The sequence below is a fragment of the Lytechinus pictus genome, chromosome 3, assembly GCF_037042905.1.
Source record: "Lytechinus pictus isolate F3 Inbred chromosome 3, Lp3.0, whole genome shotgun sequence".
NCBI classification, from domain to species: domain Eukaryota; kingdom Metazoa; phylum Echinodermata; class Echinoidea; order Temnopleuroida; family Toxopneustidae; genus Lytechinus; species Lytechinus pictus.
This window is the reverse complement of record NC_087247.1, coordinates 62,334,252-62,478,430: the sequence shown is the minus strand read 5'-3', so window position 1 is coordinate 62,478,430 and position 144,179 is coordinate 62,334,252. Positions and strand designations below refer to the sequence as shown.

Below are 144,179 nucleotides of genomic sequence, written 5' to 3'. Positions count from 1 at the left end.
TGTGTATGTAGATGATTCTTGAAGTTTTGCATAGAAGAGGCTTACAGTTCACCTTGTGGTTAGTCATGGAAAGGACTTTTAGATAATGGAATGAAACTGATGGAAATTGAATTACCTGAAAGTGAGAAGTATATTTTATGACATAAGGTGTGCTCCTTAAAAGGACTGTAAACAAGATGAGAAATGATGACTTGGCGCAGAAGAGTTGATGAGTCTTTAATTTCTGGTTGTGATGGGTAGATGAGCAGTGGTGAGTAGATGTGATGAGGATTCTCATAAGTTCTGGGCAGCTTGACTTGTCCGTCATCAGGATTGAGTGGGTGCGGGCTGCGGCAAGGCATTAGTGATTGTTGGGCAGATGTGGGTGTTATCCGGTGCCGTCTGAGCCGGCAGTGTGACTGGTCGGTGTCGGTGGTGGCACCATTGGCGGAAAAGTAGACTTACAACTGTTGCATGGGCGTATTGTAGGATGGAGTTTGCATCTGCAGTGGGCTTGAAAATCTTGTTGACATGATATGGATGACGAGAGCAGGTTAGCCCTTAGGTGGATGATAGGCAGTAGGGTTGATGCTGGTGCTAAAACAAGTGGCAGGGGTTAGGGTGTTGGTCTCTTGTGAGTTGGTGTGTAGGATTGATGCTAGGCGTTGTTGATGTGGAGGCCTGTGTCTTGAGGTATGGTGTCATGCAGGTGTATTTCAGTAGCTTCTCGAGTGTCGTTGGGGTATGTTGGTGATGAGATTGCTATTGTCTCAGTTGGTGTGGTGGTTGTGTTGGATGTGATTAAAGATGGCTACAGCTTACACCCATGCAACAACCGCAAGTCTACTTTCACACTAAATAGCGCCACCACTGACTACGATACGTCACACTGACGGCACTAGATTACACTCACAATGTCATAATGGTCACTAATGCATTACCGCTGCCTGTACCCACTCACTCCTGATGACAGACAGTCAAACTGCCTGGATTGTTGAGACACCTCATTGCAATCTACTCACCACTGCTCATCTACTCATTGCTGCCAGGATTTCTCATCTCATCTACTCTTCTGCTCCAAGTCATCAATTCTCATTTGGTTTACCTTCCTTTTAAATACCTAAGATACTTCTCATTTTTCTCTCTTGCCTTTAAATTTCCATATCTTCCATTCCTCCAACAACAAAAAAATTCATGACAACTCCCAAGGTGAACTGTAATCCTCTTCTACATTTCATATATGTCATTAATAACTAATCCTTTAAAGGGGGATAGGAGCATTAAATATATCACTTGCTCAGCTATCACTTGCTCAGCAAGTGATATATTTAGCACTTCTGAATAAAAGTTTATTTTCAGTCATAGATAAAGTTAAGTTTAGTCAAATTTGTAATGAATCATTCTTAAAAATTTGTGTTTTGGGGTATGTTAGTCACCCCGTTATGTCTTAATCCCCCATTCTACAGAGGACAAGAAATGATCCAAGACCTGAAAGACCATGAACATCTCTTGATCTTTCATTGGTCTTTCAATGAACTTTCTTTTTTTAGGTCTTGCATGATTCCGAACTGATCTTTCAGTGGTCATTCATTTTGTGGTCTTCATAGGTTACAAAACTTGAAAAAAAAGTTCATCTTTCATCAGTCTTTCAATAGAATGGTCCTTCACTGTTCTTTCAGTGGCTTCTCAGTGAACTTTCAAAGGTCTTGTTTTGGCTTTCCATGATCTTTCGACAATCACTTAAGATCTTTGTTGAGATTACTGGACTCTTGAGAGTTCATTTAAAGATCATTAATAGGCCAGTGGAAGTCCAGAGAAAGATTGCCAAAAGATCATTTGTTGCATAAAAGATCTCTGATAGACTATTGAAATATTGAAAGTCCATTAATAGATCACTGTAGGACTACTCTTTCTCAGTTATTTCACAGAGACCACATATTTCAGTGATCTTAAGACTGCTGAAGAACCTTGTCAATTGTTTATCTTTCAGGGGTCTATGTTCCTTGGAATGGGGGCCTTAAAGAAGGGGAGGGGGTGTGTGATGGCATTTTGTAATTATTTGTTACTTATACCTCAGTCACATTTCCCCTACGGCAGCCTTACAGCTAGTCGAAAACAGCCGTTTTATTTATTTTAATTCAAACCACCTATATGTTACTGGTACAAAGGTGTTAAAAAGGGCTGTTTTCGACTCGCCTTACGGCCGCCGCAGGGGAAATGGGACTGAGGTATTATTGATAATACATAGCCATTCCACCTTTATGACTTCAGTCATCAAAGATATCTCAAAGCAATTTATTGTAATTATGATATGAAGGCTTCCATCCCCTGGATGATTGTCTGTAGAGTATACATACATTTAAGATCTGGACCCTTGGCCCTCACAGTACTAAGCAAACTACAAGAAACTTATGATATTTTAGATTAACTCTTGCCAATGATATAAGTGTTGTATAAGGACTTATCCATGCATACATTATCTAGAGTCATAGGCCTGTACTTGGACTGTGGTCTAAATCTGGGCTAAAATTATGGGTTGCTGAAAAATGCCCAAATTTTGTTTACACTGTATGTTTCGTATGTTTTAGTTTCCTCATTTAATGATGAAGAAATCTATTTTGGGTATTATTCCCAGGCATTAAGGAATTATTTTAGTATAAAATGAGCTGATAAATTGAGTCTCTATTATAAAGTATTTGTGCAACATCTACTGCTCCATTGTTGAAATCACAACATTAGACCAGAGTTCACCACAGGACCGCATGCTTCACCAATCATACTGGCCAGTATTCTCATGAGAGATTTCAATTGTATCATGGTACAAAACCATTGTTTATTTCTTGTATTATTGCATTTACCTTATAGGCCCTTTGCCAAAAGTGCACATTTATTTGGATCTTTCTTAGTGTGTGGATGAAATGCATAATGATGCACAAAAAATCTGCAGAGTCAGTGGTATGGTACAGTGGTACAATCAAAACCTATGGCCCACTTTGTGGTAATATGACAAGGCAGTGAAATTCTTGTTAACCCAAGATTTCGGGATCACTGATATGAAAGATAAATTTGCTGATTGGTCTACAGCTGCTTCATTTTCTTCCCATAGGTTTCATCCCATTCATAGGCCCAATCCAAATTTGTCCACAACTGTTTACCATTTGGTCTAATAGCCAATTAGCTTATTAACCATTGTCTAATTTCAAGTAAGGTTATATTGTCTAATATTCACTTGGTCTAACACCACTTAATCTATTTGATTAAATTGTGCATGAACCAAATTTTCATTTGACAAATGAAAATATAAGATAAAATTGAAATTTTACCAACTGGGCAATATACCAAATTAGAATGAGACTAATTGGGCATTAGACCAAATCATTATTAGATGCATTGGTTTAGCCCATGTAGTATTAGCTATCAGAGAAATAGACCAACAGCACTGCTTGTAGACCAAATTAATAGATACCATAGGTGGAAGTGATTTAGTTCAGTGTGGGGTTAATGACTTTGCAAGGGTGATATGACCAGCAGATCTTTATTGTGACAAACAAGTTCTTATGAACCCATGGCAAAGAACATTTTTTTATTTGTTAAATTTCAGTATAAACCACATACATCCCAAACACTGAAAGATTCACCTTATATGCTTTTCAGACTTCAAAGCTTTTCCTTCACCCCTGAGAAATAGCTCCGGCTTTTTCTCAGGGTTAAGCTTTAATAGTTTCTGAATACATTTTTCCAAAGTGAGCTGGCATAAATTATACATTATATTGCCCTGCTAAAACAGTCAGTCCGCAAGCCCCTGTGTTAATGAGCAAATGAGCAAGATTTATCCAAGTCCTCTCGTGGCTGAATTCATGTCCCTGCAAAATCTCGTGAATTGTGAGAATTTCTTTCTCAAAGAATTTAACCACTTTCTCCTTGAGTAATATTGATTTTTGTACCATGGACAAGAGTAAATGTTACCCTTTTATATTGGTCATTTCTTTTGAATGAAATATTTCGATAAATAAGTGAATTTTTTACCTGAAAAGATGCATCAAACAAAATTTTCTTCCTCTGTTTTCACTTGCAAATTGTGCAACATTTTGTGTTTTAGGCACCAACATTATTTTATATCATCAGAAAGCTCAAACTCTATACTTTCTTACAATGTCACTCTTGATATGTGGCATCTTTTAGATGGGTCAGCAGCCAGCTTTTTCCATCAAGATGCAAGACGAGATTTCTGAAATTTCTGAGTAACATAAAATCAAGAGTTCTGATTGGCTGAATACTGTTTTCAAAACAAACAGGCGCGGGTAATTTGAAGAGATTACCACATGGTGAGTGTGACCTTGCAGAGGCCCAGTGTGGGGAACATTGGAATTTGCATGGGTGTGTGGTCTCTATGACCAATCAGAGCGCAGTATTCTTGTTTTTGAGCTGCAAAATGTACTTGGCCTATGAAAAGCTGGCTGCTGACCCATCTAAAATACATCTTCTTATAAAAATTATATCATATTAAAGCTTAGATCTTCAGCTTTATCATGATCTAAAAATCATTTGTGCCCAAACAGAAATTAAGTGTGGAAACAACAACTTTTGTTGCATGAAAAAAAATATTTTGTTTCATGTTTTAGATAAAAAGTTTTTCCCATATTACAACATTCTTTTAAAAATCCAAACACATGACCTGAAAGAATGATTCTTCTTCTTTACAAAGATACCAAAAACATGAAATTTGGTCAATATTTAGAGCAGCAATGGCCGAATAAAAAGAGGTGTTTTGGTTCGCACCAAGCTCATTAACTATGCAAAAACCCTCTAGTCATGAATATCACTTGGATAAAAGAAGCTACTTTTTCAGGGCTTGCGGACTGACTGAAAAAGCAAGGTTAGCCAGCTTATTGCAGTGCTAATAGCCGTCTGAAACCAGACTGGGCTAAGAAAAAGTGGGGCTAAGCATTAACTTATTGGAGAAGTTGAAAGTTTGCAATTAATGTGCATTGCGTGCCAAAATCATCAATATTCATTAACTGTCCAATAGTCCAGGGTTAAGTCATTAAGGTGTTAACCCTACATTGTAGCTTATCAAATAGTGTGAGGTTAAGAAAGACAGTCAGAAACAAAAGAAAAGGTAGTATTGAGTTAAGGATTATCTGGGATTAAGAAATTGTCTGAAGAACATATTAGATTGCTTGTTTGATGGAGCAATGACTTGGGCAATGAATATTCCAAAAATATGCATGGGATGACTTAATCCACACTTGAATTGTTGGGGTATGACCCCTTTGCTAACACCATGGGTGAGGGAAATAAATTCATTTTACTTCACTTAAATTTATGTGAAAATTTGTAAAGACATAAATTTATAGAATATAAGAATATGTACTAGTATTAAACATCTGCTTTGTCTAATTAGTCATTGCTTGCAATCCTTCAGATATATTACAAAGCATTAAACCCTTTCTGCTCATATGGACTCTTTTTATTATCTGTTTCTGTACGATTTGAGAATAAAGATTTTTTTAAACAGATGATGGCAATGATAGATATTTGGTTGGTATAATCTTGAGACTGCAGTAAATGGGACATGAACAGAAGCAATCATATGTTCCCAGAGGTCACATGCTAGTATCAGTAAAGGGCAACTCTCGACTATTACAATGGGAATTACGCCATAAATCAACATCGATCCAGACTTCCAGGAAAATGCATCTTCTTAGCTCACAAACCTCTACCAGTAATCTGAGAAGCTTCTGAAGCTTAAATGTTCATCAATCATCTCAAACATTTATATCATGGGACACATTGCCACCATTATCATCATTTGTATGATAACATTCTGTCATGAAATACGTTGTTGACGATTGAGGACAGAGATTTGTCATGCAAGCGATGTTCTGTTTATTTTTAGCATTACTTAGCAATGAAAGTAACTTCTGGGCTCATTTCAAGTATTTCGAAGTAATACTATCATAATTCATTTGTATTTCAATCTTGATGAATTATGTAGAATAAATGAATAAAAAGGATAAATTATAATTTTCTTTCAGTACATGTGGAGCCGTTTTCTGATTGTAGCCATTTTCTAAATGATATTTGAATAAAAATATTTTGATGGGAGTGTTTACAGGTTACCCATTTCTCTTGTATTTCGAGGTTTAACACAATCAGTGTAACCTTTTTAGTCATTTGATTTGGCATGATATGAAATTGAAAATTTGTCATATTTGTGGATAAATTTTTTATATGTATTGTCATATATTAAGTTTTGAAACATTGCTTTAATACTTCAATTTCAAATAAAAACCATGAAATGGACCATGAAGATTTGAGAGTTTAAAAGTCATTACTTCTTGTCAAAAGTCTGTACCACGTCTTTTTTGCAGGAATTCAGGTTTAAAGGCACTTTGCATCTTTTCATTTTTGCTTTCCTACATTCCCAATTGTTTTGTCTATCATGAAGTGTGAGAATTGGTAATCAAGATGTGGTTCCAACTTTTGACAAGGTATCTAATTGAGTTTTTTTTTTATGAAAAGAGTGTAAGTCTTATTATAGTAAAACTGTTATTCAGATGTTTTGTAGACTGTCTTCCAATGTGTGCTGCATTTTTGTAGAAATGCATGTTTGATTTATGTGTGCATCATAAAATGTCTACATTGTACATGATGAACAACTTGTGAAATGCTAAATATCTTACTATGATAATTATTAAAGATTTGAAAAATAAATTGCATGTATATATCTTCATTTTATTTATTTGCATACTATGTGACATTATCAGTCTTATGAACCTGTAGATTTAAACTAACCATATTCAGTCTGCTGAAACATGAAATAATTTTCATTAAATACTTATACAGCTAAACAGCAGTAAATAATAATCAAGGTGGGTCTTGTGAATAAGTTTCATGGGGAAATGTTTTGATCTGTTGGCTAATAATTAATACAAATTAGACTGGTACAGATATATACTTTTAAGTGGAGGGTCCATATTCTAAGTAGGGAGAGTGTCAATCTTGTTTTGAATATTTAATCATTTCATCAAAGCACACCACTGGAAATTGAAGAAGAAACAATCTTATTTGTTACTTATGAGATTTGTAATTGATTTAGATTAGTTGCCACTCTTTTATAAGACTGTATGTAATACTCTTGGTTGTTGTTTTTTTAATGCTCCTGTATATGCATTGCCCTTGTTCTCATTTTTTGTTGTGAAACTGTTATTTTAACAGTTCAGGAAATTTAATGATATTTTGATAGCTTGTATTTAGATAGACAATTACAAATATTTACAAAATAGTGCATCATATAGTAGCCATTTTCTAATCAACTTGTTGCACATTATTAAAATTAATAACTGACTGAAATTGCTCATTCTTAATAACATGTTGCTTTCTATTTCAATCAAACCAACTTTCAAAATTTGGTTGGCTTACCTTATATCTAAAGCAGGGGTGTAAATGGAGTGACAAGGTCTTGTTTCAAAAATTGTAGGAAAAATCATTTCAAAAAAGTAATCTTTCAAGTGATGTTGAGCTCTTTATCTCTGAGAGTGAATACTTTCCCATTGGATATAACACCATAGCAGCCAAGCTTTTCAATCTTCTGTGTATCTCATTTTTTTCAGGGAAATGTTTGTTGCCGATAATCAATGTAGAATTGGTAACAAAAAATAGTGATAGTACATCAGTACATGGCTCATTGTATTTTAATGACATGATTCAAGACACATCATTTGTGAATCTAAAACATGTGGATTGAATCTAGGTAAAAATGAATATTTGAGAGGCTAACCTATCGTGTTCAGTTGTTCCACATATTCAGGTATCAAGATTGAATGTCCAGACAAGGGCAAGCAGGTAGTGATTAGTGTTTACCAGGAGGAGACTTGATCAAATACTGATTATCACATTAAGATAATAGGTGGGTAATTTTTACTTGCTTTCAACAGTTATAATAGGTCCATGCCTTCAAACTGATTAAAACGATGTCAATACCAGTTAATCTCTGATCCCTGGGGCATTTCATCAACATTTTCATCCCTGACAACTTTCCTTGATTCTGATTGGCTGAGGTGCACTTTTACTATGATAACCGTCAGAGCAGGACTTGTTAGATAAAACGTCTGACAAGTCCTTAATGAAACGCTCCCCTGAAAATGTACCCTGATTTACCAGATCAGAAAATATGTGGTACTTGTTGTTTGGACAGCAGGTTGAAAAGTGGTATTTTTGATGATCAAGTTGTTCCTCTTATTCCCCAGGAATGTAATTCTCCACACAAAAATCAATAGAGAAGCTATTTGATCTGTTTTGCTCTTTTTTAAATATTTCATAGTTGAAACTGGTAATTAACCTGTTTCATTGAATATATGTTTACATCTGACTATACATGTACTATCCCATTGAGTACTGAATTTGGTAATTCCCATAGGCTTTGTACAGGTTCCATCCAATTCCAATAGAGATAACACAAACTAACATTTTACACACAGGTGAGGTCCCTGTAGAAGAATGATGTTTTCAATTGTCATCAAATTAAGTATCTAAAATGTGTTTCGTCACTACGATGATAGACGTTATTATGAAATATTAAATTACCATCCATTTTTTTTCATCTGTTCCCTTCAGTTTTCAATTCTGGAGCAATATAATGTTCTCACCATAGAGGGAGCTATAGAGTATGGGACCAAAAGAGCTTCAATCATACACAGTAGGCCTATGCCCTGAGAGAAATCGAGGACAGTGTAAAGTAAGTAATTTTGTTACTCTTCATTAGCCTTTTGTTCAATTCTTTTGTGGACTTTGTATACCTTTTAACCTATGGACTTCTTAATTCTCTCGTTCCCATATAATTGTACAGGGTTCACCTCTTTCCTATATCTAATGGGGTAAAGATACTCAAATAAGATAAAAGAATACATAAGTTTATGCAACATTCTACCATTTGTAACTTATCTAGCCCTTTTTTATATGGAAATTCAAGTTCTCTGTAGGAAATGATAAAATTTGCCTTCCACTATTAGAAGCATCTGTATCCCAAATTTTATTTGAAGGTCATTTACAGAAAGACCACATATTTTTTTAACGAAAATATGACTGAAATACTTGTTTCTTTGTGCTTTGTTGAGTAAAAGATGTGGATCAGTTTTAAGAAATGTGTTCATTACATGAAAGAATGATGATTTAACATAATGATAAATAGTACCTTGAGCCAATGAATGATTTTCTAAAATAAATTACTGGCATTCATAATTAAACTGAGCTGTGATATTGTACATTTTGTAAGTATAAAAATACAAAAAGGATTGATGTCTGAATAAAGTAATGAAAAGACAGTTGATGATATTAAAATTGGAATAAAAGTTTACTATACCGATGAGAACTTATCCATAGAGCAAGTGTGAACAAAAAAGTTTGTAAAGTTACCTTTAGCTTCGTACTTTAACTTTTAACTTTTACACCTGCCTCTATAAAAATACCAACAATTACAAGAACATACCTGGCCTGGAGGTTGTTTTATAAAACTAATGTTTCACACGACTGGTGACCCTTTCATAGGATACATGATATATTGCATGTAGCCGACTTAACACATAAGAGCACGTTCCAGTTGTGAATAAAGTCATGCGTAACTTTAACAGCTTTATGTAAACAACTCGTAGATTATTTATATCATGAATTTACTCCTGCCTGAACCACATTGTAATTCACATAGTTCCCATTATATATGAAGGATGCACAGTCTTCTTCCCTGGTATCTTGTCAAAGTACCTCATTGCAGATATATTTTGTATTAGAATATTACAAACAGGCCTATTTTGCTTTCACACTGGCCTGGAAAGCATTTCATCAAGACTTTGTCAGATCTGTCAAATTTCCTTGAGTTTGAATGGCTGAGAAGGACTTACTATTGTAAATGTTGGATGGAACATACTTTTGTCAGATGATATATCCGACAAGTATTGAAATGCTCACCTGATATTTTGATCTGGGTAAAATTCCTGATTAGAAAAACATATATTTTCTATGTGTGTATAGCCTATCCATTATGTGTTGGGCTAGTGGGCAAACTACTGATGGGCGAGGGTGAAGCCCAAGTGCCTATCATCACTGGTGAAGATGAAAAATTCATTTTCTTTTATTTACATTGTTTCGTTTGTAGAAAATCGACAAACTCCCCAGCTAAGCTTTAATATATATATTTAGATCTGTCTGAGAACACGGACCAATAGGCGATGAGGCTTTAACGTGAGGTAGTTACGAATAGTAACGAGCTCACTTTGCTCAAAATGGCATTCGTGAGAGGTTTCAAACCTGACAAAATTGCTGATAGTTTGAAATGTGCTGCTCAAAATAGATGATTTTAAGGATCAGCTGGCTTCTACAATATATTTAGTTCTTAGTGGAGAGGATTTTTTGTCAGTTTATTGACTGGATTTGGAAAGAGTGCGATCTACCAGGCTTTATGCCATTGTCTTTTGACTTCTTCGTTCTGTGACCGAAGCTGCCAGCACTAGCAATGGACCTTAAGGTATCAGCAGGGAAGACCCCTCGATCTCTACTGCAACTCCAACGCCACAAAGTATATTTAGTAAAATACTTCGAACCGGGTACAAGATGTGAGAGAAAACAAATAATTGTTCAATTAAACTCCAAATAAAGTAGAATGCTTGACACAAGAGCTTATTTATTGTCACAAAAAAAATCAAGTACATCAAAAATCAAAAGAAATATAAGGAAACGGAAGATCGATCTTCTAAATCTACCCATGTACGAAAGAACTTGACCAATAAAATCGGAGCTTCGTGATGATATTTGATTGGTTGAATAAATACAGTTGACTGCCATTATAAGGGTTATCTCATGAATGATGCATAATAAGAAGTATGTCACTCATACGATAACCATACATGCATAATGATGACATTACCTGTGATGATAGGCGCTTGGGCTGCGCCCTTGCCTGACCGTCTCTGGCTTTGCCTTTACCCGTCAGTCTCCTTCATGCGATCAGAAACTTGCCCACAAGCCCAGCGCATACCAGATCAGGCTAATGTGTGAATTAAAACAAACTTTTGAGGATCAGAGATCCTTTAATGGTAGAGTAAAAGGCCCTTTATATAGATGAAGATACATGATGAACAATTATTTTACAAAATAAAGAAGCCTTGCGGATGGATAAAGCTTAATTTGTATAATTCTGTAATTTGTGTATGAAGTGCCTTGAATAGATTATTTCTAAATAGACTGACTAGAAGCCCGTATCCCAAAACTTAGCTATGATTGTAGAACATTTTTCTACAATTGATTGCATTGACTACAATGTAAAATCAATCGTGAAAATCAAGTGTACGATTAATTGCTAACCTTTGTTTTAAGGGACCTAGATCACATTGAGATTCATGGACTGATGCCTATTTAGTTTTTGTTTGTAGATTTTCCTTTTTTTCATTGTGCAACTTAAAAATCATAGCTTTTAATTTTATTAAAAGATTAAGAGTAGATATTAGGGGCCTTTGCATGTAAAATTGCTATTTGTTTGGACTAGACTGTTTTCTCAGTCACTTCCACCCCTCTTCCCTGTTTGATAGTTTGTGTGAAGTGATTGACATTTTTCCCCAAGGAAATTATTTTATTTTTCATTTAATGAGCTGAGGTCATTTTGAGTTTTGTTAAGTTACAGGACTGAGGCCACTAGATGTTAATCCATTTTTATCATGTTAATCCTAGTTCTGTGAGGATATACCAGATGTTACTTCTTATTAGATAATGAATCATTTATTTTGTCATTGATGTTTACTGAGTCATCCTCAAAATATTCTCCTCGATGATATGGCCTTTGTTATTTGGTGGCAAGTTTTCATATCTGCTATCAATGTGCATACATTGAGATGGAGACAAGGAATTTTATTTTATTGAAAATATTTATCATTGTATTCTGTGTACTAAAGTCATTTTTTTTTATATTAAACTTGAAAGATATAATAAAAGATTCGAGATAGGTATTTGATAACCAAGATCAGTATTGTAAATGAATGAAAGCTGTATAAGCTCATTAGAAACATTTACAGAAGTACTTTTCATCTTTTGATAATGGTAGAGACATTTATATTGTGCTTAATTCACCCAGTGGGTGTTCAAGGCATAAACATATACAATAAACTACATATAATTAAACCGAACCCTTTCACACAACTCAACCATCATATCCACCCCCCCCCCCCCCCCATCCTTCTTTGTAAACTGTATATATGCCTATATAGTTGTATGAAGAATAAATGTATGAATGAAAGTTTCTGTTTCCATGTATGTTTGATGACTGGGCTCTAAGTTTCATCTATATGTACATGTGTCAGGATTGATTGATAGATGAACTGTTGGTATCAATTAAAATAGATTGAATAGTGTGGTTCTTCTAATAATTTGACAGAGGTAAGAACCAAAAAATGAAAGTGACTTCTATTTTCCTGTAGTATGGAAACATGTTTTGAATGATGTGTGTGAGAGAGATCTGTTATTGATGTTGTCACCTCTGGATTCTAGGTGTCAGAGTTTGTATTATAGATTGATTGTTGTGGTTAGACTATGAAGAAGTGTAACTGATACAGGAAATATCTGATTTAGGACATGAAATGTCATGAAATGATCACTAGGTGTGATCCTGAGGACACGTCAAGGAGGGTTTATGGATGCTAAGAAAATAAACAGTAGGAAAGATGAAATTAAACATTATTATAATTGATGATTTGCATTTAATAATTTACATCCCAACAGAAAACAAGAGTTATTAGGTACCTCTAAATTGTTACTTCTTTTTATTGTAAAAATGTTTGTTTTTTTAACATTGAATTAAGAGTACTGTATTATCAATTATTTGATGTAAATATTATTTCAAGAATTAAGAAAATTTTCACTCTTACAATATACACCCAAGTGTGCAACTTCAATTGAAAATGATATTGATCTTGGAGTTTTTAGATATTCCGATGGTAGTCAAGATCATGTGGTAGAGATCAGGGGTATACATGTAACATAACTTGTAATTTTTTTGTACATGGTTAGCAATAGACTTCAAAGTTTTGATTAGTTTACATTTGACTATCAATTTCATTACAGGGCCCTGGTTTTATGATTCTAAAATCTATGTGAGCAGAATCCAAGATTTGAAATGAGTGAAATCTCTCTTTAAGTGTGACCAAGGTGAGTTTAAATCATCTATTCATTACTTTTTCTTTTGCTGAGAGATGTTTTTTTAATATCTTATTAAAATGTCATGTATGATAATTATTGCTTATTACAATTATATATTTATTATCATTTGCTACTGTAGAATTGGGATCAATAGCTAGTGGATATAATGTAAGTTTTGTGTCTTTCGCATGTCAGAAATCATAGTCAAATATAAGAATAGGAGCACATTCATTTGATAAAACAAACTTATATTCATGAATGATATTCCAGCTTGTTCTTTGCTTCAAAGAATTCCATGATCTGGATTATTACTGGTCCCATTTATAAGTAAAGGGGTTTAGCAGAAGGTGGTTGGGGGTGATTTTCAACTCATGAAGGAGAGAACATGAAAAGAAAGTGTGGAAAAGAAAGGAAAAATTGTTTTGTAACTTCACAATATTCCCTTTTAAACAAATCAAACAATTTTGGGGGTATCTTGCACCCCTCCCACAACAGAATTCCCTGGTTCTCCCCCTGAATAAATCTCATGAATTCTGATTCTAATTACAATTCTCAGTTATATTCCGGTATTTTTTATAAAACTTTCTGAAAGTATTTTCTTTTTTGGTCTGTTTTGATAATTATTATGCAAGTGGTAGTTCATCAGGCAACATTCCACATCTTGAATATAATGCTTGACTTTTTTGCAATATGATATTTCAGGTGACACCGATAGATGTATTCGTGCAATTCTGGTTAAAAATGCTCAATCTGATTATCACTACACTATTCTGAACATTTTACCTAGATCTAAAAGTACAAGTTCACCAGACATGCTTTGTTAGGTGGATATCTGCTGATTCATTCAGTCTGTGAAGGTACAAATCTAAATAATTCTTAGAGTCTGGGACAAACATCAAATTGGTTGTAGAGAGGGGAGGGGGGAAGCGAGCAGATTATTTTTTATACCATGTTTTGACCAACTCAATTGATGCCAGGAAAAATATACTGTGGTTTTATAAGTGGAAGTTTTTTAGGTGATTTGTGGTTGATGAAATGAATGGTAATTGTTTGCCAATAGATTTTGATTGAATTAGAGCAAAAGTATGTTTGACATGTTTGCGCCAGGGATTTGGGCTCATTGTTTGAAATGCAAGATTTTTATCAAATGCAAGTCATTACGTGTATGATCTTGAAATGTGACAGGTTTATGTTTTTGATGACAGCATTTTTCACACATTGAGGGTGTCATTCATCATTGTTATGAGTGTAATATAATGTCAAAGATTAATCCTACCTGCCATGATGCTAGCATGCTATGTTTACTGGAGATGTTGGATGCACTGATCAAAATCTCTAGCAAGCAGAAAGATGTGTAAAGAGATAGTGAGAGAAAGAGAAAATGTGGAAGGAAGGAAATATTGGAGAGAGGGAAAAAAGAAAATAGAGAGTTAAAGTTGTTTGAACATACATATTCCAGTAAATATTTTTAATTTTTACATTATTATTTTTATATATTGACCACAATATATAATCCATTATTTTGCCTTCCATCTTGAGGTAGTTTTTTTTTTACTATCTCATTGCTCCTGTGTAAGAAAGAGGGAAAGATATGGGGAAGGGGTTAATCATTACAGGGATGGTCCGGGCTGAAAATATTTATAGCGTAATAAATAGAGTATAATTCACTGAGCAAAATGCCAAAAATTTCATCAAAATCGGATAACAAATGACAAAGTTATTAAATTTTAAAGTTTAGCAATATTTTGTCAAAACAGTCATCATGAATATTCATTAGATGGGCTGATGATGTCACATCCCCACTTGTTCTTTTGTATTTTATTATAGGAAATTAGGTTTATTAAAGTTTTATCCTCCAAGAACTAGAAAAATTGAATTGACAACTGGTTTAGTGCATTAGATATTTATTGCTGCAACTTATTTCATTATAAGGGAGACATATTATTCACACAAGTATGAAATAATGAAAAAAATATGATTTATATAATAACATAAGAAAACGGAAAGTGGGGATGTGACATCAGCCCACCTAATGAATATTCATGACGACTGTTTTCACAAAATATTGCTTAACTTTAAACTTTAATAACTTTATTATTTGTTATTCGATTTTGATTTTGCTCAGTGAATGCTACTCTATGTATTAAGATATAAATATTTTCAGCCCAGACCATCCCTTTAAACTTCAAATATATTTTTTTTAAATACTAGTTCATGATAGATTTCCCATTGTACTTGATTGCTTGCACTAGAAATATTCACATGAACTCCACATCAATAGAGAAAAAACATGCCCACCCCCTCCTACTGCTCACATACTTCCTATCTCTTGGAGGTAAACAATCTTCTCTCTATTTTAAGATGATCCTGTAAGAAACAAAGATTTATCTGTCTTCCCGTCAGTCTATCCTAAGATTGAGATGAACATACTATCATGGTTAGACAGAGATTTGGAATGCTTTCAACAAATGGTAAACAAATTGTGATTTTCTGGAAAGTCTATCAATGGTTCCAGTGCTATTATTTTCTGTGATAATACATGTCTATATGTATACTAGATCAAGTTTACTAGATCAATTCTGAAAGTCAAGTGAAATTTTGTGGCCATTGCGTAGGTGTTGATAATTCTGAATGTGTGTGAGCTACCAGGATGAGCTCTCACCTCTAGATGGTAGAACTTAAAGGCCAAGTCGACACAAAGGATAAGTTGAAGTGAATCGAAATACTGAAGAGTAAACTTTCATAAAAAGCAACAAAAAAAGAAAGAAAGAAGAAGTTATGGCATGTTGTCTACTTTTTTTCCTCCATGAATTAGTGAAAAAGACTATGTATGTAAATAGTGAGTTCATTTTATCATAAGCTCATTTCTTCCCAACTATAACATAACAATATTTTTATTTAACACATATTGCATCAGATCATCATTAATGTTATTAAGTTTTTTCATGTACATAATGAAAAAGATAAAGATTTATATTTCATCTAATTATACAACAGGAATACTGAGCTAATTATTAGCTAATTTGTTAAAGCCCAAGATGTCATCGTCACTGGTTTACAACAGTTTTACAACTTGATAAAAAGTTTCAATGTTCAGAATTTTTTTCTGTCTCTGATGAAATATGATATGTATGATTATATAAGAGAAAATTAATGATAATGTCATATTTTACCCAGGGTAGCTACTTCATTTCTGAAAACTGTTCTCCCAGCAGGCTCTGCTTAACATGATAATGTTATTATTACCCCGGCTTTTGATCAGGCGCTTAAGCATTTTAGGAATTTCTTCCTACTGGGTACCCATTCACCTCACTTGGGTCGAGTGCAGTACAATGTGGGTAAATTTCTTGCTGGAGGAAAACACGCCATGGCTTGGATTCGAACCCACGTCCCTCTGAAAGACAAGTCGTAACCACACGCCCCCATTGACATTGACATTTAAGTGGTATTGAAGATGAGTATAATAAACAAATTAGAAAGTAAAATATATTGCGATAAAGGTTGTATACTTGTTACCCCGTCATAAAAATACATTTAGGCTTCCTAAAATTGTGCATACAGATGCCAGAACTGGGCATATAGTAAAACCTGTATGTTATTATAGGATGGGAGAAACTTGAACTTGGGGAAAACTGACATACCATCATACTTGTGGTTTAAAGCTATGACAGATTAAGCTGTCTATTTGTATTGTGTCATCTAATGCTCAGAGATCTATGGTCATTTGTTTTCTTTTTACATTCTCTCTATCATGATGTAGAGAGGTGGGAACTAACATGCTCCTCTTCACATTATTTGCATCCGTTGTGAATCGTGTTTTATTCCTTATTTCAAATCATCAACAAATTCTCTTCTGGAAGCAGTATATCCAGATGCAATGAAATGAAATTGATATGACATTTTGTAAAAAAACATTTTGAGACAGGACAAATTAATTATTTTGGAACTGTCTATTGTTATGCATCTCCAAAGCTATCATTTAGGACATTAATAACTATTCATAACTCAAAACTTGTAACTTAATTTCACCAACAACAAAAGCATAGTTCAACTAGATGATGGTAAACATTGCTAAGTGCTTCTTATATCCAGTTAGACCTCCCTTGAAAGAAACTTAATTAAGTAATCACTCTATATTATTCTTAGGAGAATATTTAAGTAAAAAATCCCTTTTCAAATTCAATCAGTAAGGAAAATGAAATATATGTAAATCATTCATCTTATATCTTTAGGACATTTGCTCTTGCTAGATTGATGCTAAAATAAATAAAAGAAATCTCTGAAGTTTACACCACTGAGGAATAGTTTACATAGCAACCATCTCAATTTCATTTCTATTTGTTATTTTTTATATCTACCCCTGACATAGATTTCAAGTGATAACATGATACCATGCTATTTTGAGTTGCATTGAATAATTTCTTGCACAATATCAAATTTATTGGAGAATTTCTGGTATGTTATTTTGATGGGGTGTTGGATTGGATTTGGAAAAGTAGGTCAGGCTATCTGACTCAGCCTAGGAGGAACAGAAGAACAAAGTTTATTATAAAGATTCATATTCAGAACATACATTTGTCAATTTGGGATTCTGCCTGAGCGTGTTTTTGTCTGAACTGTTTCTTGTGCTTATGTATACAAAACCTAAAAATTAATGTATACAATCAAAATGTATGAAATTAATTCTAAAAGCTGATATTGTGTATTATTGATACTTAGAACCACTGAAATTATTATGGAACAAGGTGTTTAGGAATAATTGCTATAACAGGAGTAAAGGGTCTTTCATTTTTTGTAAAGTACACTTTCTAATGCTGAACACTGAAACTACTATTTCCAACACTCTGTATGTTATATTACATTGCACGGGTTTTTAATTTGAACAATAGTTGAAGTTTCCCAATAGCCCTACAATATTCAAATTGTCTTGATCTCTACTGTATGTGTACCAAATCAAATTTTCATTTATTTTGGATTATTTTCTAATCTTTTCAAACAGTCTATAATTTTTTTTTCTTAAATTAATTGGGAAATGAGTTGCATCAATTAGAACTTTTGACCTCTATTATTCCACATCAGCAACATTAATTCATAACTTACAAACCATAAGGAAATTGGAAAGAACATTCATTCCCTTAGAGAGATAAAAAGCAGCTCTAACGAGATGTCTCAAAGGCCCGGTTTTGGCACGTGATCTTTGAAGAAATTCGGGGGATCGTTGCTTTTTAACACAGAGCCGGCAACTTAAGGTTGAAGCAAATATGTGAGTCACCCTTGCCGACAAATAGGAAAATGCTGTCATGGCCACTGGATGCCCTGGTAAAAGGTGATGTAAGAGAAGGCTAGTAAGGTGTGCCAAATATCAGGTTTAATTTACTGTGGTTTTTATTGAAGGTTGTCTCAGTCAGTGTGAAAATGTTGTGGAAAGATGATATATAAAGGTTAAAAAGGTATTTGCTTTCATGATAGGGGAAGGAGGGGGTGCCTTATGGTTACAAGTATGAAATTTCCTCCAGGTGTGTAAGATAAAACTATGGCTTCCCATTTAAAAGTGATGAAATGATACTACGTATATGTAGGTTGGAAAACAGTATTCGGACTTGGAAAATTAGGATCAAGATAGAAAAAATATAATTTTTCTTCATCGGAGTAAAGTGTTTAAAAAAGCCTATGGTTAATTCTCTTGAATAACCCCAAAAAACCATTGGTTATACCGAGGTTATACCGAGGTTGTTTTACCTGACTGCTAAGAAAGCACGAATGCCTGTGAGCAAGCAACCAGGGGACCAACGGCTTAAGGTCCTCTCCGAGGGACCTGGTAATGAGGATAAATGCCTTACCAAAGGGCACTAGCGCACCACTTGGGAATCGAACCCGGGTCATCCGAAACCGAAACCCCCGCTCTACGGACTGAGCTATCGCGCCTTGGTATTGATTGTAAGGAAGTGAAAATATAATTGCTTACTAATGTATGCATTTTTTCATGACTTTTAAAATCAAATCAAGCTTAAAGTCTAATTTACATGAGATTCCCCCCCCCCCCCTCTTATTCAGCCATTATTACGAATCACTATTGATAGCACCACGGCTGTGGGAGTCGTATATTCTTGTAAGAAATTATAAAGTATGCATGGGTGTAAAGAGTATGAAAAGTATTTTTTTTTGATATTGCATTATGATTGACACAAAATTTTGGCTCTTCTGTTCGGCGCGGGTAAACATTACCGTCACTCCCCGAGTCCCCAAATGATATTTCTTCCGCTTTTCAGCAAGTAATTTTTTTTGCAAAGTATCTGCTCAAAGGGGCAGGCATTAAATTCTTGCCGTGCTATATGCAAAAGTATGTACAATATTAAACTTTATTCTGTATCGCTGCACATCCATGTCTTGTTTTGCACAATTGATTTGAAATTTTGAATAAAATTATCACCTTTTGTTTCTTAATCAAACAAAAGGAAGCGTTTAATATGACAATAATACATAATTTTTTTCTTCCAAAATAAATCAGAGGTTTCCGTGCTTCACGAGCATGGGAAAGGAAAAGTCCCTCTTGTAGCTTGCCTCATCCCTTTCACATTTTGCGCTTGTTTTTCTCCTTAATTGGGTTATATATAATCTAGGAAATATAAAAATTAGAAAATTAGTTAAAGTTTCAGAATCTATTTTTAGAAACTCAGAGCTTCAATGCCATTCGCGGGAAGGAATAGCGCCTATTTCTTTCCTGTTAATATACCGTCTTCTACTCATTTTTGCGACTTGAGTTAACAAAATTTAATGTGGATTAACTTTTTACAATCAAATTGGATGTGACCAAGGTAGGCATGATTGTGTCATTTCTGTTCTATATTATATAAAACGTTTAAGCTTCTGTGTGCGTGGTAAGAGGAATTATTTTAAATTCTTCAATCTTTTCCCATTTTTTAGGCGCTCATAATTTCATTCGAAAACAATTTTTTTGAAATCACAAGTCAATATTTGAAATAATAAGGGTACGAGAGACGCCTTCCTTTGATTTTAATTTGATGAGACATCAAAAATGTTGCGCTCCGTTCAGTTTGAGCGAGGTGTGGGAGGTGCAGTACTAAACCCAATGTAAGTAAAGGTAAAGCCGACTTCCATGATCACGTCCTTGACATAATGGAAATATCTACTTGTTTAGGGGGTCAATTTCAGGGAATACTTAACATCACAATGACATGTCACTGATCACCACTGGTGACTGATAGCATTGTCTGTTGTGAGTGGTGATAATGTTAGAAAATGTACCTACATTGAATTATTGACTGAATCGCACTCAACATGTTTCTTGTTATTTAATCTGCTTCATAATAAGAATTGCACTCGGACAAACATCTGAAGATTAATAATTCTCATTAGTAGTCTTTTAATTCAAGATCCTGTTAGAAAGAACTTCAAAGAAGGTCTTTAATTTTGAAATAAACAATAAACTTCTTGATTTGATTAAATGTGAATTAGATTATTTAATTTTTATAGCAATCTATACTAGTGTTTAAGGTTAAATTTCAAATCCTCTCGTGCATACAAATCACTCATTGCTAAACAACAAAGTAAAATTAGTGCCATCAAAGTCAAACTTAGTTCTGAAACAAACTGGAGGTCAAAATGAGTTTCAGACCCTCAGGCAGTTGTACAGTCAGTGGTTTTGATTACCGTATCTTTTCTAAATAAATTTGGTAAATATATTACTTCACTCAATACTGCTTAATAGGTAATATAAATCATATATCTGAAGTATTTCCTAGAATGCTAATATCATATATCTTGTCTATCTATTGATATTTTATTCAGCAACAATTTTTTGATAAATGTTTTGTTTCCCTTTTACATGTTCTCATTTTTTTTTTATTTATAAACTTATATTTGAAGTTTCAGAAAATAAAATAGAACAGGGAATTGTAACATAAATCAATGATTGATTACTTTTTTTAACTTATGCAAACTTATTTCTTTGATAAAATCATTGATTCGAGCTTGAAAAGTAATAAATCATTGGTTTATGTTGCATATCACTGAATTATTGATTTTATAAGACCTTGGCAGTATGTGTATGCCCCATCATCTTTTTTTTAGATGAATAGATGAATAGTTTCATATTATTAAAAAGTTTGTGTAAAGTTCTCAGAAAAATTATTACAGTTCTAGAATGAAAAAAATATATATCAAAAAACAAATCAGAATCATAAAAAATAAGAGATTTTCTTACCTACAGATTTCAAGATATATTTTTGACCATCTAACGATTCTAAACCTACAATATGCTTATTCAGACCGACACAAAATCAAAGAATACCAGGTATTCTCTTATCAGAAAATTTACCATGGTCTACCTTATCTACCCCAAGCAGAAAAATACCAGGAATTTTTGTCGATGTGAAAGCAAAATACTTGTAATATTCCCAAATGAAAATACCCACTATATGGTAGGTATTTGTCAAAATTACGAGAACTTTTGCAGGGTTTTTTTCAAAGTGACAGGAATTTTTGCAGTGTAAAAGCAAATTGCAAGAACTTTCTCAACCCAGTGGGAAGTCGGGCGTGGGTGCCCTGGGCAGTTGAGCTAGTGATTTTTTTTTTATTGATCGATCGATCGATTGATTGATGTTGGAAATGAAGATGTTGATCATGAAAATAATGCTTATAATGATAGAGTAGAAGAGCAATTATCTGTTTTGTAGTGATATTTTAGTTTTTTTTTCATTTCATGATTTTCCTTCCTTCCATGTTCCAGCAACCTTAAATCATTTTTATGCCACAATGACTTCATTATAAGCCAGACAGGAAGACCATTTCACTTTTCATCATAATTATTAATATTAACCATTATATGTAGACTACTTTTGGTATGCGGAGGTGGCTGTTAATGAAACACATTGCAAATACTGTTCACTTCATTTTCAGTGATGTTCACAATCTTTGTTTCCATTTTTTTTTCAGTCTCTGACTCTTTCATTATACAAGATGTGTTTATGCTGCTTAATAACTTGTATGTAAGGAAAAAAATGTACTAGAATATTAAGGTGAGAAAAAGCTTACTCGTAGAAAAATAACAGTGTTTATGGAAAAAAAAATCAGTGTAGATGACAGTATTAAATTATTAAAATCAGCAGGGAATTTTGGTGAATATTGTGCAAATATCATATAATACATGCCATAATCTTCAACTTTTTTTCCTGGTTCCATATTAACATGGTCTAGTATAAATTTCACAGGATTAAAATTTCACAAGGATATTGAGTGAAACTGAGCACCAATTTTACTTTCAGGAGAAACATAATTCACCTTGAGTCTGAATGGAAGGCTACATGATTAGCCCTATGGCGCAAATATTCAATGCTGAATGATATGCGCAGTATAAGCTAAAACAACATCTTATTATCCCATATTACTCAAAAGATTTTTATGTTATAAAGTCATTTTGCTATTACTATTCACCTTTTTAAAATCATTTTCTGTTTCTTTATCTATGTTTGTGTAAATGTGAACAGGCTATCATTAACTCTGAGGTTTGAGTTAGACTGTGTAGAGAGTGCTGACCTCATAGTAGCAGTTGGTGATGCCTTCCATTTTTGTGTTCAGCCCGCAGAGCTTTAATCAGTTTACATTTTAACCACCAATCCTTAAAGCCATCGATCAGAGTAGGGTGAGCCTGATGAAACTCCACCTTAAAATCAAGACATCTTTATTACCAAGTCTGTCCAATTAACATTGCATTTCCTGGTATGGTTTACCTGGGAAATCTCAACTCTTAAATTAGCTATGTCATGCCAGTTGTGTTCTTTGCCAAAAATATTAAAGTTGCATTGCTGATTTGGTTTATATAAAAATAGAGGGATTTGAATTGTAAATGAAAGTTTGTTTCTTGTCGATAAAGAAGTTAATTTGATTGAGATTGACGCTTCCAATTCTGTTTCTAAAAAAGTATATTCCACAAGATCTGATTTTTTTTTTCCTGTTTAAACAAACCAATTGGGACATTGCAAAGACTCGGAAAGCAAGTCAAACTATTGTAACGTAAAGACAGTTCTTTACTTTATCAGATATTAAAGATTCAATATAGAAATCGCCTTTCCTCCTACTATTGTAATCATAGTTGCAAGCAAACATATGGGTCAGTGAGGAAATGCCAAAGCTTAACATATTAAGTTAAGAATAAGTCTTTAATAAATCAAAGTATTTACCATAGAAAATTCATGTTTCATTAGCATACCAAAATACCTTTGATCTTTGTGTGTCACAAGCCACTGGTCTGGCCGACTCATGTGCTCTCCGGACACTCTTAGGAATGTTGCACAGTTAACCATGAATATGTGTCACTTTTTAAATTGTGAATGACTTCCATTTTATCTAAATACTATATGTTGTTGGTAATATGTAGTAAGAAAGAAACAGTATACCAGTCATTCTGTCAAAAGTAAACTTTTTTTCTTTGACTATTCTATGTTAATTTATCTCATTGATCTCAAAGCTCATTTAGTAAAAGAAAAGGTGGCATTTCATGCTGTTTCCTTTCTCCTCCCTTGCAAGCAGTTTTTAAAAATATGTGACTCACTTGTAAAGATCTTTATGAATACCATGCCCAATCATAAACTTTTATAATGAATTCAAATTTGCTTTTGGTGATGCAGTGTTCTTTCTAGCAGACAGTGTAATTTTAGTGCGTGACTTGTATCTTACATGATGCCAAAGAAGAACCAAGGGGAACCATTTCCTGCTGAGAGATCTAATACCGGTAAACCTTGACAAACCCAACTCATCAAGGGTAGAAAACCTTATTGGTTGATATCTCTAAGAAACTTAACTTGCATGAATTTACATATCTCACCAATAGCAAAATGTCAAGAAAACCTTACTGTCTGATACATATCTAGAAACTCAATCTTTCATGAATTAATCTAGATCAGTGATAGTCAAATGTCACGAAAAGTCTACTGGTTGATACCTCTTAGAATCTTATCTTGGATTTCACTCTAACTCTTCTCTCATTCATGTGGATTGCTTTTCAATGGTGGCAGGAAAATTGTTCTTGGTGACGTCTCTTAAAGGAGAATGAAACTCTTGGAGCAAGTTAGCTTTTGTGAAAGCAGAAAAATCAAAGAATAAGATCAACAAAAGTTTGAGTAAAATAGGACTAGCAATAGAAGAGTTATGAGCATTTGAATGTCGAGATCACTAATGCTATGGAGATCCTCCCATTGGCAATGCGACCAAGATCTATGATGTCACATATGAACAACTCTCCCCTTTTGGACACTGAAAATATACACCAAAACATCTCTTTTTGCTCATTCTAATCATATGACAAACGATTCATCAATGATATAATGTTGTGAAACCTCTGTACTTGTCCTCTCATAAAGAGAACATCTCACCTTGTGATAGACTCTATAAAAGTGAGAATATAAGTGAAATAAGTACTTAAGTAATGAGGGAGTTGTACGTGTGTGACATCACAGATCTTGGTCGCATTGCCAATGGGAGGATCTACATGGCATTAGTGATCTCAATATTCAAATGCTCATAACTTTCTTATTATTCATTCAATCTTCCTCAAACTTTCAACAATGTGTTTCTTTGATTTTTCTCTTTGATATGGATTCAGCTGGTTTCAAGGGTTTCATTCTCCTTTAAACTTATACCCCTTTCATAAACCCAATAAAACCTATCCTCCAATTAGCCGCCTAAGAGTAATGCGGATAATTCAATAAAAATTGCGTTCACAAACTCCGAAAATTATCCGCATTATTTTTATGAGCGCCCGTCCTGAAAAAGGCGGATAATCGTCATGACAACTGGACATGCCCCCTCCGATGCGGTTGTGTTGGAAAAGGGTGACTTTGTGACCGCACCATGGCAATTATCCGCATTATTTGGAGATACGTTCATAAACTCAAAATCTTGTCCCAATGCCGCTATTATGCGGATAATAGCAGCATCAGAATAATGCGGATAACTCTTGTCCTCCTCTGATTTTACAACCAAATTATGCTGCTATTAGCCGCATAATTGGGTTTTATTGGGTTTATGAAAGGGGTATTATATCCTTTAAACTTAGATTCGTGAAAATCATACTAGGGCCGTCTGCACCATCCCGAGTTTTCAAATTAGCGCGCTATTTCTGATCCGGCAAATTATCCCGATCTGAAAAATCTCGAGATAGTTGGCGGTGCAGACGCAATTATCGCGCTAGTTCGTAGGATTAATCTCGAGATTGCAATCCCAAGTCAACTCGGGTTTATTTGCAAAATAGCGCGCTATTTTACGAATTATCCCGCTAATTCGTCGGTGCAGACGCACTCGAGATTGGACTCGGGGTAATTTATTCATGACGTCAGTCCATAATGCAATTCGCCTTGGTCAAAACATAAACACGTGCGAAAGTCAACTTTATACATGCGAATAGCGTTCATAAGCAACGATGGTGTCCCACCAGTGAATGGATTTTGGGAGAGACCAGACCGTAGGGGGAGGCGCTCATCGACGATGGTCATATTCAATAACAACACTGACAGCAGTGTTGTCTTATTCCTTCGAAAAATGTGAGCAAATAGCATTTCTTTCCTCCTTCTCTCCCTCTCCCTCTCTCTCTCTCTGTCGTTGCCTCCTACTCCGCCATCATATTTAACGAAGAATACATCACTTCTTCACTCGCTGAGCTGAGAGGATTGTTGCATAACACCGGTTGAATTCGGCGAAAGTGCTAGTGAAAGGAGTACATTGCTTGCATATCGCGGGAAGTTATTCAAAAGTGCGGGCCGTTGAAACTCCAAGATCCGAAAGTGCGCATGCTCGTAATATCGGGCTTGTTGCCTCGCTCGAGCAGGAATCGCTCTTCGTGGGATGGTGCAGACGGGGTTTCTTGAATCTCGAGATTAATCGCGAAGAGGGCTGATCGGGCTAAAATCTCGAGATTGAGCAAACTCGGGATGGTGCAGCACCGCCTACTGGGTCATAGCATTGAAAACTCACTTGTCTCATAAACCTGTCATTAGAATCCATTCCTGATGTTGTACACCAGTGGCGTAATGAGCCAAAAATCTTGAGGGGGCTAGGTATGGCATACTCCGTAAAATTTACGAAAAGCCGCGAACGAGCAAAAATGTTGACATTTTTATTGCAAAATTCAAATTTTGTGATATATTTTGATATATTCAGAACATAATATCATAATCCACTATTCTTTCTTTTCTTTCCTTTTCTTTTTTTTTCTTGGTGGAGAAAATTTTTTGGGAGGCATTTACTTTTGAAATATGTATAATAAAATCGAATCGAATATCAAAAGATGAACTAGTTCTACCTCATGGACTTTAATTTTAGACAATGTTTAAATTGAAAGTTATTGTTCTGATGTGTTTTTCTCCTTCCATGACAATGATCTTGATTAGTTTTAGCATCACTCTAATCTAATAAACATTGTAATGATGTCATTAGCTCCTATCCCTTGGTAAAGCATCAACCTCATAACAGGTTCAGAGCAAAACAAATGACGTAGATTGTCCATTGGATGATGGTCTAATTAGTGTGTCAGGATTTATATTAATTCAAAATCTGTTACCCAGAATCCCAGATATTTGTTTTTCTTTTCTATAGCAGATAACTTCTAGGAATTTGGTTCAATGAACTTCATCTTAACAATGGGACAATAATCTGAAGCCCTATTTCATAAGCTTTTATTCTCCAAATTAGCATCAATTTTTTCACTTTTATTGCTACATTTTTTCCTAAAATTAATTTGATTTAATGAAAATTGATTAATAGTGAATGTTGTGTGTGAAAAAAAGCATTTTGAGGTTTTCATCACATACAAATTTTAAGATTTTCCATTGTATACTTTTCTGTCATATATGTATTTTACTGCGGCATCATCAAGATTAAACTCTTAACCATGGTTAATTTTTTGAAATTTCGTAACTTGCAAAGTATATGGATCTATTTCATGAAACTTGGACATTATCAAGTGTCACTGATCATCTTGCACAAGTTTCAGGTCACATGATGAAGGTCAAAGTTCATTTAGGGTCATTGAACATGTTGAGGTTGTTTTCTTTAAATGTCATAACTTTGAATGTTTATGGATCTCATTCATGAAACTTCAACATAAGGGTAATCAAGTGTCACTGATCGTCTTGCATGAGTTTCACATAATTAAGGTCAATGGCCATTTAGAGTAAATGAACTTCTTATATTATCCTATTGATGGTGTTTTTGTGAATAAATATTCATCTCAATGAATTTCAATACAGCGCTGCTGCTATATTGAATCACATTATGCAGGCGAGACTGCCAGAGGCATTCCACTTGTATGGATAAGGTGTTTTTTTTTACTTAAAGGAGAATGAAACTCTTGGAGCAAGTTAGCTTTTGTGAAAGCAGAAAAATCAAAGAATAAGATCAACAAAAGTTTGAGTAAAATAGGACTAGCAATAAAAGAGTTATGAGCATTTGAATATCGAGATCACTAAGGCTATGGAGATCCTCCCATTGGCAATGCTACCAAAATTTGTGATGTCACACACGTACAACTCTCCCATTTGGACACTGAAAATATACCCCAAAACATCTCTTTTTGCTCATTCTAATCATATGACAAATGATTCATCAATGATATAATGTTGTGAAACCTCTGTACTTGTCATCTCATAAAGAGAACACCTCACCTTGTGATAGACTCTATAAAAGTGAGAATATAAGTGAAATAAGTACTAAAGTAATGAGGGAGTTGTACGTGTGTGACATCACAGATCTTGGTCGCATTGCCAATGGGAGGATCTACATGGCACTAGTGATCTCAATATTCAAATGCTCATAACTTTCTTATTATTCATTCAATCTTCCTCAAACTTTCAACAATATGTTTCTTTGATTTTTCTCTTTGATATTGATTCAGCTGGTTTCAAGGGTTTCATTCTCCTTTAAGTAAAAAACAGTTAAAGAATTTATTCAAAGTATATTATACGTTCATAAATAGAATTTAATGACAGCTTTAAACAATGATAACGTTTTCCTTTCTGGTGTGCATTAATCTCTAATTGTGTTTTTAGCCAGAAGGATGTTTCATTTTCTGGCTAAGAAGGGACTATGTTGTCCATGATATAATCAAAACCTTCTAGATCAAAGAGGATGGGATTAAATTAATTACAGTCCTCTAATCTTTTCTTTGGCAGTGAACCAATGGTTGCATTTGGAAATAGATATACCTTATATCCGAACTTGAGGTAATTGATTTATATGCCTTCTTGCCGCTATATTATATGATACAGATTTTTAAGATCTATTACCGAAATTATCCTTACTTGTGATTTTGAAGCCCTGTCTAGGCTGTACCAATAAAGACTGTAAAAATTGATAGAAACCCTAGTGATTATTCCAGGGGGAAGGGGGTGATCCAGTAGGATTGTTGGACTTATTGTTATACATGTTTATCCTTTTCTCTCTGTTATGATTAATTCTATGATACATCCATTAACATATTACAATGGGCAATCTTGTTTCATTATGATGCAGGACTTTTGAGTTAAGTAACTTGTCTTTCTTAAAATAATAAAATATGATGAGAAAAAATATCACCGTCATAAATCTGAATTTATTATAGATTAAGAGGTCATGAGGGGAAATCAAAACAAACTATGGATGGATGAAGTGGTGTAAAGCACAGGGAAGTTAGTGAAAAAAAAATGAGGAGTAGAAATCTTATTTGAAGGTATGAAAGAAAAGAAAAGGAATAACAACAAAAACTTGGAAATTATTTTTAAAAAGAGATGAAGTCCTGAATGTCATATGGGGGCATTCATTTCCAATAAATGTGAGCTGAAGAATGAAACAAGATTAGACATTGAAGATGACATGTAGGAAGAAAGTATTATGTAGGCAACATAAAAAACAACAACTTGAATATATGAGATGAGGGGATGAAAAAGAAAAAGGAAAATGATGAGAAAAAAATGATGTTTTATGATAACTGTTTGAACTTCAAGTTAATCATACTGTATAAAGTGTGTCACTGCAACTGTGGTTGAACCAGTATAAGATAGAATTAACACATCCTGTGCCTGCTAGAATCTAACCAAAAACGTCTGTTAGGAAATGAATGAAACTTTCTGGCACAAGCCAATATTTTCAAATTATTAAAGAACCACTCCATTATATCTTCTCTATGAAGAAAATATTGATTAAAGGTCAAATGTGAAGGTTGGATATTTTTAGATTTACTTCTCTTTCAAGTAATTGCATGGAACAAAAAGCTACTCTTTCAGTCTACTGATATTCAGTGAGTCAACCTGGTATTAGATTATAACAAGTCATTGATATTTACCTGACTAATTACTGGCCTTTGTATTATATCTCTCAAACTAATTATCTGTATTCAAATTAATTCTTAATAAAGCCATATATTCCTTTTTGGTGAAAAATACAAATTATGAAATGATAGATTGATGGGGATGGAGGTGTATAATATGCCCTTTTATTGCAACAATATGGTTTCTTATGAATGTTAATTTACTGGCCAGTAATTCGTAAAGTCTCTCCTGTAAGATATTGTGAATTTTATACTAACTTGAAATATTCTAATTTATGCTTTTATGATATAACTCCGTTCATGTGAATCATTTCATTTTAAACTTCAACATTAATTCCCATTCTTGATACACCCAAAAAATATTAGGTTTCTTAAAGAAATAAAACATGAAGTAACCTACATTTTCACAGGTATCAGAAAAGGATCAAAGGGCTGTTGAAAAAAAAATGATATCATTATGCTAATAGCAAGTGGCAGATCATCATGCCATATTATCAAGTAACATGTTGAATTTACCTCATGGCCTGGGCTTGAATTCTGAGTCATTTGTAGGTCAAAATTAGTTATTAACCCATTTCTTACCTGCAAGGTCATCTGGTCCCATGGAAGCATACAAATATAGCACCTTTGGGCAGTGTATATGCAAAAGTAATCACATTTTGAATATTTAGAGCTTATCGTCTGTTTTGTAAGACAGATATACAAATGCTTACCGGTATAGTAAATCACTTGAACTTGGAAGGATGTGCACATCTCCCATTTATAAACTATGTGATAATGTGTGGTACATGTATGATTGTGATATGTGGAAACACTGTATAGTGATGTTTGTGGTGCTGACTCTTGCCTTGTAATTGGAGGATCATGCTTCAATCAATAGCATCCTTTGGCAAGGCATCAATTCTGACTTTGCTACTCTCCACCTGGGAACCTGGTAGGTTGCGAAATCCCATGTGGTATGCCTAGCTTTGAGTCTTGGAACTCTTGTTGAAATGCTTCCCAGGGAATGAAGTACGTACATTGTGTTCAGGCAAGCGAGAATCCAATGACTGGGAATTTTTTAAGCACTCACAGGTGTTACAACACTATATAACTGCACAATACATGTATAGAAGCAGAGCATTATTGTTATCATTAATCATAATGTAACTATAAGTATAATGTAACTATAATAATGATAAGGATATGATAATGGTTATGGTTAGTAATGTAATCATGATATTAATTGTGATTATAATGATAATAATTAGTGAAAATATGAGAGTAATGATATCATTAATAATGATCATAAGAAAGATCAAAAGAGCTATATTCTTTCAAGATAATTACTTTAAAACAGCTCTTTTCCCATATAATTTAATTGCAGCATCTATCTATTGAAGTCCTGTCTCCCTGGAATTACATACAGCTGTATTATTTATTTGTATTTTAACAAAGATATTTGGATGGTATAGACATATTTTTTTATAGCTGTATTGAGACCTTTATGTTTTTAATCTGTGTGTTGCCACGGAAGTCCCACTTTGGCACTTATGAACCATGACATGGGGACCAGCATCAAATTGTCAATCTGACAGTTTCCATAGTAACAGTCATAGGCCAGTACTTCTTAGCCAATCAGCAAACTCAAATTTATTCAAAGCTTTCTGTTATGGACAGACAAATATTGATGAAACACCAGGACTGATCTTGCTATGCTTATAAATGTTCAGTATTTGATGTTCAGATTTATACTTTGTTCAATGAATTTTTTTTTCTGGGGGTGAAATTGTATTTAAAAATATACACCAACTGGATAATTTGATATATTTTGTTTATAAATAGCTCATAAGATCATCAGTACTTTGTAGATCACTTGTATTTGTTATTCTGTCCCTTCCATCCTGTTGCCCAGTTAGAAATACAATTGACACAGCTTCAATTAGAAAATTGTTATTTGATTACATTTTTGTTTGTTACTAGGAATACATAGGTAACCAGCTAATCAAAACTACTATTATACTTCATCAACCATCTTGAGAAAAATAGAACTTAGGACTTTCCCCTGTTTATGTCTGGCAGGAAAAAACTTATGCCCTGTAGTAAACTTTATTGTTGCTCTAATCACTCACTGACAGTAATGACCATTAACTGAAAAAATCAATTTGTTTGTGCTTAGTTATAGCCCCTTTTCAATAACTATACATGCTATGCTGTAAGTTCCTAATTTTGCCATGAAGCCATATCATCATGCAGACTCATTGTTTGGTCAGTGTAGTGGAAGAAGAGATCTCATTGGTCAGAAGGGGTTAAACTTTTATCAAACCACAGAGAGTGCAGCTTTTGATTGGTTGGTTACATTGATGTAATAGCCAACCAAGTGTATGAATGGTGGTAGCATACACAACTCAGTACAGTGTGTGTGTGTGTGCAATCAAATTATATGCACTATTGTTATTACATTTATCAGACCTACAGTCAGAACTGAACGGCTTTCTGACTTCAGTGTGAATAACTGGAACTTTTTATGGGGGTAGGGTATTTGGAAGAGAAATCTAAGCTATTAAGTGAATATATATTCCATAAAATATTTGAGTGTTTGGGTATTTTTTTTTCAGTACTGTTACATATGATTTAGAAGTATATTGGACAAAATACTGCACTTTCCCTTACTCCTTACCGTAATTTGTCTATATGAAAAAAAAGGTTAGGAAAGTATTATTGAAATTTATATTTAGTAAATGAACGAACATGAAAAGCATTGAAATGATCTGATTGCTATAATCCAGTAGGCCTAGTAATAGTATTACTAGGCCTACTGGATTCTGATTTAAAGGAAGAGACTTGTATCATGGTTGTATACATAGGAGGTCATAACAAAATCAGCCATGCTGAGTATGCGCGCACACACAGTTTTGTAGTCCTTCATGCACTGATGATGTCTCCTTGCTGGTAAACACTGAGCTAATCCAATCATTCAGGGATTGTTACTTGCAGCGATCAGAGGGGCACTCTGCTTGCCAACTTTTAAAAGACCGGTTTCCTTCCAGGACTGTAGAAAGTTTTGGATCATTAGGAAGCTCATCTCTATCTCTTTCTCCTGACTTTTATTTGTCTTATCAAGAATATATCTGGTTTTTAAGTGAATCAAATTTAAGGAAAGCCTGTGACTGGTTCCATATCTTGTTTGTTTCCTCATCATATTCAGGATTAGAATTTACTTTTGACTGGATGTTGAAGGATTAAAAACATCTCTGTTCTACATTTGAAGGAAAGGTGAGTCTTTGTTGTGATCTCAGTAGATTGTAATGTCACAATAGAAAGAATGAGAAGGACGTTAAGTTAACATTAATCAGTGACCTTAGACCAATTATAGTTGTATGGTGTCTATCTGGGTCAATCACTTTTGACAATTTCCTGTGTGCTTATGAAATGAAGGTTTGTGTTATTTAGGAATATTGTGCTTTGTTATAAAGATTTTTTGAAAATTGTGATTAAACCTGTCAAAATTTGTTGTTTGTTTCCAAGGTATATAAACCTTGATAAGAAAATTTGAGCATCAGGGTGTTTGTCATTTTGATCCTAAGAGGTATCTCTTGAAGGTTAAATCTAAAGTGGAGTTTGTTTACGATTTTTTTCATTTTGAACAATTTCACGATTCACTGATGTTAAAGAGCCATGTATGGAATATGAGGTGACTGCATTCAATAACAAGGCTAACGATGACATTGTCTCATGCTTCAGCCCAGACAGTTTACGGAATGTGAACTGATGCAAAGCAATTAAATCTTTCTTGCTTGTAAATCACATGTCAAGATCAAAAACAGTATTTGATTTTTAGTTTGACATCTAACCAGATATCTTCTGAGGCTTTGGAAATAGGGAGAGGAGGCAATAGAATTTCTTGAAGAAAAGGTAAAGATGAAATCAGAAAGTCGCATTATTAAATAATTTGGAAAATTGGAAATCCAGCAAGAAGAAATAAAGTTTAAATGCCAATTAGTCTATTACCAACTCGTCCACTCATCATATGGTCCAATAACCATTTGGTCCAGTAATCACTTCGTCTAATTACCAGTTCGTCTCTGACCATGTCATCTATGACAAGTTGATAACTGGACGAATTTGCATTAGACCAATTGAAAAAAACTGAAATGAATACACTAACTCTTGGAGTTTCTTTTCATATCCACATCAAACATTCTGAATTGTACCTTGTCTGTGATTGTACCATCATGCAAGGACAATGTACTTTGTTTAGACCTTCATGGCTATTGATAACAAATATGAATATATTAAGGCTTACAAGGTAAAAAGTTTAGTTATCAGTCTGCCATGGATAGGACAGGAAGTTCTTTGGTGTCATTCAACTTTCACTTGATGCTGCAAGATAAAGAAACGTCTCCATTAACTTTAAGAAATATAGAAGGAGTATTGCCAATTTATCCTGAACCAGGGTTTCAATTTTATTCCAGTCAGATTTCTACTTTTGACAATTGTTACACTTTTTACAGTTTTTGACAAAGGGCTGAAGTTCACTGCAATGATTTGTCAGATAGTCTATCCTTGTGGTCAAGTTGAGGATTTATTGATAGAAGTACTGTATGCTACAATTTATTAAGTTATACAAGATTAATATGGGTTGGTGGACAAACATAAGTACTACTAATTTACTCTGACTAGATAACTAGTAAAAGGGATTTGGAGATTAGTCAGTGGACAGTTCCCAATTATCAATACATATTGAGAAATTTTCTACCCACTATACAGAGTTTGTACATTGACATTCAAAGGGGAATTTAATTATATTTTTGTGAAGATTGCTTGAAATGATGCACAATCATTGATTTTCATTGTGCAGCATTTAGCTGTATTTGAATCACTTCACCCATAATCTTGTTCTACAAACTTACAATGTGATCTCTGTGTCCTGTCTGTAGGCCTCCCTAAACAATTGACTTAATTATCCAGTGAGAGCAACTGCCATTTATTGAAATAAATTCTAGAACTAAAGAGACAGATAAATAAACATTATTAAAAGAAGGGAAAGGGAGGAATGGAAATACATGTGATATAGTAAGTGAAAGTGAACTTTATTTGTAGACATTGTTAAAGATGGAATGATGAGGAGACTAGTGGACTGGACCCTGTTCCAATTTTGCCAGACTTCTGGGAAAATAATAGGGACAAGGGCTCTGTAGATCATTGCTCCTGTCTCCAACATTTCCTCTATACTCTGGTTTTCTCATCATGAGTGCATCCACAAAATTACTCTGAAGCAATTGGACCAAGATGGCACTGCATATACAGGTTTACATCTAGATATAGAAATTCTCCAGATTCTGTCAGTTAACCTAGAGAGTACTTTAAAATTTGAAACTTTCAACACTCTCCAAGTACTGATCCCATGCAGCCCATAAAGGTGGTCCTAGGGTGTAGATACAAATATGAACAGCATTGTCTGAGTTATCTAGAGGCCTGGATGTGAATATTTGACACTCAATTGTCATTTCAGTTTGGATTCATGATTGTGAAGGATGTCCTTATCCTAAGGTCATCTGTGTTTTTGTTTGGTGCAGATTATATAGTTAGGAGGCCATCCATGAGACAGTCATAGATTTCTGAAATATTGAAAAACATGAAAATAGATTTATGAATCTGATGTTAAATATCCTTTTATTTTCTTTCTTTCTTTTCTTGCTGCAAAGAGTAATCATGCTTTCTATTTATGCACGACATTTGACCAATTCTGACATTGTGGTATTAAACATTACAATATTAGGCTCAGTAATAAAGACACGGATCTCATTATACTCTCTTAAGACTAGTTTACTGGAAATCGGTTCAGGAAACCAGTTTGGAAGATCGCTTTGCTAGTGTTCCCATTTGATCAGCCGAAAGTGGTTTTCAAAACCACTTCATGTAAAGTGGTCTTGTTCATATGGGAACGCTGTCAATGGGGGTGACATGGGGGGGGGGCACTCACATATATTGGTGGTACAGGGACGTGCCGCTTTGATAACCCCCTTTTTCAGACCTAATTTTCAGTTCTCTAGGTACTCGAAGGATAAAAGTTCCGTTCTGAAGCCGCCCCGCTCGCAAGACCCCCTTTACAAAACATTTAAATTCCCTTGCCCTGCCAAACGAGCACGAGCACCACATGCGAGAGCTGCATGCACGGCTTCACAACTTCTCCGCTAGCAGTTCCATGCACCACTATCACCAATATATATGCATAGCGCTATCGCCCACATATATGCACAGTGCTAGCGTGCTCCATACCTACTGTACCGCAATCCCATTCCGTAGACCCTGTTTTTCAAAGCGATCTTGAAATCTACGTCGCGAGATGATTTTTGGAACTGGTTTGGACGATCGCTTCGACCATACTCATTACACAGTTTCCAGTAAACTAGTTTTAGGGCGTTATGAGAACGGGGTCAAAGAGTGGGGGCACTCGATTATATTGTTGTTTATATGGTATACCCATAGAAAGGGTAGGTTGTATCAGGTCAAGAGGCAATATAAGCCTGGCATGTTTAGGATGTCTATATAACCCTTTTTTTTAATGCGTGTTTAGTAATTTGAGTAGTTTCACCCCCCTACAATGATTCATTTAGCCATTTAAAAAATGTTTAGGCCTAATAACTGCAGGTTGTTTGTGTGAATATGTAAACATGTTTACATGTTTATGTATTCAGATTAAGAAAGGAAATTTAATGAACTCAAAATACCCTCACTCCCATGAGGTAAGTACCAAATTACCTTTCCATGTTAACTGGTATATGACCTTGATACATTTATTCAATACTTCATAACTAAAGTGATAACAAAGGCTAAATGATATGGACTTATTCAAAGATAATGAATGCAAATTATGCCTAATGTATTATGAAAATGTATTCTAATGCACTTCTTAAAAAAAAGGTGGAGTATCCAAGAAATCCTGAAATCATGCCCCCTGCTTCTGACATCAGTGGTAGTGCTGAAATCATGTCCTCATCCAACTTATTCAACAGATTTTAAACTTAAAAGGTTTTTTTCTGCTTTTCCTTTTTTAAGGTGGTACCAATCCCACACCACAATCTTCATTCATATGAAATGATATTGTGCTAGATCATGACTCAATTTTGTTTTTTTTTCATTGATTCACCTGATTCTCTGATTCTTTGATTCGCTTGCTTGAAGCTAAAGCAACCTTAGGCCAGGATTAGGTGCTCAAAAGAAATATCACCACCGATAGTAATCAAGATATTCGCCCCCAGATTTAGAAGGAAGAAATTTTAAAAGGTGAAGTACAATTCTTGTATTATCCTAGCTACCTGATATACTGATATCATGGAGCTACTATGCTGATATCTTGAGCACAAAGGTATTCAGCTACTATGGTGACTGCCAAAGTCCTGTATCATATAACAGATTTGCTACCATTCAGGAACGAGATTTTGAATTTATTCATTATTTTGTCCCCCTCTTTCACATCAAGGATTACTTGGTACTTTGATACACCGGCTACTTCACAGGGTAGATGAAAGGGGTTAAACTGAGATTGATAGCTTTGAGCCTTAGAAATAGTGAAAACTGATCCATTAATATGTGAGGGGATAAACCAACTATCACTTGATCTAAGTCTGTGTGATTTCATTTTAGTAGCTTTAGCAAGAGAGTGAATGGTTGCTTGCAGAACATCATAACAAATCCAGGATGGCAAAAGGACATTTAACAGTATCACAGAAGCGTTGGGGTTATTACTGGGTTATGATAACCAGAGAGGGATTTAGGGCAGATGAGATATTTTAGACCATTTTTTTCCCCAAAAAATATATTAATAGTTATTCTCATATAGCTGCCTTTCGGACAGTTTGATTTTATTAGACAAAGTAAGATTTACGCTTACATTTTTTTTAAAATATGTATCTTGTTGATTAAATATTTGTGTTATTCACTTAAAGTTTATTCAAACATCACTAAGATCATACTGCTATAGGTATGTAAAGTCTAGCAAGTACAGTGGAAACTGCTGATGGTTTGGTTGACTCATGCACTTCAGTTGCATGAGGTTCAAAGTAATTACAAGTTTGAAGATATAATTGTATAGGCCCTATGGTGAAAGTGTATTTTACATTATACTCAATGCACAAACACACCCATTTAGTTTGCTCTGAATAGAAAGACTAACTGTAAATACAGAGAAATAAATAGATCTATGATCTATGTAACATCTTCATTAAATGCTTAGTTGAGTACATAAACAGTTTTGTCTCTGAATTTTATGGCTCTTTGCTTGACTGGTAGTGGAATAACTTTCATTCATTCTCTATTTATATAGGCATATTGCTAAAGCTAGATTGAGAAACCATAGAAAACAAACTTTTTCACTTTATCCTATCGAAGCTTAAAACACCATGGAGATTAAATCAGGGTTATTAGTATCAATAACAAGGACTGTGAAATACCTCTTAATTGTTTGTTTGTTTGGAATTTTGTCTCAAATATTTTAATCCTTATCTTTGGAAAAACTTTGTTATTGATGTGGTAGCAGTAAATCATTTTTCTTTCTGGATTGCAGTTGACTTTTTTTTTTTATTGTTAGCAGCTATTTTGCCCAATAGTGGATTATTAAGTTTGTTTTTGCTCCAACTTTGTTTTGTGTTCCATTGATAAATTTCAAGTGTATGTGAAATTTCCTGCTGTATGATTTTGTATAGTTAATGAATAATTTAACATTTTTTATTCAAATGAAAGATGATCTTATTTTAAGACATTCTGTACAGCCTTGAAGTGTTGACATTAATGGGAGTTCATTCATGATGAAAGTTAAACTGGTCTATTTTCAATGTAGTTACAGGTACATGTAATTTTATTGAAGTACAAGTTTATTTTCATGATCTGTGTGAGCTTTCATTCTGTAGTTAGAAGCTCTTGCACTCCCTTGTATTATTATTGATATATCCACCTCCTTATACCAACCACATAACAAACCTAGATATTTGCTTCAAACATACTTCTCCTCCTACAAAAAATAGTCCCAAGCTTGGGAAAAGTGACTCAAACTTTTAAACAAACAGGAGAAGTTTGCAGTGACTGTCAGAAATCAATAAATTACATTTGTTTTATCACGAACGATAAATCCCCCTTTACCTTTCCTAACTGTCACCCTAGGCAGCACAACAAAGTCTCAAGATGTGTTATTCACTGTTATCAGACATCTACTGGATTCAGTTGGATAACTTTTGTGACCTATATCAGCCTCTCACCCCCCCCCCCTCATTTGATATTTTATCATCATTTGAAGTGTTCCTCCTTTGTACTTTTTGCTAGAAAACAATTGAAATGTCCTGCTTATTTACTTTATGAGGGCTACTTTCCTTCTTCTGTCCTTTCCAAATAAGTTTGTATTGAACACAATAGTATTTTCTCCATTTTGGAATGGCAGCATGGTATTATATTTATATTCAGATATTTAGGGTTCAGAAGGGTGTACAGCAATAGTTTATCCTCTTTGAAGCCACTTTTGTTCTTGAGCTGTTATGTATATTTGAGAAGCCTTTTCACACCTAGGTAAAGGCATTGATTTTGAAGAGGGGTAAAATTACTGATGTCTTTCAATTAAGAAAGTTCCTCTGAACATCCACTCTGAACACTAGTTATTTAGCTCTGTTCATATTGCACCTACATATGTTTAAGTTCAGATGTAAGATAGGACAAAAATTTAGCCATCAGAAGAATTTAACTGTAAAATTATTTATATTTACAAATTCAGGTAAAATTAAATTTCTGAAATTATTGTTGTCTACATGGTCCTGTGTGTTCTTTTGAAATCTAATCAGGGGTTGTTTCTGAATTTTCTGCATTCTCTTTCACCATTGTACCAGAAAATACCTCTGTACATAACACAGCAGTAAGGGAAGCTGAGATTTAGGAAATAGTCTACAAATTCCCCTCAAATTTAAATCTCCAGGGCTCTTAATCATATAAACTTTGAGCGTAGTGATTCCCTAACTGTGTACTGCAGTCAAACTAATAAGGTGACTTCTTATGGTAGCTCTGAAGTATGATCCATCTCACACAACTTCATTAGTGAAGTTCGCAATTTTCTTTTCAATTGTTAGTTGCAGCGTTCGTGATTTTCAGTGTAAACTTCACTAATAATTTTGCAAAGTTTGCAACGAAAATCGTGAACTAAACAAATTATTATTGCAATTTTGCAACAAAAATCTCGAACTTCACGACTGAAGTCGTGTGTCATTTGTGTGATCAACCTTGCTTCAGAGCCACCATAACTTCAAGATCATAAAGTTTTTATAAATACAGACTCTTTCAAAGAATTTGATTTTTAAACTGATGAATTTAGCTAAACTTAGTTTTAGGAAATTGTCATGTGAACCTTGCTAATATCAGCATCACATGATGTATTACCTGACAGGCAGGCAGGGGTTGATATCACCTCTATCTCACACCTGGTATAGATTAGTACAGGTATGAGTAGAAAGCACCGCAATTCTCTCTCTAAAGAACAATCAGTGAATAATTCTAAATAAAGAACAAGTAGTTTACAAGAGTTTGGAGTGCAAGGTTTGGAGAGTCGTGTAGATCTGTGAAAAATAGAAGTCTAGTGTCAAGAAAAGCTGACAAGAAAGACAGAAATGACACTTGTCTATGTGTGATCATGCAACCATTTGCATTGTCCATTCCGTCTTTCCCATTCATTTGTCATTAGTATATTTGCTCCATTGATGGGATGGTCTAATTTATATAAAGTACAGATACTGCATACATTTTTGTTTACACACTTCACCTCTACTTTTTTCCTTTTGGTGTTTTGCCAGGAAGAACATATATCTATCATCAAAATTCAATCTTCCAAATTCATTTCCTTGTGCATTGCATCTGATTGTGCACTTTTTTTAATCTTATAATATTCCTCTATATTTTTTCTTGAAAGATAATCAATCTGAATATATTTTTTTCTCTCCTGTTACAGGTGATAGATCCGATCAAGTAAGGGGATAGAGGGGAACCTTTGATCTCTCTTCGCTCCCATCAAGGACTCATTTCTTTCAAGTCTACAGGAATATTCACTTACTTTCCAGCCTGAATCAGATCACATGCTTGATTGGGAACATGGCAAACTGTCAGGGCAAGCTTAGCCAAATATGGTTTATTTTTTTGTAAGTATACAACATATCTTTTTAAAAAAATCATGCATATTCATCTTGAATGTTTTAATCTCCAGGCTTCTTGCCCTATCAGAAATTACCTTTAATATCGAGTATTCAAATTACAATATAGAAATTACTTCTCTCATTTTGTATGGAAAAGTTAAAGCAAGATAACATGTAAGGAGTGTTGGTACTTTTATTGACTTTTCCTTGAAATTGGAAATCAGGCTTATTTAAGTTGAACATTAATATGCTTTTCACACTGTACTTTTTTTCCTTAAGGGGGGGCCTTAGCCCCACCAATTTCCTGGGGTTAAGCTTAGCCCACTTTGTTTTCACACTACGTTTTAGCAAAGTGGGCTAGCACGGTAAATAGTACGGTACTATCTGGCCTTGCAAAAAAGCAGGGTTAGCCGGCTTATTGTGGTGCTAGCACCGCAAGTGCGGTGCTAAGAGATGCAGTGTGAAACGAAACTGGGCTAAGGAAAAGTGGGGCTAAGCAATAGCCAACACAGAAGTCGAAATTGCATGTTAATCACGCTCTGTATGGTCAAATTATCAATATTCATGAGCTGTGGGATAGTCCGGGGTTAAGGCGTTAACCCCGGCTAAGCAGATGGTATCGGGTTAAGAAAGACAGTGTGAATTTAAAAAAAAGATAGTATGGGGTTAAGGATAGTCGGGGGGGGGGGGTTAAGGATAGTATGGGGTTAAGGAAATGCAATGTGAAAAGCATAGAAGTTTGGAGCCTTGAGAACTGTGGTGATGCAATTAAATACTTCAGTAAAAAAAATGGTTTATAGGCCTACTAATGTACATACCCAGTGTTTATATTTTTCTACCAGTTATCAACTTGCAGGTCTAATGCATTCCATATGGTTATGGATTATGCTTTGAGCTTGTTTTTATTCAGAGCTATTCAAGATTTAATTGTCAATCACTGGTAGATTAAATTATAAATCTTTGGTAAAGCTACAGTAAATCAATGTCAGTTCACTCAACACTTGTAGAATGGACATTCCCTTTTGAAACTTTTTTACTTACTTCATGTTCACTGTCAGTCTGTTTCCATGAAAAGAAGCTTTTTGTCAGACCAGCTCTTGTCTGGAGCTCTAAACCACAGCTTTAGATTTGTTTTGTTGTTTTGAGGTGAAGTCACCTGACTTCAGGAAGGGTGATCTCTCTCAGCAGGTGCATGGTATCGAACTGAGTTGAGATTACTAAAATATCAAGTTTTGGGTTTAATAATACCACCTTAAAATCTCCATTCTTTATGGTCCTACAAGTACAAATAATGTCATTTGAAATTTTTATTAGTTCTTTCTTTTTAGATTTTCATATTCAGGATGCTTTGAATAGTATTATTTGAAAGATCCATACTACTTTGACAAAGTTTGGGTGTATTATCTGGCCTCACCACACTGGTCACATTACAGACAGCATTCTTGTGAAGACAATACATTTATATATTCCGAGAGTTGTTTTATAAAAAAGAGGGGCAGCTAGCTGAGGTTCCAAATTGTTGAATAGTTTACCAGAACTTTACAAGTGTATATAAATGAATTTTTATGATCAACTCTTCATATTGATCATAAGACTCAATCAAAAGCTGCAGTTTTGCTTGCATCAATGAAAATTCATTTACCTGATATCAGTGATGAGTTACTCCTGTTTTGCCATTATGTCTATACTCAAAACTCTTGTTACCTATGCCCCTTGAGTACAATACAAAATGGAAGTGGGAAAGAGGATCTACTCCCAGTGGTATAAATCACTCTCTTGAGACATCAAGAGGGATGATCTTTTTCCATTATGATGTCAGATAGATTGAGATGAGGCTTTGAAATGAACCAGTCAAAACAAATGTCACCTTTGCCTATCTTGTCTATAGAGGTCTTTAACTGCTCACAACCGGAAGCTCATTTTCCATCTTCCTAATCCAGCCAGCTTCTGACAGAGCAGACAGCATACCCCGGGTGGGTATTTCATAAAGCTGTTCGTAAGTTAAGAACGACTTTAAGAACGACTGGTGATCCTTTCTTGTGGTAAATGGCATATTGAATTGGCGATGGTTTAACGCGTAAGAAGGGTTCACCAGTCGTTCTTAAAGTCGCTCTTAACTTACGAACAGCTTTATGAAACGACCTCCTGGGATGATAGAAACTTGCACCACAAATATCATCTTCTTAAAAGTGATTTCTTCAGTATTGATTATCACCTGTTTGGATATGTATGCTATCAAAAGATTGTGTGGAATTGACAATGGGTTAATTTCTTGTCATTAATACTGATATGTATCAATATTTCATATCTGTTCTGGATAGTATTGAAATATTGATATTTTGGCAAGATCGTTAGATTGCATAATTTCATTAAAATAAAGTGTGATCCATAAACTGTTTAATTGCTTTATAGTCCTTTATTTAATAATCTATTAGGCCTCCAGATACTTCAGGATAATCTCTGGCAGTAGTCCCATGTAGTAAATTTTAGTAATTTATATTAGGGTGTGAACTTTTAATTACTTAGTTTCCATTATATTCTATGAAAACAATGGAGTAATTAATCTAGTAAAGATTTTGTGACTCAAGGTTTTTTTTTTCAGAGTTAAACATTTAGAGATACAATTAATTATTTGTATTAACAGTGAATTGATTCAAGGGTTTAAATCTATTATTAAAAAAGGGGCGGGTCAAACATTTGAATGAAATCAACTGGTCATTGTTTTCTATTCACGATTGTCATATGGAACCTTGGCATTCTTTTAAGCCAAATGCATCTGTTCTGTCAAAAACTCCTTAAAAAGCTAAGTCTACTAAATATTTTGCAGATTAGAAAAATGATTAATTAATTGAGAATTCACTTTCAGACTTGTGATTCTTGAAGCAAAATCTGTTATTGCAAAATATGGCATATATATATCTGCAAACACATACCATAATTTGTTATGGTCTCTGTATAAAATTTTCTAAATAATGAGTATATGAGTCCATAAATTTTTTTTGCCCCATTCTTTTGTAATGAAATAGTAGTGTAATTACAAGCCAGATTTCTACTATGTGAGCCACTATAGAAAGAGAAATAATGTAAATGGACTACAGATACACCTATTGGAATAGCAGAATTCAGTATTAAAAGTTCTAATATGTGTATTATAGGTTGAGCCCTTCATTTGATTCACAGCTCTCCAAATGCCCAAATGCTGAATATTATGTGTCAACAAATCTTGCTTTCCTCAATGAGAATGAATGAATCATCAACAAAGGAAATTCAAACATATCTAAGAACTGTGTGAAATCTATACCCATTTCATTCATAAATAAACCTTTTCTGGCATTGTTGGTTGTGGTATAGAAACTGTAATAGTAATCGCCTCCATAAGAGAATATAAAATGGTGCTTGTGGAATTTACTTTTTTTTTTCTTTTTCTGATTTTATCATGATGCTGTCTTATCTCTCCAAACTCTCCAAATGTTTCTCATATTTACTACAAACACATTTCATGAATCAGATTTCAAGAGTATCATATTTTGTTACAAATTCAGATTACAGCCTCTGTGACAATATCTGATTTCATCCTATGAGATTGAGTGATACTACTGGTTAGATTCCAAAATGTTAAGTCTGATTTCTGAATAAGTTTGATATCTTTTAATCATTCTAAATTGAATCGGAAACAATGGATTTACTGTACATTAAGCTTCTGTATATGATCTAGTTTATAATTGTTCCATGATTTTTTTGCAAAGCAAACATAATCATTCACGTAATATACTAGTACCCTCAAGGTTAATGGCGAAAATGTGTGTGTTGCAAATTCTAAAGTTAATGAGGAACCGTATTGTTTATAGGTATTCTAAAGGACAAGTCCACCCCAACAAAAAGTTGATTTGAATAAAAAAAGAAAACCCAACAAGCATCACACTGAAAATTTCATCAAAATCAGATGTAAAATAAGAAAGTTATGACATTTTGAAATTTCGCTTAATTTCACATAACAGTTATATGCACATCTCAGTCTGTATGCAAATGAAGGAAACTGATGACATCACTCACCTACTTGTATTTTATGATATAAAATGTGAAATATTCTAATTTTCTCCTCTTTCTCCTGTGAAACAAATTTTTCTTCCTCCCTGAACATGTGGAATTGCCATTGTTTCAACATTTTATGAGTCAGTCAAGTTGGTCCTTACTATAAAATCAGTAAAAATTGAAATATTCTTTAATTCGAACAATAAAAAAAAATAGTGAGTGAGGGACATCATCGACTCTCTCATTTGCATATCACTGAATTGTGCATATAACTGCTATGTGAAAAATAAGCGAAACTTTGAAATATCATAATTTTCTTATTTTAGATCAAATTTGATGAAACTTTCAGCATTATTCTTGTTTGATTTTTCTTTATTGAATTGAGTCAACATTTTTATGGGGTGGACTTGACCTTTAATTGAGATTATACTTACAGTTTTACTATATATCAAGTATTATATACAGCACTAGTAACTGACAAGTGCTTTAAATTGTAATTTTCATATAAATTTGTACTGGTGTTGATATGAACATCAACCTGCTATTCATAAGAGGCATTGGATTAGCCTTTGTAAACTGCTTTAAGTGGGTTTCAATTGGTGTGTTGATGGAAGCTATAAGTGATGTAAGTAGTTTTACATACTAATTAGTTTACCTTGTTAAATGAATGACCCTTCAATATATTCCAAGGTGCTTGTGAATACATTGTTGAAATACTGTGCGAGAACCATGAACATAACTATTCATTGATAGCAGATTTTGTTGGTCTTTCATTGTACTCAATTTATGTTTTTTGCAATTATTCCTCTTCATAACCATACAGAGAGTATGTAAAATGAATTTGTAAATTGTTTCTGGAAGTGATGAAATCCTCTCTGTGTTCACTTGTTCATTTTGAAACTCAGTCCCCTTCAGTTCTTAGATTATTGTAGAGAGTACTGAAGGTGTACATTGATGTCAAGAAATGAAATTTGATATCAGTATTTCCAGTGATTTGATAACTTCTGTAAACATGTGTACACAATATAGGAATGCAACTAAGTATTCTGATTACAAGTTATATAAATTCTGTTTGGGGTGACAGATACTCATTGACTAATTCAGACCTAAGTAAGGGTGCAATAATTGAATTCATATTGGCTTTTTTGTGTATTTAATCACTTGCATATTTTGTCTTCTTGTACACTTGTAAGTTGTATCTCATCAAAAGAAACCCTCAACTAGCCCACCTCTATTATTCATCTGCCTATTATACCATTCTATTCACCCATCATTTTCTTATCTTCTTCCCATTTGCTTTCCGCATTTATTATTCCTTTCCTTTTCATCATTTGCTTTCAGATAGATACAGTTACACACAGAATGAATCCCTCCCAAAGTGACTCCCTTCTCCATTATACACAATTCTTTCATCAGAGCTATGAAATTTGGTTAAATCAAACAACACTTTCTAGTTTAGATCTCTCAGGTAATCCATAGCTAGAGTCCCTGGTAGTTGTAATGAGTGATTCTCCATTTGGTTGCCATGGAAGCATTAAACCAAAACACCAACCCTGCACAACCACATTTTGCCCACATAATACCCAACTATGATGATACATTTCTGGGTCTGTCTACGTAGAGACCTCCACTCAATTCAAGGTTTACAGGGGCGTTCAGAAAGTTGATTCATCCATCCAGATTTCATTGATTATGAAAGAATAGTTATTGGTATTTAATTGACATAAGCAATAAACATATAAGTAAAACAGACATCGTTTGGTTAACCACATAAGAACTCCCACTGATGTTTGTGATTTGTTAACAGATTTTTAGACATTAGTCTTAGAAGCAAGACAATGGTAGAGGAATTTGTAAAGATAACTTCTCAAAGTGCTGTATACTGTCAAGTTATGAATTAAAGGGGGGAAAGCTTTAAAAGAAGGAATTATAACAGTCTATAAGTTCTTTGTGATAGAACAGAAAATTACAGTATAAGCTAGTATTAAATCACTTCATGGTCCAAGAGCCAATAGGTAAAAACTACTTCTGATCTCAGGGAGCCTTACAAAACACTTAAAATTGATTGTAAATTAATTTTAGGAAAATTCAATTATTCTGTTGTGTGAGATGACATGAAATTCATGCGTTTGGTGTAGTGATGATTGATCAATTTTTTTATGAATAAGATTCTTGCAACGACCTCATAGCTTGGAGGAATGATTTCTCTATATAGCCAGGTCTTCTACTGTATTTACAACTCCAACCTCTTGGTTTTGAAAGCATATTATTGATTTGACCTTGTCCTTGATGACCTTCAGTATTTCTGGTTCCTACCATCACTCATCAGGTTATTTCATGCTAACCCTATATAAGCTCTTTTTAAAACAAATAGAAAATTTGGAATGAAGGGTCTGATCTCTCGTATCAATCTCCTTGTGTCTCAGATATTTGAAATTTAAAAGTGTCAAAAATACCAGGATTGTTTAATATTCTGGTTATTGCATCAGGTTTTGTTTATTGCTGTATAGGCATAAACGGCTATTAATTCTGGACCTTCACTGCAATGCTCCCCTATAACACTCTTCACTTGATGTTCATTTCTTTTTATAATTTGGTGAGAAAAATGTAAGTGACATCAATCCCTAAAATCATTAGAAAATTGTTTTTTAGGTATTCCTAAATTGTATATATATGTTCCCTTTATATTTTCTGTCAAATCTGACCCAGTCTGAGGTTAGCACCTGTGTAGATTTACATCAGTGTAAAAGCTCCCCTGGTTATCAATTTATTCATTTCTCTTTGGACAAAAGAATAGGTGATAACTTTGGATACTGTACTCCCATTTATAGAGTAATAAACCGTAACTATGATAAATTTTGCCAAACTATCCATGATTCATAAATGTTAATCAATGCAGATACAACACAAGCCTTAATTGTCACTACATCCATGGATGTGCTACAACTTTCAAGCTTGGATAACCCTTAACTTTATACTTCTCTTCTTAAATACTATAATTGTGTAGGCCTATATTTACATAAGTGGTTGACTTATGGTTTCATTGAAACAAGTCTGTGTGCATGGGCTGTAACCTTCGCATTATGTCAAGTTTTAAACTGTGGCTAAAGTTAAAACTTAATGATTATTGTGTGGACCTTACTTTTTAGTATGAACATGGAGGTTCTACCTCCATGGTATGAAGTAGATGACAGTGCATGTAATTTCAAATATTCAGCAGCTGTGTATTTGTACAATTATAGGACTCTGATTTAATGGCCCATGTCAGAGCTGTTTCGTTTGTGATCATCATTTAGTATTCACATGGGTGGTATTAAATATTATCATCAATTTGAAAGATTCTCTTGGTTGCATGAGTAAAGGTCTTGTTGAAGAATAACCTTGCCCTGCATTCTCATGAGGGGAAATCCCAACAAAATTGGCAACCCATATTTCCCAGTCATTGTTATTGTATGCTAACAGAAGCTTTTAAAAGGGTCAGTATTTCCATAAGGCGGTGCTGCACCATCCCGAGTTTGCTCAATCTCCAGATTTTAGCCCGATTGGCCCTCTTCGCGATTAATCTCGAGATTCAAGAAACCCCGTCTCCACCATCGCAAGAAGAGCGATTCCTGCTCGAGCGAGGCATCGATGCTTTATGGTTTGACACCGTGAATAAATAATCCCGAGTGCGTCTGCACCTACGAATTATCGCGATAATTCGTAAAATAGCGTGCTATTTTGCAAATAATCCCAAGTTGACTTGGGATTGCAATCTCGAGATTAATCCTACGAACTAGGGCGATAATTGCGTCTCCATTGCAAATAATCTCGAGATTGTTCAGATCGGGATAATTTGCCAGATCAGAAATAGCGTGCTAATTTGAAAACTCAGGATGGTGCCGACGGCCCTATTGATTCATGAGATATAGGCGAGTCAAAGCTCTTTTATACACTTTCCCCATGGCATGAGAATTAGGCACCTCAGATTGGACTTGAACCACCTCTTTGCCAGGCCAAAATAATCTTAGGATGGCCAAAATTATTTTTATGGGAAGGGGGTATAAATAAGATGCTAATTAAAGATGATAAAAGTGATGCAGTTCGTGACACTTATGATATTTCCATTACAGTAATTTATTGAGATACAAGGCATTATGATTCAGATATATGAAGACAATTTTTCCCGACTTGATTTAATGTGTTTAGTATTTTGAAGATGATGCAGATGCAATGCTGTCTTTTTAAGACTCATTCCCATTGAGAATGGATAATCAGCCTTTTCTTAGGCCTATCAATTCATTGACCTGTTCATGATGTTATGATAATAACCATAAAGACACATAAGGCGGTGCTGCACCATCCCGAGTTTGCTCAATCTCGAGATTTTAGCCCGATCAGCCCTCTTCGCGATTAATCTCGAGATTCCAGAAACCCCGTCTGCACCATCCCACGAGGAGCTATATCTGCTCGAGCGAGGCAACAAGCCCGATATTCCGGGCATGCGCACTTTCGGATCTTGGAGTTTCAACGGCCCGCGCTTTTGAATAACTTCCCGCGATATGCAAGCAATGAACTCCTTTCACTAGTACTTTCGCCGAATTCAACCGGTGTTATGCAACAATCCTTTCAGCTCAGCGAGTGAAGAAGTGATGTATTCTTCGTGAAATATGATGGCGGAGTAGGAGGCAACGACAGAGAGAGAGAGGGAGAAGGAGGAAAGAAATGCTATTTGCTCACATTTTGCGAAGGAATAAGACAACACTGCTGTCAGTGTTGTTATTGAATATGACCATCGTCGATGCGATGAGCGCCTCCCCCTTCGGTCTGGTCTCTCCCGGGGTCTCTCCCAAAATCCATTCACTGGTGGGGACACCATCGTTGCTTATAAACGCTATTCGCATGTATAAAGTTGACTTTCGCACGTGTTTATGTTTTGACCAAGGCGGAAGTGGAACGCGAATTGCATTATGGACTGACGTCATGAATAAATTACCCCGAGTCCAATCTCGAGTGCGTCTGCACCGACGAATTAGCGGGATAATTCGTAAAATAGCGCGCTATTTTGCAAATAAACCCGAGTTGACTTGGGATTGCAATCTCGAGATTAATCCTACGAACTAGCGCGATAATTGCGTCTGCACCGCCAACTATCTCGAGATTTTTCAGATCGGGATAATTTGCCGGATCAGAAATAGCGCGCTAATTTGAAACTTCGGGATGGTGCAGACGGCCCTAGCATGAATGCAGCAGGTTGGTGTTTATATTCACCCCATGGGACAAGTCCCCAAAGACTCACAGGTTTTGTTATGGTTGTAAAACATCCTTGCAGTCATATCCATTCTATGATGTAGGTAGAAAATGGGTCAGGAGCTAGAATCATTTGTCTGATCTGACAAAAAAAAGAACTTTGCATCCATATTTTGTGAATTTTGAGGTTAGTTCCTCAATATTCAATATAGGCCCCCATGTGTAATAATGTTTAACCTTGGAAATGCCCTCTTTTAAAAATTCACTAACTTTTTTAAACTAAGAGGAAAATTCTTTTTATAGTGCTTTATGTGAAGATGCGGTTCCATGACATTTGCTCCGACGACAATTGCTCTGCAGTAAATTCTGCACACTAATGAAATGACCAACTTCAACCCTGGATCTAAAGGGATGGTCCGGGATGAAAATATTTAAATCTAAATAAATAGAGTAAAATTCACAAAGCAAAATGCTGAAAATTTCATCAAAATTGGATAACAAATAGCGAAGTTATTGAATTTCAAAGTTTAGCAATATTTTGTGAAAACAGTTCTATGCACATCGTCATGAATATTCACAAGGAGGGCTGATGATGTCACATCCCCACTTTCCCCTCTCTTACGTTATTACATAAAATCATAAATGTAAATGTTTCATTTTTTCGTACATGTGTAAATGATGTTTCTCCGTTATGATGAAATATGTTGTGGCCATAAATAACTAATGCACTTAATCAGTTGTCAATCCAATTATTTGGGTTCTTGGTAGAAAATTTTGAATAAACCTAATGTCATATAATAAAATACAAAAGAACTAGTGGGGATATGACATCATCAGCCCACCTAATGAATATTCATGAAAAAAACTCTGAAAATGGCAAGCTTCATAATGTTAACATTTTAAGGAAAATCCAAACTGCCATAAAATGTGGTTTCAAACCACCTCAATCATAAGAATCCCCGTTAAATTATGATAACTTTTTTAGGCTAAAAAATACCCATTATTCCTGCATTCACACCACCCCAAAACATATCCTTCGGGATAAGTTCCTGAAGTTACGAGCATGCGCAGTATGGTCTGATAAGCTGGCAAGGCGCGAGATTCAAAATCACTAGCTCAGCAGCCACCCACAGCGCCTGCGCCCAACTACACGCTGGGCTAAATGTTCCAGCAAATTGCTTTCACATTGCCAAAATACCTGCGACCTTGGAAAAATCCCCGCGAAAGTTCTCGTAATTTTGTCAAGTACATACTATTTAGTGGGTATTTTCTTTCGGGGTGATTACACGTAATTTGCTTTCACATTGCCAATATTACCTGGTATTTTCTGATTGGGGTAAATTTCCCGATCGGAAAATACCTGGAACTGACAAACTTCGAAGCGGTCTGAAACCACCTTCTGATATCTGTTATCAGTTCAACCAAAGTGAGAACAGTTTTAAAAGTGCAGATCGCCTTTGTTTTTGTTGTTTTGTAGTTTTAAAAATCCTGCAAGAAATGTCAAAGGACATGTGTTCCTAATATAAGCTCGCATTTTCTTAAACAGGTGTTATATTATAAAGGTATGATTCCATTTCTTGTATATTTGAAAGAAATACACAAAGAATTCTGAAAAGATATTTGACCAAAATCAGTTGTCTTTATTGCCAATCGATACAGAGTATTAAGTGCAATGTGTTCCTGTTTCGATGAGAATGAGCAGCTAGAAAAGGTCAAAGCCATTTGGAACCAAATCAAATCTAAACCAGTCAAATTGTATCATGATTTGCCCAAAACTGTATACTCATAGTTTATTTGACTGTTAGACACACCTAAATAATATGGAAGGGTATCTATAAGGCATACCCAAGAAACATTGGATGTGGTATGGATATTTCAAATATATCACGTTATTTGTTGAGTGTGATGTCATGTACTTATGGCTAAAGTCAAGTTCTTACAAATTTTATACCAAAAGCAGGCTTGTATTTTCAGATTTTCTTGGCAATTACTCTTGGTAGGACATTTTTTTAAAAATCTATCAATGGAAAATCAGTTCTAGTATGGCTCATAATAGCTTTTATATTTTTATAGTCCTTTTCAATCTGTTCTGCAATTCTTAAATTGAAATGATAGTTTTCACTTTTCACCTGTAAATAACGTGACCTCCTAGGTTACATGGGTCTCTTCACAGTTCAATCAGATTTCTGAGAAAATATTTCCTAAAATTATACCAATATCTTTTCTCTATCACATTCTGAAACACTCTTCCCCATTTTTTTCAGTCATATTTTTTATATTTCGAGGAACAGAAAAGAAATTCTAGGTTCTGATATTAGCTAGGAATATCGATGTCGAATGACGATGTGGTAATGGTCCCATTGCCTTGTTTTGGTGTAGCTTTGTTTGTGTATAAGACCCCTCACACTCACTAGTCTGTCATTCATAGATTAGATGTTAGGAAAAGGGATATCCTGAGGATGCCTGCTCTTCAGCCCAAGGGCACCGGGATAAAAATTCAACTTGTGATTGAAGAATCATGGAAGAGGCCAAGTGATAATGGAAGATCTCGATGAGAGGAAAGGGTTGGGAGAAAATGAGTGACAGAAAAGTAGATAGACTGAGAGAGGGACCAACAGACAAACAGAAGCAAGGTATGAAGCCATTATTTTTGTCATTTTCATACTACCCGCAGGTCCAAATTTATTCTTCATTTAATAGCGATAAAAATATAGGCTACTTTGATGCTGTGAAAAGTGTTCAACCACTAGAAATTATTTTGTAAATTAAAAACTAGTTACCAGAAATTGTCATGATTGCTGGAGGCCTTACTTAAAAATTAAATGCATTTTGCGAAAGGGAAAGAAACTTCAATCTTGGTCAGTGTTCTAGGGATATCCCAGTAGAGACCGTAAGCCACCGTTAATACCAAGGTTTCGATTGTCTGCGACTGCAACGTAGTCCTAGTTCACCGGAAGTGGTGACACCGCTCGTTCAGTATCACGTTCGTACATTGATGAAAAAAAACAGTTTCGATTTAAGTCGACGTACCCGTACCAGGCCACAGCATATACCAGCGGGCCGTGGGCCGATGCTCGGTCGGAGAATCAGGCGTAGCATCACGCTACGAACCAACATGACCAATGGGGCGACTGTGGGTGCAACATTTGCACTCTTGCCCAAAAAGCCGGAAAAAACACAGTTGTTTTGAAATAGAACATCAATTACCTATCGGATATGTAGTGTCTGAAACGGGGTCTGAAAACAGTACACATTAAATGTAATGGAAAAGCTGGTAACAAGAAGTAATTTGCAGTTTACCAGCCCTGCTGAATCAACGAATGTTGATGTGGCTTCATTCATTTTTTGGATGACGTCATCGTGTACAAACTAGCGCTCGTTCGAGCACTATGACACCGAACGTCAAAACCCTCAAATACGAGTCACAGATTTGGGCAGTGAACGAGAAGGCTCGTCACAGATTACTTCGCGCATGCGCAGCGCTCCCAAAATTCCTTAATCTTGTACGTCCACATGGCTCGTCACAGAAAACGAAAGGTCTCTACTGTCCGAGTAAGGACCCAGTGAGATCTGTGCTCTTGTGTGTATTCCATGTTGGCTCCCAGGGGGGGGGGGGGGGCTTACAAAGCAAGATCCCTATTGCTACCTTGTCTACCTTGTAGACACAGTACTTACCCGTACATTTCTGTGTAAAGAATTCACTCCAGTGGCTGCTAGAAAAAATATTGCACCCCAGATCACCAAGGTTGAGATCCTTGATGATTGTTTGCATCCTTGAAGATGCTCTAGCTGTAAGTGGAGCTTTAGACCTCTCCAGTCAGTCTTCATGATATTGAGGACAATGTGTATCATTGTGACATTTTTACATGTTTCCACAATGTATAAGGTCATAGAGAGGTGATATCAGAGATAGAACTATTCCTGTGTGGTCTCTTTCATATTCTATATCATGATGATTATTGAAGGATGGATTGGTGAAAGCTGGACTTCCATACAGTATTGAAACTCCAAATACCTTGTAGACCCTGTGTCCAGTAACTATCAACGATGATGTTTGAAGGTTTGCATGGTCTATCGCAAAAACAATCGCAAAAATGGTTTTATCAATAGTCATTTAATATGAGAAAATTTAATGAGAAAATACTTTGTCAGCATATACTGTGTATTGAAATCCTTATCAATTGTGATTCAGAGTTAGACTTCATAGCAGTACGCCATTTTATGCAAGTTAAAAAAAATTATAAATATTTTTTTTAAATTGTGGTATCCATGAGGTCTACTGGTAAAGTCACCAGAAAATCATCAAACTACTGTGCAACTAACATAAATATATGATAATAATAATATGTACATTTATATAGCGCTCGTACAATATATCATCGTTTCACAGCGCTTTACACAATGATTGAATAGAAAATTATAATAACTACTGTAATACATGTAAATATTATTGATTGAAAAGCAGAGTCTTGAGATGTTTCTTAAATACTTCCAAAGAAGGAGAAAGTCGCATATATCTTGGAAGGTTATTCCAGAGTCTTGGGGCACATGTGTGAAAAGCATTGTCACCAGCTTTATTTGTCCGTGGAACATGGAGTAGAGTAATGTCTGTACTCGAGCTATAATATCTGTTTGGAGATTTGATTGTCATGATTCTCTCCTCGTTATTTAGCCTTCAATATGTAAACAGACCTTAATGTTGATAAAAAACTGGTGACATTTTAAAGATTGTGCAGCTACACATTAAAACAATGTCAACCTTCTTTATCATACCAGGAAGGAAATCATTGTTGCAGTAAGAAGGACAATTGGTCTGGTGAGAACGGATGTCCGATAAAGCAACATTTCATGACTACAGGGTCCATGGCCTGTTAAACTCCAAGCACATTAAATTGTGTTCAGTATAATTTACCACGAATAACAGTGAATAAATCCTTTGTGTCCTTTAAATGTAGAATATTTTCAAGCGTGATGTAATGTGCTCATTAAATAAGGTGACATTGAAATATTTCTTTCTCTCTCTTCATAATTTTAATCAGTCAGTGTAAAGAAGAAAATGTGACCTCAGTATATTCATCTGGTAGAAAGAAATGAGGTGTCTATTTTAGAACAATTCTTGCATCACATTTGAATCTTCTAATATTGTGTCAAGTTTGTTGGGCTTTTTTTAAATTGTAAATTAAGTATCCCAGAATTACAAATTTCATTTGTACTTGCAGTGTACGGGGTAATCTGACTCTGGACTTGTAATTAAAGGGTCACCTGATACAAGAACCTGTTAAATAATATAGATATATGGACTGCTTTGAGAGGCATGGTTGTTTCTAGAGGCTCAAGGGGACCACAACGCGACTATGCCCGAGGGCATGGTCTGGCCGTGCGGTACCAGCGAGCCGAAAGAAACAACCATGTTTCGAATATCAAAGCAGTCTATATATATTTTATGAACCGAATTAGATCTAAATGTTAATGTTAGATCTAGATCTAGTCTAAATGGTTAGCCCTGATGTTGGGTCTCGAATATAATAGAGTCTAACGGTAGATCTAGATCTAACGTTAGATTTCTAACACTACAGTTACGTCAGAGACTAAGATTAAACGGAACATTAGTAAACCATCTAACTTAGATCTAAAGTTATAGTTAGACTAAGCTAACGTTAGAACTGGACCTAGCGACAACATTTATTGTCATTAGACCTAACGCCCTGACCTAAGTTAAAGTCTAAAGTTAGTCCCTAATTTAAAGTTAGATCTTGATCTAGTGCAGCGACAGTCTAATCTTTTTAGCCGACTTACCTTTTGCGAACATGCATTTGAACAACTGCAACAGACTTGATGATTGATAGATCTACATCCGTTATGTCCTTAATAAGTTAGTCTTCTTTTGGATAATGCCTAGATTTTTTAACAGGAATAAACAAGCAAAAGTCCAAGATCGGCATCGTTCCACCGATATGTCATATCCGTTACACGCACTTGCAGAATAAGCGCGTGAGTCGTCTAAAACTTTCGATCAAATCGCGTGGATATTTATGCTATCCCCATTGTCAAGGGGCAGGTCAGGGGGCAACGGGTAGAAATCTTGTTAACTACGCCCATTGCCCTTGGTTACCACCTTAGTTTGTTGTTTTGCAGGCATGGGGCCACTTTTGACCAATCAGAGGAACGGATTATTCGACATTTTTAAAGAAAGGTTTATAATACTAAATATTGCTATGACCAAGAAATTTGGTGGATAGGATTAAGGAATGTGAAAGATTTTATGAACCTAATTGGGTCTACATATCTTAATCGTTTTTATGTTAGGCTCAAAACTTTTCTGTCGCCCCTCGTATTGTCACCATTTATAAAAATTGTTTATTGATTTGTTTTAAGCATGTAAGGTTGAATACAGAGTACAGGTATATTTGACCTTGAATTGCCAATCAAAATGATTTATGTGCCTATTGTTTGGAAGATTATGTAGATGATTTTTAAAGTTCAGCAACCATATGAAAAAAATTCTGTTTTCATAAGCTACTCAAGAAAATATGAATTCACATCAGTTAATGAGTGGTAGATCCTTGAATGTCTGTAAACAAATATTTTTATTATGATTATTTGTTAGAAAGGTAATTATCTGGATTGTAGATGCTTTCTGACCTTGTATGGATAGAAAAAAATCATACTCCTTATCTATCACCATTAAACTGTCAAAAAGACACTCAAACTTCATTTCAGTGTGGCAATTTCCTGCAATTATGAATTCCAGGTGCCACTTGGCTTCAAGATTTTGAGTTCCCTTGAAGTTGTGTTTTTGTGACCTTTTTCTTAAGGTTTTAGAAGAAATATGATCAGAAACCACAAATTGACAGATGAACTTTTAATGTGGTGTACATAGCTTCTCATGTCATAACACATTCAAGTTGACATCATGTACTGAATGTGATTCAGCTTCACTAGTGCAAAAGGTTAGTTGTAAAAAACAAAGTAAACCTGACTGTTTTACTCCCTTAGAGAGTTGAGCCATATCAAAGATGATAAGTAAACAGAATAGATGTCTTATCTACTCTTTAAACATATTCACTCTATTAAAAAAACCGGATGGATTTGACTTGACTATTTTATGAAAGATGTCCAGTTCAATGTAATGAAATTGTGTTGCATTGTCCAAGGAGGTGGGGGGGGGGCAATTATAAGGTGTATAGGAGTGCATTAATATAATTGATACCTTTTATGCCTATATCTGTGAACATGAGGTATGATTTTGATATTGTACCATTCATGCAGGATTCTTTTGCTAATTTGGTCATAAATGTGCAAAAGGACAAGTTTCATTTAAATAACCCAGCAACACCTGTTGTAAAAAAACAACAACCTAGAAATGGGTAGGGTTAAGCATTAGTAAGGAAATCACCTCCCACTATTACTGACCTTCTTAAACATTATAGTTTTCCATTATGGTTTATTCTGTTCACTGCTATTTTCTTCTAAGTTAACCAAGTGATTTGTGATTCAAACATAAATATCAAGGATAAGACATTTATCAGGTCATTGATCACAATTCACATGCTACTCTACTGTACATCATGCAATCACTATAATACTGACTTTGGGATGTGCATGGTACATGAAGTACAGCACTTTTCCTATTAAAAGATAATGTGTTCAACAATTTGATGCTGTATAGAAGACAGGTTGCAATCAAATTTTTAAAAATAGTTTACCAGATTCTCCTTTATTGCTTTGTGTATCTACCAAGAGCTGTTCCTGTCTCACTCATGTTTTTTTTTTCTTTCACAATAACATGGTCAAGCCTTCAACCTCCTCCAAAACTACTGATCTAGGAGTTTACAAGGGTATTGCGCATGCTAACTATTTATTACTTCAGCAAAAATGTATGATTTTTATTTTTAGGTGATCTTAAGAGATTCAACAACAATAATGCACTTTTTTTTATTCTTCATGAAGCATGTCCTATAATAGAATGTACAATGTTCATTGACAAAGGGGAAGAACACCCACTGATAATAGTTTGCAAGAAGTATGGTTTGAATTTCCAACATAATCTGCAGTATTAGGCTCAACAATTTATGTGCAGTTATTCCATGTATTTAATTTGTCTTTTAGTAAACTTTTATAGAAAATTCCAAATTCATTTACAAGAGGATATTATTTAAATTTGAAAAACAAAAACAGAGAAGGAAACCATTTTAATGTATGGAGTCAGCTGAAATACGCTCAACATACATGTAGCTCCTGTCACTGAGAAAGTTCACTTTGAGTCACTTGTTGTTAAGGAGATGTTTTGAAGTAGGATGATGAAAATTAATCTCATTATCCATGAGATTAATCCTCACTGAATGGACCCTTATACCCCTATAAAAGTAGTAACACCCCTGTCTTAATCTCTTCTGTCTGGTCAAGACTATTCTGTTGAATGAATTGATAATATTTAAAGGGAATCATGACATAATGTTATTTCATTTGTTTTTGTCACAGTTGCAAGTATGAATTATTATTCCACATAATAAGAATGGCTGCCTTTTTTTTGGAGAAAAGATTAAATTGTCAAATTTATACATATGTTGTGAAGTTATTAATGATAGACCATTCTTAATGCCATATCACACACATGAAGCCCGTACAGTTTAATGCTCATCCTCAGCCTGTATCAATATCAGATATCAATTTTGTATGAATGATACCGTAATACAATGAATTTTTGAAGTTATACTTTTACTGTTGTCTAAAAGTACAGTTTATCTGATTATCTTCACATTGTAATTTACAGGTTTTATTTGTAACAAGAGACCAATTATATTGTTATTGTAGATCAATGGTTGATTATAAATCCCATTCTTCATGCCAAACAGGCAAGTAACATAATAATGAACTGCAATACATGTAGTTTCTGATCATTATTTCTGCAAGGGGATAATGATTAATAAAAAGTAAATAAAGAAATTAACCTTAGTTGAGGTCTACACCAAGATCAAAATTCACAATGATTGGGATCATTTAAATTAAGATTATCTGATGAAGGATGTTGTTATATCAAATGTCAATTATTATAGGCATAGCCGCATACATGTATTGATGAAAAAAGGTAAGAGCTCATAAATCAGGCATTTCTAACCAATGAAAGTAATAAACAATGTTCATTTCATATATCTATTAGAAAACTCTATTTGGTAGTAATGACCTCTTCACATTCGTGATGATGAATTATTTTTTGTTCAGGTAAGATTATCTGTAGACACGGAAGTAGATATCAAATCAGTGCCACTCGATAAAATCATAACCATGATGTAAGACAAGGGCATCATCATACATAAATGTATTTTTAATTAGTTGATGTAATTAACAATGTCCACTAGATTGTCATGTGATTCTTGCGTGATAAAGGGAATCATGTATCCTTGTTCTTATATTGATTGAGCCAAGCATAGGATGTGGTTTACACTTGGATTTTTTTAGCTCATGGAAGAGAACAGTCCCAAATCATTTTAAATTAATCTTTCTTGGTATTGGGATAACCCTGTTATGGATGTAACACAGGCACGTAGCTATGGGGGGGGGGCAGTGGGGGCGGTCGCCCCCAAAAAAAACGCCCCCAAAAAGAAGGGAAAAAAGAGAGGAGAAAAGGAAAAGCGAAGGAAGGAAAGGGAAGAAAGGTAGCTTTGTGGGTTTTTCCTTTTATTTTATTTTTTTCTCAAAAAATAAACTCCTTCACTCTTGCTCTAAATTTATATATATAAATTTTGCTTCCGCACTGCGCGCGGTTAAATGACAATATTGCAGTTCTCCTTTGTTTTCCTCACCCTTTCTCTAGCCCTGTTTTTCCACCTCAGCTATATGTGTTTCTTGCCAATTAAAGTTCAAATATATACATTAGGGCATGAAATTAGAGTAAGGAAAGACCGAAGAATATGAAGTTATCTTTTTTTTTAATTGGTCGCGCAACTATTGGTCTGGTCGGCTCCGGGCGGGTAAAATCTTTAAATCAATTTCTGCCGTCACCTCCATATAGGCAACTTCTCCCGCTTTTCAGCTCATTACTAAACAACCATAATTTTGGGGCAAACAGGTTCCTAATTTTTAAAGAGGAAGGTGTAAAATTTGTGTTGTATTAAATAAAAAAGTACAATATTTTTTTATCAAATTCTACTAAACTTCATGTCAATTCCCTACACATTCATCTCCTGTCCTGATTTGCACCCTCAGTTTTGAAATTTTGAATGACACTTAAATGTCTTTATCATTCAAAATGAAGCGCATCAGGATAAGTCAAAGAAATTATACATCATCCTGTTTTATATAATTTCAATAAATCACAGAAGTTTCAACTTTTTGCGGACCATTTTCCTTGTAATGAAATTCAATAATCTTAGAGGGAAAACAATTGACGAAATGTCCGCCCTTTGAAATTTCAGAGTTTCATTGCTCTGCGCGGGGAGGAATATCTTCCTCCCGGCGTACATTCTTCTCCTCTGTTTTGCGAGTTAAAGATATGCACTGTCGCTAAATTGTTTGTAATCAAATCTGAACTTTCCAAGGGAAGTATTCAATACTGATAACTTAGAGAATACCCTTTTCTTGGAACCCTTTTCTTTAAAAAAAAATGATAAAAAGCTTTAGCTTCCACGCTTCGCGCAGGGTCACTATTATTTTAATTACCTCCATTTTATTGATTTTCTCTTTCATATGTAAATAGATTTAGTTCATTACAAATGAGTATTATAATGCATTATCGTCCACTGCCATGTTGTCACTCAATTTATAGTATAGAAAGGAATATAAGGTTGAATAAATTATAAGAGAAAATAAGGTTATAAGGATTAGTTTTCATTTTTTTCATATTAATATCCTCGCTTCAAGGGATGCCAAGAATAATTGAGGGTCTGAACGGAAACATCATAATCCCTATTGTGGCATTGACTATCAGAAAATGATTATATTTCATGCCATCTACTAGGATAAAGGAAGTTATTGTATCAATGGGATTAGGATTATGAACTCATCTATTCTTAGTTTCATGAAAAATATAATGATTTAAGAGTATTGTTGCTGCTTCCATTAAAGCTGTTTTGGTCCATTGCCATTCCTCTCAATTGTTTTTCAAAATATAGGACATTGATGATATCATTCTAATAATTAGTCTACCTAACTTTCACTTTCATCAAGACAAAGTGGCTGTAAATACTCTATTGATATTGTACCAACATATGGAAAAATGATATACCAATTCTAATTTTCAATATTCTTGTGTGATATTAAGAGGCCGTATCTAAGAAGTAGATATTATCAAGATTCTTTGAAAGAATACATTAGTTATCAATATTTTTCTATATTGTGCCCCTACCCCTGAAGTGTGATTCCATGAAAAGGCAGTTTGTTAATAAAAAATTAATTCAGATTTATTAACAGGTAGTGGGCTCACCCTTTTACTCCCCAGGACAGTCTGCTTTGAAAGGGATATCAAAAATTTTAAATTGTAAGGAAGAACAGAATGTTTAAGCTCAATCTTTCCAGCCATATTCACGTAATCTATCTATCATGTCATTTATAGGTGGTTTACGTTATGATTCCAGAAGCTTCTTGATAATAATGTAAGGTATACTTTACAAATTTCTGATCCAGTATTAATTAAGCCTAACTTTTAAGTGTGAGCATTATAGACCTATGTTTACTTTTTCAGTTTAGATAACAGAAATATCTGTATATATTCTTGTTGCTTAGAAATAGATAGCTCAGTCGGTAGAGCGGGGGATTCGTATTCCGGTGACCCGGGTTCGATTCCCACTTGGTGCGCTAGTGCCCTTTGATAAGGCATTAATCCTCATTACCAGGTCCTTCGGAGAGGACCTTAAGCCGTCGGTCCTCTGGTTGCTTGCTTACAAGCATTCATGCTTTCTTAGCAATCAGGTAAAAAATCCCCACCAATCTATCATTTGACTCTTACCTAGTTTTCAAACCGCCTCGATCACAAGAATCCCCGTTAAATTACGAGAACATTTTTAGGCTAAAAAATACCCATTAATTATTCCTGCATTCACACCGCCCCGAAACATACCCTTCGGGATAAATTCCTGAAGTTTGGAGCATGCGCAGTATGGTCTAATAAGCAGGCAAGGCGCGAGATTCAAAACCACTAGCCCAGCAGCCACCCACGGCGCCCGCGCCCAACGACACGCTTGGCTAAAAGTTCCCGTAAATTGCTTTCACATTGCCAAAATACCTGGTATTTTCTGATCGGGGTAAATTTCCCGATCAGAGAATACCTGGAACTGACGAACTTCGAGGCGGTCTGAAACCACCTAGTAAGACCTTCTCTTCACACCATACATCTGCAGTACTGCAATCACAATGGTCATTCTTCATCTATCAGCATCAGGGTGACCAGATTTCACAAAATGAAATACGGGACAATCGATAAAAAAGATCAACAAAGAAGGCTACACAGTGTTCGAGTTGTGAAAAAAATATAAAGAATTGGAAGGGAGGGTGAACGAAAGAATGAAGGAGAGAAAGAAAAGAGATGAAATGAGAAGAAAGAAAGAAAAAATGAAGGGGAAAAAAGAATAAAAGAAGCATGAAAGAAAGAATAAAAGAGAGAAAAAAGGTTTCTGTCATTCTTTGAATTCTTTGAATTGAATATAGAAAGAAAGGGAAGATGAATAAATGTGTGAAAGACAAAATAAAGGAGAGAAAGAAAATAAAAGTAAGAAAAAGGAGGAGGAAAGAAAAATGTTTCCTTCATTCTTTGAAAGAAAGAAAGAAACAAACAAAGAAAGAAGAAAAACAGGAAGGGGGAAGGGAGGGAGGGATAGAAAGAAAGAATACTGAGGGGAAAGAATTAGAAGGAAAAATAAAATAAAGAATGAAAGAAAGGAGGAAAGAGAGGGAGGAAAGAATGAAGGGAGGAGAGAATGACAAAAAAATAATGGAGAGAAAGAAGGAAAAGGAACTGAGGAGAGGAAGGGAGAAGGAAGAAAATAAAAGTTTAAGGAAAGAAAGAATGAAGGAAATAAAAAGTGCAGATAAGAGAAAGAAGAAAAGAAAGAAAAATTAACACAGAGAGAAAGGATATGGAAAGAAAGGTAGGGAATATTAAAAGATAGATGGAACAAAAAAAGCAAGCAGGAAGGATAGAAGGATGAAGGATAGAAATGAAAGAAAGAGGGAAAAAGTTCAAACTTCAAGCAAACAAAAGCAATCCAATTATCTAACAGAAATGATTTGGTGTTTTTTAGATATATTTTTAAAATTTTGAAAAACTAAGTGTTTTAGAAATGAATAAAATTTTAAAATGAAACATTGTCAACTTACAAATTAGAGGAAAAAGCGCGGCCTCATACACAACAAGACTCAAAACGAAAGCTAAAACAACTAGATCCAGTTATGAAAACTAAAAAAACTTGTTCCTCCGATTAAATCAGTAATCTGAAAATCCGTAATATGATTACAAAAATTTGCCGCCTATTTTGTGATTATTTTGGTGGAAAAACCGTTTATCATGTGAGATTGTTTGCACCATTGAGAATCTGCTCCGATCCTACATGCCCAGCTAGCCTGCCACACACAGGCAGAAGCCAGTTCGTTTGCAATGTATTGGGTTAGGAAGAAAATCACCCGCAGAACTTGCAAAAGTTTAGTTATCGATTTTATTGTTGTCTCTGCTTCGTCATCTGTTTGGTTATTTGATGAAAATTCATCACTTTTGAATGTATTAACTACATTTTGTTCAATATTCTAAAAAATATGGGACAAATAGGCGTCCCGGGAAAGGTTTGTCGGGACGCCGGGACAAAGGAGCAAAATACGGGACGATCCCGGGAAATACGGGACGTCTGGTCACCCTGATCAGCATTGTTCACATTTTACCCTGTCTCCTTGTATAATATCGCCCTTATTCTGAACTTGGGTTTGATTTAAACTCAGGGCCACATAACAAAAAGGTTTGCGATCAAATTGCTAAATGAAATTGCCTATCAAGATCATCATTGCATGCACATTTACTCAGTAGACTAACTAAGACCCAATCAGAATTGCTCTTTCAAATTAATCGCTGACCTTTGTGTTACGGGGCTCTGGTCTAAAGTTGTGGTTTAAGTATGGATAGCCAAATGTGGCACAAATATCTGTTTGAAAATTTTCCTTCATCAACTCTCATTTGACAATTAAATAATTTATTACTGTGGGGGAATTATAACTGAAGTGTTTTTATTCATCTTGAAAGCAAGGAAGAACAAAATAGTAGGAATTATCAAATATGGTCGGATTTGGGGGCTTATAGTTAGAATGTGGTCTAAGATAAAGCAGACAGACCTATGTCTTCACGTTCAAATAACTCTTATGACATCCAATGTCAAACAGTGGTTTGTCGTAAAAAAAATGAAGTCCAAAGTTTGTATCACCATGGTAATGTTCGATTTATCATTCACTGATGAATTTGAATTTTAGGGATATGATGTTCCGTTCAATGTATAAACTATGTCGATTTGACATTTTCCGAACCTAGAAATGTTCTTTCGGATGAAGTTTTTTTCTTGATTCATGTTCCTATGGGGTCCTAGAACAAATTCAGCTTGGTTGCCCAAAGTTGCCGTTTGGGCAATTTTGCTAATTTGCATAAATCCAAAATGGCCGCCACATGCCGTCTTAAAAACCTAAGTTTTGAACCACTTGCCCCAAAATGACGAAGAATAACTCCTTTTAGGGGTTTAGGGTTGTGTAGAATCCATTTCTGTTATTATTTTTGTAATATAAGGTCATCTTCATGTCAAATCCAAGATGGCCGCCAGATGACGCCATCTTGAAATATTAACTTTTGAACCCTTTGCCACAGAATTATGAATGATAACTCTGTTCGTGAGTCATTTGGTATGTTGATTCAATTTATGCTCTGATTTTGCATAAAGGAAAATTTTCAGATCAAATCCAAGATGGCCGCCAAACGCCATCTTGAAATAATACATTCTGAGGCTTTTACGTGTTAGAGCTAATGTAAAGGGATATCAGTAAGAATACTCATTTGTTTTGTTAATTCCCAAGTCTTAGGTCAAGGTGGAGTCACATCTGAGATGTCAGATTTCGGCATTAACTGCTCACCTTAGAATGAACCCTCTTTAGGTTTGGGCTATGATCCATTTTGCGTATATTTTTAGTTGTTTAATGTCCATCCATACTTTTGTACTGAAGAGGATTTTAGAGTCTTATTTGAATTAGAAAGTGTTTTCTCCATATTTTTCCGAAATCAATGTGTCAGATGATTGGTAGGCATCAGTTCGTCTTAAAAGACGATGGTGTAGTGCTAGGTCTTACATTTTCGAGAGTGGCTGTAAGTGGCAGTCTCTAGAGCAAATTTGTGCAGATGAAGGAGAATGACGCTGAGACAGGTTTAGATGGAGATGCTGTCCTAGCCTTCCTCCTCTGTCTTTGGTCTGCCAATTTAGCATTCCGATTATTTCCTGACGTCTTGACCCCTGTACTTAGTAGCTCTTCATAGAATGGTGACTATCATCTACATCTTCATAAGTGTTAGTGTCTATGCCGGCAAGTTTTATGTCACGTTTGCAGGTGTAGCTGGGATGAGACCAATCACACAGCTCACCTTACCTGGGCGAATCGCTTCTGGGATTCGCCAATGTATCATGCGGCGAACATGCCCCAACCCCTTGAGGCGCCTTTGACTAGAGAGCGAGAATAAACTGAGGATGCCGGCACGTACGCTGAAGGCCTCTGTATTTTTTTACTTTGTCCTGCCATTCAATGTGCATGATACGTCCGAGGCAGCTGACATGAAAGGTGTTTAGCCGCTTTTCTTGGTCGGCGTACATTTTCCGGGACTTACTTCCGTACAGGAGCTTTGCCATGACTGTGGCAGATTTTCCTTTTCTGGTGCTTATCTCATTGTCCAGGGAAAAGAAGCTAGAGACAGATAGTCGATCCAAGGTAGGTGAAGAGTCCTCCACAACCAGACGAGTGCATGCTGTTCATAGAGATATCTGGAGGACAGTCAGTGTCTTGAGTCGATCAGGATTTCTGTCTCACAGGCTGATGGGTGATCCAAACTCCTTACATGCACAGGACAGGCGGCTGTATGACTATTTCTTGTACTCCCGCTTCTTGAGAGGCAAGGGCGACATCGTTTCCGTACAACATCTTACGAATGAGAACCATCCTGACCATTGTTTTGGCACGTAGTTGGTCTCTGGTACGGATATAGGGGGAGAAGCCTTCTGTGCATTCGCCAAATGCATACTAGTGAAGCATTGAGAAGAAGATCTCAAAGAGTGTCAGGGCCAGGCGCAGCCTTGCTTCACGCCACTGCTCACAGGAACTGGGTGAAGTTACCAGATGTTCCAGCGTTGTAGCAAACTGTTGTCATGGAATGATACGACCATGGAACAGTCTTGGGGGAGCCAAGACTGCAGGAGGCTAAATAGTGCACTCCAAGTCAATGGCTCTTGTCAGGACGAAAAGTCCGATGATTATAAAGGAAGGTAATAAGTTAACTAATTTTCTAAAAAAATAACTTTTTAATTCAAATAACACTTCAAAGTCCTTTCACTAGAAAAGTATAGTTGGACGTAAAAAAATGATATGGACTCCCGAAATAGATCATAGCCCGAACCTTGAATTGTTTCAATCTAAAGTGAGCGGTTAATGACGAAATCTATCAACCTTCTGACCATCTTAGACATGACTTAACTTCGAACTAAAGATGGAGTAATTAAAAGAAATGAACCATTTTTACTGAAATCCTCTTAAATGAGCTCTTACACATAATAGCAACCTCTTCAGGAAAGCGTGTACGCTTTTAGGGAGAGTACTTCTTTACGGTTCAATAGTCTCGGGAAGTATTTTTTTAATATTGCGTTTAGCGGCCATCTTGAACATGTTGGATTTGATCTGAAGAAGATGATCCAATATTGCAAAATTATTAACAAGAATGGAATCAACATACCAAATAACTCACGAAAAGAGGTATTAGTCATGATTCTGGGACAAAGGAATCATAAGTTAATTTTTCAAAATGGCATCATCTGGCGGCCATCTTGGATTTGACCTGAAGATGACATTATATTGCAAAATAGATAGCAGAAAGAGATTCTACACATCCCAAAACCCATAAACATTGCAGAGGTATTACTCGTCATTCTGGGGCAAGGGGATCAAAAGTCAATTTTTCAAGATGGCATCTGGTGGCCATCTTGGATTTGACCTGAAGATGGCCTTATATTGCAAAAATGATAATAGAAATTGGTTCTACACACCCCTAAACCCCTGAAAAGAGTAATTACTCATAATTTTGGGGCAAGGGGTTCAAAAGTTAGGTTTTCAAGATGGCATCTGGCGGCCATTTTGGATTTATGCAAATTAGCAAAATTGCCCAAACGGCAACTTTGGGCAACCAATCTGAATTTGTTCTAGGACCCCATAGGAACACGAATCAAGAAAAAAACTTCATCGGAAAGAACATTTCTAGGATGGTGTATTGAGCCTATGGGACTGTCAAATCGACTAAAGTGAATGGAATGAAAAATGGGACTTTTTTATTTCCCTATTGAATAATTTACAAATGGTCTGGGATGATCTTTGTACAGCTTTATGTTCCCAGTAGGTCTAGTAGTAAATACATTTTTGAGTGAAGTAATCTTCCTTTAAAGCCTTCACATTTACTTCTTACAGTAGCTTACAGCTGGTTCTTAATCTTTAGGCCCTGACTGAAAAAAATGATACTTCAAGAAAATTGATGATGCCTGCAAATCACTCTGACAACAGACCAAAAAAATGGAGAAGGAGAAAATGATAAAAGGGAAAATATGACTTTGATGCACCTGTTTTGAGGATAAGAAGATGTTATTGATGGAAGGTTTTTCTTTTGTGTGTATCTACCTTGGGAATCTGTTTAATTTTCGCTGAAGCATAGTGTTTCAGGTCGGGGAGAATTTTTATTTTTAAAGGATTCTTAGGGAGAATACAAACATCAGAAGAAAAAGGTTAGGATATGACAAAATAAACAAATTCTTTATGATTTCAGACATTGGGATATGATTTATGCATCCCAAATACACAATTTTAATTTCAGAAAAACCCTCACAATATAGGTTAAAAATATGTAATGTATAATCCAAATTTTTTTTACTTAATTCATTATTTTGCCAATTCAATTCAATTCAATTCAATTCAAAATGGTTTATTCAGATAAAAAACTTCCATCACAGCACAGAGCCGAATTACAAAAAGTTTTTACAATATAAAAGATTGAAATTATAAGGAATAAGCAAAGTGTGGCATATAACAACACAAAACAATGGTAGCTCATTTGAAATAAAAAAAATGTTCTGTACATGGATCAAGTACTGTATTTGTTGACATTATACCCTATTTACATGTGTTGTACAACCAGTTGTAGATATCGAACCAGACAAAAGGGAACTCTCAAATACAACGTTATAAGATCAAATAAAGACTGCTACCAACACTCCCTGTATCCCAAGACCATCCCAGAATGGAACCTTCTTGGTGAGGATATCAGAAATTCTAAAGACGTAGGAGTACTCAAACTCAAACTTGAAAGTTTGGACGTAAACACCCTCGTCTCAAAAGCACACTACCAAAATTAACTGTGTTCAGCGCTTGACCCCTAAACCCAACCAGATGCTGGTGATTGTACGTCAACGGACAGATACAGATATATGTTGATCTTCATTGTTTTAGATGAATAAAAAAAATTATTTGAGGTTGTATTTTCTCTTTAAGATTGATGCTCATTTCTGGGGCAGATGGGAGAAAATGAGGTATATGATGAGTTCATGTCCCCAAATCCTTTAATGGTCTAAGTCAAAGGTCATGACTGCTTGAATATTAAACAGAAACAGACCCTTTCAGGTCTAACAAATGAGTCTGACATATCATGTTATTGACATAGGAAGTAACTAATATGACACCAAAGATAACAAAGAAATAAGGAAATGGATGATATCTTTCAGGATTATCTGATGCAACTGACATGATTGAATTCATGTATCATCATTCATGCATACAAATGAATGTAATCAAAAGATTATTAAAGTGTTCATGAGAATACATGGTTTGTAATAGTATAGACCATAAATTACTGCCTTCGTTTTACTGGTAGCAGGAAGCAATATTATCTTGTTTTTGTAGCATTGAAATTAGTATTTTGCCAAGAATACGTTAAAGATTTGAGATTGTTCTTATAATTACAGTACATCAGTATAAATGACATTGTTACACTGTTTATGTTTTGCTATGATGTTCAGTTTTGGTTAAGGCTATATTGTGACTATTGAGTAAGGCTAACTTTTGGGTCTTCACACACAGGAAAATAAACCTGATGAAAATTTGACAGGTTGCCTTGTATGTGGACTAAGCAACTTCATGTAGTTTGAAAAATAAATTATACTCCTTAATATTTTACGGTCCATATTCATAAGAATAGTGTCAATACACTTGCCTTAGAAAAAAAAACTGTTTTCATTTTTCATGATGATCTTATATTATCTGTTTAATTGACTAAAGTAATATTTCTTAATGTTAAAAGTTAATTAAGTTATGAAAAGGTGATAAGAATAGAAAATGTCTGTTTTGTATCTGTTATCATATTAGTAAGAGGGAAATTTAAAACCATATGTTTCAATGAGAACTTTTTCCAGTTTGCATGGCATGAATGTTATTTATTAACATTATTTGTGATCATTTGTTTTTTGGGGGGCAGCTGAATTAGACTGAAATACATAAAGAAGACTAAAACACAACAACAGAAAAAGAAAATAAGGAGTTTAAAGCAGACTTCTCACATTTTATATGAACACGGGTTTGATTACAACATGGCTTGTTTTGTTTTTTGTTTTTTTACTTGATGGCTCCAAAATTTGTTACTCATTAGTCATGTTAATCCCTTAATCTTTGTCCTTAGACATTATGAGTGTCTTGTAGTTTTCTAGATGAAGTATAAAGCAAAGACTAGTTGAGATTTAAAAGGAAAAATAGATTAAAAGGATTACATAAATGTGTCTTTAAAACAAATCAAAAGACCTTTTGAAATCAGAAATTTGTGTGATGTAATACAATTCAACTAGTTGGGTTTGTTAGCTTTTACTTTCAAATTTTCATTGTCCTTTTTTTAATGTTAGCATCTCATTTATCAGGGATTATATCAAACAGCTGCTTTTCATTTTGACTTCTGTGCATGTTGACTACAATAAAATGAAAGTGAAGAAGAAAAAAAATGAACCAACAAAATTTCATGTGGAGCATATACACTAGAAACAGAAAACCTGCAGTTTTCCTCACATTCTAGATTCTACACTTTTGCCTTAAAGAATGTAACACCAGGGACAGAAAGCCAAAGGGTCCTTTCTTTTTTGGGGGAGGAGGGGGCAATTTGTTCCTTTTTTTACCTTTGAATTTTAAAAATGTGCTTGGCAAAAAATTATTGTACACCACTGTCCCATGTCAATCCAGATCTGCCCCTAAATAACAATCAGTAATATGTTTATGTTAGATGTGTTTATGAAATCTGTCCCAAACTTTTGTTGTGTAAATGCACACACATATTTTCTGTGAAATTGATTTTATCACAGACACACTTACTTCATTAAAACAAATATTAATGACGCATCAACAATGTTTGCATCTTACTAAATGTATTATTGTGAATGTTTGTATTTTTCATTTAGAGCTTGTGTTATTCAGTGTAAATGGGCCCTTATTTGAGTGTGAAAATTTGGTGTGAAATACGAAACAGTAGTTTGCCTTCGTTAACTGTGTCTCACTTTGATAATATGTCAATCAGAGCTCATCAAGTATAACCTTGCAGGGGGTAACCCTGTAGTCTTGATGACTCAGACTCAGAGCTCCTAGCTACTGCACTTAATTAAAGGCCTAATAAGGACGAATTGATGCTGATTTATATGGAAATGTATCTTATTACAGTAATGTTAAACATTTCTTATATTTGCCTGCATAGCATACATGAAATATAAACACTGCAAAATCTTAACCTTTGGTTAAGGTTTTGAAATGTCATCATGACTTTGAAAGTATAAGATGCTACATATATAACATTTAGGTTATCAAGTGTGCCTGAGCAGTTGGTATGAATTTCATTGAACCATTCAAGTTAAAAGGTCACTTGAGGTCAACAGAATTTTATCATGCTTTATCAAAACCTGAACCAAATATTAATATTTTTGATTGAAATTATAAATCCATATTCAATGAAATGTTGATAGGGTTTGTAAGTGTCGATAATCACCTGTATAGGATTTTTAGTCACTATGTTAATGTTAAAGGTTATTTAGGTCAATCTACATCAATAAAACTTGATATTAAAACAAATCAAATGCATCTTATCAAATTTCATGAAATTTAATGAGACAGTTATCAGGTATGAATAACATGCTACCAAATCAAGGTGAAATTCATTTAAGGTCAACAGACCTGTTACGTAATAATCATGTAATAGCAAGTCAAGCAGTTGTATAAAACAAAGCAACAGCTCCATTTGTAAGGTTGATAATATCTTTTAAATCATTGATCTGGGCAATTCCAAGCAATAGTGGACATTTTCCAAAAATTGATATTGGCTCTATTTCAAATCTTGATCAAATTTGTCTATTAAAACTCATATGGGATTTCATAAATACAAAAGTGAAACATAATTAGCCACAAATATTTTTTCTTATGCATCTCCTTATAGGAGAATCCAAACCATACAAACAGTTCTATATATGGGACCACATATATTGTTTTTTACTTAATTTCAATTAAACAGAAAACTATTGCTTGTTTTGTAAAATTTTCTTTTGAATAATCTGAAGGTCATCATTTTACATCATATCAAAAGAAAATTTTAAAATATAAGTTCATTTTACGTTGCCTGTGTGTGAATATTTCAGATGTCACTCCGTAACCAGGTATGGGTTTATGTTTTAAGTTGTAATTAATGAAAAAATGCAGCATATTAAAGCTAGAACAACATAGAATCCAATCAATAACTCAACATTGTGATAGCCATTTAAAGTCCATTTTACGTCACTCCGTAACCATGATTATGAATATTCATATCTCATTAATTCAGCGGATCAAAATAACAAATGTTATTATTTTGAAAAACGCATTTCAGCAACTACTGTCAGGTACCATTTTTTTGCAAATAACTATTTAAATGTGGGTGATATCTTTGTTTGAATGCTAAAAACTTGTTTCTGAATGTCACTCCGTAACAGTGGAACTGCCCATCTTCATATTTTCTAGCTTATACAGATATTAATGACTTCCATACAGGAGAGTAGTCCTTCAAAATAAAAACCTGAATTTTTTTCACATGGCTAATAAACAAATGTCTTTTAACATAATAAAGTTTCTTCTGTTTTATTTAGTTATTGAATAAATGTCTGGCTCATTGTATTTACAAGCTTTGGCTTGCTTGTGTTTGCTGTACAAACCATGTAAAGATATGTATGATTGGGAACTCACTATGAAGGTAAGCCACTACATTATTCCAACATATATGTTCTGGTGTCTGGTAAAGAAGACTACATGACTAGAACCCTGGGATAGAAAGGGGTACCTTGATGAGGAATGACAGCTAACACTTTCCTCAATTATATCTTTTTCCCCTCAACCTCCAAAACATCCTACAAGAGAACATGGTATTATCTACAAATAATCAAGGTTAATGTTTAATGGTAGGTCTATATGTTTAATACTGCTTCTCAGGAGAAAACCGGTAAAAACAAATGAATGAAATAAAGAAAAAAGGGAGAAAAAAGATAGAAATTGGCAAATGCAATTATATTTATGTCATATATTTGTGATATGAAACATATATCAACTGCATTAGGGACTATATTTGTAATGAGTATTAAGGGTGTCAAAATCTAACATAAATGAGAGAGATGGGAAATGAAAAGTCCCAGATGCCCAGGTTATGATTACCACTCATTAATCCAGACAGGTGGCTCCCACCAGACAGTGAACTTAGATTGTTTCTGAAGACCTTTTTAAAACATAGAATTGCAACGTACAAAGGTATGTCATGGTATGTTATCTCATGCATGTGCCGTTACAAATCTTCCATGACAGAAGTAGTTTGTAAGTGCTCTATTTACCAATCAAGATCTTCCATATAGTTGTCAGAAACATATTTCAGCTTAGGCCTTCATGACTTAGTGATTTTCTTAAATTTGTAGAAATTTAATTTCTTTCCAAAGTATTTGAATGTTGTGTCATTGTGTGGTCTTCAAACTCCAAAACCCTTTGATTAGGATGCAGTCAGAATTGGTGAAAGCAGAGTTTTTTATACACATTATTTTCACTTAATTCTCTATTTTGACAATTACTTTGTTAAAGTGATCACAATTAGATTTAGATCTAAATTTGTTGTAGAAGTCAAAGCTGTGGTCTGCAGCTGCATCTCTTTTTTACAACTTTGTCTGATTTGTAACCAGTTTGACTAATATCCTTTTAATCTCAATTATGACAATATTCATATTCAAGATAATTTGTATTAGCCTGTCAAAATGTCAGAGAGATTACAACATTGCCTAAGAGTATTTATCCAAAACGAAGATAGCCCAGTTGAAAGTTAGATAAAGGAGGTTTAGACCAAACATGAATAAATGTCATGTGAATAACATTACTGATGATTATGGGTGATTACGCCCTCCCCATTTTGTCTCTTCATTTTATCCTTACACTATAACATGTAAATGAACAGACCTTAAATTAATGTCAAGGTTTTCTAGATTTGTGCCATCATCTGTTATTTGACACCATTTTAAAATCATCTTCTCCGTGTGCCAAAACAACTTCTGCATCCACCTGCTCTGTAAAGAATGTAAGACTTACAAATAAAAAAATATACAGAGGTATCAGTTGGTGATTTACTATTGGCATACAACTTCAAAGAATAATAATGTAAATGAATTATAAAGTATCTGAAATGACATCATGTCTATATTTAGAGAGAACTTTTAAAAGATAATTGCACACCAACAGCTGCAGCGCTACAGTACATTTGGATAGGGGCAACCACCCCAAACAAATTTTTAATTAGTTTTAAAAAAGAAAGGAGTTGATGAGCAAGAAACCAGATTAAAATTGTGTTTTCTCCCGTGCAAAAAAACACTGACTTTTATCTCTATTTTTGGAAAGGAGTGATATTTTTCAGGTGTCCTAAATTGAATATTGATTTTAGCTTGTTTGCAAGGTATTCATTGTTATCAAAATGTATGTGAACTACATGTTATGTTGACACTTACATTCCTAAAGTTCTTCCAATGAATACTGTATCAATAGTTATAGTTATAGAAGCATGGTTTCTTGATGTTGTTGTCATGGTAATGAAATCAAATACTATTTTCCTGAAAAAGTGTGTTAAATGCTTTTGCACCTTATATTATTTCTAGCATACCAAAACTTCTTCCACCCAACAAAGTTATCTGTAGAAGAATAAGCAAAAAAAAGAAGGATGGTTTGTCACTCGCTGTTTGGCATGACACCAATGTCATCATCAAAACCCTTGTTCATATCAAATAGTTGCCACATATTCAGCTGTTTTATTTATTGTATGAGATATAAATTGCTTCCGAGAAAAGTAATATGATATTCAATTTCTTTTTTTGTCATCTCCCAATGTAGAATATAAATGGATTTGGTAAGAGGTAGTTACAAATGGTGTGCAAACAATAATTTTGAAAAACATATCTTGTTTAGTAATCTGATTTGTTGAGTGTTGACTGAACTAAAAAATCCTCTTATGATAATGTGTAAGCAAAGAAAATGTGCATAAATTACTATATAAATGACTATAGTTTTTATTTCTTACTGATTTTGAATACATGTATTTGGATGAGAAATTACTTGACAGGATTTAAAACGATCACATTTTTTTCTTCAAAGATATGAACATGGCCATTGTGTGAAGACTGTGGTAGGAATGTCAGTAGACTGACCTAGTTATTTCATCATTCATACTGAGAATCCATCAAGAGAACATATTATTCTCAGTTTGTCGCAGTATGAAACATTCAATAGAACATACCATGTGGTAGCTGTAAGTTCCCTTTCAATTTAGTCTTCAATAAGTTTAAATTTTATTTAAACATTATAAAGATACCAGGCTCACAAACCTTTTCTAAGAATAGATATTCAACAGGTTATAATACCAGAACCAATGTCTGTAAGCTCAAAACTTTCTTTCTTATTATTTGAACTTCATTATGTACCCATCGTGATGTTTTCAATAATATTAACGACTGCTCCATATTTCTCTACATCATTTTGCTTATAAAATAATACAAGGCAAACGCCAAGTGTTGTCTTGCCTGCATATTGCAGTCATGAAGAGACTGCATGTCAAATATGAAGGGTAACATTTAAGAAACAGCTTTTCTATTGTACCATTGGCAAATTTGTGTGAATATTATAAATGGTGCCAAGAACTATAGCTCATTAAATAAATAATAGTTTTTAAAGAATAAACAAGTAAAATACAAAATCTAGTTCAGGTATAGAGAGTACTGAGTTCTGAAGTAAAATGTTAGTGTTAAAAAGTATAAAATTATAAAGTTCATGTCACTAGAGGAACAAAGTAGTGTGAAAGTTCATTGACCTTTGACCTTAATCAAATTCAACTCACATTCGAACCTGACCTGCACCTTCAAGAGATGGACCTCTTTTACGAGTTTGGCGATCCCACCTCGAAGCTATAGAAAGTTATTGTGTGTACAAAATAGCACAGTGCCAGTCATGGAAAGTTCATTGACCTTTGACCTTAATCAAATTCAACTCACATTTGAACTTGACCTGCACCTTCAAGAGATGGACCTCTTGTATGAATTTGACAATCCTACCTCGAAGATATAAAAAGTTATTATGTGTACAACACAGCACAGTGCCAGTCATGGAAAGTTCATTGACCTTTGATCTTATTCAAATTCGGCTCACATTTGAACTTGACCTGCACCTTCAAGAGATGGCCCTCTGTTATGAATATGGCGATATTACCTCGAAGCTATAGAAAGTTATTGTGTGTACAACACAGCACAGTGCCAGTCATGGAAATTTCATTGACCTTTGACCTTATTCACATTCGACTAATATTCGAACTTGACCTGTGCCTTCAGGAGATGGACCTCTGGTATGAATTTGGCGATCCCAACTCGAAGCTATAGAAAGTTATTGTGTGTACAACACAGCACAGTGCCAGTCATGGAAAGTTCATTGACCTTTGACCTTATTCACATTCGACTAATATTCAAACTTGACCTGTGCCTTCAGGAGATGGACCTCTGGTATGAATTGGGCGATCCCAACTCGAAGCTATAGAAAGTTATTGTGTGTACAACACAGCACAGTGCCAGTCATGGAAAGTTCATTGACCTTTGACCTTATTCAAATTCGGCTCACATTTGAACTTGACCTGCACCTTCAAGAGATGGCCCTCTTTTATGAATATGGCGATCTCACCTCGAAGCTATAGAAAGTTATTGTGTGTACAACACAGCACAGTGCCAGTCATGGAAAGTTCATTGACCTTTGACCTTATTCACATTCGACTAATATTCGAACTTGACCTGTGCCTTCAGGAGATGGACCTCTGGTATGAATTTGGCGATCCCAGCTCGAAGCTATAGAAAGTTATTGTGTGTACAACACAGCACAGTGCCAGTCATGGAAAGTTCATTGACCTTTGACCTTATTCACATTCGACTAATATTCAAACTTGACCTGTGCCTTCAGGAGATGGACCTCTGGTATGAATTTGGCGATCCCAACTCGAAGCTATAGAAAGTTATTGTGTGTACAACACAGCACAGTGCCAGTCATGGAAAGTTCATTGACCTTTGACCTTATTCACATTCGACTAATATTCGAACTTGACCTGTGCCTTCAGGAGATGGACCTCTGGTATGAATTGGGCGATCCCAACTCGAAGCTATAGAAAGTTATTGTGTGTACAACACAGCACAGTGCCAGTCATGGAAAGTTCATTGACCTTTGACCTTATTCAAATTCGACTCATATTCAAACTTGACCTGTGCCTTCAGGAGATGGACCTCTGGTATGAATTTGGTGATCCCACCTCGAAGCTATAGAAAGTTATTGGGTGTACAACACAATTGTTGACGACGACGATGCCGGAAATAGTGATACCTATGTCTCGCTCCGCTACGCAGGCGAGACAATAAACCGAATTTTACATTTTTTTAAAGATTTAGGTTAAAGGTAATATGGTTATTTAATTCTTTGTATAGTTCGACCACCTTTCCTAAATTATAAGCTAATTACATAGTATAATGTAGTAGGCTATATATGCCTTGTAAAAGAGGACTGGTCAGTTGGAGCCTAAAATGTGGATTTCTTCTGAACAATATGAAGATGGTATGATAGGCCCATCTACTTATAAATAGTTTGGTCTTTCATGACTGAAACAAGGCATGGATGGTTTATTTATAGTTGACCTCCCAATGTGGTGTAGGGTCACAAAGTTATATCAATCCTTAGAAACAGTTGACCTAAAAACATTTTTGTATTGTATTTTTACACAGATTTGGTACTTTTTTTAAACTCTTCTAATAGTCCAGGATAGGCCCCATAGAAAATTGTCCAAACCTTGTTTTTTCATATATACAATATTTTTTCATGGTTTCTTGTCAATTCGAGAGTGCTGATTACGAATCTGAATGATGCCATTCATGTAACCTTGAGCATTTTCCGCAAATTGGCAAAATCTAATATGGCCGCCAAAATATGCAAATTACCCATGAAAATCATAAAATTGCCAGTAGATTGGCTATAAAATGTATGTAATTGTGTTGCAGGAGTGAAATACTCTCTGAAAAAACGATTTTTGAAAAAATATGTATTTTCTTGATATTTAAAATGGCCGCCATAGACCGCTGTATTCAACTTTATGTACAATATGAATGGGGAAAATAATTTTCACAAAAGTGAGCACTAAATGCAAGTAATTGTGATTTTTTGTGAAGTAATGGATGAAAACATGATTGCTAACGAAATATATCATTTGTTATGTCATGTGTGTAATAAATGAAGCATTTTAGTATTCAAAAAGCCACCAAACGCCCTGACAGTATTATGTATAATGTTAATGGGGACAAAAGAAAATCACAAGAGTGAGTACTAAAATGCATATTATTAAGATAAGCGAGTGGCATATTGGCTAAAAATTCAATTTTAACGGAATATAATATTTGAGATGCAATTTATGTGATAAATGCTGTATTTTTTAAATTCAAAATGGCCGCCATATGCCCATTATACATTATGTACAATGCGAATGGAGAAACTCATTTTCACGAGAATAAGTACATAAAATGCATGTAATTGTGATATACGAGTAAAATATTGTCTGAAAACACGTTTTCGAGCTAAACATATCATTTCTCTAGTCATGCATGAGATAAATGCTGTATTGTTAAATTCAAAATGGCCCCTATAGGCCCTAACAGTATTATCTACAATGTAAATGGGGACATGTAATTTTGTAAGAATTTGGATTTGCTTGACTATGAAATCCATATAATCCTTTTGTATGAGTAAAATATTATTTGAAAGCATGATTTTTATGAAATATAGCATTTCTTCTGCCATGTAAGTGATATATACTGTATTTTGACATTCAAAATAGCTGCTACAAGCCTTAACTAAATTATGCTACATGCGTTTAGGGAAACTTATTTTCAGTGGTAATCATAAAATATGCATGTTGCTGTGATGTATGAGTAAAAATATTGTCTTAAATATGATTTCTAAATAAATACATCCCATGTTGCTCATGGAGGTAATAAATGCTGTACTTTGAAATTCAAAATGGCTGTCATAGGCCCTAAAAGTGTTATGTACATTGTAATTTGGTACATATAATTTCGACAGAATTTGGCTTTGCTTGACTATAAGAATTGCATATAATTGTGATGTAAGAGTGAAATATTGTCTAAAACCATGGTTACTAACGAGATATATCATATCTGGTGTAATTAAGGTGGCAAATGCTGCATTCTGAAATCGTAAATGGCCGCAATAGGCCCTTACTGTATAATGTACAATTTGAATGAGGACAGAGAATTTTTACAAAAGGGCATATGGCGGCCATTTTCAATTTTGAAATATAACATTAATCACATAAATTTTATATAATATGATATATTTCGTGAGTAATCATGTTTTTAGACAATATTTCACTCAGATCATACACCACCTTTTAGTCAAGCAAAGCGAAAATCTGTTAAAATCATTTGTCCCCATTCACATTGTACATAATAATGTTAGGGCCTGTAGCGGCCATTTTGACTTTCAAAATCCAGTATTTTCACCTACCTGGCAGGAGAACTGATATATTTTGTTGGAAATTGTACTTTCAGACAATATTTTACTCATAGATCAGAATTACGTGCATTTATGGTGCTCACTCCTGTGAAAATTGATTTCCTAGTTCGCATTGTACATAATACAATATATGTCTATGGCGGCCATTTTGAAAGTCAAAATAAAGTATCATAACACAAACTTGAAACCTGAATGATATATTTCGTTAAAAATTATGTTTTTTTTAGACAGTATCCCAATTATTTATCACAAATAAATGCATTTCAGTGCTCACTCGTGTGATTTCATTGGTCCTCTTTCCCATTGTACATAATACTTTAAGGGCCTTTGGCGGCCATTTTGAATATCAAAATACAACATTTATCACATACATGGCATATTAAATAATATATTTTGTGAACAATTATGTTTTTAGTCAGCATTCCACTCGTTTACTTTAATAATATGCATTTTAGTGCTAACTCTTGTGATTTGTTTTTGCCCCCTTTGCTGTAGTACATAATACTTTTTGGGCCAGTGGCGGCTATTTTTAATATAAAATACAACAATTTTCCCATACGTGACATGATAAATTATATATCTTGTTAACATTGATGATTTACATACATTACTTCGTCCATATATCACAATTACTTGCAGTTTAGGGAATATTTTTGTGAAAAATATTTTTCCCTATTCACATTGTACATAATAGGGTATATGGCGGCCATTTTGAATATGAAGAAAATAAATATTTTTTTCAAAAATTGTTTTTTCAGAGATTATTTCACTCCTGCAACACAATTACATACATTTTGTAGCCAGTCTGCTGGCAATTTTATGATTTTCATGGGTAATTTGCATATTTTGGCGGCCATATTGGATTTTGCCAATTTGCGGAAAATGCTCAAGGTTACACAAGTGGCATCATTCAGATTCGTAATCAGCACCCTCGAATTGACAAGAAACCATGAAAAAATATTGTATATATGAAAAAACAAGGTTATGCCTCTTCTATCCTGGACTATAAGGGGGGTGTCTCTCCTCCATAGCAGACAGAGTTTTGAAATATTATAATTTATAAAACTTAGATTGATCTTTCTAATAAAACTTGGACATAAGGGTAATTAAGTTTCATTTATTATTTTGTGAGAGTTTCAAGTAACATGATCAATATAAAATGTCATTTATGGTCATTGAACTTACTATTCTTATTATCAAATGAACAGTATTTTTTGTGTTTTTGTGAAAAATGATTCATCTTACTGTTTTCAGAGTCAACACTATATTGAATTGCATAATGTAGACGAGACTGTCAGAGGCATTCCACTTTTTTTCTTCTTTTTTTTTGGGGGGGTTCAACTAATTTTAGGTAGTTTTGTCTCCTTTTTAATAGTGCCAATTTGCTTCATGTTTTAGGTATTGATTAAAATCTTTCAAGTACATGTAGTTCTTAATTCATTTATTCATTATTATTATCTCCCTTGTTGTTGTACTGCTGTATGGAAGTCTTTGGTTTTAATACTGTTCCTGTTTTTTATTCAGTGTTTTTTTTTTTATGGAAGGCTGATTATACTTCAGCTGTGTATGAATTTCAAATTCAAGAAAAACTGAGGCAAGAAATTTATAAAACAAGACCTAATTAACCTGGAAGGTCCACATATGTAACTATTGCACCAATCAGTGTTTTAATAATTTATATTCACTGTAGAGGTTCCTCTGTGAAACATGCATTTTAGAAGAAAAAATTGAAGCATTTGATGGGGAAATTGAAATATATTTGTTTTTCAACAGTCATAGATATTTTGTTTCACATGAAGTCTCTCCTGCAATGTTATCAAAGAAGATGTGTCTTACTTCACTTTATTCTTCAGGGCAGGCATATACATGTACCTACCAGGTCCATGGTGCAGGAAAGCAAGTTAATCTGTGCAGTTCTGGAAAAATGATTTTTAGTTTAAAAATGCTGGCATATCTCCCACTACTTTTTGCCGTGGAGCTAATTTTAGAATTATATCTTTTTTCGTTCTCTTTCACATCTGTTTGCTAATGTCAGTTGTGTCATTCTCAATTTCTGTGCCAAGAAGACAATAGCAACATACTCTTCAGACTGTCTCCCAGTGCCTTTCAGATGAAAAAATAGATCAGCATAATAGTTTTTCTTGCATCGCATTGCAATAATTTATGATGCATCATTATATAAATGCTTTGTAATGCAGGCTTATTACAGTGAACAAAACCTACCAAACTTTTATCCAAGAAAGTACAGGGAATAAGTTTTTTTACAAATTTGAATAGCATTTTTGGTCATAAGAGAAAAGCTCTCAACTAAGTAATGTACAGTCCTATGTAAAAATATGCTAGACTTTATGCATAGCAGTTTTTCAAAAACGTGGAGCAAATTGCAATACGATACCAGGAAAATTATTCCCTGAAGTACATAGTGCAACTTGCTCTCATTTGGTACATACTTGGGATACCAATAACATGAATTTTTATTTACCTTGACCAATCATATAGAAAGATTTATATATAACATATCATACGGTACTTAATAACATGAGGTGAATGATTAAGTCTTCCTCCAGTCCGTTTGGCTGTGTTATCCATTTTTACATATACTTTTACAACTTTTATTTTCCTTCAGTTCTTGTAGTGTAAACATGTTGAGTGATGGAAATGGTTCAGGATTTCATCATAGCTTTAGATTAACTCAATAGGCGGTGCTGCACCATCCCGAGTTTGCTCAATCTCGAGATTTTAGCCTGATCGGCCCTCTTCGCGATTAATCTCGAGATTCAAGAAACCCCGTCTCCACTATCGCAAGAAGAGCGATTCCTGCTCGAGCGAGGCATCGATGCATTATGGTCTGACGCTGTGAATAAATAATCACGAGTGCATCTGCACCTACGAATTAGCGCGATAATTCGTAAAATAGCGCGCTATTTTGCAAATAATACCAAGTTGACTTGGGATTGCAATCTCGAGATTAATCCTACGAACTAGCGCGATAATTGCATCTCCATTGCAAATAATCTCGAGATTGATCAGATCGGGATAATTTGTCGGATCAGAAATAGCACGCTAATTTGAAAACTCGGGATGGTGCAGACGGCCCTATTGATCCCATTAGATATTCTATCTGGAAGCTGTGGAAAAAGTGAAGATCTGAAAATGGGAAGATCTGAAAATGGGTGGCAATTGTCAGTTGATGATCATATAAATTTGTTTGTGAGATCAGAAATTCAAGAAAGATATAAAGAAGAAAAGCTATTGTCACACGTTTTGGTATCCTGTTATTCTCTGAGTGTCCTTTATATAACCTTCATAGTGACTGAACAAGTGCTGCTATGATATGATTCACTATGAGCATCTATTTAACATCAAAATTGTTTGTGTAATTCAATTCGCTTTTAAATCTGAATGAATTACGGATTACTTTGATATTTCTCTAACATAAAATTTGTCACAGGTTGTTTTGAAATCTTTTCTTTGTGTTAGATGAACTATTTCTTTCAATGAAACAATCATCATAGGAGATTTGAAAGTTCATTTTTTATTAAGCCGTCACATTCAATCATACAAGAAATATATGGTTCTTTGTCACTTCATGGACACGGTGAATTGACAATTTCTCTTTGAAATAAGGAACATATGTATTTATAAAAGTAGAAGAAACATACCAGAAAAAATAACCTAACTCTCACCTCTGTGTAAACTTCATGACTAAGAACCCCTCTAATTTTATAATTTTTGAAGGAAATTGACTTTTTATGCAATTTGTGTGTTCAAAGTGAATTTGAGATCCTTTGTAGCATAGTATAAACCACTTGTTCCCCAAGCATCCTTTACCTTGGCTTTGAACCAGATCACTGTCTCAAATTAAAGGGACTTCTCTAAACTTCCATTGCAAGATACGTGCATATCAAGACCACTGCCGGTGGCATGCTGTACCTTTACAAAATTAAAAGAAGTTGCATCATTGAGTTCTTTTTGTTCCAGTTTGTTCTTGATTTTCATAGTAAATTTTGTTTTTGTTTTTCTCTATTTGTTCTATTTCTTTTTTCTTTCTTGAAGAAGTGATAAAGTGAGAATCCATCCAGCATGACTTGTGAAATATGAAAATAATAAAATGAAATAAATGAAAAGTTTCAAATTCATTGCTTCATTGTTGCTATGTTCATATCTCTGCCCCAGCCGTTTAAGGCAGATAAAACTTTGTGACTATGGTTTTGATTCTTCATTTTAATTAATTACTTTTTCCTATTCCCCCTTTTTTATTTCGCTTTCAGATCATGCTACCTCATTCACCACATCTCTGCCTCAGCCCTGAGATGTGGCTCTAGATTATATGCAGGTAGAGGTATTATCAAATCACCAAACTTTCCTGGCAAATACCCCAGTGACATCAGCTGTGAATGGACACTTATATCCGAGGATAATGGTCATGTGACTTTAACTTTTGAAGCATTTGAGTTGGAAGAAAGTCCAGGATGCTAGTAAGTACTTGATACAATAAAAACTATCCCCTTTTTTATGTTGGTAAAATATACAGACAGATAAGCTGTTATTCCGTTCAAAGCATTTAACCTAAATAATAAATACATGAAACATTAATATGGTACTAGATCTTGGGCTAAAAATGATTAAATGCAATGTTGGTATGATTAAAGCATTTGTTTTTAAACAAGATTAATGAAATTTACTTTTCTACAATATCTGCTATAAAGTAACATTTATTTAGTAGCAGTTGTTACTCAATGTAATTTATTAAAAAGGAATTCTTGAAAATTTAAGAATCATTAATGGAAAGTTTAAAGATAATGAATTTCATGAAACTTTGAAGGACAAATTTTGCATACAAAAAACACCATTAGAGGAACAACCATGTCTTCTACCTATTTAGGTCTTGTTTCTTATCCTGGAAGCTTTTTTTTTTTAAGTTAACAAATTACAGTTATGGTATGAACATGTCGGTGGCAAGTAGCAGGAAGACCTGCAGATAGATAGCAACTTTGCTAACGAAAAAGATTGAGGAAGGTTGATGCAGTTTCAGAAATACAGGGAGGGAAGTGATGAGGGAATATGAGATGGGATGAAGATGATAAATGACACATCAAATGATGGGAGAAGAGAATTGATACACACCGAGATCCAAAGTGACTTTCTTCAGTAAGATCAGAACTGGTAATAAGGTCATATTTCATGCAAGAAATGACCTATCATAGCGCTTCTTGATGAGGGCCTGAGATAGATGGTCATTGTACTGTTTCACATTTAGAGGTCAAAAGAAGGGAAATTAGTAAAATTGAAGATTTTTAAAAGAAAGCAATGTGTAGATTAAAAGACTATTTCCATAATCCAGCATAATTTCTGATATCATCATCATGTTTCTGTTTGAGGTTTGTATATATAGGGGCCTAAACAGATAAAATAAACTTGTTAAAGGGAAAGATTGAACATTTATTTTTAAGAAATTGATCTCAAACGATATCTGCATGATAAAGAATCTAAATTTTTTATTGTAATAATTCATTAGTCTGATGTAATATGGAATTGATGCAAGGCTCCAAAAATGAATCAAAGTTGTGTTCAGTTTATATGAACTTGTCAAAGAGGAGAGACGGTTTCACTGCAGTAAAGAAAGTAAACGATTGATTTGTGTAAGATGGACATCTCTAAAGGTGAAATTTTAGACTGGGAAATATTTTGTTCTAATGAGATTGAAGATAAACCACAAACATCTCAAGCACTTAAAGAGCTATCAGACAGATCTCATATTGACGTCAGGCTGAGGATGAATCTTCAATTGATTGATCACTAAACACTTCCAGTATGCTGCTAATTGGATCTGGGCATCCTTAGATTACTTTATATTTAGAGTACCATGAACATGATAAGTAAATAGAGTGACAACATTTCCTCAAGATGACGCAAGTTAGACGTGCCGTCATAACAAAGATGAGATCATAATTAAAGGAAGATTTGTAGTCCGAGGACCAATGAATGTAACTTTAAAATAATTTCTTTATCATTGCATGTGTAATAAGTTTTATATATATATAGATTCCAATTTGGAACTAAATTTGAATTTCAAAAGTATGGAATATGGGTCAAATTATTAAAAAGCTCAAAATGATGACATTTAATATGGACACTATAGATGTTATGAAACAAGAAATACTGTTATGATGCTCTGCTTAGTACTACTGTGCACTAAGATGGTAACACTGAGTCACTCTAATAGATAGCAGTCTGATAATGTGATTGTATGAGATTTTTTAAAAGCTTTTTAATTCAATATTCAGTCTAGACCAGCCATTAATGTGTGTTTGCTTCATCAATAAATTCTAAGCTATTGCTTTCTGCTCTCGACGTCAATTACTCATGGTCCAGGCGGGATGGTGTATTAACTTTACGTGTAACAGGGTATCCTTTAAACATTTCTTTCCCTTACATATATGTGATGGTCTTGTAATTGTAATGGGAAGGGTTTCATTATCTTGAGGTTTCTAAGAGAACTAAATTTAGTGAACATTTCCATTTCAAATCTACTGTGCATTTTTGGGGACTTACATGCTAAAAATAAGCACAGTAAGATAGTGAAATAGGTATGACTTGGAATGTGAGCATCATCCCTTATTTATGACAATTTTGCAGAGGGTTTTTTTTTATTGTTGAAGCATTATCAATTTTATATTAAGATTGGTTTGGGTAGATTTAAAGGAATTTGGTTGAATAGATGATTCAGTAGTATAAGAAAAAGATGGTAGAATGAGAATGGGGGTATCACCCCTGCAATGGTCTATTTCATGAGAGAAAAACATTCTCATTATCACCTTCCCTGTCACTATGGTTATCTTCACCATTGATAGCTGAGCTGCCTTGTAATGGTTTGCAATAGTCTTGAGTGATTTCTTTTCTCATTCCATCCTATACTCATCAACATCACCATCAAAAGCTCATTAGTGAACCATCTGGTTCTGATAATACACCATAGCACATGACTTGTGTGCATCTTTTTTTCATCTCCTTTTCTTGGATTGTTGTGGGCTCATGTTTCTTGGGTGCCCTGGAAACATAATGGGTGTCAGATGGGTGCTAACAGTGTTTTTGTTCCACCCTGTCTTCCTTTGGTTCTCACCACTCCCTCCTCATTCCCTTCCCATCCTCTTCCTTTTCTTTTCTTCTCTCTTTGTTCACTCCTCTCTTTCTTGCTTTGCTTCTTTTATTACCTTCCCTTCTTTCTAGACACCCCCCTCTCTCTCTATCCTCCATTCTTTTCCTACTGCTCAATCTTCCCCTTCAAAATGTTATTCAATCTCTTTCCATCTCTCCCATCAGAGAGTCTGAAGCCCTGTTTTAATAGACAGTGCCCTGTAGAGGGCGGGTAGAATAAGGGGGATGAAATTCTTCAATGAGGAGATAAAACCACAGGTCGTAGCCTCCTTGCTCGTCTTAACAGACACTCACTTAAAAATCCTACCCTGGTAAAGTTTCCATGGTAATGAATGCCCCCCCCCCCCACGAAAAAAGAGAGAGACAGAAGGAGAACTAAAGGAAGGATAAGGGGAAAAGTAAAAGAAAGAAGAGGAGAGGGGGGAAGGAAAGAGGAAAAAAGAAAAAATGAAGGAAAAGAAAGGAAGGGGAGAGGGAAAGGGGGATAAAGAAAGAGAGAAGGAAAAGGAAGATGGAAAAGAAAAGGAAGGAAAAAGAGAAAATGAGAATAAAGACATGAAAGGGGGAGGGAAAAGAAAGGAAGATAAGAGAGAGTGAGAAAAAGAGAAGAGAAAGGGAGAGATAGAATAAATTGCAAAGGAGAGGGAGAGAAAAGAAAGAGGAGAGAGAAAGAGAAAGAAGAGAGGACAAAACAAAGGGAAAGAAAAGGAGAAGGGAATAGAAAAGGGGGTGAAAAGGAAGGGAAGAAAAGAGAGGAAAGGAAAGGAATTAAGGGAGAGGGAGATATGAATTTTTAAAAAAGGAAAGATAAAAAAAAAGGGGAGAAAAGGGAAAGGAGATAGGAGAGAAAAGAGGGGTAAAAAGATAAAGAGAAATGAGAGAGGAGAGAAAAGGAAGAGAATGAAATATACTGTGTATTCCAACAGATCATATAAACATCAACTCCAAGATACATCATATAAACATCAACTCCAAGATACATACTTTGGTCTTTTAATAGTGTGTTCCTCAATATACAAACATAAAGGAAAATATCTCCAGATGTTACATCCCCCTTTTTTTTAAGAATAAGAGTGAGATAACCTTTCTAATTTATATATATCCTTGTGTGCACCATCAGGCAATTAAACATCCATATGAATTGATTTTTACCATATCATTACTATGGTTGTAATAAAACTGAACAGATATCTATGTGTAATTTGCATAACTGACTTCACATTATTTATGTCCTGTATAATAAGCAACTGTTGTTATACACTTCTATTATCATATTTCACTCAGTCGGTACTAACTTGTGTAAAATGGTTCAAACACTGTTTTCTTCATAACTTTACTGCAAAGATGGGATATTTGGTATGTGCACTGGTTAAAGATTTTTTTTTTTTTTTTTTTGTACCTTCAGTATCTAAAACTGAATAATAACATGTCATGCTTTTCACATGGTTATTCTGGTAACATTAAAGTGTCAAACAACTTAAACACATACATGTACAACATCTGTCCCTTAGGTAAAAAAACACAACTATATCAATTCTTCACACATGTCTAATTTTTTTTTTTTTTTTTTGGCAACTATTTAAAAGGAATGCATACACAACACTCTGACTGAGAAGTACTTATTCTCTATTTATGAAAAAAAAATAACATCTTCACAATTGAGAATGGTCACCTTTGTTTCAGAGTACACAAAGACATTAAAAAAAAGAATGTATAACGTGTAACATTTTAAATGTTATTACACGGATTCCACATTTTGCAACTTAACACTGCATCTTGAATCACATATAGTGTACATGAACATAGTAATATCAAAGGACATTTGAACATGAATAAAAACCAACACATGAACATCACTGTGTATCGAATATGCAAATTTACATGGTAAACCTGTCTGGGGGTCTGATTAGTCTTCCAGACCTGGTCATTTGCTGGTGTTTGTTCTCTACAACTTTGGGATCACGTGGTCTAGTATCACGTGACTGCTGTTCATGTGTCTGTTCGCGTTGCCGCGTTTCAGGAGTGCTAGCGTAGTGGGGGGTTTCATCAAAAGTTACGCGTTTCTTAGCTGGCTCAAGATCGCGAATTTGTTGTCGATTGCGACGTAGCTCACGACCATTGGAGGTAACGACTGTATACGAACGAGGCTCATCACAACATTCTTCAACTTGTCCCGGAATCCACAAATGCGTGCGTGCATCTTGGACCATAACGCGTTGTGAGGGTCTCAACGGCTGCAGATTGTGTGCAGATCGATCGTGATACGCTTTCTGTTGATCTTGTCGCTGTTGTAGACGCTGGTAATGTTGCTCCTTGCGCGATGATGTGTTGTGTATCACTAGGGGCAGGTTGCTTTTGAACTTCCTACCACAAAGAAGCTCTGCTGGACTAGGCAATTCGCTGTCGATTGGGGTTGTGCGTAAACAGAGAAGGGCCATGTTGATATTCTGCTTGCACGATGTCGCTTTCGCTAATGTACGCTTGATGGTCTGTATTGCTCGCTCAACGAATCCATTCGACTGAGGAAAATGTGGCGACGATGTGACGTGCGCGAAATTCCAATTGCTAGCGAATTCCTTGTATGCTGAGGAGGCGAAATGCGGACCATTGTCACTTACAACCTTCTCGGGTATGCCATGCTCAGAGAAGATTTGTTGCGTAGCTTCAATGACAGCTTTGCTTGTACACTCGACGGGCATTCTGCGAACTAATGGGAACTTTGAGTAATAATCTGCTATGATCAGGTACTCGCGACCTTCGAAATGGAACAGATCTGTGCCTAAAATCTGCCAAGGTCGTGTTGGAAGCTCGTGAGGGAGTAGCTCCTCCTTAGGCTGTGATCTCTGGTGCTTTTGGCATGTCGCGCACTGGTTTACGACACTCTCGATATTGCTATTGATATTCAACCAATATACACAATCGCGTGCACGTAGCTTCGTTTTCGTAGAACCCTGATGGCCTTCATGCAACTTTCCTAACACATACTCATGCATTGACTTTGGCACTACAACACGGGGACCTTTCATGATGATTCCATCTTCAACTGACAGCTCATCACGGAATGACCAATACGGTCTGAGCTGAGATGGAAGGTCCTTCATACGCTCTGGCCATCCTTGGCCTATGATACATTTCAACTGCGATAGTGTTGAATCCGTGTCGGTTTCTCGCTTAACATCTGCGATTCGTTGCTCTGTGAACTGGATGTGGTTGATTTGCATGTCGAGTGCGATATGCGTGTTGTCATTTCCTGGAGACCGCGACAGACTATCAGCAATTGGGACTTCCTTCCCTGGGCGGTAGATTAAGTTAAAATCGTACTGCTGGAGGCGTAGTAACATACGCTGTAAACGCGGTGGCGCTGAGGTAAGCGGCTTCTGGTGGATCATTTGCAACGGTTTATGATCGGATTCGACTGTGAAATGCTTACCAAAGACATACATATGAAACCGCTCACATCCGAAGACGACCGCGAGCATTTCACGTTCAATGTTGGCATATCGGGTCTCAGCATCACTCAGCGCTTTTGATGCAAACGCGATGGGTTCTCCATCTTGGAGAAGTGTAGCTCCTAATCCGCGAGATGATGCGTCTACCTGTACAATGCTCTCCTTGTTGGGGTCAAAGTAACGTAGGGTAGCACTCTCACAGATCTGATCGCGTATGTCATCCATAGCTCGCTGATGATTCTCAGACCAAACGAACTCATTGTCTTGCCGAAGAAGCTCACGAAGATCTGCTGTACGGCTAGAGAGATTGGGGATGAACGGGCTCAGGTAGGTAGCCATCCCCAAAAATTCCTGGAGTTGTGTCTTGTCACGTGGAGTTGGCATAGATCTCACTGCCTGGACCTTTGCTGGATCCGGATGGACACCATGTTTGTCATAGACCATGCCAAAGAAAACGACTCGTTCCTGATTGATGGAGCACTTATTGCTGTTGAATTTCAGACCTGACTTAGCTGCAACCTCCATCAAGGCGTGCAGATTTCTATCATGTGACTGCTGTGAGTCCCCGAACACGACAATGTCATCTGCGATCCCGATGACGCCAGTGCACTGCTCTAGGATCTGGTCCATTCGGTGCTGGAACACATCTTGGCTCATCACTAGGCCAAATGGCATACGCTTGTAGCTATACCTTCCAAACGGGCTGTTGAACGTGGTCAGCAGTTGGCTTTCTGCATCCAAATGCACTGACCAATACCCATGTTTTGCGTCCAGTTTGCTGAACACCGTGGCTCCTGTGAGCTTGTGCGTAATTTCCTGGACGGTAGGTGTAGTGTGGTGACACCGTTTGATTGCACTGTTCAAGTCCTTTGGGTCCAAGCATATGCGTAGCTGACCGTTTGCCTTGCGCGAGATGGCTAGACTGCTGACCCAGTCGGTGGGCTCAGTGACTCGGCGAATGACACCTTGTTTTTCCATGTCATCGAGTGCAGCTTTCAGCTCGTCGCGGATATGGATTGAGCACTTACGGGGAGCATGCACCACAGGATGGGCGCCATCATTTAGTACAATGTGGTACTCTCCAGCGAAATCACCGATCGCGTCAAACTGTTGCGGGTATTGCGACTTCAGGTCAGCTACCGAGCGGATGGGGTCACGCTGTGTGTTGTCTTGTACACTTCGCGAATCTATGGAGAAAGTGAGGGCCACCAGTTGAAGCGCTTTTGATGTGCGTAAACCGAGAATTGCTGGTCTGCTGGTGTCACAAACGTGGAAGTCAGCATTAATCCACCCAGTGTTACCATGACGACAGGGTAATGTGACTGTTCCATAATGTTTAATCGCCGTTTCATTGTATACTGTCAGGACACAGCTGGTATCCTTTAGATGGCCTTTTCGGGGAAAACCATCGGCATCAAGATTTGAGGGAAACATGCGGCGGTATACGCGTAGAGGTATCGTGTTCACCTGCGAGCCGGTGTCAACCTTAACAAGGAGGTTTATAATACGTTCTTGTTCATCTTGACGGATCTGTATGCGTGTAAATGCTTCGTCATCACTTTGGTCAGAAATCGCATCAAGCGAAGTGAAGATAGCATTTAATGACAGCTGGTCAAAACTCTCACTACCTGTGTCATCCTTGGCAGGCGGTGTGTGCGCATCAGTGTAGTGCACATCACGAGTAGCTGTCCGTGTATTGCGAGAAGAACTCCTCTGCTTCCCACGCTTATGCGAGATGGACCGTGTCTGTTGTCGACGTTCGCGATCACGACCGCTTGAATCACGCTGTTGTCGACCACGAGATGCTTGCACACCTTGCTTTGATCGGCACATCTTTGACCAGTGGTTCTTCTTACCACAGCTGTTGCATGTCGTATTATACGCTGGACAAGATTCACGTGACGAGAAAGAATGGCTCCTCCCACAGTTCCTGCAATCTCGTTTGTGTTGGATTACGTGGACTGCTGGGGACAACTGCGAATGCACACCTGCGAGTTGTTGCATGTGCGAGATAGAAGCTTCATGAGTTCTTGCGTAGTCCAAGCACTGCTGAATATTCAGTTCATCTTGCCCCAGTAACTGCTTTTGGAGCTCTGTGTGGCGCGTGCCAGCAATGAATTGTTCAACGACTCTGTCAGCGAACTCTCTGTCATCGCGAAATTGGCAAGTCTGTGCATGTAGTTTCAGTCTGGACACAAAACTATCAGCAGTTTCACTCTCTTGCTGGCGAAATCTCTGTAAGTATAGGCGGGCGACTCTGAAATTGGACTTTGGTTTAAGCTGCTTTTCAAACCGATTCCACACAACTGCGATGTTCTTCCTGTCTCTTTCTGCTAAGTCCCATGAATTATACATGCGGAGGCCAGGGGTGCCCATGAAAAGCAGAATGTGATCCACCTGTTTCTCCTCTCTGACATTTTTCACGGAGAAGTACAATTCACACTGCTGTTTGAATATTTGAATGGCTCCTGGGAGATCTTCATCTTCCCAGGACAATTTTGGCACGACGGAGTCATTCATATTGACGTTTTAGTTCACCGGTCACACACAGCTGCACAAATTCACTAAGCTGCAAGCACAGAGAATGAGGCTGTAAGTACAGTGAAAACTCACCGCGATCCGTATATGTGGGACTACAGCGACGGCTCAGGCAGACATCGCACAGACATCGCAAAGTTCCTTCCCTATCATTTCACATTTCCGTAGGGCATCATCACAGTCTAATGTCACCACTAGCGGGATCAGATCCGACCGCTAGCCACCATGAAATATACTGTGTATTCCAACAGATCATATAAACATCAACTCCAAGATACATCATATAAACATCAACTCCAAGATACATACTTTGGTCTTTTAATAGTGTGTTCCTCAATATACAAACATAAAGGAAAATATCTCCAGATGTTACAGAGAATAGAGAGAAAATAAGAAACATGCTTAAGAGAGGGAAAGAAAAAGAGAAGAGAAATGAAGAGGGAGAGAGAGAGAAAAAATAGAGAAAAGGAGAAAGGAATGGGAGGGGGAGAGCTTTTCAGCCAGACTGCACCCTGATAGCGTCTTAACAGAACATGCGTCCGGGCGTTAGCGGGGTAGAGTTGTTTTTCTACCTCGCTTCCACCCTGGTCTGAGCAGGCCGAAATTTGGAAAAATCCTTCCCGACACTGTCCTGCTTTTCTCCCAGTAGGAGCGTCTTAACAGAAAGGGGGGATTTCCTTCGCCCTGCTTTTATCGGGGAAGGGCAGTCAGAAAAATGTCTGTTAAGACGGGGTATGAATGTCTGAGAGGTTTGATCACTGGCTATCCTTTAGGATATTGAAGATGTCCTATTCTTGTCAGATCAATAAAAGTGCAGTGGGAAAATAAATTGAGAAGGGAATTTGAGGTCCAAGGATGATATAAACTTACTTGGAAGATATGGGCCAAGTTCATGAGCCTGGACAGTATTCCATTATTCTGAAGATTATGTTATATACTTTACTATGGCTGACAACATGTTTATCTGGGGAGCGTTTCATCAACATTCTTGTCCAACAGGTTGTTGGATCTGACAACTTTCCTTGTTATTGATAGGATGAGAAGCACTGCTACTATAAAACTGTCAAATAAAACAGGATTTGTCAGGTAAACTGTCCGGTCACGAGTCCTTTCATGAATGCTAATGTACATGTACATGTACAGTAATACTAACTAGATCAGATTATCCTATTGATACTCTAGCCTGCTGAACATTTGTCCGAATGTTATCTGTGAGAGTCAGTGCTGAGTGTGCAGGAATGAACATTCAAACATCAACAGGTTAATGCACCTAAGTGTGTTGAATATTTTCATGAACTGTGATCAAAGACATATACCACAAAACATTTTTCTAGTATTATCTTAATTCAGAACTTCAAACTTTGTTAAATTGAAGCCATGTTGTGCATAGAGAGAGCTTTCTTGACATTTATGCAATTTTTCTCTTCTTTATTGTATCTCCCAAATCACCTTGGGAAATCTTAGATGTAATCAGTTTAAGATGGTTTGCCTCCTTGGCTGCCATGTCTAGAGAAAGCTCAGAAATTGATAAATTCCTTTCTCTTGATCTGTGAAAAGGAGAGGTGCCAAGATCTAAAGAGATAGGAAGGAAAGGACCATTACATAGCCTTGGCATTCATTGACTGGTGGCATAGCCCTTTCTTTCAACCAGACATTTAAGGGGTTGGAAACGTTGTGCATTGTGGCCCTTGATGAGAACACTTTCAAAGTTTATCTCTAGAAATAAATCTAAATAAATAAATTTTAATGCAATTTCAAAGTTAAATTTAGAATTCTATTTTAATTTAAAGTGAAAACAGAATTTAGAGAGGGGATATATTGACCATTGTATGTTAATGCATCACATAACATATAAAAAAAAGGCAATTTTTATTCCTTGTACTGTCAAGAAATGTTCAAAGAAAACTCTTGAGAAAAGGCAGGATTTATAAAGACCTTATGTTTGAATAGATGTGACATTATCTGTCATCTCATCACACAAATTCATCTTTTTCTTCATTTTTTTATGAATGATCTTTTTTTGTGTGTTAGGTTAGGGTAATGATATGGTAGAAGCTGGAATGATACATCATTTCATTCCTTTCAGTATAAAAATTGTTTTTAAAATAATAATTGGGGTGCTCCTCTTTATCTCTAGCTATGATATATCTTGTTCTAGGGTTAATAAGAATAAAATATACATATTGTAAGTAACAAGTTTTGTTTATCTATGGATGCCACTGACAGTATTATATTATCAAGCAAGCTTTAAGATATTATATGATAAGTAATTGAAATTTTATTGGAAATGACCAATAAACTTGTGGTTCTTGTAAAAGTGTTTACTTCCTTGTTTAAATGTGTCTAATTTGGTGATTTAAAAGGGCTTTCTCTGTCCCAGATAGTTCATGCTCAATTTCCCTTCATTGATCACAAAAACACCAAACTGGAAAGTAAGCCCACCACCCCTTCCATGAAAAAGAGGGTGAAAATTCTTTTAGAGGCTTTCCACATCATGGGAATAGTAAAGACTTATAAAAAATATGTACAGGCAATATACCAATAAAAATATACCAATCAAATATGTAGTGTATACTTCAATGTTTTCCATTGTTTTCTTCTTTAAACCATACTTCTTCTGTTGGTCAAACTCATATAAATCATTTGATTTTAAAAGAAACCATCATCTTAACAGTAGTTTTCAATACTTATCTGACCGATTATCATTCCATATCAGATTGTATGCATACTAATAGATGAAGGGCTCCTCAAATAACCAGAGGTTTTCGGGGGGGGGGGGGTTAAAGAAAGTTGTGCTGTACCATTGTGTTATAAATAAATCTGTAAACAGATGTCTTACATTATGAACAATGTATCACCACAGTGTATACTTTGAAAAACCTGATTATTAGGCTTACCACGTACAGAGCTACATCATCATTGATATCAGGAATTATATCTTTAAATAGTGTTATGATAGGGCCGTCAAGCTGAGATGCCACCACCACTTCTGTCCCCACAAGTTTTAGTAACACGCAAAGATGTGCATTCCTGCAGCATCAATTAATAGCTGTGATTTAAAGTTCAGCTGAGTATTTCTATTTTTCATCACAATAGTAATGGGTAGACCACATGGAGTCTGGTGAGGCAGGATATGAAATGAGAAGAGCTGGTTCCGGGGCTAGCTACAATTGTTGTGGAATACCATCGGTAGTGGTGGTGAAGTTCACTTCTAGTTCACTTGTCAGTGTGGATTATGAACCTGTGGAATCCGGGTCCATCTAGATGCATGGAGATTGTATGAGTTACATCTGCTTTTAACCCCAACGTCCTGAAATAGAGCACTCAATTTGAGATGTAATTGACCCTCTACATGCCCACAGGTTTAAACTTGTTAAGATACTTAACATTCATTTGATGACGTGATTTAGAGGTCTTTTACATCTGTTCAGTGTGAAGAAAATAGGCACTTGTTTTTATATCAAAAATAAAAACAAAGTTCATGGACTATACATCTTGTTGAACCTGTGTTTTTATGAAGAAACAAATATAAATAGTTATATGGTATGTTTAATAGGTTTTTATAAAAACAGGTTTTCGATAATCAAGTTTCTTTTTTTTTACACAAAAAAAAATTAATATTAAGAATAGTGTGTTTGAATTTTCTGATAATCACAGATTGAATTGAGAAAGATATATTATTAATTGCATAAACTCTTTATTATCATTATATGTCATTTTTTGCTTATTTCTTTCCAGTTATGACTATGTGGAGGTATATGATGGTGAAAGTGCAAGAGATGTTTTACTTGGTAAATACTGTGGAACAAGTAAACCACAAACCATCACTTCAACATCTCAAATGCTCTTTGTGAGGTTCATCACAGATTCATCTATAGAGAGACTAGGATTCAGTGCCAATTACAGCACAGGTATTCTTACACAAATTATTGTATTACACAAATGAGGTAGTTGATTTGGTCCATGAAGGCAATTCCAAATATTTTTTTTAATGAGGTCAATAAAGTTGAAGGATGTTTTATTTCTTAGTTAATTGGCTGCGGGTTTGATATTTATGAATTGAAGTAACCATTATATATCCCAAATCATAGGAAATCATTATACTCTAGCCTTTTGACTTGTTTCCTTTCTTCCTTCCTGCTCTTTCCCTTTCTCAAACAAACACAAGATAACTAGTAGCTCTGTCCCAATAACTAGGAAATATTGTACGACTTTCCATTGTCCAGCTAACAATATTTGAGATTATTTTTTATTTGATTTTAAGAATTTCTCTCCAAATAACAAATGATTCATCTCTTATTGTTATAATGTCAAGATTTTTTGGCTGATTAGATTTGAATGGAATCACCATCTGTCAGTCAACCCCAAACTAACTAAAAGTAAGAGGGTTCAATGAACTTCTTGTTGTTTATTGGTGTGGGTATCATGTGGTTTCTTGTGAAGCTGTATGAAAGCAAAGCACTTTTGAAGGAAACTGTTTGCTCTTGATTTGGCACCTCATGAATAGAATTCTAATGGATTGTGTAATCTTGGATCTTTGAGCTGAAATACTGCAAGAAGCTTTATTATGGTAACTTCAAATACATGATGTCTATCTGAAGCTAGATTCAAAGCTAAATGATTTATTGGGGGTACAGTTGTTAAGTAAAAGAGTTTATAACTTTATATAATACTAAAAATAGGTATATCATTTAGATGCTTTAAAAGAGAGTTTATAAATTTATATTAGACTAGTATCATATCTAGATGCTGTTATCTTTGATATTTTATCCTTCACTGTTCATTGTTTCCAGATACTTTTGAATAACTTTGTCATGACTGACTATGTGAATTTTAGAGATGTGTTAATGTATAATACCAAGTTCTATTTTTGAAATTGTAATGACTGTTGAAAATGTAATGACTGCAGTTTATAAATTTATCTTGTCATTCTTCAATATTCAATATTGATGGATGGACATTGCGAAAGTAGAAAATAACCTTTTGTACTAAAAGCAGAATGATTTGTGGTTAAAGATTGCGTGCAGCAGTCATTGGATTGGAATGTAAACAATTCTTTGAACAATGTGCTTGTCATACTTCTTGCATGTTTAATAGAGTAGAAAATTACCATTGTCAACGACCTCTAAGCGTGTCAAAACATGGCTTTATTCTTCCTCTCTTTAAAGTACACTTATAAATAAAACTTATTTTGATCTAACTCTCACCTAGATCACCATCTTAATTGATATCATTTGGAAAAATGTGCTGAATTTTTGTTAAAACTGTAGTCACCAATATTAACCGAACTGCTAAACTATGTGAATTGACCTGCAGTCCACAAGAAAGCTAGCATTATATTGTATTGCTCTTGAAATAGTAATAATTTTATCTAATATACAGCTTCCATTGTAGCAAATTATCAGGTCAAGTCCACTCCAGAAAAATGTTGATTTGAATTAATAAAGATAAATCAAACTAGCATAACGCTGAAAATTTCATCAAAATTCGGATGTAAATTAAGAAAGTTATGACATTCTAAAGTTTCGCTTAATTTTAACAAAACAGTGATTTGCAAAACTCAGTGATATGGAAATGAGACATTCGATGATGTCCCTCACTCACTTTTTTGTTGTTGAATAATTTGAATTATATATTATATACTTTTTTTTACAGATTGACAATAAGGACCAACCTGACTGAACCATATATTATTAAACAATGCTAATTCCACATGTTCAGGGAGGAATTAATCATTGTTTCACCTGACAATGAGGAGAAAATTAGAATATTTCATATAATAAAGTACAAAATAGATAGTGAGTGAATGATGTCATCAGTCTCCTCATTTGCATACCGACCAGGATGTGCATATCACTGTTTTGTGAAATTAAGCCAAACTTTAAAATGTCATAACTTTCTTATTTTACATCCGATTTTGATGAAATTTTCAGTGTTATGCTTGCTGGATTTTCCTCTTTTTATTCAAATATACTTTTTGGGGGGTGGACTTGTCCTTTAATAGTGACGTTAAGTAAGGGAAATAAGGGCTTCTGATTATGCTCCTCTTACACTTTATAAGGCAATATTGTGATACACTCTAGGGTTGCTTTGAAAAACAATTTTCTGATATTAATCAACAAGATTTAATTCATATTATGGGAATTTATACTCGTAAAAATGAGTTATTGCTTGTTAAAAACTTCAGAAACGTCCATAGGAATAGTTCTGAGGAGAAAGTTGTTTGAAATGTCTAAAATCCTTTTGAATGGAGTGACCTAATAATTTTATCAAATACTACCATCATAGTAAAAAACAAAACAAGAATGGAATCAGACTTTGAAGGTATACATGTTCATATATTATTGTTTATTATGTATGCATTAATAGGATGTAGGGACTGTCCCTGATTCTTTGTCATCTTCACTCATCCTTCATGCAGGAATTTAATTCAATGAGAATCACTATCTTGCTATAAAAAAATCAAGGATACAATATAGACTCACTATTTAAGCTCTGCTTCTAGTATAAGTGCTATAGACTCCCCCTCAAAAAATAAATGATGATCATGATAATAGTGAAATAAATATGTAAATAATCAATAGATGAATAAATAAATGAAATAGAAATACTTAAAAACTTTTCTTCATCTCATTATTCAAAAGTACAAGTCACTGTAGTTGCAATTAAAGGGAACAATACGTTCGTGGGCTATGCAAGACAGGTGTGAAGATTTTTCAAAGATTATTATAATTTACCGTTAAGATAATTCTAATAATTCTTTTTATATATATATATTTCACCAGGATGCTCAAGGACATTCTTTGGTCCAAGGGGTACCATCATATCACCAAAATACCCAGGAAACTACCTTGATAATCTTAACTGTGTCTTCAAGATTGTGGTTGGTAGACACAAAGTGATACGTCTAGGTTTTAGAACGTTTTCTGTTGAGGGGGGTACAGCATATTGTAGCTATGACTATCTGGAGATCAGAGATGGATCATCATCAGGTATGTAAATTCACTTTACTTTTTATCTTGATGTACCTCATGGGCGCTGACATACTGGTGGGTGGCAGGCTAGGGCTATAGGTCGACCCCAAACATTTCACTATAGGGCCATTCTTGGTCACTTGTGTGACCGAAATTATGACAAATCTGGACTTTAATTAATTATGAATCTAAAAATTTCAGAGATTGATAACTAATTATGATGATTTTGAGAGTTGAATTTCTTTTTGAAATTCACAGGAATTTCAAAATGAAATTAAACTTTCAAAATCATGCTTCTGTGTGAAGTCACACACACGTTTGACCCACTTCTTTTGAACTCTGACCTTTAACCTGCATATTAGAGACGGCAAATAATATGTCCAAATGATAGCTGACTAAACATGTTAGTGATATATAACCTTTGAATTACTAAATCTCTAAAATTTTTAGATTAATAACAAATTGAAATCAAGATTTGTCTTAATTTTGGTCACTCATGTGACCAAGAATGGCCCTAAACTATATTACTTGTTGTAAATGAATGTCCACAGTATTATAAAACTTCATCATGATTGAGATTCCATTGATATGTGGTCAGTTATAGACCTATCTGTAACAAGACAATAGATTAGACATACAAATTTGCTAATTCTTGAATTTTATCCAAACTCAGCCCCCTCAAAGATTTTCCCTCATTACTCCACTGATAATGGGGGGGGGGGTGTTGATCTATATTCTCTGATCGATTTCCTCATTATAAATAAAAGGTTTCTTACATAATAAGATTTTTAACCAAGGTAAATGGATGGTATAAGTTTTTGATGTCGAAGGCCTGAACAGATATTTTGCCAATAAATAGGGCAGCATCTCCTTTTAATCTTATTGTTTTGTATTATCCATTCTTCATTTATGCAATTCTACCTCTCCTTGATATGTTTGTTATTTTACATACTCTCTTCAACTTATGTCCTTGCATCTTTTGTCTACCTCCTCATTTCAGTAATTTAAAGCTGCATTAAGAGTGATCAAATTAGTCATTATGCCTTTTAGTTATTCATCTTGTAATATTATATTACCATTTACCTACAAATGAATCTTCTCTTTTATGTTCTATATGGCCATGGTTTGAGAAGTCATTTATTCATACATCCGTACCTATCATGCACATGTCAAACCACATCTTTGATATAAAGACATGATTAGTCTCTGTTGATGTGTTGAGAAGAGCCATAATCCTCTTTGTAAAACAGGATTTATTTTTATGACTTCAAGCTATGGGATGTTAAGTATCATGTTCCTGTTTGTAAATGTTTAGGAAATTTGTTGAGTTTACTTTGGCAGGTAAATTGGTAATTGCCCAGCTTAGTGAAGGAAATAAAAACAAAGTAAGGATGTTCATTTTCTGATGTAAAGACACTTTCAAAATCATGTGGTGATTATGTTGTCCTGATCATTTTGTAGGCTTGTTCCACCTGGTTCCAAAATGAAAAATATTAATTTTCATATTTCAATTGAGCTGTTATGCTGATATCCATAGTTTGAACACCTTTTTTTTAATATCATTTAATTATATTTCATATAATAAGAATCTTGCTTAAAGATTGGTAACAGTGATGGATCTTTTTTGTTTCGCTGATCTTTTTTAGCCAATAGGGTCACAACACGTTATGAATTAGTTTGAGTACGCACGAAATGAAGAGGTCACTGCTGCTACTCAATTTTTTTTGGTCCACCTTTCTCCATCACCTGCAGTGGCGATCGTGCAATATATAGATCAGTGCGCGCAGTGTACATACGCGATAGCATTAAAACTTTGCGCAAAATAAAATTGCATTGCCCCTGAATTGTTGCAATGGTAAAATTCTTTTGTGAGGTCACAATAAATCTTGCTGGAGCAAGATGTTGTATGCTTGTGCATAGTTTACATATGCGTTAGCATTAAAACAAATATAATCGTCTCAATGCATTTTTTTTAAACAATCATAATAGTCTCAATGGGTTTTTTTTCAAAGGAAACCTTGATTTTAAAAAATCAACATTCTTCATATAGAGAGGTAGGCCTATAATCAACCGCGTAGGCAGGATTTCATTTTGGAGGGGGCGGTAAATGCACGCAAAGCGTGCCAACACTTACAGAGCGCGCGGTGCAGGGAGGGGGAGTTTCCCCCTCCCGCGCGAAGCTTTCGGTGTATCATAAATTAAAATAAAAAGGAGCCGTCTCTCTTGTCTCTAGTACCTATATCAGCTCCAATTCAGTTGACTATATTGTGATTTTGAACATTGTTTTCAAAAGTGATTGTGAACGCACAAAAAAGGGATAAAATTTAGAAAATTAAGATAAAAATTACCCCGCGAGAAGCGCGGAAGCAAAAGCTTTTTATCATTTTTTGCAAAGAAAATGGTCCCGAGAAAAGGGTATTCTCTAAATCATATTGAATGCTTCCCTTGGAAAGATCAGATTTGATTACAAACAATTTAGCGACAGTGCATATCTTTAACTTTCAAAACAGAGGAAAAGAAGGGTATATGCCGGGAGGAAGATATTTATCCCCGCGCAGAGCAATTCAAAACTCTGAAATTTCAAAGGGTAGACGTTTCATCAAATGCAGATATCTCTATAGCCTACCCATCGGCTATAATTCAATTGATTTTCTAAGATTATTGAACTTCATTACAAGGAAAATACCGCGCAAAAAGTTGAAACTTCTGTGATTTCTTGAAATTATATAAAAAAGGATGATGTATAATTTCTTTGACTTATCTTAAAGCGCTTCATTTTGAATGATAAAGAAACTCAAGTGTCATTCAAAATTTCAAATTCAAGGGCGCAAAATAGGTCAGGAGATGAATGTGCAGGAAAATGACATGAAGTTTAATAGAATTTGATTTAAAAAAATATATTTAATACGACACTAATTTTATACCTTCCTCTTTTTAAATTAGGAACTTGTTTGCCCCCAAATTATGGTTGTTTAGTAATGAGCTGAAAAGCGGGAGAAGTTGTCTATATGGAGGTGACGGCAGAAATTGATATAAAGATTTTACCCGCCCAGAGCCGACCCGAAGTTGCGCGATCAATTTGAAAGAAAAAAAACCCAGATAACTTCATACACTTCGGCCTAATGCCCTCATGTATACATTTGAACTTGAACTGGCAAGAAACACATGGAAAAACAGGGTTAGAGAAAGGGTGAGGAAAACAAAGGAGAACTGCAATATTGTCATTTAACCCCGCGCAGCGCGGAAGCAAAATTCATATTATATAAATTTAGAGCAAGAGTGAAGGAGATTATCTTTTGAGAAAAAATAAAGAATAAAAAGAAAAACCCACAAATCTACCTTTCTTCCCTTTCCTCCCTTCGCTTTTCCTTTTCTCCTCTCTTTTTTCCCTTCTTTTTTTTTGGGGGGGCGACCGCCCCCCCCCCCCCCCCTGGCTACGAGCCTGCCTATAATTGATATTGGTTTCTTCGCTTATAGTGGTTCCCGTTGCAGAAGCTACCCCCAGCTTTAATAGTTTGCCCATTACCTTCATCAACAGTGATTATTTGCTTAATAATGAGTGTTATATCATTTCTGTGTCAAAAACTCAAGTATCATTTCATGTAATTGCAAAGGTGAAAGTGACATTTACCTTTGAGGAGGAGATATCATATGTGTCAGTTTCATTCTTCACAAAGGTATGATATATGCTTGAAAAGGTGTGATGTAGTGATGATATGTCATATATATTTAAATGATCTTCATCTTTCTCTATAGAATCAAAGTCGATTGGGCGTTTTTGTGGTGAGGAGGATCCTGGTGTCTTGGTATCTACTGGTAACACCATGATGTTAAGGTTTGTCACCGATGAATCAGTCAAACGTCAAGGATTCATGCTAGAATATGAAGCTATTGGTATGTAGACTCTCCAGATTTTTTCACCTGTTGATCATTTCAAATTACATTGCAAAATTTGGGGTTCACAAGTCAAAATTATTGTGTTGTGAAATATGTAAACACAATGGACATGGCACTGAGAGGGATGTTGAACAGTGACTGAAACTGGTTGACACATAATTTGTTGTTGTTTTGGAGGAGGAGGGGGATCTTTAAATTGTATTTCTCTTCTTGAGAGATGATAGACGTACTCCTGAAATGCTGACAAGATCTGGATGATGACTCAGAATTAAAGATGATTAAGACAGGAAAAGTGGTCTTGAACAACTTCAATTGAGTTTTGAAAGAGTATTAGATAAATGATAAGAAAACCAGTCTCTGTGTTCTAGACTCCATTCTTTTACATGCTGACAACTTTTTGTAGACCTTTTCAAGCCACTAATTTTCTTTAAAAAAATTATGGTCACAGTGCAACTTTCTGAATTAGTTTCCTGCTCATTGAATAAATTTTTCATTGGATTTATTTTTTAATTTTGATTTCTACTCAGTCAGCTTTTTACCTAATTTCTGATAGCTTCAGGACCATTAATTCTATTATCAAAGTAGCAGAAGTATAATTATTAGTATTGTAGCTGATGGTTGTTGTCTTTGTTGCTGCTGTTGTGTTATTAATGTAGTTCTATTTATTAAATTAATGAATCCATGTTTATCCTGCAGCCGTTGATGCATCAGCTACTGATCCCTGTATGATAGACAATGGAGGTTGTAGTGAATACTGTCGTATAGATGGATATGGCAATGCAGTATGTGGATGTCCAGAAGGGTATGAACTGGATGAAACTCAAAAAGGCTGTATTGGTAAGAAAATTACAATAATAGCTAAGATGCTTTCCTCAAGGGAATGTCTCAACTTTGATCTATTTTTGTTTGATGATAGAATGAAATACTAATCAGTTTTCGTGCTCTCCATGTCATTTCTCTTCCTTCTCCCTGTTCTCTATAGTTTTTTTTTTTTTTTTTTTATAACATTGTTGTATAATTTGGTTGTCTTTCCTGATCATAAACCATTTCTGTTTGTTTCCCACATTGATTTTTTTTGTTATTTTTCTATAGGCCTAAATTTTTTATTAAATATTTTAACTTTGTATTTTTTCATTAATTTCCTGACTGTTTTAACAAGGAATTTGGTTTCAATAAAACCATGATAAACCTGCTATCAATACTAGTCAAATATTAATGTATTATCATTTTATAAACATCTTCCTTACTTAATGTGTGTGTATGTCTTACAAAAGGTACCATTGTTTGAAGGATGTGTTTTGATTATTTCTTTTTTCAGATATTGATGAATGCCTACTAAGTGAGAGTTGTCCACACATCTGTGTAAATCTTGAAGGTACCTATCGATGTGAATGCATCTTAGGTTTTGAGGTATCCACCAATGGAAAGGCTTGTGATGGTAAGATGGTTACTTCATTCTATGATATTTTCAATAGATTTCTTTAACTTAACATTTTGGTCAAGAATTTCAAAGTTACAAAAAATCTGGAATATCAAACACCCCATGAAAATTAAAATCATACTTTTTAAACACCCTATTTGATATCTTGAAATACACAAGTATTTCTTGCACAAGCATATGTGATGATTAAATTTGAGGTCTGAATGAAAATAATCTTTAAAATCAATGTGAAAAAGGAACAATTGACCACATTGTTTATTATTTTGTACTCATTCACATGCCAAATTAACAATAAGGATTTTGGTGGGGTTAACGTATCTAAAGCTCTTGAATTCATATATAGTGATTGTGTAGTAATTTTTCTTATTGCATTGCATTTAATCATATACTTTGTTGTATTTGAATATGTTTTCTCCATCTTTCAGATGTGAATGAGTGTTTGACTGAGAATGGTGGTTGTTCACAAAGTTGTTTTAACTCAAGAGGTTCATTCTATTGTGGTTGTACTGAACCTGGATCTATCCTTGGTCATGATGGACGTACTTGTTCACCAGGTAAGGTCCTAATGGGTAACAAAATACTCCAAAATGACGATGTTTAGACCATACTTTAGACCTTGATTAAATTTACTTTTTTTCTGCTTACAATGGAATGTTGATGTAGTTCCATTGACTCAATTTGAATTATCACTCATTTGACTGTGACAAATAATGGATGTTTCTATTCCGAGAGTTGTGTTTGACAGTAATGTGACTTTTTGAAAACCACATATATTCTTAGTCCTTAACATCAAACAATGAAAACATATTGTTCTAAAGATATCTTGCAGAAAATGATTAGTGCATTTTATTGGGAAGTGTTTTATCTGGAAAATTTTGGCTGTTTGAAATCGTATAGCTATTAAAATATAATGCTTTCATTGATTCTTGTAAATTTTCACTATGAAGATAGGGATTACAAATGTGATCACTGATTTAAACCCTTTTTTTTTCTTTGAATGAATTATTTTGATGAGAATATTTAATATATTTCTAGATGGTATAGGTTATTTAACATAATGCATAATTTCATTTAAATAATTTCTTATATTCCTAGAGACTATAGGTTCAAGTTGCCGTGAAGATAATGGTGGCTGTGAGCAAGTTTGTCATGAGAGACTTGGTGGTCACTATTGTTCATGCCATGCTGGTTATAATCTAGGATCCAATGGAGTCAATTGTTCAGGTGAAACACATTCTGTTTATCACAAAGAAATATGCTGTTGTTATTCCCTGCTATTTTGTCCTTATTTATCTTATGACTCACTACAGAAGTGGAGTGAAATGGAGGAAGAACAACAAATATTCAGAATGGCATATTCATTAATTTCATCTTATCGATCAGTATCTATCAATGCTCTAGTAAAAATTAAAGATTAATATGTTATAGTATACGGTACTTTTGAACTTGATATCTTCATTCCATAGCTTGGTAGCATTTTTTCTAGGTTGCAGATCATTGAGTATTTCTGTCACTTATTAAAATGCCTGTTTATAGAAATTATAGAAAGGAATTGACTCATGTTTCACTGTTAATTTTAAGTATGCCTTTTTGTTAATTTTTTTTTTTTTTTCAAGTTGTTTAGAACAAATGCTATGTTTATTTCCCAACAAGATACATATTTAAAAGTATGCTAACTGTTCTAAACTTGATTCTTTCCTTATCTTAGATGTTGATGAGTGTTTAAGACCTGCATCAGATTTCTCTACATACAGCAATCATTGTAATCAGAGATGCATTAATACAGCAGGTAGCTACTATTGTGACTGTCATGAGGGATTTGAACTTAGTCCAAATGGCAGGGTCTGTAAAGGTAAGACTAACATGCATTCATGACTTTTTGTTTATTTTTGTGAAGTTAGATATGTGTGGGGATCATGACACATTGCAGTTCGAGTGAGCAATGTTATGCAAGTAATGGTGATCTGATTTTTTAGGTTTGGAGAATGATATGCCGATATTAGGGTTAAAAATGACAAATATAGTGGTAGTCATAGTGATATAGTAATAAGACTAATAAACTTTATCTGTATGATAAGTGCAAATATTATATTTTGTGGCACTATTGATAGTAAAAACACTGACTCCCGATAATAAATATGATTATCATGTTTATTTTGTAGATGTTGATGATGATATTGATAATGATGAGGATGTTGAGAAGGATTATGTTAACCTATTGCCTACCAAGTTATTCAATTAGGCCATTTGTAGGGCAGGTAGGCAATGGGTTAAAAGGATGGTCCGGGCTGAAAGTATTTATAACTTAATAAATAGAGTAGAATTCACTGAGCAAAGTGCCGAAAGTTTCATCAAAATTGGATAACAAATAACAAAGTTATTGAATTTCAAAGTTTAGCAATATTTTGTGAAAACAGTCGTCATGAATATTCATTAGGTGGGCTGATGATGTCACATCCCCACTTGTTCTTTTGTATTTTATTATATGAAATTAGGTTTATTCAAATTTTTTCTTCCAAGAACTAGAAAAATTGGATTGACAACTGGTTTAGTGCATTAGATATTTATTGCTGCAACTTATTTCATTATAAGGGAGACATATTATTCACACAAGTATGAAATAATGAAAAAAATATGATTTCATGTAATTACATAAGAAAACGGTAAGTGGGGATGTGACGTCATCAGCCCACCTAATGAATATTCATGAAAACTGTTTTCACAAAATATTGCTAAACTTTAAACTTCAATAACTTTATTATTTGTCATCCAATTTTGATGAAATTTTCGGCATTTTGCTCAGTGAATTCGACTCTATGTATTAAGATATAATTGTTTTCAGCAGGGATAATCCCTTAAAGTTAGTGGTAGCCTGATAATTGTGGTAATAGTGGTGAAATCAGTGCAGCATTAATTGAAACTTCATCTCATTTTATTTATGTTTTCTCTCCTATCGCAACCAAAAGATATTGATGAGTGTGCTACTGAGCTGAGGTATCAATGTGAACATGACTGCATCAACTTTCCTGGTGGATTTCGTTGTCAATGTTTCCCTGGTTACCGTGTCTTACCGATGGCATCAACCATTCAATGCGAAGATATCGATGAGTGTGAAACTCAAACAGATGATTGCCATGTTTGTACTAACTTTGATGGAGGGTAAGACACCTGTATCTTATATTTCATCTACAAACTTTTTTTTTTTTTCTCAAAGTTTATCATATAAAATTAACAATGTTGGGTTTTAATCGATGTTTTTTTAAATATTATTAATATATCTGACAAAGCATTATGTCTTTTAGCAGGAATCCCACTTGTGAACTTTCTCTGAAGCTTTCCTACATTCCCCATTGAATTTGTCTGTGCTGACAACAAAGGATATGTGAGGAAAAGAGTTTGCTTCCTGCTAAGAGACACAGCTCTGACCTTTGTTGACTGGTTTAAATTTGTGCAATTTCTGTTGCTATCTAAGTTAGATATGGAACTGTTAATGTACCTTCTTATGATATATTTCATTTTGAATTTATTTTAGATTAAAGGAGAATTTTGATTTTATTTCTAAATTACTCCCCACCCATTTGTTTTTCTTGCCCAAGATTTGTAGAAGTCAACAATAGTGGTTATGTATTCTTTTGATGTTTTACTATATTGGATTGCTAAAAGGGAGTCATGCCTAAAGAAACTAATTTACTATCAATAACTGGGATATACTCATTTGATTTGCTAGTTCATTATGATTAAGTTGCACACCGAATAAAAAGTACACAATTTTCCTGCGCGCGCGCTGCATCTCCCTATGAACGCACTATCCCAAGATCACCGCGCAAATTGGCGTCCATTTCCTCTTTTACTTTCGCCTGCCGCCGTGATCAGACGTTAGCTAAGTACACTCCCACTTTGCTTTTTTAAAGTGTCCGTTGTTGACATATTTATCTATATATTTACTGCCTATTTCAATCCTTTGCCTTTCGGCTTTAGATTGATTTCATTTATATCTCTCACAGCGCGGAGAGAGGGCAACCTATCACGCCCGCGGACCGTCCGCCCAGGCGACGGGACCGTCAGCTTTTGGCCTGAACCTCACTTTCTATACGAAAGTAAGGGTGCCCTGTCTTTACTTTTAACTCCTACTCTTCCTTGTAAGATTAGAGTCAGGGCTAGTACAGACACCCGTTCTCCAGCAGAGGCGTCGATCATGGGGGGGCAGGGGGGTTATCGCCCCACCAATGAAAATATTGGGGGGGCAAACATATCGTTTTGCCCCCCCAATAATTCTGCATGTGCAAAAAATAAAATAAGATTGTAATGTTACACAGAAATCAGCAAGCGAGATTGAGATACACAACTCGTTCTTTATTTAAAATCGTGCTCAAAATGTCGGCTTTTCAGATTGGAATATAAAAATTTTTAGCTCGCGCTTCGCGCTCGCATCATTTCTGTGGCAAAAACTCATATTTTTCATGATTAAATAGGTGAATAGAATGTCCCGCTTTCAGGTCTAAACCTCAAAAGAACTAAAGCTTCGATATGCAATAATCTATTGTTGAATATATATCATGTTCTGTATTAAAAACGTCCATTAAACTCAATTTTTTTTCAGATCGAAATATCAAAATTTTCAGCTTGCGCTTCGCGCTCGCATCTATTGTTTTTTTTTAGAAACCTATCTTAATCATTGGTACCAAAAATGCTTAGAATATCTAGCTTTCAGGTAAAAATATAAAGAAATTTCAGCTCGCTCTCGGCACTCGCATTATATGTGTATTGAGATATGTATCCTCCTCATAAAAACAGCCCTAAACAGGCACCTTTTTCCTGTTATCAGGTCAGTATACTAAAAAATTTCAGCTCGCGCTTCGCGCTCGCATTAATTTGTTGATGAGATATCTCATCAGTCATATATATAGGCATATGTGTGTGTGTGTGAGTTTGTTTGTTTTGTGTGATCGAGCGCCTTTGGAAAGTTGATTCATGATTTTGCCCCCCCCAATCTGAAAAATGGATCGACGCCCCTGTTCTCCAGCGATCGCCGCTGTAGAGAGGGCGACTCCGATATTAGCACCATTACCGCTCAGCGGTATGTCTCACTATCTCGTAGCTCTGCCGAGCTTATGAGCATGAATATCGGATGTGAATGTCACGGGGATTAATAGTTCTCCTATACTTAGTAATCGCTATGCCTTCACCACCCGGTGCATTATGGTTATGTTTAACCTGTTTGTCTCGTATTCGGGTGGCTCGCGCGAGCCCTGCCCAAGCTGCCATCATTGGTCGTTCCCCCCCCCCCCCCCCCCCCCCCCCCGGACCCCGCCAGCAGCACCCACACCGAACACCCGGAGGGAATCGGCTATTTATATGCTAGATACCCCTCCTGTTGACATTCACAGCTTGTTCCCCGAGTCTTTCCCGGTCGGGTAAGCATCACCTCGGAGGAAAGTAACAGCCGTATATCTCGTTAGATTGTCGGCTGTGTACGTGCGTTCAGGCTTGTTTCAAGCCCCAGGCTTTTTCTCTCGGCATTTCTATGCCTACTTCCTGGGCGCACCCACCGTGCCGGGTCGGGGAGTTCACACCAAACTGTCCGCTGCCAGGCCATCGGTTGAGCTCAAACAGTCTATCTGATAGACTGCCCTCTATGTGGGTCAAGCTTGCGGGCATCTCCCCCGCTTCCTCGTGTGGAGTGGGTTAAGGTCGATGCATTTACCGTGCCCGTTTGTCGAGTTGTCTTCTTATTTAGAAGTTTTTTCACTCGGCACATTTGAGTCGCCTCGCAGGCTGCTTTCATCCTCCTTCCATGCTATGTATGTGGCCATGGTCACTGCGCGACCGAGGATGATGTGATCGTGGATAGACGTTGATGTGCACGCATATGTATATATATATATATATATATTTGGATATATATTTATATATGTGTATATGTATGCGTGTGCATGTGTATGTATGCTTATGTCTGTCTACCCACGATCACCGCGACCCGCTATCTCTCGGGCCGACTGTGGATGAGTCCCTCCATGAAAGTGATTTACTTCACTGGAGCTCTTCTTTTTAGATGTCTGTTGGTTCAGAGCATCTTCTTGACCGACATCTCTTGATTGTCGTTTAAACGTGAGATCATGACAGAGGCATTTTTTTGCCAGCTCACCTCTGGCGTACGCTTGCTGCGGCTAGGGATTGCTCCGCTCAGCGGACATCCATCGCAGCCTAGCCTTATGGGCCCTCACGCCGATGATGGCTTCAGTCAAGCCACCTCCCACCTCTCCCACCGCGGGCGCTGCACCCTCGGGCGGGTGCTTTATTTAGTACGGGAGAGATGGGATCCGGGGTCCTCTCTCGACCGCTAGGTACGGTCTATCACACATGTTATGTCGTAATGCGAGCTGCGTTTTTTCTCCGACACGCCCAGTTGAGCTGTTTGACCAGACTGTTCTATTCCACATAGACAGCAGGTCCGTGGCAGTTTCTTTATTAACAGGATGGCACTCAGTCGTTTTTCTTGACACATTGACTGCCTTACGAGTGGTTTACTTCAACCTTGCTCTCTGCCGTTCCATGTCCTTATCGGACCGCTGGAAACGTCCTGACACAGCTCTCTATCAGAATTCTGCAGATGTTCTGCCCTCATGCATTTGAGACAGAGATCAACTTCTGGGCGCTTTTCCCCACGCGGGGGCTTCTGAGATATCTCGCATTCCTTACGTTTGCATTGTTGCGGCTTGGCTTAATTTATTAAGCCGGTGACCCGACCATGGCTTTTATTAGCCCCGCTTTTGCCTTCTCGGATTGATTGATCACTTTCTGAACCGTACAAGTTTCAGTCTTCCGATCATGATTCTTGTCAAATTTTTCAACAAAGTCGGATCGTTTATTGATCATCGGCGATTATCATCCCTCCGGTTACGGATGATTAATACCTTCAATCCGAATCTTACAAACTCTTGAGTTTCTTCTCAAACGTTGAGCTTGTATGGTTTAGTCCGTCATGGCGCCTGTCGGTCGTTCTTGACGCTTGACTAACTCCCTCTTGGGTTGGTATTCAGGGTATCTTTCGTCTGTCTAGCAGTCGAGATCCCTCTTTTATCCGTTTATCTGTAACCATTTACAGTACGTAGCTTTGCATACTTATGCATCGCTCCCGGACATTTGCCGGGATTGGCGTAGATTAGGCGTGACTTCTAACCCTTGTCTTTGTCTGCCATTCTTCAGACAATTCCCAACTCTGTTCAGTTGGTTGTATTGTCGCGCGAGCCGTTTGCGGCAGCTTCTCGAGACATCATTTCACGCTGGATTGTTGAAACGATCAAGTCAGTTGGTGATGATGTTCTCCTTCTGACATTAGGCCGAGGGCCCATGATACTAAAGTATCGTTTCTTCTTGGGCTATTTTCAATGGAATCGTCGTAGACAACATCCTGAGGACCACCTATTGGCGCTCTTCTAATTCCTTCACTTCTTTGTTCTTAAGGACTTTACTTGAGGCATGAGGCCTTATTTGCCTCCTCTGTCCTTAAGGTAGCGGCCTTCGTGTCTTCATCTCCCTATTTTGTACGCACTTTCTTAGTCTAGACATGCCTCCCTTCACGTTGCATCCGTGTTGGTCTAGCAAATCAAATGAGTATATCCCAGTTATTGATAGTAAATTATGAAAATACTTACCATGATTTTCTTATTTACGAGATAACTGGATATACTCATTTGAACCCCCCCTCGCCTTGCGTGGCAACATGTCTTGCGTGCAGGCTCATGAGAGGAAATGGACGCCCATTTGCGCGATGATCCTGGGAAAGTGCGTTCATAGGGAGATGCAGCGCGCGCGCAGGAAAATTGTGTACTTTTTATTTGGCGTGCAAGTTAATCGTAATGAACTAGCAAATCAAATGAGTATATCCAGTTATCTCGTAAATAAGAAAATCATGGTAAGTATTTTCATACTCACTTGAGAAAACAGTAATTTGAATTTCAACAAGAGTAGCTGCCAACATGGATGCAACTTACCCACTCGTGTTTCTTCTTTCAGATTTGAGTGTTCCTGTCGAGATGGCTTCATAACTAATGACAATGCTACGAGCTGTCTTGATATAAATGAATGTGATATCAACAATGGTGGATGTCAACACGTTTGTGTAAACCTTTCCGGTAGCCATGAATGTCGTTGTCGATCAGGTTTCCAAGGGACAGACCCTTCAAATGTTATTTGTGTTGATATTGATGAATGTGGAGCTGATAGGTCTGGACCATGTGATCATCTTTGTGCAAACAATGAAGGTAAATTTTTTTTTTTAAGCATTATGAAGACATCTTTACCTGTTTACAAAGGCTTTGATTATTAAATCATGTAAAATCACACAGAAATCTGTTTTCCTCATGATGAAAAACAAGTTAGAAGTTCTTTGAAATGTACATGCCCCTGTAATTCCTGTGAATTACCGTGATGGGTCTTTTTGTTATAAGATTTTATAATCTATCCCAAGTTGAAATGTCTTTATTTTTTTCTTGGAAAAGGGAAAATTCTGTATTCTTATCAGATATTAGTAAGCTTCATCATGAAATTCATTACGTTGAAATTTTGTGTGAGAGATTGTACAATTCTGAAATGAGGCATTTTAAAATGAGGAGCTTGAAGAAAATAGTTTATGGTCGTTTGTGTTTCCTTTCCGTCTAATCGGTAGTGTGCTCTTTGACTTGATGAAGACAATTTACACACTTGTAATAATCTATGATTTCTCACAAGACTCTTGATTTCTAACAGAAAATCATTAATGATTGGCATTTTGTATTTGATATCTTACCATACTATTTTCCAAGGATCTTTCCAGTGTACTTGTCGTAGTGGGTTTTACTTGCGAGAGGATAGACTGACATGCAGCGACATCAATGAATGTCAAGATAATAATGGTGGATGCAGTCAACAATGTATCAATACACCAGGTGGATCAGAATGCAGGTATTTCACATGCAATTAATGATTATAATACTAACTTGTACTGAATTTGGAAATAACATGATAACATGAAAAAAGGCAAAATCAAACCCAACAAAAAAAATATCCAAATGAATAGAAAACATCAAATGGACATAACACTAAAACTTCATCAAAATCTGAATCTGAAAAAGGAAAGTTATAGCATTTATGCTAATTGGTGATATGGACATCATAGGTGGTTTGCCAACCAGGAAACTGATTAACCATCACACTTTCAGTATTTTTAGGTATTAAATTATCTGAAATATAATATACAGTGCATATCAAAAAAAGTTTACACTTAGAAAGAATCCTGTAAAATTATACATTTGTAATATCCTGAAGATTTTTCCACAATTTAACATTGGTACGGATCCATTAAGCAAATGACGATATAACTGTCGAAAAATATATCCGCTTGAGTGAGCACCACTTACTTTTGAATATTTAGTGAAAAATGATTTGCGCAGAACTTTGAAATAGTTATGCGAATAAAAGTAGACCTTAAAATCATGAATAACACGTGGAATGTAGCTAGTAAAATTGATTTGAAGATATCTTTTACGTTGTTTTAACTTGTTTCCTTGCACAAACCACTTCTTCGAGGAGTGCATTGCGCCCCACCCCACTCCCCCACACATCGAGGCCATTGTGACAATATTTGCTTTACACTGAGCTGTGATTTACATAAAATGGCTTAGGCTTGATTTTCATTTTGTTAATTATTTTCAAGCTTGGGAAAAGTGTGGAAAAACAAGTGTTAAATGAAAAATGAAATGTAAACCCACTTTAAATGATAAAAACTTAGTGAAAAATGCTAGAGATGTCTTGTATAAACTTTTGTTCAGATTCAGTGATGTCCTCAGATCCAGCTGGCACAAAAAGGGTAAAGGTTGTGTTTACTAAGTGTTGAAATTTCAATTTGGGTGGCAAAATTGTTAGAAAATGCTTGAATGTATCCGTTTTATTTCAATTGACCAAAAGTGCAAGGGAAATGTATGAGAAATGTTTCGCAGGGTAAGTTTGATTTCGCCCTTTCCCCTTGACACATAGTACATGTACAGACGAGCATTTCTGCGCAAACAGATTTCTGCGAGCTTTACAAAAATGGACAGTGCTCACTCAAGTGTAACATTCTGTCAAAACTTTTACTTTCATTGGATAAATGAGACCCAAACCCAAGATTTTATGTGAAAAATTACCCACACGTTGTATATTTTTTAATTCCCAGGGCTTTTTCAAAGTGTAAACTTTTTTTTTATACGCACTGTATAAGAGGCGCGATAGCTCAGTCGGTAGAGCGGGGATTCGTATTCCGGTGACCCGGGTTCGATTCCCACTTGGTGCGCTAGTGCCCTTTGGTAAGGCATTAATCCTCAGTACCAGGTCCTTTGGAGAGGACCTTAAGCCGTCGGTCCTTGGTTGCTTGCTTACAAGCATTCATGCTTTCTTAGCAATCAGGTAAAAAATCACCACCAACCACCAACCAACCAACTAATGGACTCATTAACAAATATATCTCTGACGATATTTCAATAATGTAGTTCAATGATATAGACTTTTGTTTGATTCCACATGAAGCATTTATAATCTTCATCATTATCATCTACTGTGATGTGGTGGAGATCATTGTTATGAATTATATTAAAATTGAAATACTCCCATATGTTATTCAATAAAATACACAAGAAATATTTGGTTTGCGACATCATGGGCTCTCCTGTTGCATACCAGCTTGACTGTGCATATAACTTCTTTTGTTACAATAAGCAAAATTGTAAAATGCCCCAACTTTTCAATTTTAGATCCAATTTTAATGAAAGTTTTAGTGCTATAATTGTTTGATTTTTCTCAAATCAATTTGTTCTTTAAATGTTACCTGAATTATGCAGCTTATTTATATCTTTAGTGAGGAGGGGGAGTCATCCCATTTCTCTAAAATAATTTGGGATGAGTAATAAAGCTTTTGTGTGTTTTAATTATGATTAACTTATAGTTATTCATATACTTGTAAGTTTAATGAATGAATTAGAAGCTTACTGGTATGTAAACAGATTGTCAATTGCATGCCACAAGAGTCGATATAGTATAATGACTAGTGCTATCTGGTTATAGTTGGCGGTGAAACTTTGTTGGGTTAGTTACAGAAAAAAATGTATAAGTATTATTTCCTGTCTTATAGCCATACAATTCCAAAGATTTTAGTACCACTCTTCTTGACCTCAGGTGCTTTGATGGTTTCCGTTTGAGAAATGGTGAGCTTCTTGACTCTGATATATGTATTGATATTGATGAATGTCAAGAGAATACACATGAGTGTGTAGCAGCTGAGGAAGCAATATGTGAGAATACTCAAGGCAACTATACATGTAACTGCCCTAATGGATTCTACACATTTCAGTGGTTACATTGTAGAGGTGAGTGACAAGTTTTTATTCTAAAAAATCAAGAAAAAAGGAGAAAACGGACAATCTAATAAGATTATTGATGATTGGTCAAGCTTGAATAATAAATTATTTTGATAGCTTTCAAATGCTGCTAGGTTGCAGCTTGTACATGTAACTTCATTAGAAACAATTCTTTTTCATAGTGAAAATGATAAATGCTTAAGATCATCATTAATTTGCTACATATTTTTCTTCTTTTCTTTCCTTTAATGCGCCATGAGCATCTTTTTATGATGGATACCGGCGCATTACAAATGATCACATTATTATATTGATAATCATAATGACCTTGCTGCAAAAAGAATGTGAGAATTGAAAAATACATATCGCTATGCTTGACAAAAATTTTTATATGTTTACAAATACTCATTAAAATTATTTATGTGTCATTTCGATGACTTTTTTTTGCAGCACTGAAAAACTGATGTTTTTTTTTCTTTCTTTTCATACTACAGACATAGATGAATGTAGTAATTCATCTCTCAATACTTGTCAACAAGTGTGCAATAATTTACCAGGAAGGTAAGAATATTTAATCTTCTTAGAAACTAGGTTTATTCATCATACTTCTTCTTCTTTATGATATTTACTGGAAGAAATGACCTAAATTTTCATATATTTCATATTAGATGCGTTGGTTTTGGTTTATCTCTTTTTTTAAATAAATTCATGTTTTATGGAAGGAAGTTTGAGAGGCCTTTGACCCCTTTTTTATTTTAATGATTTTAATGAATTTAAAAGATGGTTATAGGTTTTCATTTGTTTTTGTATGTTGTTCTTTATCTCTTCTTTATACTTTTACCTTTTTCCTATTCTTCCAGCTTTCTTAAAGATACTACCCATGTTGTTTATTGTCCTTAATGTAACATTATTTATCAGTGAATATCTCTTTTTCTTTTAGTTATTCTTGTTCTTGTGAGGAAGGTTACATACAAGTCAATGAGTCTTATTGCAAAGGTGAGCTGAGGGTTTATTCTTTCTCAAACATTGATGTTTACTCCAGTGTTCACAAATTAAGCAATTAGTAGAAGAGTTGTGTAAGATTGCAGTATTCTTCTAATCATACATATCTGTCATTGACATGATCTAAATTAGATGTGGACACATTCTCTGTTTAGCAGGTGCAGATCAAATGGGATTAGGCACTATAGTTTTAAGAAGCTGACAATCGTGCACAAAGAATTCATCCCCTGAAATTAATTTTACTCAATTTGGCTGGATCTGCCACTAGATACAGTTTCTATTTTTCTAGAACTATGGCTCCCTTCAAATAATCATTCTTTTTGGGGAGGGAGGGGGGGTAACTGATCGAGATAAATCTTGAAATACAATGGTACCCATTCTCAAAACCCAACCTTGTCTCCTGCAGATACCCACATTATTTGTATGTATTTTTCTTACATATTGTTTTCTTAGTAAAACCCTTGATATCATATTTTTTATTGTTTTCTCCCAGACATCAATGAGTGTGATATAGGACTATGTGATCACAATGACCTGTGTGTTAATACAGATGGGAGCTTTACATGTCTTTGTCATGATGGTTTCTATCTGACATCAGATGGTTTATCATGTTCAGATGTTGATGAATGCAAGGTTAATAATGGAGAATGTCAACAGATATGTATCAATGATAGAGGAGGGTAAGTTATCAGCTAAAGTTATACACACCTTGAAATAGAATTGAATATGGCAAGCCAGGTGTATGTCTTCATTGAATTAACTGAAATATGCAGGTTTTTAGTTTAAATTTTAAATCACATGTTCATTTCAGAGTAAAGTTTTGATGTGAAATATATTATTATAAATCACCTTTAGTTTGTTAACATCTAATGAAAACTTATGAATTTGGCATTTCATATTAAATTCCCATGTAATTTCATATGTAACTGAGCAGCTTTGTATTGAAGATTGAAACAATCTTAGAGATTTTTTTTCTTGATTTTATGAAATGGTCAAAATCAAGTTTGAACTTGAATATAAAAAATGTAATTAAATTCGATGACAAAAACATTGAAGAGCATCACATTGAAAAGTTTTATGTTGGGCATAAGATGTAATATTAACTTTACATGTGTTGTTAAATATTTCTGTTTCTTATTTCAAATTTTAGACATAGATGTGACTGTGAAGAAGGCTATGAACTTAAAAAGAATGGCAGAACATGTAGAGGTAAGAAATAAGAAATTACCTACTAATATAACAATTTATCACTCCCTATCTATTTTTCTTTGTCACTTTCCCTTGTAATCGTTGTTTTCACGTAACCTATGTATTTAGTTTACCAAGTTTTATCTACACTTTTTTTTTAATGAAGAGTGAAAGAAGATTTATATTACAGTGCAATGATGTATAATCAAAAGATTCATTCATCTGAATTAGTTATCTTAGTAAAAGGCGGGGCTTTCATTTGGAAAAGACAGGTTTTGACAGTTATCAATCTATGAATACCAATCAAGTAATATTCTCCTTTTATATAATTATCTTTTTACAATTTATTTCCCAATCTTTCTATATCTTCTCCTCTTCCTCTGCTTAGTAGACTTCTTGATTTAATGTGATTGGACTGGAATATTTTATTGTATTTCCATAATGTGACTTTCTCATTGTTTTTAGTATTATAGGATATTTTATAATTGTTCGAATTATTAATCAAATAACAAAGTAGTACAAGAATAATATATATTTCATTTATTTCATTGATAAACACATACTTGATCCAAAGGTCCAAGGACCAAAATGGAATATATAAACAATTATTCCATTGCATCACATTATCATACATGTATTATCATGCATTTTATTGTTTTGTAATTGATTGGTGATCATTTCTCAACAGACAAAAATGAGTGTGATACAGAGTATGCTTGCTGTAATCAACTACACAACTGTGTTAATCTACCAGGCACTTATACATGTAGCTGTGATCCAGGCTTCTACATGGATGCTGATAATTGTACTTGTTTAGGTAAGACTAGAACTTATGTGGAATTTTAGTAAAATGATAATAGTTAGGCTATATTTCACTTATAACACTTGGTTTCTAAGCGCTTTACATTGTAATTATCATTACCCCAGTCATTGGTTCTTGAAATGCCTGTACACAATGTAAGCTCTTTCCCCACTCTGTGGTGAGCAATCCAACAATAGTTTCAAGACTAGATTGCAAGGCATACTGCATAGGCTTTCACATCCTACCGGGTACCCATGTAACACCTGGGTGGAGTGTGGAAAATAAATAAGAACCTTGTCTATTTGTTGCTCTGGGCTATGAAGCTTCTGGTGCTATGGCAGCTAACAATGAACACGGTCCCTGTGCACATAAAAGAACAAACGTTTACACCAATGATGCAGTGTGCATAATACATAATCCTCTATCTCCCCCCAAGTCTTTGGCGTGTATTGTAGAGAAGATGGCAATACGGGAACGAAGACTGAAGAAGTCAAATTAACAAAGATGGTGCATCGTCGAAATGAGTCCATAAAGCTCCATGTATAAAATCAAGAACCGTGGGAATAACATAACTAACACTAAGGAACGCGAAAACAACGTGCAAAGTCAACACCAGTGCAAATAACAGGAAACTCTTGAACGCAACACTAATGTCAGTTGAACTGGCTGAAATCACATGGAATAGTCCGAGTGCCAGACAGGCTGACTGGTGCGACGGGTAGAGCAGAGCTTCCAAGTCTCCCGGATCCTGCGGGAGAATACTGGATTGCAATCCAATCTCCCGTTCTCCCGACCCCATGCCAAAATCTCCCGGATAATCAGGATTTTTAGCTGTTAAATTGTAAAATTCATACAAACGACTGTTTAACGAGTCTAGCATGTTCAACTCCCTAACACCCACATGGAACCTCCTTAACACATTTTCATTTTACCCAGTAACTTCTACCAGTTTTTGTATAATCGTACATTGATTTCCCATGTAAATGAAGATAATTTTACTGAACGACTGGTGAAGTAGTCTAACAAGCCATTTTATTTCCGGGTTCTGCAATGTGTGTGATGAAAACTCTTCAGCGGTACTCCATGCACATGGCCCCCGATGCGCCCCGGCGCGGCTCCAGCCGGCCGCGCTGCGCCAGGAAGCTCCGAGAAGGAAAGTTCACGAGCACTGCGAGGCATTTTTCGTAAGCTTGCTTGCGCCTTATTCGAGCTGAAACTGTGGATCAACGATGGGATTAACAAGTGCATTACTTTTACACCTCGACTTTCAGTTTCAGGAATAATTTTATTGACAATCCGGAAGAATTAGAAGCAAAGTGGAGATTTTTTCGCCTACTTTCACTTGGGTTGATCGGATTCGAACATTTTCTCTTTCGTGAGTGAGCTAGCCTGGAGCTGGCTGGCTGAGCTGTGCAAAGCACGCCCCGTCCCGATTCATCCACACTACAATCGCATCGCCATGGAGATCATGGAGATGGAGTCATCCAAGACCAAGTATAAAGATACTTTTCAAGCAGAATGGGACTGTGTGACAATTTTTCACAGGAATCCCTCAGAGACTTTAAACAGTCCACATATAAAGCTCATTTACCATGACATGTTTACCACTACTGCAGCCCCTTCCCCCTCTGGCCAATTAAAGGTATTTTCATGTTGAATGCATTCTTTTATGAATTATTAAAAAAATCTACTGTATTGCCTGAAGTGTATATTTAGTCAATGACAATTCATGAATTCTCTCTAATGTGCATTTAATCGATCGGAATGTTTTGTTATGGTTTAGACAGCTGTCGGTTACTATCAAATGTTGTTTCTTAATGTGTTTTGCTACCCAAAACTCCCATCCGTGGGACAACGTTCCGCTGCTCCCTCACAAAATCATACCTCCGCGAAATCTACTGGATTCTATCATCCCAATGTTGGCAGCTCTGGTAGAGCGCCGTGGTGCTGTAGGAGGGGTGCCAGGCGGAGGAGCAGTGATCGGTGCAGGAACTGGATCCAAGCCGGGGGCTGCTGGTGGTGTCTCAGGCGGCGTTGTGAGGGAGTCCTCTACGGTAGAGGGGGGATGCGTTCCACGAGGGGCATCCTTGGCTGCCTGCGGAGGTGAAGAAGCGGCAGAAGCAGGCTCAGGGGGGCGGCATGGGGCATCTGCAGTGCCGGTATGTCGCAGGGAGAGTGGCACCTGTCCCACACGGCTAGAGAGGGTTGCGGGTGCTGGACGGTGATGTAGAGAGATGTCTTCCTCCATAGTCAGTGGGGGTGGGTGCCGTCGCACAGGCACTTATTTCCGAAGAAATTTCCTGTTGCGGAGGGTGACCCTCCCAGAACCATCAACTCGGATGACGTATTGGTCATACTGTCGAACTTCGATCACAGTCCCAGTTCTGTCCCACTTGAGTGGGTGTGGTCCTGTCTGATTCTGGAGGCGGACGTGGTCTCCGACGGCAAGGGGCAGGAGCCGTTTAGTATGCTCGGACCAACGTTCTGCGTCCCTCATGTGACGGGTACGAAGTGCTTCTTCCCGAGCTGCCAGGGTCTCGCGCCATGTGTTGTGTGGTAGATATTTGCCTGGGGCAATGGGGATGAAGTCTTGGATTGGATGGCCAAAGACACACATAGCCGGGGAGAGCCTGGTGTCCCTGTCAGGAGTGTTCCGGTACTGCAGCATAGCCCGTTGGAAGGTATCAGTGTCGAGGGCACCTGCAGGGCTGGTGTTGGACATGATGAGACGTTTCACGGATTTGACAGCCACCTCAGCACGACAGTTGCTATGTGGGTAAGCAACGGATGAAAGTCTGTGATGAATGCCCCAGTCCTTGAGAAAGCGGCGTGTGGCAGCTGCTGTAAATTCTGAGCCACCATCCGATGCTAGTTCATCCGGGATCCCGAAGGTGACGAATGTCCTCCGTAGGCAAGAAATGAGTCCAGTTGCCCCTTGATTGGACCTCTCAACGATGGGCCAATTGGAGTAGCGGTCCACGATGACCAGGTAGTTGCAGCCCTTGTAGTGAAAGAAATCGGCACAGATGCATTGGAAAGGGTAGGCCGGAGACAGCAACGGGGTCGGGGGTGCACGCGGGTTGGAGGGTGCGATCCTGTTGCATTGGTTGCACCGGGCACGGAGAGCTGTAATGGCTGGAGTGATGCCAGGCCAAAACACTGAGGACTCCGCTCTGGCTGTCATAGAAGTTACTCCTTGGTGCGCAGCATGCAGATGAGCCAATACTTCCTCCCGGAGTGATGGTGGTATGACAATGCGGTCTTTGTAGAGGATGACACCATCACTTGTATAAAGGTCGTCACGGAATGGGAAATATTCGCGGAGAGGTGAGGGGAGCTCATGACGAAACTCCGGCATGCCAGCTTCAACAGCATTGAATAGTCCCATGTGACTGACTTCAAGTGGAGGGACTCCAGGGCACACATAGCAGAGGAAAGCGTGCAAATCCCGACAGTGTCCTCTTGTGGGGCCATGGTTCGGAGGCCTGCCATGAGTGATTCGGAGTGCAGGAACATGGCAGGGGTCAAAGAGATTGTAGCGATGTCATCAGGGAGGTGCAACTTCTCTGGCTCACCGGTCGGGTGTCTTGAGAGACAATCTGTGGCACGGTGTCTGACGCCTGGAATGTGGACCATACGGAACTTGTATCGCAGGGTTTTTTCCTTCAAATTCCTCAGGCGGGGATTTGGGATGTCTTGTAGGGCGCGATCGGCAAAGATCTTGAGGAGGGGCTTGTGATCGACAGCTATGGTGAGGTCCTCACATCCCAAGACGAAGTATCTCGCCTTGTCCAGGGCATCAGCTACAGCTAGGGCTTCGCCTTCCACTGGAGCATAGCGTGCCTCAGCGGCATGGGTGAATCTGCTCCCAACAAGGGTGATCTTCCAGCCCGTATTGCAGCAGAAGAGTTCAGTGTTGTTGCAGCTGCAGTGTTTTTGTAGGAGCCAGAATCCGATGCCATTCTTGGACCAGTCTGTCGCGAGGCAGGTGGGTTTGTGTGGATCAAAAATGCGCACGCCTTCCTCAATCTCGCTGGCAATGGTGGCTTTGGACTCGTCGAAAGCTGTCTGGAGTGCTGTGGTCCATATGAAGGGTGTGTTGGGCTTCAAGAGGTCACGGAATGGGAGCATCTTCTCAGCCATACTGAAGGCGGAGGACACTTGATTGACAAGGCCGAACCAGGAGCGCACGTCTGTGATGCCGGTGGGCGTCGGGAATTCAAGGATGGCTTTTAAGTACTTCTCACACGGGCGTGATCTCAAAGCCAGCAAATTCAACGATATCCGCACCGAAGGTGAACTTCCTAGGATTGAGGGTAATCCCGTTGCGGCCGCAGATATCCAGCCATTCAACAGCCTGGAAGAAACTGTCTTCCACCGTGTCAGCCCACAGGAGGACGTTGTCGACGCATTTCGTTTTATTTTGGATGCCCGAGACGATTTCATCATACCGCCTGGTGTATCCATCCCCGGAGGCAATGTAGCCCTGAGGGGCTGTCTTGTAACGGTACCTGCCCCATGGGGTAATGAAAGTGGTGAGGTGTCGGTCCTCTGGGCATATGGGGACGCTGTGGTAACCATTCCATGCATCTAATACCGTCTTCTTCTTCCCATGAGGGACAGAGTGGGCCTGAAGGAAGGGTGATGGTGTATGGTGCGTTTCACGTGTAGCATGGACGTTGAGGGCCTGAAAGTCGACTGTTCGACGCGGTTTACCATCCTTCTTAGCACACACCACCATCCTGTGGCACCATGTAACAGGCTCCCCAATGGGTACAGGTTCCAGCACGCCCAACTGCACATCATGATCCAAATCAGCCTTGACGGCATCACGCCAATGGAGTGGGACCGGCACAGGTGTGTGATGAGCGACGGGTTCCGCATCTGGGTCTACCATCAATTTCATCGGGGGGCTATCCATGAGTGGCAAGAGCTGATGCTCTCAGGTATTGAATGTGCTGGACTGGTAGTAATCTAGGAGATACTGTTGGAGCTTCTCACGGTTTGCGTCAGTCGCAGGGAATGGCAGTTTTGTAGGAGGTGGTGGGGGCAGTTGACGTCGAGGGCAGGGACAGGCGGCCCGCTTGGGAACCTCCTTGAGGGTGGCTGCTCTGTCTGATTGGTGTGCCCCTTGTGTCATGCCAAGAGTAGGGAAGCTTTTTGAGATGATCCCCAAGGCAATGCAGGCCTCTTTGCTGAGGAAGAGCTTATCAGAACTGTCTGTGACATAAGTGAGTTGCCGTGACTCAACCATGTGGCCAAGAGGATCTTGGCCAGAGAGGCGTAGGGGAACGGCTCTGAGGATCGTAATACCGCCCTCAGTTGCGGTGTGCATCGCCATGGTGACAGGAATGAGGTCTTGCTGACGTAACCCAAGGCGGCGTAGGACCTTTAACCCGGCGAGGCAGCTCTGACACCCAGTGTCCGCCATAGCTGGGATGGCGCTGGTTTGTGAGGGGGATGATAGGTTAAACCCGAGGGCTCGATAGTCCTCCGGAACAGCCCTTACAGTCACATTGAGGTATGGCTGAGGAGTTGATCTCTTCCTGTGCCATGCTTGGGAAATGTCATCATATACGTGGTGATCAATGGGGAGGCCATGTGATTGTCCTAGGTCACGGATAGCACAAATGGTATCGAAGATGGCCCCCTCCTGCTCACCCGAGGAGGTCGACTGTGACGTTTTTGGCTTGCCCTTGGTGCGGCAGACGTCCTCCACGTGGTGGAACTTGTCGCAGTGACCACATTTCTGTCCATAGGCCAGGCACTGCATCTTGCGGACACGAGCTGGGGCACTCCGTCCGTGTCCTTTCTTGCCACAGTAGGCACACAGTTCCTGTTTGTCCTTGGGTCCTGGGTATGCCTGCTTAGCTTTCCTATAGGAGGAGCTACTGGCCGTTTCCGTGTGTGAGTCGAGGAGAGAGGAGGCAGAGCGTTTACCAGCCTCTTTCGCTTCAATGAACTGGAAAACCTCTTCCAGGCCCATGTCTTGGTTTTTGTCCCCTAAAAGATCGAGCTGGATTTCAGAATCGGCAATCCCCCTGGTAAGCACATCCCGCATGATTGCGTCAGTGTAATTGACATCAGCATTACAGGCAGGGCAAGCTATGATGAATTTGCAAATATCCGCTTGTCCCCGCAGACGGGCGCCGAAGCTGCAAACTGTCTCGTCCCTGTCTTGACGCATGTTGTGGAGTGTCACGCGGGCAACCATGGTGTTCTCCTCTCGTACGGCAAGCTTCTTGATGGCTGTCAGCACCTCATCCTCAGTTTTGTTGGTGAGGCTGCCACCAGCAGCTCGCGTGAGGTCCTTCCGTAGGGGCTCGTCACAACATTCCAGAAGCTGGACAACTTTGTCTTTCCCAGTGATCTTAGTGGCATCAACGTAGTCGGACCACCGCGACTTGAAGTACGCCCATTCCTCGCTGGTGCCAGCAGCAGCAATCGTTGGTCTCTTGACCTTCTCGACCTTGGCGGCTTGTCCAGAGGTGTGAATGGTACTGTGGGCAGTTAGAAGGGCAGCTACGATGGCAGCATCAAGGTCTGGTGTGGCGTAGTCACAGCCGGGAATTGGGCAGTTAACGGTAGGCATGTTTGAGAGTTGACCGTGTTCATAAATAAGAACCTTGTCTATTTGTTGCTCTGGGCTATGAAGCTTCAGGTGCTATGGCAGCTAACAATGAACACGGTCCCTGTGCACATAAAAGAACAAACGTTTACACCAATGATGCAGTGTGCATAATACATAATCCTCTAGAAAATTGTGGATTGACACCTTGCCAAAAGGATGTTAGGCCACGATTGGATTCGAATACAAAACTGATTGCAAGGTGAGAGTCGAACCGCTACACCACGAGATTCCCACATTTTATATGAATTAGTTTTCCAGTTTCATTATATTTAATGTACTGGTTGATATCAGTCATTATTTAAAGATATGAAAAATAATTTGTTATGCACAATTTTCAAATGAAAAATATAAATGAAAAGTAAATAGTATTCTTTGTTTATTTCAATTTTAGTCATGATTGAGTATACTCTTAAACCATTGCATCTTATATCTTATTCTCTCCCTCCCCTCTTTTCTCCCGCCCTAACATAATCAGAAGGAACATATATTACAATTCTCTTTCGTCTCTCTCCCTCTTAGATATAAATGAATGTGAACTGAATAATGGTGGTTGTGATCATATCTGTACCGACTATCCAGGAGGATACAAGTAAGTTTAGCCATATATATCATATTTCTGAATACAGTATTAGCTATGCATTTTGATGTATTTTTAGTCCAAATCATGAGAGTAAATCATGCAGGCTATATGTTTGCTTTACAACAGGATAAAATAAAGTAACTTACAATTTTTTATTCTCTTCATTCAGAGGATAATCTTGTGTAATTCATGGTTCATGTTTCAAATATAGAGAAAAAAGGGATGGTTTATTTGCATCTACAAAATAATTCTAAATTGATCCAGCCCTATGCCCGAAACAATTTGAGTTAAGCTCAATGGGTGATTTCAAGTTTGGTGTTGGTGTTGAGAGCGTAAAAAGGCCGCTGAACCGAGCTCCAACACCGAGGTGAGTTCAGAGGAATGATACCGATTGCGTTATCGATAGCACATGACGTCATGCCTCTGCGCTGCGCTGCTAAATCATCTCAACTTCACGCGAGAAGTCTCGACGACGAAAATGAAATCGGAGAGAAATGCATTAAATTCTCGTCGTACAGAATACCAATGTTTTGATTAATTCAAGAATTCGAAAGAGTGAACATTATTCTTCATCAAAATATATACAGCTCAAATGATTTGTACTCATCTTAACTGTAAAAGCTAATTTTACGGGGATGTTTCATCGTGTTCGCCGCCTGTTCACGAGCTTGAGATTGCCAACACCAGCACCAACACCGAACTTGAAATCATGATTTTCCCAATCCCTGGGGGTTGGTGTTGGTGAATGGGGAAATTGCACGTAGATCGTCAACACCAGCCGCAGTGCTGGGTTCAGCAGACGACATTCAACACGAACTGCCGGAAATACGTCATATTTTCCGAGGTTCATCCCAACACCAGCCCGATTTCAAGTACGGTGTTGTGGCTGGTGTTGGTGTTGTCACAACACCAACACCAGATTTCAACACCGTACTTGAAATCACCCAGTGAAAAATGTGTATTATACTGAAAGCAATTTGCGCTCAAGGGGTTAGAGAATATAGTTCTTAATCACAGAACAGATCTCTTCTATTATGAATATAATTTGATAAACATGTTATCAAATAATAAAGAACAAATATGTTGTGTTTTTTTTAATTACAATTTCCTTTTTCTTTTTCTTTGCATTATTCCTCTATTTGATTTTCAGTTGTTCCTGTAATGAGGGGTATGAACCACATCATATTGCATCTAACAGGTGTAGAGATATAGATGAATGTGCAACGGTAAGTTCGTCTCAATAAATCCACTCAGTAGATGTGACCAAATTGGTGCTGATGCAAGTTAGTGTAATAGAATCAGTTAAGAAGAAGAAGAGAACTGACAGCTTAGTTTATTGAGTATGTTATGCAAAACACGACAAAATATTGTTGATAGTTCAATAAGGCAAGTAATTTTCAAGTCTTATGATTTAAGTGTTTGAACATATAATTCTTTCCATATTCTTCAACTATTTGAGCATCTCAGTCTCCAACAAACTTTATGATAGCTTTTTTTAAAACCTGTCTGATGTAAATCACTAAATTAATACTTGTATAAATATATCTTTACATATGTTTTAATAAAAATGTACATAAGTTACAGCATCATAATGATTAAGACAAAGTTATTAATATCCCTTTTCATCTTTGATTTAGTTAAATGGAGGATGCGATCATTTCTGTTCAAATTATCCTGGTGGCTATAATTGCTCCTGTCAGGGCAATTCCAAACTCAATGTGGATGAACATACATGTAGCCGTGAGTATAGAATGGACATGACTACTGCTTTGATTATGAGGGATAAAAATTGTGAAAAAATAGTTATTTCTCTATTACGAAAGTGTATCTTTTAGCCATTTTGATTTCTTGATTTTTTTTAAGTATTATCTTGAACATGTGATTAGAAATAATGAAGAGCTTTATATGTCATATAATAAAAGATCCAGCAGATTTTAAGTCAATGAATTTTTAATGTTTGCTTTGGTTCTTTGGTAATCAAGGAAAGTCAGCATTAACCATGAAAATAAAGAGTCTCTCAAATCAAGGAAAGTTAGATAATTTGAATTAAGCACCAATTATCTCTTCATATTTCAAAAGATAGTGATTCTTTTTCTGTCTCTTAGCGTGCCCAACATGTGAAAACTTCGAAGAATTACAAGGGATGTTAATGGACTTAAAGCTGACGATTGAATCAATGGAAAAGACTATCACAGGACTCAGAAAAAACAACACACAACTTGAAATGAGAGTAAGTTAAGAGCAATATTGCATTTTTTACATATTGCAGGGATTGCTGAAGAAAGGAAAGGCTAATTAAGTTTATTTCATTGTTAATAATTACCCATATCAGACATCTGAGCTGGTCATTTACATAACCGTATTGCCCTAGATTTCATAAATATCGGGAAGGGATAGGTATATTATTTGTATTTTCCTTGGTCTATCTGCGTGTACTGACTGTGCATGTAGAGACGGCGAAAAAAATATACCTTTGTATTTACCCTAGTCTCACATCTGGGTACCTAGGACGCTTAGAAAGAGATACGCGTCATATTGATCAGCGCAGAACATTATATGTCATAACGTAAATCAAGATGGATACTGCGATATTGCAAATACATCACAATGGTTTAGCTTAGAGGCACAGTCTGCTCAACATGAAAAAATAGAATCACATTCTGAAAGGGTAAAATATCTAAATTTTCACGATTTTGCTCGAGATGTTTGATTTGGATAATAATAAAAATATTGACTGGCTCTTCTTTCGGGAAACATCAAATATATTGCCCTTGTCTAAATACTTGGGAAAATATGATTCTATTGTGGACAATATATTTGGTGTTTCCCTGAAGGCCAGTCAATATTATATAATTGATTTGATTAAAATGTATATTTTAATGAATGATACCTCTCGCCAATACACTGTGTCATGAATACAAGCAGGTTGTATAGAGTTTGTCATTTACATGCAGACTAATACGGCATTCAAGAAACCTACAATGAATTGTAAGTCTAGTTTAGGTCCCAAAGTCAATCATATATACATGTACATGTACATGTCTTGCAATTAATTGCAAACTTACACTTCATTGCTGCTCTGCTTCTCGCAACATACCATAATTTAAAATGTTAAGTCTTAAATATAATTAATTAATTCACAATAATAAAGTTTTTTAAAAGTATGCTATTTCATACAATATCATTATTTCTTGTCAAGTAATGAAATTTTCTTTTCATTTCCTTCATTTTATGCAGCTACGGAAAGTTGAGGACTGGCAAAGCGTGGAATCAACCAAGAAACTTCCTGGCGATATAAATGTTATTAACTGATCCTTATCATGTAAATGTATTTTCATACCAACTGTGAACATAGTGTAAATAAATCATGTATGAATACTATAAATATATTTAAAGTGAGGAATGTTTGTATGATGCAGGGTGAAGTGTGACTATGTTGTTTTTTGGACATGTATTATGGTTCAGGGAGGTTATATTTTAAGAAAATCAATATCCAGAGTAAGTTAACCATACAAATTATCACCTAACTGGCAGAAGGACGTTAGGATCTTTCGTGTATGTCAATTCTCATTCCTGTTGGACAAGCAGAAGGACGTTAACCCTCATGCACACTGTACATTCACTTAGTGTGTACTTGAGCTGACGCCCTTCTGCCAGCTAGGTGAAATTACAATATGTTTAGTTTTGTTATCAAACTATGCAATGAAAAACTGGATGTATACAAAAAATGGGAAACCCAAATATGTTATTAGTTATGAGAAGATTACTAAGAAGTGATGATCAAATTATATCACTTCAAAGTACAACTCCATTAACAAAAAAAACCATGTGTGACTGAACACCATTATTTGGGAAAGACCGGTGCAAATGAGCAGTTGGTTCTCTTTCAATGCATGTAGAATTGGAATTATTTTCGGGACCTAAGAACATTTCTTCAATAAAAAAAATGTTTTTGTGTTAGAATTGAAGCTTCTCAATGTTTTGTTTTAAAGTACAAAACTCTTCAAAAAACATATTGTGAAATATTAAGAGGGGTTAAAGCTCCTTATGTTCTTATTCTATTACTGGTACATACATGAATGTTCATTTTGTCAAATATTAACTAAGGTGTTCATCATCCTAAACACTTAATAGAGGTATCATGCCAATAAATTTTACTTTCAAGTAATATTTATTTGTTGTGAGAGTTGTCACTACCTTCATATTCTTAATAAAAATATGGTATGGAAATTTGGGTTTCCATTTTATACACCCATTGGATACTTTTCTCTCTAGATGTATTTTCAGTGTGATCCAAACATAAACATATTTCAAACATATTGAGTGAATAATCTTCTTTTTTTTTCTTTTAATCATTTTCTCAAGGTAATTTTTTTTTAAACTAAATTTTTCTACTGATTTTCAAATCTTAACAATTTTATTGATCCCTTCCGTTTACAACATATTGATTTAACTTCTCAAGCACACTCAGTGCTGGAAACGGCGTTTGGGTAATTTGCTCCTTAGAATAGATTATTGTAAATACCCATTATAATAATTATTATAATTACTATGTTAAATAGTAATTATTATAATAATAGTAATACCATCTTTAATATCTTTTTCATTATTATTATATTTATTGTAAGATTTGAAGTATATTTATTGTATTTTTTCAACAAGAAAATTCAAGGTTGTAATAATCGTAATCCAATCAAGAATGTGAGAAGTTTTATCACTCAAAAAGTGATGTTATGGTTAAAGACCCCAACCAAAACAAAAATTGATATTTACAAATAGACCAATCAAAATCTTATTAACTACAAAGTACAACAATGCAAGTTTTATACATTTTCACCGCTTGCCAGCTGAGTATTTGATCAAATTCGTGGGGTTTATTGATCTTATCACCATCCTAAAGTCTGTGACATTCTATTTCAAGTGGGCTGAGAATACCTAAGTTGGCTCATACAAAAATTTATAATTTTTTTTTAATTTCCAGATTACACAATTTTTTTTTTCCCTATTAGCACATAGAAATGTCATGGAAGGCGTTTTCAGCATGCTTGAATGAATAATAAAACCTACTGCTCTGGACTATTTTGCCATGTTTCCCTCATATTTGACACAGCTGTTTATCTATATCTGCATTAAGATTGTGTGTAACAGTTTTTTTCCTTTGCCAATTAAAAAGAGCCAAACAAAGAAATCATTAAAACTCATGATTAAGAGCTCTAAGTTTTTTACCTGTTGAAGCGCTAAATATTATCAATGTCATTTTCCTCTACAAATTATTAAAAAAGGGCAAATTTGTATTCTAGAAATCAAGAAAATAGTTGACTTTTTGTAGATACAAACCTATGAAATCTCCTGACACAGTATGACATCACAAAGTTCATGCCAGTGAGAAGCACAAAAATGTTTAATAGCTTATAGGGTTTGGATTGGTCAATTTCACTTTTAGCTTTGGTTAAGCTCGGTTGACACTTGCATGCATTATGGTTCCCGCATAGTTTGCGCATGGGCACTCACTAATGCGGGCCAATGCGCAAAATATGCGTGCCAGCTTGCGGATAGGTGCATGGCAGTGCGTGAAATGCGTGCCAAAATTTACATGTTGAAAATTTTGGCACACATTGCAAATTTGTGAACTGTTGGTGAACTATGCACAACATATTCAAAACCTAGTCGTGCCATTGCATGGCATGGAAATAGAAATCTCATGGCGCAAAAAATAGTAGACACACCCCCAGGGGTAGTGGCACCATAGAGATATTAGTATACATCTCTATGAGTGGCACGCAATTCACGACAGGGGCGCCCATACTTCGCGCATAGGTTAAGCATGCTTCACGCATAGTTCGCGAATGATTGTGAGTGCAGACCACGTGATCAGTGTAAGTCGTCCTAATCAACAAATGTAGAGGGTGTCAACTCCAGAACATTGGAATATTTAAATTTGCGCTAGATACATCACAGAATAGGGTGTCGAGAATATTTGCTGAAAGCACATTGGAACAGTGCGTAAACTATGCGCAAACATGTCGGGACAACATGTGAACTGATACAGCCAAGTCGTGCCATAAAGTGTCCCACACTGGCAAGCATCAATGCAGGGCAATGCGGGCACCACAATGTGTACAAGTGTCAACTGGGCATTAGGGTCTTTAATGATTTCCCCAATCAGTGTCTGAAGTTTTTTTTATTGGACTTCAGAAAGATCCAGCTGCTATCAAGATAGCAGATATGCTATAAGTGCTTTATGTGGAAGCAGATATGCTGCATCTAAATGCTCAGGATGTATTTGCCATGCTGCAGCTAATTAAACAAAATCAAAGATTAATTTATTATTCCCAAGTGATTAACTATTTCTATGAAATTTTTGTTGTTAGAGGTAAAGTCCACACCAAATTCAAACAGTATTACACTTAAAATTTCATCATTATTGGATGATGTGAGATAAGAAATTTATTACATTTTAAAGTTTTGCACAATTTAAGAAAAGATTTCTATACATTTGCATATCACCCGTGGTTTGCATAAAATTCTTTGTGAAATTACAAACTGGTATAATCTTTATTATTTTACATCCAATTTGGATTAAATTTTTAGAAGCATGCTTGTTTGCGTTTTTTTCTCTTTCTATTCAATTTATTTTGTTGTTGGCGTTGACTTTGACCCTTTTGACCAAATCAATTGAATTTAACTTATTGTTTTTCTCATCAATTATTCTTATGAGTACTGTTATGAATAATTAATATTTGACGGTGATAGACACTTAAATTAACCTGCAATTGTTGGAAGTTTGTTTGTATGTGTGTGTTTGGGTTTTTTCACCCAGGATCAAATAAAATAGCTTGACATGAAAAGTTTTGAATAGCTATAGAAAAATAGTAACATGAATTATTTTTGTGTAATTATTTTGTTGATAAGAGTTTAATGTACTAGTATTAAATGGGCTATGCTCCTTTATCTAAATACACAATTTTGTATGACTGAATGAGAATTTCATTGCCATTCTTTTAGATGATATATGATTAATTAATTTGTTTTGATTGTAGGAACTCAGAAATTAATTGTAAATGTTATATTTAGAAAGCTACCAGGCATTGCGGATCACTGGTAGAATGCCAACCTTGTGAATGTGAGGTCATGGGTTAGATCCCTGGATGAGTCATATTAACGAGTATAAAATGGGACCTTCAGGCATCTAGCCAGTCAATTGGCATATTAAACATATTATTTATTGTATTATTTTATTTTAGTGTTCTTTTTTCCTTTTCTTTTTGTTCTTCTTTTTCTCCCTCTCTTTATTATTATTATTGGGCAATCCCATAAAATAATCAACCTTTTTGTACATCCGACCCCCATTTCTCAAGTCTTACTTTACTTCATATACTGACCAAGTTTTGGTCATTTGAGAGCATTACAGACTGTCAAAAGAAAATCAGAAAGTCAGAAAATTTCATGAAGGTCCCACATATTGGGGGTCAGACGTATATACTTTATGGAATTGCCCTATTACAACAACTTGGTTGAATAGACTGCATAGTCAACACAGTTCAAATGAATTTAGATTGCTGAACCTTTTTTTTTAGTTTCCCCCCAAAATATGACTTTTGAATATGAAAGTTGCTTTTACTTGTATTTTGTAAGATGTACTAAATATATAGCAGAGGTATAATATAGTTCTAAATTAGTATAAAACAACAGTTTCAACCAACTCACCTTTCAAAACACGTATTTTACAAATGAATATTAATTGCTCTGAGAACAATAAAAAGTATTCTTATGTTTGATTTCCATTGTAAAGCTACATCTTTCACATTTCTCTTTAAGAAAATAAAACAACTTGGTGCTATTAAAATAATGTGCTGCTCTATATTTTGATGTGGAGCAATGTATTCTTTACTTTAATTTTCAATTTGTCTTATATCTTGCAATAGTGATATATGCAACTTACTAATATTTTTCTTACAAGTATATCAAAGTATACATATCTTTTGATTCTTGGCTACTCTAAATTTGAATAATGAGAGAGAGAGAAAAAAAGTTTTTCTATGATAACATGATGTGTTTGTACTAAGTTGATATAATTGTAACAGGCTGCTTCTTTGATAGCTCAAGACTAATTTTGGCATGTGAATAGGTAATTTGTAAATAGTCTTCATGGCACAAGTACAATATAATGTAATTATGATTTTATGGTGCTTTTCGTATTAAAATTTTGATGTGAAAGACACTTTATCATTTCTTTCTTTTTTAATAGTATTGTATATTTTCTGTTTTGTTGATGAGGTGAAAAAGACACTGCATGGTGCCCTGGTTCCTATATTTCCATGTTCAATTTGTAATACAATTTTCTAATCAAATTCAGGAAAACACTGCTCGAAATACATCACCATTATTTCATAAAGCTGCATTTTAAATTCTTTACAATACAAATATTAGATTACAATTGATTGATGAAATTATAGTGTAAATTGCCAGATTTCCTTGCATTGCGCACAAAACAGGACCACTTGAAATCTTTAATTTGTTGAAATATAGATTTACTCATCAAATATTGATCCAGCGATGGACGTTGAAACACCCCAAAATCCTAAGCATATAGCAAAAAAATCAAGGAAAGTGGGCATGTCATTTAAAAGTACATGTATATCTCCAGCGCAGTGAAGATGGGTCAAGTATCTTTGTTCAATAGCTGATGTAATAAATTTTGATAATCTATAAAAAGTTGAGCTCCAAAACAATAGACCATCTCTTAAACTTAATGCGTTTCTGGTTTTTGCAATATGGGTAACTGGGTATGGAGAATAAGAGTGAATAAGTTGATTTTAGATTTGTGAATACAACATGTAATAAAACTGATATGTGAAGTCCAGTCATGACGCCTAGAAATTCAAGATCATGTAATTGTGAAATGTGAACATTTGCAACAATTAGATGTTGGAGGTGGTGCAATACAGAGCCCTTTGGAAATACCAAGTTCAATGTGCTTTATACTGACGTGACCCTCTGAGGGCGTATGCTGGTTTGAGCATGGGGAGGTGGAACTTAAGTGGTATTGGGGTGCACAACTTGGGGAGATAGAACTACAGTTTGGAAAATCAGCTGTTGAAGAAGAGGTGCAAATTTCGTTTTGCTTGCCAGTGTCGGAACTCCTCTACCTCAGCAAGATAATGCACGTGCACCCCCCCCCCCCCATCCACCTTTGGAAGGGTCAATGTAAAAACATGGGTATTAGAGTTGAACCACCACTCATCTCTTTTCAATAGATTTCTTTCTTTCTTCTCCTTTATCCCTTTTATTTTCCTTTCACCCTGCTCTCTTGTGCGCTACCCCAAACCATGGACCTATTCGTAATAGGTCCATGCCCAAACTAAATGTCCACATAATTCATTCGATTTGGGCCATTTCATAATTTGATTTTGATGTTTATCACCCTTCAACGGCAAAGTCCAAGATATTTCAGGTCGCTTCATCATCGAGTCTTTCTCGAAAAAGTGCATAGCGTAATATTGACATTTACAACAATAACATCCGCTTATTTAGCCATTCATCCCGTTTGGTAACGTGATAATTGTTAAAGAGCCACGGTCTATTAGCTAAATATTTATTTAGTGAATGGGAAATGTCCCAATTCTGAAAGTAGTTTTCCTTTCAGATGATTTATTTTTTAATTAGCCTGATTGCTGATCAGATTATATATTACTTTTAATTCACGGAGGCTACGGGGTTTCAATTATATTGCTTAATCTTCAGAGCGCAGAATCAACGGTAAAAAAAATGGTTGTTTATCTATTATGTTGAAATGTATATAGCAAATGAATTTGTTATAGATTATAGAATACGACTTGTAGCATGTTTATCTACTCTCGTCAGAAGCTTTCAATTACATAATATTATCGAAAGCAATTTAGAAAAACAATTTAGAAAAACAACATTAATTTATTGGTGGAATAAATATCAGTTTTCCCGTAACAGAGCTAATAACTTGATAAAAAATTTGAAAAAGAAGTATTATCAGGACAAATTTAAGGACTGCGAAAATGACATAAAAAAGAACTGGAACGTTTTATCGAAGCTTATACCTAAGAAAAATAAAACCACGAGTCATGATGTTAAATTAACAATTGATAATGATCAAATACCTAACAATGAAATAGCTCACGTTCTAAACAAAGCCTTTAATGAAGTCGGCTCAATGTTGCAAGCCGCTTCGGGTAATTTCTCAAAAGATTTATTAAACAATTTACAAACTCTGTTTATTCCAGATTGTGAATTTAAATTTTATGCAATAAAAAAGGAGTATGTTTTGAAAGAACTATTACATATTGATTGTTCGAAAGCGGTCGGAGTAGATGGCATTCACCCAAAGCTTCTTAAGCTGGCAGCAGAGAGTATAGCTGGCCCTTTAACCCATTTATTTAATGCAACTTTACAAACTAGTGTTATTCCAGAAGATTTCAAAACAGCAAGAAATACTCCTGTACATAAGGGAGGATCATTTGATATTGACAATTAGAGACCAATTTCTGTGCTTCCAGTCCTGTCCAAAATACTAGAGAGAGCAATACATGATCAATTGTATAAGTACTTAAATGTAAATGATCTACTTGCAAATTGTCAGTCTGGCTTCAGACCGTCTTATTCTACTGCCACTTGTCTAACTGAGATTACAGACTTTTTGTATGATAAAATGGACCGAAAACATGTTACTGGTGGTATTTTCTTGGACTTACGCAAAGCTTTTGATGTTATTCCTCACAATTTTATACTTGCAAATCTTAAGTACTATGGTATTACTGGCAATGAATACAACTGGATGGAATCGTATTTAACAGACAGAAGGCAATTTGTAATGATTAACAGTTGTCGCAGTGAATTTTTTAAGATAAAATCAGGTGTCCCACAAGGATCTATACTGGGTCCATTGATATTTTGTATTTTTATTGACATGTGTAATTTGAAATTGCATGTACATTCTAAAATGTCTCTTTATGCTGATGATGTACCGCCATTTTTAATCACGGTGAATCAATTAAGGAGGTACAAAAGTATTTGCAAGATGATTTTGATTCAATAAGTAAATGGCTAGACTTAAATAATATGCATTTACACCCGCAAAAAACAAAAGCCATGGTAGTTGGTCAAAAGAAAAAGTTGAGGGGTGCTCATTTGTCAGTGAAATTCAGGAACATACAATTAGAAAATGTAAAAAAGATTAAATACTTAGGTGTCATGCTCGATCCGGGCTTGACTTGGTGCGAACATATTACTAATATCGTTTGTAAAATATCTCGGGCAATAGGTTGTGTAAGGCGGATTAAGCACTTACTGTCCTTTGATATCATGAAGAAGCTGTACTTTTCTATGATTTTACCTTACATTGATTACTGTATTACATCTTGGGGAAGCAGTGCAAAAATACATTTAGATAAGATACAAAAACTTCAAAATAAATATGCCAGAATGCTTTTGAAAAAAGATTATAATACATCACAAATTTCTTTGTTGCAGTCACTGAAGTGGCAATCAGTAGATCAGCGTATAAAATATCAGTATTGTGTTCTTGTATATAAAATAATGAATGATTTAGTTCCAAATTATTTAAAACCTTTAGTATGTAAACGGCCCGTGAAATACAGGACACGGTTTTCTTTACGATGCCCCCTTCAGCTTCCCAAAGCTAGAATTGAACATAAAAGAAAATCTTTCGCATATGTCGGACCCAAATTATTTAATGCACTTCCTTCAAATTTACAAGTTTGTACCTCCTTGTTAGTTTTTAAAAAATTATGCAAAGCCTTTCATACGAATTGATAAAGAGCGAAATGATATTCCATTGATTTACAATGCTATGTATGTTTAAATTGTCACTTCCCACTCTATATTTTGGTGTTAATTGTTTCTGATATTATATATTTTGTATTTTGTATTTTTGATGTTGTTTGTTGTTGTTGTTGTTCATGGTTATCTTGACATGTATTTTAAACTGCATGGCGCCTTTGTAAAGCAGTTTTAAGAACTGAACAGGCCTACCCTGCAGTATAAAATAAATAAAACAAAATAAATAAATAAATAATAAAGGAATGAGTTCGCATTATATCTCTGTCATTGTCAAAGTGAAATGGTAATACAGGGAGGAGCTAACACATAGACCCTAGGCCCCTTGCCCTAGGGCCTAGGCAAATTGTGAATAAACACACAATATTGTGAACAAAATCGAATATTTCTCTTTTTACTTACAATGTTTCTCTCTCTTTACTTATCTTTTCCCAAATTCCTTCTTCATATGTATTTATTTTCTTTATCTATTTATTTATTTCTGAGGTTTAATTATTGGGGGAGGCACGCGCCCCGTAGTTCGCCACTGCCTTAATAGACGAATCAAACAGCTGTGGAGGAATAATACTCTGCTCTACTTATGCAGCTCTTTGTTAATGTTTTTTTCCTGAACCAGGGGCCGCAGAAGCGGGGGGGGGGGCTTCAGGACCCCCCCCCCCCATTTTTTTCCCAAAACCGTGTAAAAAACGTAAAAATTACCATAGGATTGTGATTTTTTGCATGGTAAGCCCCCCCCCCCCCCCCACTTTGAAAACCGTTCTACGGCCCCTGTGAAATTAATGATCGATATTTGATATAATAATAAAACCATCAGCAAAGTAAATTAGTTTAAGGGGTTTAAGCAAATAAATTAGTGTACGGGGTTTTCCCAGATGGCCGTGTAAAGACCTGGTCACACCGCCCGAACTTTGTTGGAGCGTCCCTTGAACGGTATTTCGACAACGCTCGTCACCGCACTTATAATGGGGGGAAAAATCGAAAGCACGTACGGGCCTCATAGCGGTGTACCGCTGAAGCCGGCGTTGCTGTAGCATTGGTTTAACGGTATCGAGCGTTGGTTTAGCGGTGACGCGAGCGTTGATAGAACGGCGTTCTGCGCATGCGGGCGTTAGCACGGTGGGGGTTTAAAGTTGGTTTAGCGGCATACCGCTTTTGACTACGGAGCTGAACAGATCGCTTGATAGACGTTCTGATAGATTCCAAATGGGCTTCTGGTCCTTTTCTCCCCGTATTTATAGCCAAATGCTGGTCCCGCTACGACACCTCCATACCAATTCCAACCAAAGTTCATCATCGCAATGTCCGCTCGTAAAACGCTTACAACCGCTCCATCAAAGTTTGTGCAACGTTTAATCACCGCCCGGGCAAAGCTAGCGAAGCAGCGGTGGTCCAGCGTTCAATATTTCTGCGTTGGCCTATAGTGGACGCAAGCGTCCACGAACTTGCGTCTAGCGGAAAATTGCCTGCTCCTCACCGCTCGCAATTTTTTTGTGCAGCTCAAAACTTTCGGAGCGGTATGAGGGAGTGAGGGACCATCAGCGTTGGCCGAGCGTATACGGCGTTGCCTTAATACCAACTTCTGTTAAACGGTAGTGAACGGTAACGGTGAGCGGTGATGATTTTCTTTTTCACCGCTCCATGAACGCTCCAGCAAAGTTCTGACGATGTGACCAGACCTTTAACTATTCGCGATCGGCATTTCACAACATGACGCAGTCGCAGGAGTCCATCACGTCCATTATCTTGTCACCAATATCGATATCATGATGGATTACCGTATGAGGTTACCAAACAATGGCAGCAGGCATATTTGCAAATTGAATATCATTTTGACATCGTTCAACGATTTCGAGTGACGGTTTTAATAATGACACGACACCTTCATGCATGTATCATTGCGATAGGTTTTGCCGTTGCCAATAAACACAAAGAGTTGCGACTTTTATCACCTTGCCTCTTTTTTTGAGATTTTCAACAACAAAAAATGCACTAAAAGTTTCTACAATTTCAAATTACAAATTATAAAACGCTCTCTTGATTATATGTGTTACTATATACTTTAACCCCTTTACAATAACATCATTCCGCTATAACTCATGTGTTGGGCCACGGAACATTGAACATATTTTGATGTCTTCAGAAACTATTTTCCGTTCATGCGACAAGTACTTTGTTAACATTACACTAACAGTGATTAAGAGATTACTGAAAATCTAAAATAGTCAAATTCCATCAATTTTAAATCACTAAATTAAATCAAATGAATTGTGAGAGAACCATTCCAATTCTACCAAAAGAAATTGGTCTTTAGAACTAGCGTAAAATAGGACAAAAGTCAGATAGGCTTACTGAAAAGGGGACAACAAATCTGAAGGTTGCATGCATTGCAACTAATACATTTTGACGAATCAACCAATGATGACTGTCAATTTATGAACTGGTAAGCCTATGAGCGTGGGGGTTGGGTGTGACAGAATTTTCACTCACTGCATTTTCTTACAATTTTAACCGGATTCAGAACACAGCCCCATTTCCCAGATAGCGCTACTTATTTGTATTTTGGAATAATTCATTAAAAAAAGGGGGAAACCGCAATAAAATGGATTGGTGATGAAATTGAAAGCTAGTTTTAACATTAAAAAAATGAATTTAATCGGCTTTACGATGTTGTCATGAAGAGGGCATCTGCCAAATATCCATCAACGAGATGAAGCACTCATTATTTAACGCAATACCATTAGACGAGCTTTGACTGATTACTTTGGCTTTCGATATGCTCATCGCCCATTATTATTGGCAGGGAACTACAAGAGTAGAAGATAATAACTTTTCTATCGTTCGAAAAGAAAGAGAACATCGCCAATCGTAACCCTTAAGCCACATATTTCTGGAGAGAAACAAAATTGTTATTAAGACTGAAGATGAGGAGGAAGCGGAAATGCAAACCTAACAAACAAAAGAAGGTAGGTTAACATTCTTAGTCTTAGTCACTGGCATAAATCCCATGGGGTGAGCGGAGACATCCATCGGTATTTATCGAGGGTAGACTGTACAGTCCTCCTTTTTATGACATAAATTATAGCTTTTCTTATCACGAAATAACAGATATTACGATGGAATCGTATAAATTCCTATTGAATGTCATTAAAATCCATGATTCGCATCATTTCGCATGTTATTAATATATAATGTTCTTTTGGGGTTTTTTTTTGTCTCGGTTCAGTTGGTTTGGGCATTTATTAGAGAAAGTGTTCATCCTTCCTTTCCCCCATTTGAATCTATCACATTTTTGTTAATTTCTTTTCTTTAGTCTTATGTTTGTTTTCTACATTTGAATATCTTCCTAGATCTATAAATAATTTTGAATGACTGCATGCGACATTTTTATAGGTTAATTTGCTTTTCGTATTCGTCGTGTTAATTTCTTTAAATCTTTGCAATATCTCATTAACCCTTAGAATTCATAATTGGACACTACATAATATAATAAGCCCATATGCGGACATTTTTCTCGCTCGCTTCGCTCTTTCGAACTTTATGTGAGTGGCAATCAACACCCAAATAATGATTCATAAGTCGCATAACAGATATAGCCGGTAGTACAATTGACATACGATTTATACAGTACCTCTGTTTTTTTTTTTTTTTTTTTTTTTTTTTTTGGGGGGGGGGGGTCGACCTCAGCTCTTGATTTTATATTGCTATCGCCCTCCCCCCACCCCTTACTCGGACAAGATTTACGCCACTGATTTAATAATTAAATATTGCTCTGGATTTGTCCCATCTATTTTATTTGAGAATTTCGTTTTAAAATTGAAAAAACAACATGTACATATTTTTGCCTATATCATTACATTTTGGCTCATTTCTAACTCAAGATTTATTTAAATGGACGTTGTATGAATTGCAATATGTGTATTTTGTTTAAATCTCTTACTGTTTGAAAGTTATCCATTACTAATTTTCTTATTTTGTTTTTTTCTAACTGACGTTTTATACATAGCACATCCATGAGCCTTCTAGCCATGTCCGGATTCTTCTGTTAGCAACATGCATCATGCTCTTAGTTTCATTATATTGGTAAAAGGAAATTAAGTTATTAATGTTCTCCTCGTTTTCTATTTCATAATTCTCACCCTTATCATCAGTAACATGACCATTATCGTTATCGTCAGTCACAACATCATCATCATTATCAGTGTTATCATAAACACCATAGCATTAACACAACCATAACTTGAAGGTAATTTCAACCACTGGGACAGCATTTATGTTTGATATATTAAAATATAAATCAGATGGTCAATGGCTTAAGGTCCTAACTAATACACGTGGTAAATATGATATTTCATGATAGCGCACTGATTTTAAAATAGTTATGTCTGCCTTTGGATTATTTCTTTTGGAAATGAGTTCGTACAAATATGAATTAATAAGAACTTGAATTTGACACTAGTTTTGGATGTTCTCTTTTTCTGTTTTGGAGAAAAGCTTGATGTGGGGGATTGATCACGATATGGTCCATGATCACGACGAGGCAAGATCACAACGAGAAGTGTCTTCATTCCCGAATTCTCAACATAACATAACAAATGAAACTCTGCTGCAAAATATATCATGCCAGTCGATAATCAACCCAGATGGATCTGAGATAAAACTCATTCCTAAACTCATCTCACCACCACCGGTTCCTTTAGCGGGTTTGAAAGATATTGATCGACATCTTCTCTGCCGGTTACCAGGTTAGCAGATCTCTCTCTCTAATTTTGGTCAAAATTAACGCAGGCATGTAAGTTTTAATCCCCTTTCCCAAAATGAACCTCATTTTGCACACTGATGTAAGGTCAATGCGTAGAACATGGCGTCCAGGGTCATTTATCTGAATAATAGGGAGAAGGCAATCGGCAAACAAATAGACAATTTTTTAAATAAAAATCTGATATTGTGACATAATTATGGTAATACCCAGTATATAACTTCATAATTTAACCCTTTCAATTTCGTTTACTTTTTTTTCTCCGTCTCTTTCGTGGTATTTTTTGGCGGGGACTGCTGCCCCCTCAATCCCACACCCATATCTGTACGTCAGTGTATAAAGTTATAGTTTGCTGGAAGATAGGTTACCTTAATAAAAGGACAAGTCCACCCCAGCAAAAAGTTGATTTTAATGAAAAGAGGAAAATCTAACAAGCATAACGCCAAAAATTTCATCAAAATAAGATATAAAATAAGAAAGTAATTACATTTCAAGTTTCGCTTGATTTCACAAAACAGTTATGTGCACATTCTGGTCTGCATGCATATTAGGAGACTGATGACGTCATCCACTCTATTTCTTTTGTATTTTTTTATATGAAATATTCTAATTTTCTCCTCATTGCCAAGGGAAATAACCATTCATTCCTCCCTGAACATGTGAAATTAGCTTTGTTTGATATTATATCAGTTGATCCTTATTGTCAAATAAGGGTCATGTGGTCCAGTGGTTAGAGCATTGGACTCATAATCGCAAGGTTGTTAGTTCGAATCCCTATTCTGCCATTGTCTCTACTTTGATAAAAAGGCCCGAGAGTAATATCTGTCGTCTATATAAGGTCAGCCACTATAACTGATTAACCTAGACGTAAAATGTTTCCTAGGTAATTGGTTATATACCAGCTTGGCGTTTACCAGCAAAAATGCTGTCCTGCCGAGTTCCTACGGGAGTTACCATAAACAGAAAACAGAAATCTGTAAAAAAAAAAATGAAATATTGTATAATTCAAACAATAAAAAACAACAGAAATAGTGAGTGAGGGACATCATCGTCTGTCTCATTTGTATGTCACTGAGTTGTGCATATCACTGGTTTGTGAAAAATAAGGGAAACTTTATTAAAAGTGTCATAACTTTCTTATTTTACATCAAATTTTGATGAAATTTTCAGTTTTATGCTAATATGATTTTTATTTATTTATTCAAATCATCATTTTTCTGGGGAGAACTTGAACTGTAGGGATATCTTTTTATATTAGATTACATCCAGGTTCAGGGATTATTCATGTTTCTTGATCGTTGAAAACAAGAG

General features: G+C 35.8%; 2 protein-coding genes and 1 long non-coding RNA gene across 3 annotated transcripts in view; all 3 read left to right on the top strand.

The window, feature by feature from the left end:
* Positions 1–160, top strand: part of LOC129256841 (uncharacterized) — a 3,097-nt gene extending 2,937 nt beyond the window's left edge. The window contains exon 4 of the mRNA XM_064097531.1: positions 1–160. This exon is cut by the window's left edge and continues 1,275 nt beyond it. The gene's annotated coding sequence lies outside the window, so the exon portion shown is untranslated.
* A 6,269-nt stretch (positions 161–6,429) lies between these two features.
* Positions 6,430–14,573, top strand: LOC135153653 (uncharacterized). The gene is made up of 3 exons (XR_010293139.1): positions 6,430–7,891; positions 8,599–8,719; positions 13,087–14,573. It is a non-coding gene; the product is annotated as an uncharacterized LOC135153653 (long non-coding RNA).
* Positions 14,574–32,426: 17,853 nt separating this feature from the next.
* On the top strand, positions 32,427–130,429 carry LOC129256843 (fibrillin-3-like). The gene is made up of 25 exons (XM_064097530.1): positions 32,427–32,731; positions 40,440–40,626; positions 83,526–83,732; positions 96,138–96,310; positions 99,185–99,391; positions 103,130–103,267; positions 103,967–104,107; positions 104,589–104,708; positions 105,137–105,265; positions 105,807–105,935; positions 106,420–106,563; positions 107,678–107,870; positions 112,728–112,975; positions 113,516–113,654; positions 115,899–116,089; positions 116,575–116,641; positions 117,021–117,076; positions 117,576–117,762; positions 118,233–118,291; positions 118,959–119,087; positions 126,223–126,292; positions 127,434–127,509; positions 127,921–128,023; positions 128,389–128,513; positions 129,521–130,429. The coding sequence occupies exons 2-25, from the start codon at positions 40,580–40,582 to the stop codon at positions 129,593–129,595; spliced, it is 3,153 nt and encodes a 1,050-aa protein (XP_063953600.1). The 5' UTR covers positions 32,427–32,731; positions 40,440–40,579; the 3' UTR covers positions 129,596–130,429.
* The last annotated feature ends 13,750 nt before the right edge of the window (positions 130,430–144,179 follow it).

What these genes read in the sequence shown, in the direction of transcription:
- LOC129256843 (XM_064097530.1), top strand. Translation starts at nt 40,580, where the DNA reads ATGGCAAACTGTCAGGGCAAGCTTAGCCAAATATGGTTTATTTTTTT. An exon ending in TCAGTGGTTACATTGTAGAG is followed by an intron (nt 116,090 to 116,574) that starts GTGAGTGACAAG and finishes TTCATACTACAG; the next exon opens with ACATAGATGAATGTAGTAAT. An exon ending in GAATGGCAGAACATGTAGAG is followed by an intron (nt 118,292 to 118,958) that starts GTAAGAAATAAG and finishes ATTTCTCAACAG; the next exon opens with ACAAAAATGAGTGTGATACA.